Source organism: Erigeron canadensis, chromosome 3 (genome assembly GCF_010389155.1).
Source record: "Erigeron canadensis isolate Cc75 chromosome 3, C_canadensis_v1, whole genome shotgun sequence".
Taxonomy (NCBI): Eukaryota; Viridiplantae; Streptophyta; class Magnoliopsida; order Asterales; family Asteraceae; genus Erigeron; species Erigeron canadensis.
The window spans coordinates 24,925,751-25,065,804 of NC_057763.1; the positions used below are offsets into that span (position 1 = coordinate 24,925,751).

The 140,054-nt window shown below is 32.4% G+C and overlaps 12 protein-coding genes across 15 annotated transcripts in view; 8 read left to right on the forward strand and 4 right to left on the reverse strand.

Annotated features, from left to right (window-relative positions):
- Positions 1–348, forward strand: part of LOC122593432 (protein ALWAYS EARLY 3-like) — a 10,711-nt gene extending 10,363 nt beyond the window's left edge. For both annotated transcript variants that reach the window (XM_043765843.1, XM_043765844.1), the window contains exon 19: positions 1–348. This exon is cut by the window's left edge and continues 120 nt beyond it. In XM_043765843.1, the coding sequence (XP_043621778.1) occupies positions 1–45 (45 nt within the window). In that variant the 3' untranslated portion in view covers positions 46–348.
- Positions 349–2,521: 2,173 nt separating this feature from the next.
- LOC122590567 (probable methyltransferase At1g29790) lies at positions 2,522–3,916 on the reverse strand. Its single transcript, XM_043762762.1, has one exon. The coding sequence runs from the start codon at positions 3,914–3,916 to the stop codon at positions 2,522–2,524; it is 1,395 nt and encodes a 464-aa protein (XP_043618697.1).
- A 5,292-nt stretch (positions 3,917–9,208) lies between these two features.
- Positions 9,209–12,995, forward strand: LOC122591744 (G-type lectin S-receptor-like serine/threonine-protein kinase At4g27290). The gene is made up of 7 exons (XM_043763990.1): positions 9,209–10,514; positions 10,604–10,723; positions 11,017–11,246; positions 11,379–11,589; positions 11,940–12,177; positions 12,256–12,406; positions 12,596–12,995. The coding sequence occupies exons 1-7, from the start codon at positions 9,209–9,211 to the stop codon at positions 12,899–12,901; spliced, it is 2,562 nt and encodes an 853-aa protein (XP_043619925.1). The 3' UTR covers positions 12,902–12,995.
- Positions 12,996–22,354: 9,359 nt separating this feature from the next.
- On the forward strand, positions 22,355–23,664 carry LOC122593962. Its single transcript, XM_043766438.1, has 2 exons — positions 22,355–22,552; positions 23,059–23,664. Exons 1-2 carry the CDS (start codon positions 22,400–22,402, stop codon positions 23,551–23,553), a joined length of 648 nt encoding a protein of 215 aa, XP_043622373.1. The 5' UTR covers positions 22,355–22,399; the 3' UTR covers positions 23,554–23,664.
- Positions 23,665–36,928: 13,264 nt separating this feature from the next.
- Positions 36,929–38,356, forward strand: LOC122593133. The gene is made up of 2 exons (XM_043765492.1): positions 36,929–37,127; positions 37,722–38,356. Exons 1-2 carry the CDS (start codon positions 36,975–36,977, stop codon positions 38,250–38,252), a joined length of 684 nt encoding a protein of 227 aa, XP_043621427.1. The 5' UTR covers positions 36,929–36,974; the 3' UTR covers positions 38,253–38,356.
- A 23,214-nt stretch (positions 38,357–61,570) lies between these two features.
- On the reverse strand, positions 61,571–63,120 carry LOC122594240 (pentatricopeptide repeat-containing protein At1g80150, mitochondrial). Its single transcript, XM_043766712.1, has one exon. The coding sequence runs from the start codon at positions 63,057–63,059 to the stop codon at positions 61,719–61,721; it is 1,341 nt and encodes a 446-aa protein (XP_043622647.1). The 5' UTR covers positions 63,060–63,120; the 3' UTR covers positions 61,571–61,718.
- A 2,245-nt stretch (positions 63,121–65,365) lies between these two features.
- On the forward strand, positions 65,366–66,920 carry LOC122593447 (psbP domain-containing protein 7, chloroplastic). Its single transcript, XM_043765859.1, has 3 exons — positions 65,366–65,714; positions 66,038–66,242; positions 66,430–66,920. Exons 1-3 carry the CDS (start codon positions 65,414–65,416, stop codon positions 66,740–66,742), a joined length of 819 nt encoding a protein of 272 aa, XP_043621794.1. The 5' UTR covers positions 65,366–65,413; the 3' UTR covers positions 66,743–66,920.
- Positions 66,921–68,465: 1,545 nt separating this feature from the next.
- LOC122592806 (acyl-CoA-binding domain-containing protein 4) lies at positions 68,466–79,634 on the forward strand. The gene is made up of 18 exons (XM_043765120.1): positions 68,466–68,771; positions 71,738–71,808; positions 72,691–72,754; positions 72,841–72,912; positions 73,015–73,200; positions 73,280–73,357; positions 73,686–73,781; positions 73,988–74,057; positions 74,905–74,966; positions 75,289–75,428; positions 75,941–76,067; positions 76,150–76,264; positions 76,951–77,039; positions 77,114–77,197; positions 77,290–77,472; positions 77,846–78,001; positions 78,635–78,694; positions 79,197–79,634. The coding sequence occupies exons 1-18, from the start codon at positions 68,613–68,615 to the stop codon at positions 79,371–79,373; spliced, it is 1,989 nt and encodes a 662-aa protein (XP_043621055.1). The 5' UTR covers positions 68,466–68,612; the 3' UTR covers positions 79,374–79,634.
- Positions 79,635–81,899: 2,265 nt separating this feature from the next.
- LOC122593720 (pentatricopeptide repeat-containing protein At3g24000, mitochondrial-like) lies at positions 81,900–86,889 on the forward strand. Its single transcript, XM_043766167.1, has 3 exons — positions 81,900–84,789; positions 85,027–85,103; positions 86,625–86,889. Exon 1 carries the CDS (start codon positions 81,924–81,926, stop codon positions 84,753–84,755), a length of 2,832 nt encoding a protein of 943 aa, XP_043622102.1. The 5' UTR covers positions 81,900–81,923; the 3' UTR covers positions 84,756–84,789; positions 85,027–85,103; positions 86,625–86,889.
- A 1,062-nt stretch (positions 86,890–87,951) lies between these two features.
- Positions 87,952–91,369, reverse strand: LOC122593095. Of its 2 annotated transcripts, XM_043765446.1 has the most exons (5): positions 90,977–91,363; positions 90,795–90,891; positions 88,871–88,909; positions 88,512–88,586; positions 87,952–88,361 (listed from the first exon to the last, which is right to left on the reverse strand). In XM_043765446.1, exons 1-5 carry the CDS (start codon positions 91,170–91,172, stop codon positions 88,358–88,360), a joined length of 411 nt encoding a protein of 136 aa, XP_043621381.1. In that variant the 5' UTR covers positions 91,173–91,363; the 3' UTR covers positions 87,952–88,357. The 2 variants fall into 2 exon arrangements, with proteins under 2 accessions (XP_043621381.1, XP_043621382.1); XM_043765447.1 differs by lacking the exon at positions 88,871–88,909 and having other exon boundaries at positions 90,977–91,369.
- Positions 91,370–97,558: 6,189 nt separating this feature from the next.
- On the reverse strand, positions 97,559–104,059 carry LOC122594085. 2 transcript variants are annotated; one of them, XM_043766561.1, is made up of 6 exons: positions 103,842–104,059; positions 98,540–98,662; positions 98,291–98,401; positions 98,136–98,189; positions 97,936–98,043; positions 97,559–97,807 (listed from the first exon to the last, which is right to left on the reverse strand). In XM_043766561.1, exons 2-6 carry the CDS (start codon positions 98,660–98,662, stop codon positions 97,721–97,723), a joined length of 483 nt encoding a protein of 160 aa, XP_043622496.1. In that variant the 5' UTR covers positions 103,842–104,059; the 3' UTR covers positions 97,559–97,720. The 2 variants fall into 2 exon arrangements, with proteins under 2 accessions (XP_043622496.1, XP_043622497.1); XM_043766562.1 differs by having other exon boundaries at positions 98,540–98,665.
- An 8,474-nt stretch (positions 104,060–112,533) lies between these two features.
- On the forward strand, positions 112,534–120,995 carry LOC122592606 (pleiotropic drug resistance protein 3-like). The gene is made up of 24 exons (XM_043764881.1): positions 112,534–112,901; positions 113,050–113,173; positions 113,328–113,413; positions 113,500–113,584; positions 113,795–113,954; positions 114,051–114,127; positions 114,594–114,647; positions 114,732–114,822; positions 114,925–115,226; positions 115,332–115,613; positions 115,689–116,002; positions 116,136–116,296; positions 116,386–116,489; positions 116,576–116,729; positions 116,821–116,952; positions 117,137–117,210; positions 117,298–117,630; positions 117,729–118,019; positions 118,097–118,180; positions 118,314–118,447; positions 118,878–119,105; positions 119,480–119,651; positions 120,093–120,347; positions 120,655–120,995. The coding sequence occupies exons 1-24, from the start codon at positions 112,534–112,536 to the stop codon at positions 120,919–120,921; spliced, it is 4,332 nt and encodes a 1,443-aa protein (XP_043620816.1). The 3' UTR covers positions 120,922–120,995.
- The last annotated feature ends 19,059 nt before the right edge of the window (positions 120,996–140,054 follow it).

Sequence of the window (140,054 nt, forward strand, 5' to 3'; positions counted from 1 at the left end):
ATGGGAAGAGTTAAAACTCAGATACTTGCTCTTGTCCCATCATAGGCAAGTTTCCAGCTTCCTACCATGTACCTCCTCTGTTATTATTATTACTTCTATATTTTGGGGTATGCTCGATTTCTCTAATAATTGTTATATAGAAGCCAAGTTGTGGATATGATTTAACTTGAGCTTTAGGAAATTGCCCACAAGTGCTATTTTGTAATCAACAATTTAGCAGTTTGAGGTGTACCGATTATATACTTTCTTCTATACAATCATGCATTTGCAACATGTGTATGGGCATCTACTAGTTCAGTAGTTTGTTAAACTGCATATAACGATTAATGAATTATAGTTTCTCTTTTAGATCAGTTCAGTAGTTTGTTAAACTGCGTATAATGAAGTATAGTTTTTCTTTTAGATCAAAGGTATACCTTTAATCAGAGATGTGTAATATGTGGCGTTCATTTAAGTCGTATTTTGATCTGTTATTTTCCTCCTGATATTCTGTTATCTTCTTTTAGATCAGTTTAATTGTCTTGTGTTTGTCCCGACCTTTTTTGGTTTCATCCATCTTATTTGTGGTGCCATCTTTCAACTATGCCTGCAATTGTTTTTCCATTCTCGTTTATATCTTAAGTTTGAATATCTGAGACGATAATGTAACATTTTATCAACAAATTTATTCCTGGATTGTCTCAGTAACAATCAGATTAGAAGAGGCTAAATTGCATCTCTAAGTAAGTAGATCCATTACTTGGGACAATGAATAATGAATCTATTATTATTACCAGACATTTAAGATCACTTTTGTTAATGAGGGTGTGTTTGGTTGATTAAAAGATTAGTAAGATTCGGTTTTGAAATAGTTTTTTTAAAAAATTGTAATCGAGTATTTTTTCTTTTGTATTCGTTTAATTATCTATGAGATCACCATGTAACAGATAGATGCTCATGACTGTATAAGCATCTCAATATCAATTCAAATATGGGTTTGGAACTTTGGATATACACTCCATCCATGTTCCAATAAATTATTTACCATCCGAATAAAGAAAAAAACAGACTTATCCAATCACAAACATTTGGTTGTTGAAAGATCCTTTAAGATTTTCTGTAACTACCAAAAACCTATATATATGTGATTAAATAAACGGAATAACTCATGTGTGTAGCCGTGTAGGGTAATATATAACTTGAGGCAAGTTTATAAAACAAATCATTCATTTCTATTCTTAAATAAAATGAAGAGGTTGTGGAATCCAATTGATAGGAAAAATATATACAACAGATGAGTTTTCAAAGTCAACATAATTCGTGTAAGGGGCAAGATGTGGGATCTAAAGTCTAAACAACATCTAAGTTAGGCTCCCTGCCTCTCACTTGATCATAATAATGATGGGGTCACAACGCAGTCAACACTTTTAACTTTTAACAGGCGTCAAATAAGGTAGGAACGATTTGATCAATTAGCACTTGCACTTCATTTTATATATCCAATTATTATTATATTATTATTTTATTACTCGTATATAAAATAAAAATTTTTACTACACTGTATAAAGGAAATTAAAACAGAGTTCATTATATTAGTTACTACAAATGTTGTAGTCATCCATCGGGTGAAGTAACATTACTACATACTTTCTTTAAAAGGACGAATATTCCGTGTGAAGTCTACAATTATTTACATATATCTGAACTCTTATAAAAGAAATGACATTTTTTTTTATTTTAGGTAACGTATCTTTGAATTATCAAAATTACCCTTGACTTTTTTATATTTTGTCCTTAATGAATTATAATTTACACTCTAAACCTTTATTTTAATAATTAACTCTTTAAGTCTTTATCTTCTAAAATTTTCCACTATCACAATTACATCACCGGCACCACTACCAATAGTACCATCATCGACACCACTAGACCGCCTTCCCCACCGCCGCCGCCGCATTGCGCGGGACCATGTTTGTCGTCTATCATGAGAGACTAGAATTTACAACATTCTGATTGACAGATTAACTTCGATAGAGTTAGGCGAAAACCCTTTGGTTAATATTTTTACAAACCATGTTAATCTTTTGATCAACTACAATCTCAACTTAAAAGTTGTGAAATTAATTTGTCCTTTTCTATCAAAGATGTAGAGAATTAGAATCTGAAGTGACTATTGTAAACGACGTTTATATTAAGAAGATATGGTGCAATTCTTATCTTATAATAAATATCTAATTTCATTTTGCTTGCTTAATTATGGGCGTATGAAAGGCTAAACAACGAGCAACAATGTTAACCACATTAAGAAGATCAACAAGTTTACTAATTAATTTCGACTTAAAAAGCTACAATTAGTAAAGTCATATCCAAAACAGATACTTTTTCAACTTCATTGAGATTATATTTATGTATAATTAAGCTACAAACAGAATCAGTATTAGTATATAAAATAACAACACTAACAATTTGATATCAAGCGATTAACAAAATAATAAACCAGAACACTGCTGTTCAAAAAAAAAAAAAAACAGAACACCGTTTATCATAAGGATCTAGGAGGTTTCTCAAGCAAAGCAGAAAGAAAAACTTCATCTTTAGACTTTGGAGATATAGCCCATTTGTGCTTCTTGTACCTAAATTGTAGAAACATATACATATAATCATCCAAATCCTTCCTATTGCAAAAGAATTTATCAATCCACAACAACCCGCCCGGCCTCAAGATCCTATCCCAGTCAAACAAAATAAAATCCATTAGTTGTAAATCAATCCACCCGTCCATGAACCCCGTTGTGTGAATCAAATCCATGGTGTTATCAAAAAATGGCAACCGTTGATTCAATGTTACATATAACGGAAGCAAACCTCTGAGGGCGATCATTTCATTGAACGGAGCTCCAAGATTTAGAGCGGTCGTGACTATAGTCACATTATGCTCTCTCATTCTGGCTGCAAATGTGCCTGTACCTATACCAAAATCAAGCCCTATGCGTATCTCCCCTGGCTTAACACCTAAAGCGTCTTTAATCAAGAAATCGGTTGATAAAGATGTGTTTGTTACCCATTTAAGCTTTTCTTTCTCCATTTCAAAACAACTTATGCATTTAGAGTAACCCCTTTTCGGATTCTTGCTCATCAAGCACTCAAAGTTTCTACACAAATAGTTACTCCACCTCACGTTTCTTCCATCCGGTATCCTCCATAAAGATTCATTAATCGGGTAAGGCTTTTGGTAAAGCTTTGAAGCTCTAGTGAGACACCTTCTTCTTGGCAAAGGATCACACCCCTTAATCATAAGATTCTGAGCCACATTCCAATCATCTTTACAAAACGAACCAATGTCATAATCCATATATTCTTGAAGCTCTTTCTTCATCGATACACACCCATGCCCAATCGTATTATAAATCTTCTCGCTCCCATATATATTCTTTTTCCCAATCCTATTCTCTTTCGGGGTTATATACTTCCTTATTTCCTCCGTAACAAAAGTATTAATAAACGGATCTTCGTTCATTGTCCCATTTTCAACTCTAGGCAACCGAATTTGCCTTAGAGAGATATGAGCACTATAAAGAGGTTGAATCACCTCTTCTTCAATAAACTTCTTAAACTCCAACGTCGAAACATTACTTGTACTCAAATCTTTCGACTTCTCCAACTTTTGCACCCTCGATTCAAGCTGTTCTTGTAAACTAAGCATTTTATCTAGCACTTCATTGACTCGATACGAAAGTGACACAACATCAAAACCTTCATAATCATCTTTAACTCCATAAAAATGCTTGCATATATCCTCATTATGCATGAAAAAACCAGCTGAGTAGAACCTAAACAAACTCGAAAGACTTACTACTATAACCAAAACTCCAAGTACAATCTGAACTATGCCTAAAATTCTTCCTAATCTATACTTTGGAAAACATGATCTTTTCATCATCTTATACTATATTACTATTACTAATACACCTTAATGATAAAGATATAAATATAAATACTATATATGCACATAAATTAAATGTTTTTGTCACCTTAAATAATAAATATCATGTACATTGAACTAATGAAACTTTGGGAGTAAAGATGTGATGAAGTTATGAAATGATGTGATTAATGAAGATATGGATATGAAAGTGGAACTTAAATTAAGCAATAAAAAAGGGTAAAAAAGAAAGGAAAAGATGACTGTTTTGCTTAGATTTGTAAAGGCATGCAAATTAAGAGCTGTAAAAACGTGAATATGAAGCAAAATAAACGTGACAAGTTATGGCAAAAAATAATTAAATGGAGATAATTTAATTTCGTGATGGGTATGCAAGAATTTAGGGGCTAAAATAAATGTGATCCGAAGTTGTAAGTTAAAATAAATATAGAATGAAATCGATGGTATGTGAAGAAGCATTTGATGACTAGATATGGAAAGTGATCGATATAGTGGATCAAGGGTTAGGCTTTAAGATGACTAAAAATTTGGATCGTTTTCCGCTTAGAGTTTTTAAAAAGATTTTTGATGGTTAAAAATGCACTACATAATATATAGAAACCGGAGCCAGCAAAATTTTTCAACGTGAGGACAAATCTATCTATCTATCTATAATATAATAATAATAATATAATTAAAAGAAGGAGTTCGGGATATACTTAACACTCCTAATCTCCCTCCTTTAGCTTAAAACTCTCTTTTCATTAATCCTCTATTTTTTAAATATCTTTTTTAGTAAATCTAAAGGCCCGGCCACCTTTATAAGGCATATATATTTTGATAAAATTCCAAATAATACTCTTTATGATAGATATTGATGTATACGTTATGTACGCAAATTTGTATTCTTGTTTGATGATTATGATTATGGAGAAAAAAAACTTATATTATTATAATATATATTGTGTTTAATTAATTGTTTATGCTTTATTACAACTGTACGAATAAGTATAAAACCAAATTATATTATATATATATATATATATATAACCTAAGAAAGAATCCTCACATATTACAAAAAAAAAAGTCGACTACCAAAAGGTTCGACCTCCTTCTATACCAGGTAACATGTTATTAATTTTTAAAGATCATCATTTTTATGAAATTCAATATCTTATGAACTTAAATTATTATTATTATAATTATTGTTATTATTATTATTATTATTATTATTATTATTATTATTATTATTATTATTATTATATCTCTTTTAATTTAGTTTGTTATTCATAATAGGTTCATTATTGTTTCTTATTTAACAAAAAAAAAAAAATAAGACCACATTAGTTCGTCTTGAAGATGTTAAGCCAACACATGTTAATCATCATGTACGACTTCATGTTGTGCATGTATGGACTATTTCAGAGTGAAACAACATGAAGAAAATCATAACGTTTGAGATGGTCTTTGTTGATGAATTGATATGTATTTTTCAAATCATATATTATACACTTTTTGTTTCTCTTTTTGTTGAGCTTAACTCTAAATTGTTTAGTCTAATTGTTGTTTGTGTTTATAGTAAGTTTAGATATAACAAACTGCAAATTTTTTATTTAACTAAAGTTGAAAAAAAAAGGTAAACTGGAATCAATATATATATGGAATTAATTTTCATATGTTTCTTTCTTTAGTTTCGTATTGATTAAAATTGTGATATTGGTCATAGAGATTTAATATACTTGAATTCTAACTTTTTAGCTTTGATTAATATATTTTGAGACTGGGGGTACACTTAGCACTCTTAATCCTTCTCCTAAAGCCTAATCCTCTCTCCTTTTTAATTCTTTAGTTTTTAATATTTATTTAATATTTATATTTATTAAGGATGACCTTTATATTATTAAAAAAAAGACTCTAAAAAATTATTATTATTTTATTATCTCTCTCTCTCTCTCTCTCTCTATATATATATATATATACAACATAGGAAAAAAAAGTCGACTACCAAAAGATTCGACCTCTTCCTATATCAAGTAACATGTTTTTAATTTTTAAAGATCACCACTTTTATGAAATTCAATATATTATGAACTTAAATTATTATTATTATTATTATATCTCTTTTAATTTAATTTGTTGTTTGTTCATTATGACTTCTTCTACTTCAACAACAAAAAATAATACCACATCAGTTCAGTTTGAAAATCTTAAGCAAGCACATGTTAACCATCATCTACGACTCTGTGTTGTGTATGTATGGACTGTTTCAGAGTGGAACAACCCGAAGAAAATCAAAACACTAGAAATGATCTTTGTTGATGAATTGGTATGTATTTTTCAAATTATTATTATTTTTGTGAACTTGTGAATTTTATTACTATCCAAAAAATATGTACACATTTACATATATATGTATCTTGGACAGCAGCAAGTACATACTTCCAGAATGCATCAGACTCAATACTAAACTACAACAAAAAAAAAGAAAACAAACAGAACAAACTAAACAAGCCAAATACTACCACATTCTTCAACCATTCTAAGAGCACTGTATTTCACTCAATTCCTTCCTAATTCAGTATCCTCAAACATGACTGCATCAGTATAAGACCAAGTAGTCTCATCTTGCATAACTTACTATTTTTATACGCAAGTGCAATCAACATGATGTCTGCAAAATCTATACCCAAAACACAACAACAAGCATCAAATAGCTCTCAAAGAATTACTCATCCATTGCAGTTCCCACATTTATGCAATTCTCACCACATTGCTAGTTTTCTTCACTTTAATTGACATTAATTGGATTCTAACAGTGTCCCATATAAGATGGTATAAATTCTCCTTATTTCTCTTTTGATCCTTGAAAATCCTAACATTTCTTTCTTGCCAAATATAGTACACAACAGTAGCCACCATAATTCTATTAACCACCACTCCTATATTTTTTTTATTTTTTTTTCAAATTATATATAGTACAATTTTTGTTTCTCTTTTTGTTGAGCTTAACTCTAAATCGTTTAATCTAAAATTGTTGTTTGTGTTTGTGGCAAGTCTAGATATAACAAACTGCAAATTTTTTATTTAACTAAAATTGAAAAAAAGGTAAACTGGAATCAATATTTATATGGAGTTAACTTTCATATGTCTCATTCTTTAGTTTTCGTATTGATTAAATTGTGATATTGGTCATAGGGATTTAATGTACTTGATTTCTAATTTTTTTTAACTTTTAATTAATATAGTTTGAGACTACCCGTCCATTGGACGAGCCTGAGCACTAGTATAAAGTATGTATTAATTTGGTGGATTTGGGACTAACAATGGGTGGATGTGGGACTAAAAATAATAATATACGGTGTGGTTTCCCTTATATTGCATAACGATTGAATGTCATTCATTATCTTAATATGTACTATAACATGACTAATTAACTAATCACATCGTTCGATTTCATCAAATTGACTTTTGATAATGTCATCATTTAGATAAACTACAAATTAAAAATCCTAATAGTTATTATCCAAATATATTATTATATTAATTAATATTAATATTAATTTGTAGAAAAAGTCTCATTAATTTACACTTTTTTTTTTGTTTTCCATCAATAGTTTACACTTTTTAGCCCTGAATACTTAATTTATAATTATTTTTAGTTTTTTAGCCATCAACTTGAAAGAATTTTTTAAAATTTACAATCATTTAATTAAATAAAAAAAATTAACATATGAAATATTTTCTGCAAAAAATTATTTGAAAACCTAATGACTTATTAATAAATATTAGAAGAGTCCTAATTGTTATCAAAGAATATAAAAACAATCCTAATTGTTATCGCATTATCATAAAACAAGTAATTGAAAATAAACATATGCGTGTTATGAAAGCGTATCATGATTAAATACATATACTTGAATGTCAAGTTCGGGATCACAAATATGTTTATATTTTAATTCTTAATTATTTTTCCTAATAATATCATATTATGAGTACATCTGTTTCAAAATATATTATAATGGAGAAATTATTATATATAGCATGTGCCTTATGAAATGACTACGGCAAACAAATTCCATCAATATGTCTAGGCTAATAATGACAGTGAGGAACCTATGATTATTGTACTACAACTTGCAAAATATAACACTTAAAACCGTGTTTTTTTAAAAATGTAAGCTTTTATGACTTAAATGTATGAAGATCTAATATTGTTAAATCGTAAATCTCGTGTCCAGTGTTGGACACGGGTTTAAAATCTAGTATCAATTTAAGTCAACATACTTTGATATACGATTTTTTTTTTGTAAGTTGGTAAAATTAAAATTATAATTTCATTCCATATTTGATTGAGAAAATAGAATTCAGATTTCATTATATGGCCAATTTCGTTCGCAATGGAAAAGTTTTGAAATCCTTTAAATTCAATTATATGAAAGAATTTAGGACTCTTGGCAAATTGGACGAAAACTTTAGACTTATAACAAAATTGAAAACTTGGTAAACTTTTAGTTTTTTTCTATACATTTGGTTGGTATACGACTCAAGAAAACCTCACAATCAAGTAAACCTCACAGTATAACAGTGCTCCGAATAGTCTAAAAGGCAATGGAGACCCTCACTGTCTGTTTTTGTCAAAGTTTTAACCCAAAAAAAAGTGTTTTTTGTTCCGACCCATAAAGCTATTTGAGAATTTGCCCATTAAAAAAAACAGACGCTGAGGGAGTCGAGCAGAAGCATCACCGAATGTGCAAATTCTCTAAAAGCAAGATATTGTCCACAAGTAATGAAAAAAGAAACTCTAAAAGCAGAAAGCACAATATCTTGCTACGTAAATTTGAATGAACAGAAACATCATGAGGGAGTCGAGCACGTTAAAGAAAATAAAAGATTAAAAAAAAAAAAAAACACATCTGACTTAATTGGTTTTGTCAAAAATCAACAGCAGCCGCCGGAAAAGGGCTTTGGTTAATTATTTTTGTTCCATTTTGACAATCCAAAAAGCAGCCACTGGTCCTTTTCTTTTATGAGTATTCATTTTCCTATTATGTTTTCATTAATACTCCTATGACTTTTAAGTTTGTTAGTCAAATTATGGACCAAGTCTTTTGGGGCCAAGTGTTTTTGTCCCAAATTGTTATATCTTGTTGTCGATAATAGTATGGTTGTGTTATTATTTCCATGATTATATGAATTTAATTGTTGTAAACATTCTGCTTGTTCATGATATATATACACACATACATATATGTTATCAATTTTGTAAATGTATATTGCAACGTTAACAAGAGTAGTAGTATTTTGAACATGGTTTGTACAAGAATCACCAAGGTGTTATTTGCCTTACATGTTGTTGTTCTTTGTTCATTGGTAATAACTTGTACAAATTCTGTCAATACCTTGTTTACAAATCAATCCATTAAACACGGTGAAACCATCGTTTCACCAAAAGAAACATTTGAACTTGGTTTCTTTACTACTACTCGTAACTCCACAAATTATTATGTCGGAATTTGGTACAAGAAAATATCCAACAAGACCAGGACTGTTGTTTGGGTAGCCAACAGAAACACACCACTCACCGATAACTCCTCCAAGCTAACTCTCACTGTCCATGGAGCTTTAACAATCCAGGACGCAATGAACAATGAGGTATGGTCATCCGAAAACTCATCAACGAGGTCAGTGAGGAATCGGCCGTTTGGTCAGCTTCTAGAAACCGGCAACTTTATAATTAACGAAGAAGCTGATATCAAACAAGAAAATCCTATATGGCAAAGTTTTGACTATATTACTGACACTTTACTTCCAGGAATGAAACATGGCTGGAATTTGGTTACCGGGTTTGAAAGACACTACACGGCTTGGAAATCCAGCGAGGATCCTGCTGCTGGTGAGTTTTCCTGCTGGCTTGATAAGAAAGGTTACCCTCAGACGATTGTAACAAATGGCGCGGGAGTAAAGTTCAGAGCCGGTCCTTGGAATGGAGTCAGGTTTAGCGGAGTTCAAGTACTTAAAACCAACAAAATTTTCAGCTTTGAGTTTGTTATAAACCAAAAAGAAGTTTACTACCAATATAATCTCTTAACCGATTCAGCTTACACAAGATTGGTGCTTCAGCCTAGTGGTAATTTGGAGCGTTTGATATGGATTGATAGCAAGCAAGAATGGAATATTTTTTGGGCACTAGAGAAGGATCATTGTGACCATTACAATGTGTGTGGCCCGTTTGGGAGCTGCGACATTAACAACAATCCTGTTTGTGATTGTTTGAAGGGGTTTGAACCCACTTCACCAGAACAGTGGAGGGTTAATGATTGGTCACTAGGGTGTCGACGTATGACCCCTTTGAATTGTGGACTTGGGGAAGGGTTCAAGAAGTACTCAAATTTGAAGTTACCAGACACTCACGGGTCTTGGTATAACCAGTCCATGACTACTGATGAATGTGAAAGGATGTGTAAAAGCAATTGTTCCTGCACTGCTTATACAAATTCAAATATTTCTGGGCCTGGGAGTGGTTGTCTTCTATGGTTTGGTGACCTAATTGATATCAGAAGTTTTGACGAAAATGGGGACAGTCTTTACATACGATTTCCATCTTCAGAGCTAGGTAAAAAAAATCATTAGTTTATTTTTCTTACCCATATTATTTGACTATATATGCATGTCTAATGAGATGTTTTGACATACACTCAACAGAAAGCTCAGGTGCTGGGAGACGAGTACGAGTTATTGTCCCTATAGCCTCTGCAGTTCTGTTTTTACTAGTCACTTTATATTTGCTTTATTGGTCTAAAAGGACCAGGCAAAAGCAAGAAGGTAGGAGCTGAGGTTAAATACCAAGTGTCATCTGCTAAATGTCAAACCCTCTACTCATTCATGGGTTGGGTCGGCTACTTCGATATGTTTTATCTCTATCTTAAGGATGAAAGCATATAACTTAAGGAAACGGGTCAAACTGTTCCCAAAAGTGTATTTGGACTGCATAAGATCAATTATCAAAAAGAGAAACACTTCTTTTAACCATATTAGGGGTCATTTGATTCAAAGATTTCAAAGGAATTTGACGGAAAGGAATTTAGAAAAGTTATTGTTTTGATCCGTAACCTTAGCTACCCACCCATTTTTCCACTTCAATGTATTAGTTATCCTATTTAATGAAGATAAGATATTATCCATTTCTGCAGGGACAAATGGAAACGAGTCTGGACATGATCGTGAAAATAATAACGTTAAGGATCTAGAGCTACTGCTATTCGGCTTGCCTACACTAATCAAAGCTACCAACAATTTTTCAGTGACAAATAAGCTTGGAGAGGGCGGTTTTGGACCTGTTTACAAGGTGTGAATTGAACCCAGGAAGTTCTGTGTAGTACATCTGATTATTGCAATTAACAATCTAATTTGTCCAAAATGAAATAACTAATAAAACATGTCATCTTTGGAGTTTCATAAAAGGATTTTTATATTTCAGGGTGTACTTGAAGATGGACAGGAAATAGCAGTGAAGCGGCTAGCGAAAGCATCCAATCAAGGACTTCCCGAATTCAAGAATGAAGTCATGTTAATATCTAAATTGCAACACCGAAATCTCGTCAAGCTCCTGGGATGGTGCATCAAGGGAGATGAAAAGATGTTGATATATGAATACATGCCAAATAAAGGACTTGACACCTTCATATTTGGTAAATGCAATCAAAAATTCGTAATAAGGGATCGATAATAATATGAAATAATAGTGAATGGGTTGGTGGCACATTGGTAAGGTTTTAGACCTTGGGAAAATCAACCAGGGTTCGAATCTCACTTTCTACATTTGTAGGAGTGGATTATTAGGGGCTGCCCGGGGGGGGGGGGGGGGGGTCCTTTTTCTGCGTTTGAGTTACACACTATTATTAAGAGAGACACAACTGAAAAGTTTGCAAGTTAACTGAAAGAAAAATGAAACGGTTACAAATAGACAAGTAAAAAAGGTGTCATTTCAATAATAAATCAAATTAATAAACATATAAACTGAAATTAAAATGATCTACAGATAATAATCAAAGCAAACTACTTGATTGGTCTGCGCGTTACCGCATTATCAATGGAATTGCTCGTGGGCTTCTTTATCTTCACCAGGACTCTCGACTCAGAATCATCCATAGAGATCTGAAAGTCAGTAATATTTTGCTTGACGCGGATATGAACCCAAAGATATCAGATTTTGGTATGGCTAGAAGCTTTGGAGGAAATCAAAATGAGGCAAACACAACGAGAGTGGTTGGAACATAGTGAGATTCATTGACCATAACCTCATATTCCACATTATTTTTTGTACTAATCAAACACATTAACTTAAATTTCTGCAGTGGCTACATGTCTCCAGAATATGCAGGGAACGGTATCTTTTCAATTAAATCAGATGTATATAGCTTCGGTGTTTTAATGCTGGAACTTGTATGTGGGGAGAAAAACAGAGGATTCGTCCACAAAGAACATAGCAATAGCCTTATTGGACATGTAAGTATCTGTACCGGAGATTTAAAATACTTTCGTTTGTTTTGGATGACTATCTTCATCTTCACGGGTAAACTGCAAATAAAGTTGGTTACCTGAGCAAACATGAGAACCTCCTGTTTTTTTTTTCTTTGGAATTTGTCAATAACAGCAAGATAATGATTAGTTATTTTTGTTTTGTGCTCTTGATAGGTATGGGTACTCCATAAAGAAGGCAGATCCCTTGAACTAGTTGCCATGTGTTCATATGAATCAATCAATGCATCTCAAGTTCTGCGATCAATCCACGTGGGTTTGTTGTGTGTTCAACGTCGACCAGAAGACAGACCGCCTATGACTTCTGTGATTATGATGTTGGGGAGTGAGAATCCATTGCCTTCGCCCCAAAAACCAGGTTTTTTCATAGAAACAGATATAGAGGATACCACACATTCTTCAAGCTCATGTGGAACAAGCTCTACCAATGAACTTAGCATTACAATGTTGGATGGTAGATGATTTCTCTATTATCTCGAATAGATGTTCAATTGATTTCATCATCAGAAAGTGTATGAATTTTATGCATTTTCATATCTGCTTCGAGTTATCAAAATAGGGTGTGCAAAGTAGTTTAGTTTAATTTGTGTTAAGGGTGGTAAATGGCATATTGGAGAGTAAAGGGACCCATGTTATTGTTAAGTATTTTAGAGATAGGATACAGCAACAACAACAAACCAATCAGGTTGAATCAAGTGGTTAAGTTACACGGCGGGACAAGTAATATGTGATGTATTACCCAGCTTTTAACCCCCAAAAGCGACCTAGATGATGGTCTGCATGCATTAACCTCATATAAAGATACACATTTTATGTAACCATGAAATAAGTGATAATGATATAACATGAGCCGGTAGGTAATTATGATGTTAGAGTGGCAACAAAACGATAATAGTGACAGGTTAATGAGGCTGAGAATGAAATGTTATATGGAGATGTGAATCTCAGTGACATCCTGTTGAATTTACATCATAACTACGCTCACCACTTTAAATTAGTTTTGTTTGTTAATGTTATCTGTAGCATAAACTCAAAATGAACTGTTTATGTACGTGCAAAGAGACAGTAAAACATAACTCAAGAGGTGGGGTCCTATCAATATTGACCTAATATTACTATAAAAGCTTTATTATGTCCATTTTATAAGGCTTTGATCCAACCGAGGTGGAATCATTACGTTTTGTTTCACAATGACTAGTCGGGTCATGACCGCTGTTGCTTAATCAAAAATTTTGAATTGTTCAAACTATTTTTTGGACTCAGAGGGTTACACCATTAGAATGTAGACTCATTTACGCATCTGTGGATATCTTGAACGTCAAAAACGAAGTTACGGTTTAAAAGTTACGATCGTTTCAAAATTTGGGTTGTCGGCTGAACTGGGAAATATGCGGCGCATGCAAGAAATATGCAGCGCATATTTCACCAGTTTCGAGGTCAGAAATTTGTCAACTCCAAATATGCGGAGCACGGAACTTCTGTGCGTTGCATAACGTCCGATTTTGGGCAAAAGCCTCTTTTTCTGCACAAATTGACCAACCAAACGTCCAAATCAAGTTACCAAACTTTAACACAACATATTTCTAGTAAAATCGAGCATATATATCATCTCTAAACCAAAACCTACTTCCAAAATCATTAGCTCCATTCAAAACCCGTTTTTAAGCAAAAACAACCATTTTACACTCGAATCGACCACAAATCGCTTAGATCTATAACAAGGAAGTATTCTACTAGTTAAGGGGAACATTTTGAGCCATAGAACACTTACCGATTCGACCCGAAACCTCAAGTCCAATTTTTGGAGCTTCAAAGAGAATGAACACTTGATTATACCCACAAATCTTGAAGTTTTGAAAGGAAAGATTATTGTTGAACTAAATTCTTACACTTTTGAAGTTACCCTTAGCCTTAGATCTAAAATTTTGAAGGAAAATATGATTAGTGTGTTTTTGTGTGTGTTCTTACACTTTGAGAGAAAAGAGGGAGAAAAGATAGGGTAGAGAGAAAGTGCGAATGGAGAAATGGGAGGAGAAAAGGGAGGGAGGGATCGAGGTTTTGTTTCCCCTCTTGAGCTCTCGTGACTAGTTCCAGTTTCTCCCAAGAAATGATTCGTTTCGTTAAGACTTTTAACACAAGACTCGTTCAAAATGTTCGTTGGCATATTATTATCTATTTCAAAATTACGTTTCTAATGGCTATTCATATGCTACTTTTTGATTACAAAAGTTTATTTACTTTAATTTAACTAATTTCTGTTTTGCGAGTTCGTTCGCTGGCGTTGACCGGTCAAAGTGGTAGGTGTTACATAAATCCTTCCAAATACCCATGAAAAGTTTTCAATTCCAATGAAATTGAACATTTTGACAAAAAACCCCCAAAAATATACAAACCTAATCCTCCTTTATATGTCTGCTGCAACCATCTTGAACATTGTTGTACTTCCACACCGTTGCCAACCACCGCCACAACTTCCCTGCAGTGCCTAGGCAACCACCGCTATTGATTGGAACGTCGTTGCAACCACCACTTTTGTGCGACCATTGCCACCGACCTTGATATGTCGCCATCCAGCCACTAACCTCCGTACCGCCATAGTAGCCACGTCTACGGTCTACCGCCATGGTAGCCACCACTGGTGCTTAAATTTTTAGAGCAATCACCGTCCACCAACTTTATTTGTGCACTCTTTTCCATTTATCTAGATTAATAGGTTTTAGTTGAATATGAAAAGGAAAATTAATATTAAAAAAGAAGAATTAGAAAGTAAAAATCGAATTTGGGTAGATGAAGATAATGGTGATGTTAATGTGTGAAAGGAAGAAAGATAACAAATTGAATGTAAATAATTTTGGGATAAGAAAAGGACAACTGACCATGTGTCATTATTGTGTCCCTGTATATATCTCTTAATGTCCATACGATGTATGGTATAGCTATATAAGTTGTATCATAAAAAAATTCGAATATGTCTCATAGATAATTCGTGAGTATGAAATAAATTGTGGTGAATATAAATTGATGAATGAAACTAAATTAGAATAAACAATAATGATAAATATAATATATGTTTAGTTAGAATTTTGGATTTACCATAAATTTTTAAAACTACATCAAAATTTGAACTTGTAGAAATAGTGGATAATGACAATAACCTTGTAATTTCGGATCATAAACACACAATTTTGAAGTCTTCATGTTAATAACTTATTATAACTAATATAAGTAATAGGAGTTGAAGTATTGAGAAAGAAAGAGAGACAATTTATTAATGAAAAAACGATCAATTAAATAAGGTTATAATATCTTTTATATTAATAAGCCAAGAGTTAGAGTTTAGTTTTAAGTTTTATAAGAAAATTGAATTTATATACAACTAAAAAAACTAATTTAACAAAATAATTAAATTAAAGGGATACGTGTCAATTAAGGATTATGTCACGTGTCATTTTAAAAACATGTCAATCTTGTTTTAGTTAATTGGTAGATTGCATTATTGTTGTTGTTGTTGTTATTATTATTATAACTTTTAATATTATTATTATTATTATTATTATTATTATTATTATTATTATTATTATTGGCGCCTCGTATCCCGACCAGACTTTTGGTAATTCAACCACACTATTTGCAGCGATTATCGCTGCAAAGAGTGGTGTTTTGTCCATATCCAAGTATTTGCAGCGATTACTGACAAGGGACCCACTATTACTTTGCCAGATTTGCCATTACACACAGGGGGGCCCACACTATTTGCAACGACTATCGTTGCAAATAATAGTTGTGGTTGAGATACCGAAAAACAATGGTGGGGATACGGGCTGCATTATTATAACTTCATTCAATATATTAAAAATTAAAGCAACTTTTACATAAAATTGGATGGGAGTCTAGATACAAGTTGTGCTCCCACTAGGGGTGTTAATGGATGGATATGGATTGGATTATGATCTGATCCATTAATAATCCAAGTTAAATGGATCATGATCCGATCCGTGATCCAACATAACGGATCGTGATCCGATCCATATCCAAATAACTTTAAATAGATGGATCATCATCCGGATCGATCCATTGAATTTTTTCAATATTTTTATTTTTTAGATGAATGAAATTTACTTTCTAGAAATTAAGGAAATGTTTAGTAGGGGAAACCTTTCATTCCCCCAGTTACCTCGACTTAGTCACCGCTCGCCCCAGTCACCTCAGCCCGTGTCACGGGTGCCCATGGTGACCTGTGTCCTGGTCAATGGTGTTTTTGGTGGCGCGTTCCCCCGGTCACCGAGGGCACCATCGACCAAGGTCACCCAGGCCACGGGCCACCAGGGGCATCTTTGAATGAGGTACCCGTGACCGAACATGGGTCGCCGCTGGAACCCGTGACCGAGACATAGAGGGCACCTTTGACCGGGGGCACACGTGACTGAGACATAGGTCACATGGGGGCACCATTGACCGGGGACACCCATGACCGGGACACGGGGCAACCGGGGAAACCCGTGATCGAAACACGGGTTACCGAGGGCACGAGTCACCGGAGCACTAATCAATTTTGGTGATATATCGATGCGGATCGATCCGGATGGATCATGGATCTATCCAAATATTTAAATGGATAAATGGAGCAATCGATTAGATTGTTAAATGGATTAATGGATATTTTTTTTGATCCAATAAGTGATATAAATGGATTGGATCGGATCGGATTTGGATAAATATCCAATCCATTGCCAGGCCTAGCTCCCACCCATTTCTGAATGCAAAAACATAATATATGAAAGATAAATCTAACGATCCAAACATTATTGGGATAATGGCACGGGAATGTAACCACCTATGACCAAAAGGTTATGTAATGTAACCAACTACTCGACTAGCTATGTAGTGTAACCAACTTTGTTTTTTGGGTTATGCAATGTAAGCAACCGGATACAAAACAAGTTGCCGGTTACCACTTTTATTTTTATGGGATAATGGCACCGGAGTGTAACCAACTATGACCAAAAGGTTATGTAATGTAACCAGCTACTCAACTAGCTATGTAATGTCACCACCTTTGTTTGTTGGGTTATGTAATGTAAGCAACCGGATGAAAACAAGTTGTCGGTTATTATTTTCATTTTTGAAGAACATCAGCAGATTTCGGCGACAGTAAAGAACAACAGCGGATTCTGGCGACATGATCAGACTTTCTCTTTATAGCTTTTGCATCCTTTGTTGAGCCATTGCCATTCAGATCTTTAACAATAGTTGTGGAATCCAATAAAGCAAACCCATTGAGGTATCTGATCATGGTATAGTGCGGTGATTAATATTATAGAATGAATCGGCGTGGTGAAACTATTTGTCTACGATGACGAAGGAGAGATTTATATAGATATAGATATAGATATATAGTGATAGATAGAAGAAGATATATTGATTGATGATATAATAAATCGGGTAGGTTAATATATTTGGTTTTACATTCTCATTTTGGGTTGTGTTTCATAGTCCGTATGATGAAATGAAAAACATTAAAGAAGCAAAAGAAATGAATAATTCTATAACTTTATTTTTGTTGGTGGAATTACAAAGGTGGTTACACTACATAGCTAGTCGAGTAATTCACTACATTACATAACCTTTTAGTCATAGTTGGTTACACAACATAACCTTTTTTTCATAGTTGGTTACACTCTGGTGCCATTATCCCTAACTTTATTTTTGGCTTAACCGGATGGAAACTTGAAGTAGTCGGTAACTTACATGACATAACTCAAAAAACAAAGGTGGTTACACTAGATAGTTAATCGAGTAGTTGGTTACATTACATAATCTTTTGGTCATAGTTGGTTACACTCCGGTGCTATTATCCCAACATTATTTGAATGACTACTAGAAATAGGCTTAATACGTGAGAGTGTGTCCAAAGCATCCTTGTCGAATTTTCTGAACGTAGCTAGAGAAAGCGAATGGTACGAACTTATTATTATTATTATTATTATTATTATTATTATTATTATTATTATTATTATTATTATTATTATTATTATTATTATTATTATTATTATTATTATAAGGTATACATATATAAGTATGTGTTATTTTTAGAATATAATAAAAGGTTAATTTTGTCATATGGTTTAGAATTCTTGTAACCGAATTCCATTGAATTCTGTCAACTAAACATATAACATATTTTAAAACCTTCATATTCCAATTTTTACATATTCCAATTCCTTTGACAAATTTCAATTTTTTAAAAAATATTCTGTGAACCAAACTGTCCCTAAGAGTACTCACAGTGCCCTTCACTTATCCTTCAAGCACCAGTCCTTGTCAGTACTACATCACCTCAACATCAGCCCAAGGACTAACCAAAGGCTAATCCCCCAAAACACCCACAATGTCATGATTAGTTTAGAACCAACCATCTATTTAGTATTAAACATTTTAAAATACAATATATATACATACATACATACATATATATATATATAATTCTAATAGTATTAACAATAACAATAATAAAAAAACATTTCATTAATGAAAATAAAACATAATACATTACTAAAATAAAAAAATAAAAAATGAGTATATAGAAAATATACTTATTCTAATGTGGCTTATAAATTAGGGATTATAGCACCTGAATGTAATCACCTATGACCAAATGGTTATGTAATGTAACCACCTACTAGTGTGGCTATGTATTGTAAGATCCTTCAATATTCGGGTTATGTTATGTAACGCGTTACCAGTAGTAAAGGTAACCGGTCACCCCCACCGTTGACCCGCGTTGACTTCGACACGTGTCGCGGCTGACTCTTGATATTATATTTAAAAACCTAAAAAGAGTATATATTCATCATTTATATATACTAAACCTAAAAAATTTCCAGCCACCACCAAAAATTGGGTTTTTACCCATGATTTCGCCCAAAGTACTATCCATTTCATCAATCTGTGATTTTTTCAGCAAACCTAGACCAATCCCACCCAAAATCGCCCCTTCCCCATCATATTTTTGACTGGAATTTGGCCCAGAAGTGGCCGGAATTGGACTTGGGGCGGTTGAGACAGAATTAGGGTTTATGCCCAAATTTTCGAACAAAACACCCCCAAAATCATTGGCCCTCGTTTTTTTCACATGAATCAGCATTTACCCCACCCTTAATCGCCCCCTCCCCTACCTTCAATTGATCCGAATTCGAATGAACAGTTTCCGGAATAGGTGGTGGCTGAACGGTGGTGTTGATGTTTTGTGGCGGCTGTAAAGAAGAAAAACCCTCCAAAATTGAATCCGAATTTGATGATGATGATCTCAGAGTATTTAGATTAAAGATAAGATCGATTATATCTTTCACCCTCCAAACCATCAACCTCTATCTCTATATTTTTCGATTTTTAATTTCCAGATTTTTTGCGAGGTTTAGGCATGATATATTACATGGATTTGAAAATAAATTAACAAGGAATAAAATGGGAATCGAAATGGATCAAAATCCGGCAAAAACTGGCCTAAAAGTGGCCTGCAGGTTATGTGTGTGTAAATCTCCCTTTTTTTGGTTTGTCGGTAATTTAGCAAATGACTTAACCTATATATATTTAAGATACACATGGCATGCATGTGACCTAACCAGTCATTTCAACTGGTGTTATCCGGTACGTTACATAACATAACCTTAATATTGAAGGATCTTACATTACATAGCCACACTAATAGGTGGTTACATCACATAACCATTTGGTCATATGTGATTACACTCAGATGTCATAATCCCTTTAAATTGTATATAATTATAGGGTGGAAATTAAAAATTAAAAATAATAACAAATATAAATATAAATATATTTATATTGCTGGAAAACATGTGCCTTTTTTGTTCATAGCCATCTTTTTCGTTTTTCTTGTTCACGAGCGCCACCACATACATCTCGCCAGAAAACATGGCTATTCCTTTCTCTTTCACAACCACCACCACACACAGATATATATATATATATACATAACACATATATACATACAATATACATATATATAAAATACCTAAAAAAGTTAACAAGAAGAAATACGAGAACGAGCTCCAACCTTGTGGGGACAAACGAGCGGAGAAACGTGGACGGACGAGTCACAACTAGCGGTGTGCACTCGTCCTTGATCGGAGGACGGGTGAGGGATGGACCGAAAATGAAGGTATTGTGAGTGTTCTAAATGATACTGTATCTTTGACTTATCAAAGCCCTCGCAATTGTAGCACTTTATCTTTGACTTATCAAAGCCAAGCTTGGAACCCACGACCTTTCGCCATGTTCTTGATAAGAACCGTTTAGCTCGAAGAGTCCGCATAGCCATTTTCTTTTAAGTCTAAAGGATCAATCTGCTCATAGTCTTCATCTATAAGACTAGGGTTTTGAACCTTTCCTTGGATAAACTGTTCATATGATGTCACAAATGACGCAAGAACGGATAAGTGACTTTCCGCACATTCGACACTTATAGGCACGGTGGAACTAGCACTGGTGGTAGGATATTCACGATTGCCTGAATTGTTGCTCTGACTCGAAACAAGACATATGTTCCCTTCAGAGTCAAACGAGATCCTTTGTAAGTCAACATCTTCACTTAGGAATGCCTTAGTGCTTCCTTCTGGGGAACCTGGACTTACATTGATCGTAGGCCTACCTTAATAAAGCTCGGGAATCTGAGCATTATTATATCCTGTTTCCCCCCGTTTTAGTTTCATTTCTTATCCCCTAAACTTAGCAACTATCTGAGTTAAAGACATGCCGCCGAAATCTGCTTTCTCTTGCAAAGTGGTAATATAATGATTCCACTTTTCTGGCAAAGAGCTCAAAAATTTCTCGACCTTCTCTTCCTCAGAGTACGTAACCACTACCACACACATATATATATATATATATATATGCATACATAACACATATATACATACAATATACACATATATAAAAACCTAAAAAAGTTAACAAGTAGAAATACGAGAACGAGCTTCGTCCCTGTGGGGAAAAACGAACGGAGAAACGTGGACGGACGAGTCACAACTAGCGGTGTGCACCCGTCTTTGATCGGAGGACGGGTGAGGGATAAACTGAAAATGAAGGTATTGTGAGTGCTCCAAATGATACTGTATTATAATAGAATAGCTTATGAATAGTGTCACTTCCATTATAAAGTGGTCGGCTGGCCGCATGCCACCTGAATTTTATTTTATTTTTTGATGAAGTCCGCTTAACCTTTCTAGTTAGATTTATTTAAAATCTTGATGGTGTATTTTAATGAAATAACTATATATATCTTTGATACATCAAAAGTTTGTTAATTATTGGAAAATGAAAGGAGAAAGAAAATGATATGAAAATGTTAATTATTATTCCCTTTGTCTCATATTTAAATGTTCAATGTGACTTGTCAAGTATTCTGCTTTCGACTTTGACCGTAAAAAATTTTGTTGGGTTATATAACACTTCATATAAAATATATAGACGGTTTAAATTTAAATTATATGTTTTTTTTATAAATTTCATCAACTATTATAAAACAAAACAAATGTATTTATGGTTGAAAGTTAAAAAAAAGCCATGATAAGTCAAAAAGAAAGGAGTATATTTTTGATATTTTCTAAACAAGATAAGATAAGGATATTTTGTTAAGTAAAAAAAGTTGTATCATCCACAAAATATAATGGTATGGTATTTGGTACGATCATCACGGATAAGATCGTTATAAAACAAATAATATTTTGATTTCAAAACACACGTAACCAGATTCACAATACTCCCAACAAAAACATTCCTTTTAAAGATAAGCTAGGGACCATTAATTAATGGATTAGGAAAGTCCTATATGTAAATTTCTCGTAGAAGGCTAGGGTGTTGCACCCTGGCTTTCTATATATATAGCATGATAGCTAAGTATACTATTACTGCTACTACAACACGTACAAAAGATTACTGAACATGAAGAGTCTCTGTAATATAATGGTGCTCTTTCTAGTTGTTATCACGAACACGGGCTTGCTTTCGTGTACTCACTCCAACAATGATCAAGAGATCTTGATGGTCGTTGACGACGATAATCCATCGACTCAACAGATGGAGCAGACGATTCAGGTTACTTAGATATTTTATTTATTACTTATTACTTACACATTTGTGTTTTGATTTAGGGTGTGTGTGATTAGCTAGTACTCCCTCGATCTCGCATCATATCTCTCTCTCTCTATATATATATATATAAAGTTACCACTAAATAGTATTAGAAATTGTCCACACTTTTAGCCAGCATGAACAGATTATAAAAGTTTGTTACGTTTTAAATTATGTAAAATTATACGAGTATTGTATTAGAATTTTTAGTGGTAGACTTTCATATATAATTTGTCACACCATTTTTATTCACATGAACTATTATTCGTAATGTGACAAATTAGATATGAAAGTTAACACCTGAAATTGTGGATTAATTAGTAAAACTTAGTATAGATAAATTTTTAAACAAATAAAAGCGTGATAAACTTTTATTATAATTTCTTCACGCTAACTAAACTGTGAATAGTTATAATATTATTTGTAATGAAAAAGAAATCTTTCTCATAAATATTATATATCTTGTGCAGGCCGAAAATCGTCTAGTTCAAACTGCAGGGCGATTCAAGTTGGAAGATGGGAAGTACTCATTGAAACGTTTGCGGATGAAAGGGAGAGAGAATACTTGCGTTGACATTGACCAGCCATGTGGGTTGTTTGACTATTGCTGCGATGGCTTACATTGTGACGGGACAATTGACGGAAGATGCCGGCAAGGCCGAGACGAGGATTGTGTTGGCCTTGACCAGCCATGTGGGGCGCTTGACCATTGCTGCAATGACTTACATTGTGACGGTTTTATTAAGGGTAGATGCAAAGCCGCGGATTACTGCATACCTATAGGGGATTCTTGCACCCCATCCCGCGTCCCATGTTGCGATGCTGGCATCTGTGACGGGCCTATCTTCGGAAAATGCAGAGCCATGGACTACTGCTTACCTACTGGGAGTTCATGCATGGGTTCACCTTTTCAATGTTGTTCTCGTGCTTGTGTTTTCTGGTTATCAAGCTATCATTGCTTGTGAAAGATATATATAATGTCCTTAAATAATTGTACGTACGTATAATAATAATGCATGCCTCCATGCAAGGACGTACAATGTGTCCTTTAAATAAAATAAAAGGTTTTAATTAAATGTCTATTTATTTAGATTATGAGGATTAAGGAGTCTTGCAAGTTGTCACTTGCCACCCCAAAGTGAGGGATTGGAGCCTGCCCAGTACGACTCAACCCCGTTTGTTAACTAATATATCGCTTTCTTTAAATTTCTAGGACCTATTGGTACCATATCTTTTAATTAACTTACCCAAGTCATGCATTAAATATTGCTTGTATAATATGCTGTATAATCCGTATAATCCGTACAATATGATAAGTTAATTAAAAAAAAAATTATACTAATATCATCTCCCTTTTATATATAATAGACTTAAGATATTTCAATAACATCTTTATTGATGTTTGCATCAATCGATCAATCTATATACAATTTTTATACTAATAGTTTAACAACATATAAAGAGGTATTTTTTTTCCCTTTCATGGATTCATTATTTAAGGGTTAAATAATTTGAGATTTATGTAACTTGTACACTTATTCTATTGTATATGTGAAAAAATAACTTTTATCCGGTCCATTGTATTTAATTAATTAACTTGCAAAATTGAACAAATAGTGTAAGCACCCGAGCTAAATGCTTATGTGGGGGTCAATCATTGTGTCATGTCCCAGATGTTATCAAAAAATGGCAACCGTTGATTCATGTTGAGTCAAGGATTCGCTGACCAAACTTGGTCGCTGACGTAGGGCGTCAGCGAGTCCAGAATATCTTCAGCGGGTGGTTCGCTTTCCAATTTTTTGGTCAAGGTGGGAAGATTTCAAACTAGAAGAAGATAAGAAGTCACATGGTGGTTCTTCCAACTGTATTTTACCTTGTATGGCAAAGGTACAGTTGGGACCAAAACAAGGGTTTTCTCTTTCATATCCGTTTTGATAAATAAGACAAAGGCTCATGCATGGAAGTACTTAGAGCTAATGAGACGTCGACAACCACCATTCTATCACAATTATTGTAAGGCTGTGTTGCCAGGGATGGCTACAGCTTGGGGGCAGCGGGGTCAACCGCCCCCATTTCATTTTTAGTATAATGTAATTTTTCAAAATTTAAATGGTATATTTGTAACTTTTTTGTTGTAAAAGTGAGAAAAAATAAGTAGGAAATAAATATAAATGTTATCTTCGTTGTCAACTTGTCATAAATTTATTATTTGGATGTCATTGAACATCAAACATTAATTTTAAGATAAATTTTTTTTTTAAGAAATTAAAAAAACTCGAGTTGTTTTCATTTTTAATAGAAAGAATGAAGTATAGTTTAAGAAAAATCTTTCATTGTTTGGGTATGTAAATGTGTAATACGTTACAGTGGAACTGTTTATAGAAAATGTATTTTCTTTCAACATATTATATATATATATATATATATATATATATATCGCAAACAATTAATTATAATTATCATAATGTAGAGAAAATATATATATATACATGCTAATTATATCCAAAGAAGTATATTTTTTTGAGTTTCTTGCATTATATGATTGAATATGTTTTCATATAATAAGACCTTGTTCGATACGTGTGGTCATTATTTATTAAAAATAAACTAGTATTTTTAAATATGAGTGTTAGACCTGGTGTAGATAACAAATTCTTTTGAGGGTCCATTTTCTATTTTCGAGCTAGGGCCTATTTTTTTTGTTTTTTCTTCATTTTCGGATACGATTGTTATAAGTATGACAAACAACTTTTAAATTTGCCCCCTCACACAAAATTTCCTGGCTCCGTCTCTCAGTATTACCCTAATTTCTTCTCTATATAAAGCAACACAGCCACACCGTTTACAGTGTGTTTGTCACCACAAAATGTGTGTCACTTTATTTCTTGTAATTGTTCAAGTTTTTTAGTGTGTCTAGACTTAGCAATTACTTAGTTCATTTGTATTCTTGTAAGTCAAGTGTAATATCAATCATGTACTCATCGTTTAATCAATGATACATATGGTTAGACTTGCTTAGATCCTTTGCATTTGAACTTGTTATTATTCTTGTTATTTACTTTCAGTTCTTTACTTTCTTGCCTAGTTAATTAAAATACAAGTTGTGCATTCGTGGACTGTCAATTCAATATTACATATAACGGAAGCAAACTTCTGAGGGCGATCATTTCATTGAACGGAGCTCCAAGATTTAGAGCGGTTGTGACAATAGTCACATTATACTCTCTCATTCTAGCTGCAAATGTGCCTGTACCTATACCAAAATCAAGCCCTATTCGTATCTCCCCTGGCTTAACACCTAAAGCGTCTTTAATCAAGAAATTGGTTGATAAAGATGTGTTTGTTACCCATTTAAGCTTTTCTTTCTCCATTTAAAAACAACTTATGCATTTAGAGTAACCCTTTTTTGGATTCTTGCTCATCAAGCACTCAAAGTTTCTACACAAATAGTTACTCCACCTCACGTTTCTCCCATCTGGTATCCTCCATAAAGATTCATTAATCTACTCCACCTCACGTTTCTCCCATCTGGTATCCTCCATAAAGATTCATTAATCTTGGGTAAGGCTTTTGGTAAAGTTTTGAAGCTCTAGTGAGACACCTTCTTCTTGGCAAAGGATCACACCCCTTAATCATAATCAACTTAATCAAATGGTACCAAACAAGCCAACTATGAACTCTGCAACCACTCTTGACACACCTTTTGTGGAGAACTTAACACCAAATATCACTCAGGAATCTGCCATGCATAGCAGAATGGATCAATTGCATAATCAACTTAATCAATTGATGCTCATGATGCAGAACACTACTCAAGGTGCTTCCATTTCCCATTTTGACATGATTTACTATTTTATTTCTACATGCATTTATCATTGTGTCATTGCTTCCAGTGTTTATGAACTTAAAGATGCTTGGATACATGATACTGTTGCCACAGACCATACTTGTTGTAATTCTGTGAACAAATTCAAACATCTTATCACCTGTCCTGCGCCCATCTTTGTTGGCTTACCAAATGGTCAAACTGTCTTAGTAACTCAAATTAGAACAGCTGAACTTCAACCTAACCTTATTCTTTATAATGTGTTCTATGTCTCTCAATTTGCTTACAATCTCATTTCTATTAGACAACTCACCAAATCTACCAAAGCAAATATTCTTTTTACTCCTGATAATTGTTACCTGCAGGCCTATGATGAGATGATTCTTATTTGATCCATACTACATGTGCTCTACATCTACACTCCTCCATCTTGCAATTCTGCAATGTCCATCAACATTTCTGTCTCCTATTTCTGGCATTCAAGACTTGGCCATCCCTCTTTTCAAGTCTTCTGGAAGATTCCTAGCATTTCTCCTTTTATACAATGAATTGATGTCAATAAATTTACAATCTGTCCTTTGTCTAAACAACAACATTTATCTTTTGATATTAGTCATTCTCATGCTTTTGTTTTGTTTGAACTCATACATGTTGATGTTTGGGGTCCTTACAAACATCTCACTGTGAATAAATGCAAATATATTCTTAATTATCATTGTAGATTATTCCAGAGCAACTTGGGTATATCTTTCACCAAATAAATCACATGTTTCATCTACTCTAAAATCATTTCATCTACTCTCAACTTGGGTATATCTTTTACCAAATAAATCACACGTTACTTAGCGAGACCTTTAATAGATGATGTACATATTCATTTTACAACAGTCTGGTCACTCTTAACTGGAACCTCAACAACCACCACTCTAACTTCATGTTTCAAAAGAATAATTATATGAAAATCACCAAAATATATATTATGCATAACTTTAGAATAGATTAACACAACATGCAATGTATAGATTGATAATTAATTTATTTAGTAAATTTAGTGGATAACTAAATTATTTGAGCAAAACGGCAAAATACAAACAGAATGACAATGCAGACATATTCGGATGTATGAAAGACATTCAAACAAACTGAATCCTTACTTAGCGAGACATGTACTAAATGATGTATCCATTTTACAACAGTCCAGTCCGATCACTGTTTACTGGAATCTCAACAACCACCCGTCTAACTTCATGTTTCTTAGTGGTTCGGGATTAGAAATTTGTCAACTTACGATATTATAAAATTTTAATATGTCATTAATTATATATGATTTTCATGTATTACGCAGGGTAATAATCTAGCGTATAAAATAAAATATAAATTTTTAATTTTATGAACTTTCATATTTCCCCATGTTTCTAATTAACAGCTTTGATACATTTATGCTTTACTTTTAAGTATATGATATTTGATTATTTTTCTCCGTTTCGTGAGATATAATATTTTTTAGTGTATAACAAATTGCATTATAGTTACGTTTTTACATTTATGTAATATTAAACAAGACAGTATATTACATTATATATCGTCATCAGTGTATCATAGTTATTGTTTTGTTCTTATACATCTTATTATTTTTATTGAATATATGTATATTATTTAATTATTACTACAATTTATGTTGTATTTTTTAGAAAACTTAGTTTCGAATAAATGATAAAAATGAATTTGTATTAAAGTACTGCTATATATTGTTTATATTCATTAACATTATCTTGTAAAAATGTGTGCACGTGTAAAATAACTAGTACTTAACTTGTATTATACTATTATGCTGTATATAGAAAGTTTTGGTGTTTGGGGAGGCCGGGGTGCAACATCTAGCCTGCCTTCTAATTTATAGGACATTCCTGATCCAATAAATAATGGTCCATAGCTTATCTTTAAAATTATATATGTGTTTCAATTCCCTTCAACTTTTTGGCATCAAAAAATTATTATTATTACTTTACAAAAACAAAAAAAAAAGATTATTATTATTATTTTCTTTTTTTCATCATCTTATCCGTGTTGATCGTACCTATACCATACCATCATATTTTGTGGATGATAAAACTCATTTTACTTAACAAAATATCCTTCTTATCTTATCATGTAAGAAGAATTTCAAAATATAATAATTAACATTTTCACAGCATTTTTCTTATTTATATATAATCTATCTATATTAATATAATATTATAGGAAGCATTTACCCTTTTTTTTATCCTCTTTCTTTTACCTTCATTTTCTTTTTCAATAGCAAACCCTAAATGTATCAAAGACAACCCTCTTTAAAAAGGCTGAGCCAGAAATCTAACTAGGACATGGGTGGCTAAAATTAATAACGGTACACCACCATTGGGCAAAATTTACATGCATATATATATTTAAGCAAACATATCAATTATTTGTTGTGTTAGAGTCATTTTTTATGCTACAAAAGAGTAATTTATACAATAATTCGTTATAAATTGTCTAGCTAAGTAAAGAGCTAGGTTTTCTTTAGCTAAAATTGAATCTTTCAAATGATTGATTAAAAGATTTTCCATATATTGTTTAAATACGATACTTTATTTTAAAAAAATATACGTAAAACCCAAATTGTTAGTACTAGATCGTAAAATGTATAAAACCCAAAATAATGCCACTTCTGAAATCCATGAATTGTAATAGTGTGTAAGTATTGTATGACTAAACAACTTTCTTTGATATGATAAACTTGTGACCAAGATATAATAATTTATATTTTTTTATCAAGGGGCTAAGTTAACAAACAGAAGGTTAAACTGTGTATACAATAACACTAACAAGGACCTATGTTGTAAAAAGCAAGTCTATTTCATCATCTTCACAATGGAGCCTACATCCTAACCTGCAATATTTTTTATAAAAACACCAACAAATTTTGACATACTATAATCTATAGGGGTGTGGGGTGGGCAATGGGCATTTTTACTCCCACACACCTCCGCCCCTCGATCTTTATTTCATTATAATACACTATCAAAATTTAAATTGGTAAATTACATTTTTCGTCCCTAAAGTTAACACGTTTTTCATTTTTCGTCCCTCAAGTGAAAAAATATCAATTTTAACCTTAAAATTGACAAAATTTTACAATCATGGTCCTTCCCCTAGACGGCGTTCGTTTTTGACCATTAACATACGCACGTCCTAAACACGTGAGGGTAGCAATGTCATTTTCCCTTTACACTCGAGGGATTGAAAGTGCAAAACATGACATGCTTAAGGACGAAAACTGCAATTTACTCTAACTTATATGTGTAATTTACAAAAAAAAAAATTATTATTAAATATAAATACAGTAAATGCCGCACAAAACATATATCTGCTTTGACCAAACACCACCAACCATCATTTTCTTTTCCCCAAAATAAAAGTCTCACATTTTTCCCCGAATTATCAAAACCACCAACCCCTCTCTACCCCATAAGGATTCAAAAATGGTGTTTTTGAATCAACGTATATGTAAACGAGTATAGTGATCGCGCGTTGCAGCGGCTAAAAGGTGATGACAATATAAAAGGAAGACGGTGGTGGAGATCGAGGGAGGCGGTGGAGAAGGAGGGCAGCAGCAGAAGGTGATAAAAGGTCGATAAGAGCGTGTAATGATTAGAGACAATGTGGGAAAGGATGATATATAAGGGTTTATGTATAAGTAGGGGTATTTTGAGAAGAAAAAATGCCTAATTTTAAGAAATCCAATACTCTTTATAAGGGAGTATAGATTACATATCCTTTGAAAAAAGATCCATTCACTCAAAAGAAAACAAATGATTAATTCATATATGTATATCTTTCTCTCTCTCTACCTCACCAAAAACAATCACTTAAACCAAACATATATAGTTAATTCCATTAAACATATCAGTTCTAATTCGAAAAGATCGTTCAAAGATCGAGACAAGTATGAAAAGAAAATCAAGAAACCCAAACCTTGATATTTTCGCTCCACAAGTATACAAGACGACATGGGTGACTGCTATTATGGTACGGGTGGTGGCTGGCAGATGACTGGGAACCTGGGAGGAATAAGGGTGGTGGTCGGCTGATTTAAGGCGGCGGCGGCGGTGGGTTTCTCATCTGACGGTAGTGGTGGGTTTGACTCAATCTTGACCGACGGTTGTGAGGGAGGCAGTGGTGGTTCGAACTTGACCGTTGTAGGTGGGTAAACCTTTGATGTCTTCATCTATCTATGTCTTTCATTTGTATGTGCTTCATTTTTGTATGTATTTCTTCATATGTGATGGTACAAGGACATTTTACTTCAAATATATATATGTATATATGTGTGTGTGTGTGGAAAAGAGAATATAAGGTTGTCTGACATCTAAGTTTAGGTGTGGAACCCCCTCACATACTAATATTTTATTATTTATTTTTCAATGAATAAATGCATGGCCCCCTGATTTTTATATATTAAAAAAAAAATATGTGAGTGTTCCACACCTAAGCTTAGATACCCGACAACCTTATAATCACATCCCTATATATATATATATATAGATTTGTTTAGAACTTATTTGATGAGTTAGGTTTTTTGTTGGTAAATTATTTTTGTTGACTTACAAGAACAGCCAAAATAATTTGATGGGTTAGGTTTTGTTTGTCAAATTCTACTACTTTATGTTCTTCAATTGCCTTTTGATTTGTATTTCTTCCTCTTTTCTACCGTTGTGTGATTGTGTGTATGTGGACCACCACTAGCAGCAACATATATATGTATATATCATTAATTTTATTTATTTTTTTTATCTTTTTTTGTAAAGGAAATGGGAAAAGACAGTTTTACCCTCACATGTTTAGAAAGTGCATAAGTTAACGGCCAAATAACAACGACGTCTATGTAAAGGACCATGATTGCAAATTTTTGCCAACTTTAAGGTTAAAAAGATATTTTTTCACTTTAGGGACGAAAGGTGAAAAACATGTCAACTTCAAGGACAAAAAATTGTAATTTACTCAAATTTAAAATACATATAATATCATATACTGTATTAGTTATATTGTCTTTATACATTTAGTTAAAATACTTCTCTTATATACAAGTAATTGCCTACTTTAAAACGAATATGATTTAGGGGATATCCAACATGTGACATGGCTCAAATCCTTTCGTGATGAGTAGCATCCATTCCTCTGAGCTGAAAGAGAAGAAAAAAAAAAGAATGAAACACGCTAATAGAATTATATATATGGAAGTTGAATCAAGGGATACACATTTTTCTTGATTGAACAATGTGATTTGTGTTTAAAACTTGGGTTTTGCTAACTATAGCCCCATGGCTATATTTAAGCTTTCCAATTTTATAATATTCTCCATTTAATACCCTTGTATTAACTTTCTAAAGAATATCTTCTTATTTCAGTTTTGGTAGTCTATTAATAAGTCAATTTTCTTTTACGTATTTCCTATTTTAACTCAATTACTAAGTAAAATATAACTTTGACATACCATCAATCCATCATGATCTAAATTCAAACACTTGCAGATGAATTCATAGAAAACCAATACATACGCTTGCGTTCGACATGGATATATATAGTATGATGCGTAAATCATGCTAAAACTTAAGCACAACGGAATTAAACAACAACTTGAAAACTATTTTTGGTATTTTCCTGCTTTTTTATGAAAACAACAACAAAACAATAAAATAAAGAACAGATAAAAGAATCCACCACCAAGACTCGTAAAGGCTAAGCCACTGGAATCAAGGATAAAGGAAACACTTCAACCCACCACTATGTTTGATAAAGGTCTAGCCACCACAAACACAGATAAAAGAATCGAAGATTTAAAGACCTCACCACTATAATTGATAAAGGACGAACCACCACAATTATGGATAAAGGGGTCACTTCAAACCACCAAGATCAAAGATCTATAAAGGTAAATGAAGATTTTTAAGAAATAGAGGCTGCTCTATTAATTTCACTCAATTCAACATAATCTGTTTTTACAATGAGAAATGAGCCTCTATTTATAGCCACTAATGCTATTTTCTAGAATTAAAGAAATACAATAATAAATAAAATAAAAGGTTGTCATAGACATCAAGGACCACCACTACTTTTAGACAACCAATAGAAAAAAGGGCATGTGCAGCTTCTAGAATTATTCCCTTGGAAATAGTCCCCACAATTGTCACATACAAACCGTGAGAAAAGGTGTCACATCCACATGTCCATTCTTATCCATAAGCTTCTAGAACATTCTGATGTGTCTGCTTCTTATTGGATGAAAGTAACTAGGTGACAAAATTCTGAAGTGGATCTGGTGGCCTAATCTAAAGGACCTTTACTGGAGCATGAATATGAAGGACCCCATCTGGAGCATGAATCTAAAGCAACTCACTGGAGTTATCATCTGAAGCTAGATAATTTCACTGAAGTAAATCTGAAATCCATTTCTGAAGCCTCGTGACTAAAGCAAGTTACTGGAGGTTTATCTAACGAGTCTTCACTGGAGTTGTTAGCTAGAAGGTCGCTGAAACAAGAATGATATGCTTCATGACTGATGGATACATGCTGAGACAAGTTATTTCTGAAACTCAAACTGAAATCGGCCACTGAAGTGAATGAATGAGAACTGGTAACTGACAACTGGTCACTGGTTAGTAGCACTTCTGAAATGAAGTTACTAAAGACTTGTTTCTGAAGTGTTTTGCTTTCTGATCTGAGCAGTGGCTGATTACATCTGGTGATGACTAGTTTAATGAACGTGGTCAATTGAAGTTGTTTCAATGAGGTTTGTTCAGATGGAGTTATCAGTTCAGAACCTTCTTCTAGTTCAGATGACTTTAGCTCAAAAAATCCTTTCAGTTCAGAAACTCCTCTCAGTTCAGAAAATCCTTTCAGCTCATAAACTTCATTCAGCCCAGAAATTCCTTTTAGTTCAGAAATTTCTTTTAGCTCAGAAATTTCTTTCAGCTCAGAAATTCTTTTCGGTTCAGATGACTTGGGCATTCTTGTATCAAGTATATTGCTAATAAAGGATAACCAATGGTAATTGGTTGCTTGCTGAACTTCATTTTGCAAATATACAAACCAACCTTTTATGTGGAAATGGACCGGGGTCATTTCCGCATCACAGTATAACCATAAACATCAGCTTATCAAATAGTATCACTTACAAGAATGTGTGTCAAATAAAACGAATCGAAATCAATTACTCGTAACCTAACATGGCAACACATACATATAGAACACAAGCATGTAATAGGTAGCAATTGAAATAAATCCCTATTAGACCAAACAACTATGTAGCATTCTAGCATATATGGGTTTCAACTTTCAAATTAAACGATCAAACTACCTTCATTAAGGAAAAAAAACCAAATTTAATAACATGACAAAGAGACTTTAATTACCTATGAAAAAAGATGAGCATCTTATGGATGAACAATTGATACTTTTTTTCTCAATGGTTGGGTTAATCACTAAAAGAGAGAAAACTATATCTGGGTTTTATGTATATGGTAGTATGGGTGTATTTTAACAATAGAAAAAATGTGTAATTAAATTGACGATAAATATTGAGTTAATTGAAGATTCTTTTATAAAATTAATACTAAAGCATTAAAGAGAGAATACTTTATATATAGAATGTTTAACTATAACCTTTATAGTTAGCATAATCCTTAAAACTTTTGTATTATAAAATTATTACTAGCTATTAAATTAATAACAAATGGTTATAAAAAGTCGAACTAAACATTTGTTGTTGGTATTTAGTTTTAAATTTATTAATCCATTAATATATCATCATAATATGAGGTTATAACTTGTTATCATATTTAATCGGTGAACATGTAAATTATAGGGAAAATCTCATATATCCCTTTTCTAAACATTAAAATAACATACTTACTCATTCAAACAACTTAATATCTTATTTACCCAATTTAAAGCTTAAAACTTTTAAATTTATCCATTTCATTAATAAAATCATTAAAATTACTAATAACCATAGATTAATTTAATTATCAACAATTATTATACTATTTAAAGGATCAACTCTTTTTTTCTTCTTCTCGTGACTCTATAAATTAACCACACTTATTTCATTGTTTTAAAGAAATTATACAAAGCTGTTTATTAAAAATCGGGACCAATGTTCTACTTCATGTAGAATAGACATTTTACATAGTTGGTATAGAATTTTGGCTAATATATCCATCATGTTTTTTTTATATACTCAGATAATAATAATGAAAAATATAGTTTAGTAGAAGACAACATAAAAGCGTTACATGTACTAGATTTATAATGATTTTAAAGTCTTACAAATCAATAACCCAATTTGAGTTTGAGACCAACGTATTCGGTGATATGCAAAGTTATGTATAACATAATGCAATTTCTTTCATAATCTTTTAGTTTAATGCTGAAACAAATAAATAATTATTAGGGGTAAAATGAGAATTTAGTTTTTTTAATTTACGAAATGGGTAAATTTGTGAATTTTAAGGATTGGTTTGGGTAAATATGATATTAAGTTGCTTAAGTGGGTAAATATGTTATTTTGAAGCTAATTTTCGTTGCGATCGTATCAAAGTAACCAAAGTTTTTCGGATTATTACAAATTAGCCAACAAAATCGCAACAAAAAATGAAAATTGCAAAAAAAAAAAAGGTGAAATCGCAACAAAAAATGCCAAAATCGCAACAAAAAATTGCCAAAATCGCTACAAAAATTGCTAAATCGCAACTCGCAGTTCGCAACAGTTTGACTTTGACTTTTTTTTTTTTAAAGGATACTAGTTTTTTATATTAGACATGAATACAGAACTTCAAATAAACCTTAAACTTTCATTAATTTTAAAAACACAATACAACTAAATAAAACATAACATTTATTTAAAACATAAAACATTAAGAAATTAAAACACACAAAACATTAACCTACAAAACAAATACATAAGAAACATTACAAACTTAATAAAGAGAAACATACATAATAATAGTTTGTAGAACACATTATTAAAAGACAAACTTATTTCTTCATCTCATAAACTGCTTTGACAGTTATGATGAAATGCTCCGAGGTGGTAACCGCACAGTCAAGTTGTTCCAGAGCAACTTGGGTCTTGTCGATCTTCCCCTGCAAATAAGTAAAATATTAACACTGAAGCTCAGTATAATACTCGGTTTGTATGTATCTGATTTGTTCAAAACACCATTGTTTTTCATACTAAAATATTATTAGTATGTTTTTTATGTATTTGTGTTGTAGGTTAATATTTTGTGTGTTTTAATTTCTTAATGTTTTATGTTTTAAATAAATGTTATGTTTTATTTAGTTGTATTGTATTTTTAAAATTAATGAAAGTTTAGGGCTTATTTGAAATTTTGTATTCATGTCTAATATGATAAACTAATATCCTTAAAAAAAAAAAAGTCAAAGTCAAACTGTTGCGAATTGCGAGTTGCGATTTCGCGTTTTTTTGTTGCGATTGGCATTTTTTGTTGCGATTTTGACATTTTTTTGTTGCGATTTTGTTAGCTATTTTGTGATAATCCGAAAAACCTTGGCTATTTTTGTATGATCGCAATGAAAATTGGCTATTATCGCGATTTTCTCAAATGATAAACTCTTTTAAATGATGCTATTCACAATTCTATATATACTTTTTATAACAAAGTTTACACGCATATATAATATAATTAACTATAGGGTAACATTTCGGTGACAACACTTTTAAAATAAGAACGGTGAGAACACTTAAAAACATCATTTTGATGCATTAAAAGTCCAACTAACATAATGCTTAACTAATTATCATTATTTAAGTGTTTAACAACACATTGATCCGTCAAAATCGAAAAAATCACATTTTTTGTTTTGTGCATCCATCTTGGATGCATATTCATCAAAATGATGCATCCAATAAAAAACGTGATTTTTCCGATTTTGACGAATCAATGTGTTGTTAAACACTTAAATAATGATAATTAGTTATGTACTATGTCAGTTTTATAGACCTTTAATGCATTAAAATGTAGTTTTTAAGTGTTTTATTTGTTGTTTAATTTTATTCTCATTTGTTAGTACCCATATATAAAGTATTTCACATGCATGTGAATAATCACATTCACAAATGAATACATATTTGGTTTTTAACAGCGATTCCTATTTCTATCCTACCTAATTTATATTCTTCAATTCAAATAACACTCCAAAGAGGATCGAATCTCCATCTACACCAAATTAAGAAGCACATGCATGCTCCTTATTACCATCCCACCAAAGTGGTAGGTACGTACTTATATAAAAATTAATATTGACCTATATATTTGATTTGTACAGAGATCAATTCACACTACACACAACGAAAACATGCATGATAATTCTAAAGATAAGCCACGGACACATGTCAATAAATAAGAAGGCTAGAGGTGTTGCACCCTATCCCTCCACAAATACCAAAACTTTCTATATATAGCAATAGTATAGTATAATATTAATTACTACTACAACAGATAATAAACATTAAACATGAACAACTACCTGGTGTTGTTTTTAGTAGTTGTTCTCACGAGCACGGATTTGCTTTCGTGTACTCACTCTAATAAGAATGTCGACCAGGAGATCGTCATGGTCATTGACGACGATAATCCATCCACACAACAGATGGAGCAGATAATTAAGGTTGGCCGGCCGGTTGCTCATATAGTATTACATTAATTATAATTAAATTATTACATACACAATACTATATTTTACGTTTTATGATGTTATCACATACTCCCTCTCGCATCAGTTGCATACTTGCATGTATCATATTTCTTCTTCTTTTTTATTTTAATTTTTTTCTTCAGGAAAAAATATATCTTTTTCATAAATTACATTTTTTCGATGCAAAAAACTCAGTATATAAGGGGGTTTCGAATACAATATGAGATAAGGGTTCCTATCGATCTACTCTTTTTCTTTAAAAAAAAATACAATTTTCATCATATTATATATATATATATATATGTTTAAATTTATGTATCCCTTATATATATGGGTTGGTTATTTTAAAATAAGTATTAATTAAAGTAAAACAAATAAAAAAAATCTTGACCATTAGATCATGATAAAAATGATGCACGAAGATTCACGAGGCACAAATATATATATTGATGCACGGTGATTTTCAGTGAATAAAAACATATTGTTTTATTTGTTTTATGTTAATACTAGTTTTATTTTACTTACAATATATATACATATATATATATATATATATATATTGTGTAGGCCGTCGACAATCGTACTAATCAAGTTCTTCAAGCTGGGCGATTCAAGTTGGAAGATGGGAAGTTGTTGAAACTTTTGCGGACCACAGATGGTAGAGAGAATTGTTACGACGAGGACCAGCCATGTGGGGCTTTTCACTGGTGCTGTGGTGGCTTGACATGTGACGGGATTGTTGACGGAAGATGCCGGCGAGACCCGGATGATCATTGTATTGAAATTGACCAGCCATGTGGGGTGCGTGACCCCTGCTGTGGTCACCTACGTTGTGACGGGTTTATTAATGGAATATGCCGAGGCCCGGATTACTGCATACCTGTAGACAGTTCTTGCAACTCATTCCACGGTATCAAATGTTGTGATGATGCGCTTTGTGACGCTACTAATATCTTACCCGGAAATTGCAGATCCAAGTTTTACTGCCTACCTCCATTGAGTGCATGCCCTCATCCGATTTTCCCGTCAGCATGGTCATGTTGTTTTGGTAGTACATGTCTATACAATCAACTCACTAAAGACTTGCGGTGTATGTAAAATCAACGTGTCCTTGTACGTGTGTACGTAATTAATAATATATGCATGCATTTACGATGTATGCATTTCCTTAATTGAAATAAAATTAAACAAGGTTTTAAATATATTGTCTATATATATGCTTCGATTCTTAACAATTAATTATGGCCGATGGATGAATCTAAAGTCTAAAATATATATATATTATATATATATATAAGGCTATCAGAATGCCATGTCAGCTTTTTCTGATTTGGCATCACCATAGCGATTAGAATGGCGTCGTCAGCAGCCACGTAGGCAATTTATCTGCTGATGTGGAGTGTACACTAAGCAATATATAACTATAAAATCGCTTTTAACTAAAAAAATAAGGGAAGCTGGGTTCGTACCCATAGCCTCCAACTTCTTTGGCATGCATTTCATTCACCTGAGCTCCAACTAATTTTGTTTGTTAATTGAAAAACCACATTTATTAATCGCTCTTTCATGTCTGATGATAAATGAAACAGATCTTTAAAATTTAGGAAACAATTAAACCCCTTTTTCAATGTTAAAAAAAAAACTCCTTTTTTCACATCAGAGATTTAGATTAGAAACTGTGAAAGTCCTAACGTTTGCAAGATTATAGTAATTTAACAACTAATGTAAACTACTTAAGACAAGAACAAGAAAGAAAGAAAGTTTAGTTATATGTATTATAAACTAAACAGTGAATACATGGTCGGTTGGTTTTACAACAAATACAATGAAGAAGAGAAAAGATTGTTAAGTTTTTCGACACGCCAAAAACTTAACAATGGTATACAAAGAAAACTCTAAGTCTAAAATAATGCAAAGACTAACGAAATGGTGGCTAGGTCAATTGATTCCTTATATAGGCAGAAAAGGAATCACATGACAACCCTAGTAGATGTTGACACCTCGAATGTTGTCAATCATCTATTGGCGGAAAACTCAGATCTACAGAGTTCGCTGTTTCCCTTTTGTTTGTTTGCATATCTGGTATGAAAGAGAAATACCAAGGTACCATTGTTGGTACAAGGTCACATATCTTCATCCTTCTTGATCAACACGTGTCCTTGGGACCAGCCTTCTTATCTTCATAGTCCCACTCATTTTTGACTTACAAAACTGGACGGTGAGTCATTGAACTTATCCTTTAGACTTAAAGATAATTAGTGCTTCCTGAAAGCTTGCTGGTGTAGATGCTCACTGAGAGCTCGCTGAAAAAGTCACTCGCTGAGAGCTCGCTAAGTCTCTCAGCGAATCCATGACTCAACAATCTCCCCCTATTCGCTGAGAGGACTTAGCTGAGTGGATGATACTTGAACTTACAAGTAATAATAATAAAGATTTGAGAGAATTGCTGATATTATATATGACAAACATTTACATTACAGCAATTGAGAAATTTACAAGTTGTTACTACTCCCATAGACATTCTTCTTTTGCTTCAATGAAAGCTCTGTCTCGTTGTCTTTCTGGCTTCATCAGCTCTTGATCAATCAACTTGATGAACTCGTTATCATTGGAGGTCTTGATGCAGTATTTCCTCAATTTTACAAGGAAGCCAGAGGGAGCGATGGTCATTTCACTTAGTCTGAAGAAGAGCTGATGACCATGAACATTTAAAAAGCAGAATCCTCCCAGCCTTTGATCATACATTCCTTCCACAAAAAGCACTCTGGAAGGCATTCTGAGATTGAGTGAGGATACCTCTTCAATGTCAGATTTTGGCACCTTTCTGAGCATTGAAGGGAGCTGAGAAATGGCTTGACCAGAAGCTGTCCTTTTCACTTCTAGTTTGCTGAGGTGGAAAAAGAGGATATGGATGTCTGGCAGAGCTAAGCAGAGAATCCTCAACCTTGTATTTCTTCTCCATCATCCTTGTATGCTTAATTTGATCACCAGCCATTTTCAGCAATGGATCGAAAGCTGGAGTTTTATTATCCTTGACAAGCTTATAGATTTCGATCCATTCAGTGGGCCCAAGAGTGTCTGATTTAACATTTTTTAGTGTAAACATCCTGGGCACACCTTTCCTTTGTATTTGAAGATTCATACCTTGCTGAGTAAGAGAAGGCTTGACCCACAAGATCTCTTCTTTTCTTTGCCTTCTTTCTCTTGAGTCAAGATAAGTCTGGCGTGCATTAATTGTTCTTCTCAGCAAAGAATTCTTCTTCTTTCTTCCTCAATGCCTCCAAGCCACTAGACTGTTGTGCAAGTCTTTTAGTTTAATCATTAGCATCCATAAGCTCTTCATTTACAACTTGCTCATTTATAAATTTCTGAGATAGTTCTTGGATTTTCTTCATCTTTAGCTCTTCTTGAAGAACAATCTCTGTAGGGGTGAGTTCAGCAGTCGTTTTTAATAAAGACTTAGGAAAAGCTCCAGACATGAGCTTATCTTGTTGTACCCTTGCTGAGATGGGAACTTTAGGTGGCCTACTTTGAGAGATTACTGCTGCTTTGCATTTGTCTTTTTTAGCATACCTTTTGACAAGTGCAGCGTGGAACTCATCAGTTGGCTTGAAGACACATTTATTGGCCTCGCTGGCACATCCTCAGCGGCCTTCTTTTCATCTTCAGCTGCCGGTTTAACAACCTTCTCAGCTTGCTCCCCCTCAACAGTTGTTGTTGGTTCATTAACCCTATCAGCTTGATCATTAATTGTTTGTGTGTGTTTTGAAGAAAAATATGATTAGTGTGTGTTTGTGTGTGTTCTTACACTTTTGAGAGAAAAAAGGGAGAAGAGATAGGGTAGAGAGAAAGTGTGAGTGGAGAAAAGGGAGGGAGGGATCGAGGTTTTGTTTCCCCTCTTGAGCTCTCGTGACTAGTTCTAGTTTCTCCCAAGAAATGATTCGTTTCGTTAAGACTTTTAACACGAGATTCGTTCAAAATGTTCGTTGGCATATTATTATCTATTTCAAAATTACGTTTCTAATGGCTATTCATATGCTACTTTTTTATTACAAAAGCTTATTTAATTTAATTTAATACTTAAAGTTTTTGTGAGCCCATATTTTCTAATGTATAGTTATAATGACAAAATTCAAAATTGAAAGGGAAAAAAAAATCCATCAGAATATATTAAAAGGTTTAACTGATTGATAAGTCATTAAAACAACTATCTTTTATTATATAAAAAGATGGCATGAGTTTTTTTTTTATTAGTCAAATATAAAATAGATACATATATGCAACTTATCAAGCCTTCATTTTAGATATTAATTTATAAAATTTTGTATCTTTAACAAAAGTTAACTGTAAGATATTTTAAAAAAATTAATTAAATTATTCAAAAGTCATTAATTCTATTCTCATCAAGAGAGGTTTATCTTACATGTATGGTTTTGTCATAACGTGTTCTTCTATTAGAATATAAACGGTCTTGATGTCACATTGATATACTTTATATCATTTTTATGTGTTCTTTCGCGTATTACGGGATTAATAATCTAGTTTAGTATATATCTAACCAACTTTTCAACCATAAACTACAGAGTGTCACCACATTAACACAACGTACCAAATGAGTTTCGAGTTTAATCACAATGCGTGGCCAATTAAACACCAATCTAACTACTCACAAATCATCAGTATATTGGAAACACAAATAATCATAATATAAAGGGATTACTAACTATGATTGTAACTAATTATGACTAAATGTTTATGTTATGTAAAGATCTTGTGAAATGTCTATGTTGTGTAATCAAGTTAATTTCATATCTCGATTATTGAATATTGAATATTGTAAAATGTCTATGTTATGGAATATTGATGGATGAATATAAAAATCACTTCTTTAATCTTTAACCAGCCTAGACCCCTAATCTTCAATCTTCATGATAAAAAAATTTTAAAATCAAGATGAAATAAGTACGTGGTAGGTTTTGTTTTTATGATAAAAGATGGTGAATTTTTATGGTGGATGATAAAATGCATGTGCATGTGAAAAGGTAAAATGAGAGATGAGTAGAAGTCGTTGCCTTTTCTGCTTTCTACCCGCTGATTTTTATTATGCTAATAATGAAAAATATCCCCCCTCATCTCCTTCTAAAAATGGGCTGCTCGATCGCCCTTAATTTTATACCCACAAAGGCGTCCACAAATTTTTTTTAAAAAAATTTTGTATAATGAAGTGAGGGGTGTCCTGGGCTTGTAGCTTGTCCCAAGATCCCAAAAAGCCCAAATTAAGTAGATCCACCAAAAGAAAAATACTACTCCGTACCATTGTTGAGTGTGTTTCGTGATGTAGGCTCGTTCAAAAATTAAGTAAATAAACACAACGTACAAAGAAACATTTTGTCAGACTTGGAAATGAGAAGTGGCACTCGTCAAATGGCATTTCAATTCAAGGATCAATGAAACCAAAATCTTTAAATTTGTGGAAAATGTTGTTAATTGGGCTTAATTGTATTTATCATGATCATAAGTCTCTTCTTACTTGACAAACTCTTTTTTGTTTTTTTTTTTGACAAATGGAATAAGGAGGGCTGAACTTGTACAAATCTGGAAGATGGTAGTAAGAGGGACTGGACTGATCAAGACCAAAGAAGAGGGGCTAGATTGCAGTTTTGCTAGTCAACCTAGCACTGAGACTTGTTACCCAATCTGAAGAGTGTTTAAAGTCTTCTCGAGCCTCAATTCTTATTAATGGTTCCCCAACAGCGGAGTTCCAGTGCTCACGTGGACCTAGGCAAGGGGACCCCCTATCCCTTTTCTTTTCACTATTCACGATTGCTATGGAACCTTTGTCATGTTTCTTGAACCAAGCTATGACTGAGGGTCTCATCCAAGGGATCCAACTGCCTAATAGTGGCCCAAATATTAATCATCTTTTATATGCTGACGACGTCTTAATGCTGGGTAAATAATGGTCGACTCACGACCTCATGAATATTGTTAGAATTATGAGATTTTATGGTCCTATTTCTGGACTCAAGATAAACGTCCAAAAATCTTTGTTGTTTGGGATTGGTATTACTCACTCAGAGGTGGATCTCGTTGCCAACCGTATGGGCATAAATCAGGGTACGTTTCCACTCACTTATTTGGCAGATATTGGCAACCGGTTATTGATAAATTTCAGAAGCTTATCCATTGGTGGCAGGCTCACTTTAGTTCAATCAGTTTTATCCAGTCTTCCATTATACTTCTTTTCCTTGTTCAAAGCACCTGAGAAAATTATTGAGCAATTGGAGCAGTTGAAAAGACGCTTTTTTTGGGCTGGTAAAAGTGATGGAAACTGCATCAGTTGGGTTGTCTGGGCTGATATTTTGACTCCTAAATCTTTGGGTGGCCTCGGTTTGGGATCTCTAAAAGGTGCTAATGTTGCATTACTCTTGAAGTGGTGGTGGCGTTTAAAGCACGAAACAGATAGACTATGGAGAAATGTGATAATTGCAATTCATGGAAATCCGACTGTGGACAATGAACTCCCAGTTAATGGTAAACCAGGAGGTTTATGGAAATCAATCGCAAAAGTCAAAGATGTGCTTTCCAAAAGAGGCATGGAGTTACAATCAATCCTAAGAGCAAACGAATTTGTAGTGGCGAACGTGAGGCTAAAGTTTGACACAAGTACGGTTCTTAATCCAAATCATAATTTCCTTTGGAATAATTCGGTTCCTAAAAAGGTGATTGTTAGAAACTGGAGAGCAAGCCGTGATAGGCTGCCTACTCTCACTCAACTCTATTAGAGGAGTATTACACCTTGTTCGTTGTTATGTTCCTAGTGTAATTCAAACGAAGAAACTATTGACCATATTCTCACAGCTTGTCCACTTGCTTTGGAGGTCTGGGAACAAATTAGCTCTTGGTGTAAAGTTCAGATATTTGCTTTTCATGTGAGTGACCTTCAGAATATACACTTCTCATTTGCTGGTGATAAAAATTGGAGGAAAATGATTAATGCTATCATTCTTGCAACTATTTGGAGCCTTTGGAAAGCAAGAAATGATGCATTTCATAGGAAGCTTTATGCGTCGCCCAAAATGATCTTTGAAGAGGTCCGGTCCTTGGCACTCTTATGGATCGTGAATAGAGCTAATAAGTTGAAGATTGATTGGGATAGTTGGCGTAATAAGCCGAGTGTTACTTAATTTTGTTTCTTATTCTCTTTCGAAGCATTCTGTTATGTATTTGCTAGCTTCTTGCTAGTCTGGTGTTATTAATAATAATAATAATACTTCATCTTTGCTGTTAAAAAAAAAAAAAAAATTAACCCATGTCTCCTCAGGTCTATTATATAACAGGCCATCGTATATAAATTTTTTCTTGTTGGATCTCTCTATTTAACCGTATTTTAACAATCATTATTGAAAAAAACCAACACGTACGATCCTTTAATTAACTAGTCATATGCACGCGCGATGCGACGGTGCCGGTAGTGGTAGCGGCATTGGCGGCGGCGGGTGGTGGTTAATATTAATATATAAGTAATTATATGAAAGGTTAATGTAAGGGGTGAGGGATATATGTTGTTAATGATTTCATTAAGGGTATTATAGGTATATTAGGTTGAGATATTCAGTTTAATGTATAAAAGAAATGGGTAGTTTGGGTAGATAAAGTTTTTTTTTTTAGAAAATAGGAGAGCCAAAATGTTTTATAAGGTAGTTAAGATAATTAGATATATAAGTATATGATATTCTTCAATTTCATTGCGCGCACCACAATATAGATCTTATAAAAAAAATATCATACAACGTACTAATTGAAAATGAAAACAGTTTTTACTCCCTCCTGTGGCTAGCTAATTTGTAGATGGCGAAACACGCAAAGGAGGAGGAAAAAGATGCAACCAAGCATGAGATTATAATGTGTTTGTCGAGCTTCAAATTAAAGTCGGCTTTAATTTGCTACGGATTTCTAATATACGTAAGGCTAAAAAAGCGGTCCCTCTCTTGAAAAAACATATTTGTAATGTTTCAATTTTTTTTTTTGGAACAGCCAACTTTTATTAGAGAAAAAAAAAATACTTCAACAAGACGTCAAAGATTACAAAGGTCATTACATACAAAGGGCATTATAATGGAAAAGACGGGCTCATCGCCCATAAATACCAGGGAGTAGACATCACCCTAGACCGGGCAGATATCCATATGAGAAAGAAACCGAAACTATGGTTTGGAACAACTCTTTACTAGACTCGGAGCTGCCTTTGAAGACAATTTGATTCCTTTGTTTCCGTACCACCCACCATGAAATGAAGTTGATGGCTTCAAGAATTCCTTTGTACCTCTTTGGAAGATGACATTGATGAATCCACTCAAGGGTTTCCAATGGTGTGATGCAAGGGATGTCCAAACGAAGCCAAGCTCTAATGTGTGAATTAAGCTGAGTAAAAACACTACATGCCGAGAAGATGTGATCAGATGATTCTTCATGAGCCTTACAGAGGGGACACAAGATGGACGGGATCTCCAACCCCCGTTTACTTAAGTTAAAGAGAGTCGGTAACCTGTCTTTCATAAGACGCAATACAAAGATATTAACTATTTTAGGGACCAAAAAGTTCCAGGTTGTCTTCTTATCACATGCTGGCAGAATTGCTTTATCAATAAAACAACGGATGCTTCTAACAGAGAATGTCGACTTACCTTGAAAGCACCAAGTCCATTTATCTTCCACATCTGTTAGCCGTACACCTTGAAGAAGAGAAGACAACTCAAAAAATTGTTGCTCTTCACGACCAGCTCTAATTTCGCGTCTCCAAGTCCAGTTCCAGCCTTCATGAACGTATTTCTCTCCAACAGAACAGTTCTTATTCACTTCTAATGCTTATAACCGAGGGAATCTAACAGCCAATTTGGACCCATCAATCCAAATATTGTTCCAAAAATGGATCTTATTACCATTTCCAAGACGTAATGAAGCTATGCAATCTGGAATAGGACACGCTACATGAGTTGCAAAGAAGGAATGACATATTTTGGACCATAAACCATTGCCTTTTCCTTTAAAAGAAACCAGGCAATCGAGACCGTGAATCTCTAGTATGACTCGTGCCCATAACGAGTCCTGATCAGTAAAGGCTCTCCATCTCCATTTGTGTAATAAGGCAAGATTTAAAGCATCTAAACTTCCAATATCAAGCCCGCCGACATCTTTAGCAGCCATTGTCGTTTTCCAGTTCACCCACACTAACCTTTTTGCATCGTTTGGTTTGCCCCAAAAGAAAGAAGAGCGAATCGCTTCCAACTGATTGTTTATGGCTCTTGGCATTTTAAACAATGAAAAAAAGTAGTTTCCAAGAGAACCTAAGACTGATGTTATCAAGGTAGCTCTGCCTCCAATTGACATTAGACTTGCATTCCATCTAGATAAGCGTTTCTTGAGTTTTTGAACAATGGGATCCCAATCTTTAATCCGGGACATGCTAGATCCGATGGGGATACCCAGGTATTTAAAGGGAAGGGTAGTTGGGCTGCAACCAGATCTTAAAGCAAAGGTGTTTAACTCGGCTCTTGAAACACCAATCCCATAAAGAGAGGATTTTTGAATAGTTATACTCGGTCCAGAAATCATATAGAAGACTTTTAAGGCCACTTTAATTGTTTCCAGATTAGACATTAGCCACTCCCTCAACAAAATAACGTCATATGCATAGAATAAATGAGAGATGTTTAAGTGGTTCACTCGAGCACCACGAAACATACCTGATTGAGTTAGGCGATCAAGAGCAACATGTAGGCCCTCCATGGCGATAATGAACAAAAATGGAGCCATCGGATCACCATGACGAAGACCCCGTTGAAGAGGGAATTCTTTGGTAGGACTACCATTAATAAGGATAGATGATCGAGAAGAAGAAAGACAACTCTTGATCCACCCCAACCATTTATCTCCGAATCCCATGGATTTCATAATCGAAAGAAGGAAGTCCCAAGATAAGGAATCATACGCCTTTGCAAAATCAATCTTAAAAAGTAGAAGTTTACTTTTCTTTTTCGAATACCAATCGATTACCTCGCTTAATATCAAAGGACCATCTAGGATTTGACGCCCTTTAATGAACGCCGATTGAACGTCGCTCACCACCTTATTCACAACTCTGGCCAGTCTGTTAGCTATAATCATTGCTAATATTTTGTATTGAACACCAATAAGACTAATAGGGCGAAAATCAGTTACCAATAATGGGTTATCCACCTTAGGTATAAGAGTTATAAAAGATGAATTGCACCCAGGTGGAATATGCCCTTTACGTAAAAAAATCATTAACAAAATCAAAAATGTGATTGCTCAATAAATCCCAGTACCGTTTGATAAAACCAAATGTAAAACCATTCGGACCAGGAGACTTATCACTGCCACAATCCCAAACCGCATGTTTTATTTCTTCAAGAGTTGCCAGATGTTAGATATTATTGGCTTCCATGATATCTAAACGTTTAAACGCACCGTCCATGAAAGAGTACTTTATGCCCTCAAACTTCATGAACTTTTTCTTGTAATAGTCATAAAAGCTGTTCTTTATGTCAACAGGGGACTCCAGCCAACATCCTTCGTATTTCACTCCTTTAATGGAGCTATATCGTCGCTCTGATTAACAACTTAACAAAATGGAAAAATTTAGAGTTTTCATCGCCCTCAACACTCCATTTAACTTTTGCTTTCTGAAGAAGATCCCTGTTGGTGCGACTATCAAGCTCGTGACATTTGTGTTGGAGCACCATTCAAGAAAACAATATTTTTATTGAAGATACATTCGAATTACAACAATAAAATTACAAGTAAATTAAGTACTACTAAACAATAAAAGAAAGCAAAATAAAGAAACAAAACATGAACAGAAAGAAAGGCAAAAACGGGCTGAGGATATGGTTAAACCAAAGTCCCTAAAACTGATTTCAGGCCACCCAAGTGAACCCATCAGTTTCCCAGGGTACAACAGCCAAAGCAGTATGTACTGTCGGAGTTAACCACAACCCAGAATTTACCTTCAAGAACTTCTTGAAGTGAAGTGAAAGAGAAAGAGTTTGATTGATTATCCAGGATGGAAAAAGTGTTAGTGTTCTTGTTATTATCATTCTGATCAGTTACAAAACATATATATCTCAGATTTTGTTAAGTGAGAAACACCTGTAACCTTAGAAGGTTAACAACACCTTAAGAACAGGTGTCACTTGCTAAACTAATGCAAGTGTTGTTCCAGGTGTTAAACCAGGAACAAAGGATCCCACTTAAGCCACAACAACTAATACTTGAGCCATACTGAGCCACCACACTTAGCCATGTAAGCCATAATCGAGCTAGCCAAAAATAAAGACGGCTCTAAAGCGGCAATACGAGCGTGCTAAGTGCGCCACTAAAACGTCACATTACGCCTCATCGCCCACGGCCCCGGGCACGTCAGGTGTTGCGCACCCTCCTAGCCCACTTGGGATGTAGCCCCTTATAAGGAATTATAATTCCTCCAACACTACTACTTATAAACACACTTAATGTTTATTCTTCTACCAATGTGGGACAAACTCACATTAGTTAATTACTCTTTCAACTTCTTTTAACATATCTATTAACTTGAATATTTTATGTTATTACATAAATTTTCCAACAATTTGTTCCTCATATTATTGCATTTGAGTATTTCGTTGTCCGAGACTAAGCCAATGGAGATGAGGCGTTCAAGAACAGCCATTTCAGAAACAATAGCATCTCGATTCGGTTCATTCTCTGCAAGTAGTCGCTTCTACTGAATCAAACCTGCTTTTTTATGGCTTTCAAGGCATTTTTAAACTTGTAGAATGGTAGATCACAAGATGTTTTTATAAATTCTGCCCACTTATCTTTCACTACGTCATCAAAACCCGGCATCTCTAACCAAGAATTGAACAGCTTAAAAGATGTTTTTGTAATGTTTCAATTAATTAAGATGAGGTGTTTGTTAATCAAACTTCGCTTTGCCTTTGCCAAACAAAAACTACTAGCTAAGCTCGCTAGATTACTTATGTAGCCGAGAGTCTGTTATTTGCCCCCAACGTGCGGATAATCATTACTAGTATATATATATATATATATATAATATATCTATATCTACTTTATCCTTTCCTAGCTACAATGTCAAATTTCTTAAATATAACTAATGCTCACATTAAATTAAATTTAACACTAGTAATTAAGTTGTGCAAAGATTATAGGTACGTGGTTGGTTGTCATCGACTTGTCTCATTAAGTCAGACTGAAGAAGATGAGTTGACTCAATTTGGATGCGAGTTTTGGTATGGGATATGCTATTGACACCTTTTGTTGTCTAAAGACACCCTTTAAAAGGGGCAAATCATTAAGAGCAGAAGGGGCAAATTTCGCCCAACATGAGGTAGGCCCACATATATACACATATTGTCAAATTAGATGTAATTACTTTTCTCTTTTTGCTATTTTGATCCTTCTTTATTTTTTCTGTTAAACTTTTACCTCTTATCATTATTGATTTACAAATGAATATATGTCAATCTCCCAAAGCAAATATAGAGTATAACACATTGTTTAGAAATATTGGATTATTTTAAGAAATATATTACTATGTAGCGTAACTTTTTCATTAGGCAACTTTTGTCTATTTAAAGTTATATTTAAATACTATATTAAATCCGTTCTATGGACGGTTTTGACAAAATTAATTATAGTAATGATATCTTTAGAATGTGAGAATTATATTTTTTTAATAGAAATGATTTTTATAAGATATTGTAGTAAGTATATGACTTTTAGTTTCTAACCAATAATTTTAGCATATAACATGTTCAAAAACAGTAAAGAAAATAAAAATATCTGTGAAAAAAATTAAAGATAAAAAGAAATAAATTATAACAATACATACTTGTTTTTTGTAACATAATTACACATCAAAAAAGATTCACACATACGGCTATTTGTAATCAAAACCAAAATTCCAAATTTACCAGATATTTTGAAAAAAACACACTATGCATTTCAACAAACGCCTATAATAAAACAAATGATTACGACTCAGAATGCTGTTTAACTATGAACCAATAATATACCATTTACTCAAGCATAACATTCATATAGTGGGCGAAATAAAATTAAACAAAGTTAGTATGAAAAGAAATTGAAGAATCAAACATAGGAAAAGATAAAAATAAAATTAAAAAAAATTCGTTAGTAGATGAGGATGTCAAAATGAACATGAATTAATAAATATACAATACACAAATAATAATATAATTAGAAGACATAAGAAAAAAATTGTAAAAACATAACAAGATGAAAAGATATGATTAAATTGTATATAATCAAGATTAGCTCAAACCGCTAGTAGAGTAGGATATCATAGCAAACCCAAATTAATGAATAGACAATAGACAAATAATAATAGGATTAAAACTCACAAAAAAGAATTGCTAAAAGCATAACAAAGTGAAAAAGTATTATTAAAAAATATGTTGATTTGCTTTTGCATATTCTTTGTATGAAGAATAATATTAAAAAAGAAGATCAAAGTGTTAGTAAAAGAAGATGTCATAATAAACCTAAATTAATAAATAAACAATACATAAATAATTAATATAGGTTTATAAGACATATAGAAAAAAGTTAAACAAAAACAATTTCATGAAGAGTGAAAAAAAAGAGTTACTAATTAATTAGTTTATGATAATAGTATTTTAAGGTAATTACTAGTTTTAATATTGAAAGAGGTTTAAATAAATAAAAATGATATGATTAAATCTTTCTTAATGTAAACTAGCACGGTACTCACGCAATTCAGCGGTGGTTGTGGCGGCAACGATGTGGTATAAAATCAGTTTGTAAGACTCCTAATTGTAATGCTTCATGTTTGTATAAAATCAGTTTTCTTGTAAAAAGTTGTTATCAAGTTGAAAAGAACCCAAAAGATTCAAAGGGTCACAAGCCGTTAGTAATATTTTGATTTGATTCTTTGTAAGCTGATAGTTAGAAAAGTGTAGTTGGTTTTGTCATCATCAAATAGGGGGAGATTGTTGAGTCTCAATGCTATTTGTAAATTTGGTGATGACAAATCTGATATATAAACACCTAGTAATCTTTTGGTTCTTGTAATCTGATCTGGGTCATACTAAGCTGACACAGCTTGCGATCTGTAACTGACCCAGATCATGCTTCATACATTGTAATTGTTTATTTTATGGAAGCTAGTGTTGTTCAAGCTGCATCAAATTGTTATAGCATTCAATCCAAGTCGAAGAGGAGGATTGAAGATAGAAGACCAAGCTGATAGTGGAAGTCAGCTTGGGATTAGCAGTCTGCTTGAAAACACTTAGACAGATTTGCTCTTGACAAACGAGCAATCTGTGTCTGACAATCAAGTGAAGAATGACAACCTAGATTTTGTTGATAAGGATAAATGACGTGACTAAGAAGGTTCCTAGAATCTAGGTTGGTGACAGATTTATATATGCGTGTCCGTACTCTTACTGGAAGATCAAAATATCGTGCTACAGGTTTTGGAGACCACAAGTACGATGAAGGCACGATCAAATATTCCTTTGATCGTCCAACAGAAGAAGAATACATGGCTTAATTGGATACCAAGAGAAGAATGGTTTTCGCCTATAAAAGCTACATTCTTTGTATGCATATGTGTGGCATTTCCTTAGACTCATTCTTTGTATAAGTTCTCTCTGCTCTTACACACAGCTTAGCCTGTGAGAAGTCAGCTTGGGCTGCTTCTCTTGAGCAAGAACTTCTTGATTGTTGTTTGTCATTTCAAGGGTTGTTTAGATATTTGTAGGTTATCTTGTTTCCGCAACAGCCCTGTAATTCTTTGTACAAATTATTTCTTAATAAAGAATTACATTTGAAAACCACAATCTGTGTTCAAGAATGATTGCTTATTGCTTTACTGTTTTATTGATTCTTATTACTTAAAGTTTATATTAGCAATCTTTAAAACTATTTTTAAAAGTTAGTTAATAATCAAGGAAAAGTTGTATTCACCCCCTCTACAACTATTTGTGTTCATTATACTTTGGTATATTGTTACACGTCTGAGACATAATATTACTTCTCTGTGAGAGTTCCTCTACTATGTTTAATGTTTAGGATCATTATTAGTATTAACTAAACTAGACCCTACCTTAAAAACTGTGATGGTTTCTAGCTAGCCCATTGCGTTAAAATTCTTTTCATGTCTTTACGGTTTGTGTTAAGAAAAACTTCTCAACAAGCCATGGGTATTAAAATCGTTGATGCTTTGATTGGTTGCATCATCTCTCAACAAAGCAGGATCATAGCTCAAATTCCGAGAATAGATTGTGTCACCGGAAAATTGATGTAAACAAACAGAATCTGATGGTGTGGGTTTGTTGGAAAACATGAATAGATGGTGCCGCCATGTAACACCCCAAATATTTTAAGGTAAAAGAAATTAACCCTTTTTGATAGTTTTGACATTAAATTAATTTCCTAGTATTTTGTTTTTGGATATGGGGTTAATTTAGTTGGAACTTTAACGGATAGCAGGTAAAATACCCACAAAAGGTGGAATGGGTCGTGGCATCTCCAAATAGTGTTAGCCATCCTTTTGGCTTGTGAGTCACTTCCCACTCTCTTTTTCTCTATCTTTTCATGCATTCCTTCCCATTTCTTTCAAAATCAAAGCTCAATTTCCTTCAATTCAAGATAGAAACTATCATAATAACCATCACCAATAATCCTTATCAAGAAATTTGAAGAGTTAGGGTTTGTGGGTGTTGTGGTGTGGCTGAAAACCCTAAGGAATTTGGGGGAGAAGAAATTGTAACTTAAAGTCTTGAAGTAGTTCTTGGAAGATTGAGGTATTGAATTTCCTGAACCTAGTTTTATCTCCTTTTTCTCTTGAAATTAGTGTTCTTGGAGATTTCCAATTTGGGGGTTTTTGCTAGAAATTTATTATGGATGGATTTTTCCCAATTCCTTAGCTAACCTAGTGTCATTGAGTTATTTGATGTGTTTGATTATGAAAATTGATAAGTTCTTGTGATAATTTAAGTTTATGAGAAAAGATGAACTTTTCTAGTTATTGAAATAGTGAAGAAAATGGTAGGTTGAACTACCTTTTTGTAATTGTGGGTAATGAAAGTAACTCAATGACAAATGGGTTGGGTTGGGTTTGGAAAGGCTAGTGATTTAGTATGACTAGGTTGAGCTAGTCAAGTTGTGAATGAAAGCTTATGCATTTTATGATATGATCATAGGTTGAGCTTGTTGAGCATTATTGTTTAGCTTTGTTGTCTTTGTTGCGGAGGAGGTGAGTATATTTGCATACCTTTGTGTATACGTTGGGTCAACTACCATGAGATGTGAATGTTCCAAGCATGGTAATTGATTTGGCATTTAGCCCATGTGGGGCATAGTTTATGAGGCTTAAGAACCTCCGGGGCCTAAGAACCCCGATAGTTGATCGATTGAGGCCTAAGAACCCCAATAGATGATCATGATTATGTTGTCTAGCTTATATGGATCCATATATGCATTGTTAGTGTACAAGGTGCATATGTAAATGTGACATGACGATGTCATAGGTTACAGGTAAAAGTCCTTGTACTTTGCCCTCCTTCGTATTCGTAAATGTATGCAAGTATATTCACTAAGCCTTTGCTTATATTTTAGTTGTTTACACTCTTATAGGTAGTTCCGGAAGAAGGAACTAGTGTTGTTGATTCGAAGAAAGTTGAATTAGAGCTTGAAATAACTTTTGGAAGTTCTTGAAGGTATTTAGGTCATCCTTGGATGGATGACAATCTTTTGGTGTAGATACCTAGTTGTCCCTCTCCTTTGGCTCATGGTACATTTTGATTTGGGGTCATGTTTCAATAATATTTCTGTAAATGTCCAAGTTGTAAAGTCTCTGAAAAATGGTATTGTTGTTTATGGGCGAAGATGTTGCCAAAATGGGTAAATGACCCGTTAGGGTTGTTCTTGGATTTGTGAAACTAGTTATATTGTAATTGGGTTTGAAATGCGTCTACTTTGTTGTTGGAAACCTTTGCAAAGTATTTTGAGAAGTTCGTTTTGAAATTTGAAGGTTACAAGTTGGATCAAGTGTTAAGTTGATGCTAGGGTTGCTGGTCAGGTCTCTCACTGCGGCGCAGTGGGGGTGGTTTTGCCCACTACGGCGCAGTGGGAATCCTCGGATCATATTTGGTTTTCTCCCACTGCGGTGCAGTGGGGGTGTGTCAAGCCCACTACGGCGCAGTGGGGCTTTGTCCCTTTCTTTGCCGAGGCTTTCCACTGCGGCGCAGTGGGGAGTGTTCGACTCACTGCGGCGCAGTGGGGTATATATAAAAAAAAAAAATTGCGCTTTCGGTTTATCGAGTCTAGTCTTTTCACGCCATAAAATATTGACATTGCAAGTAGGGGTGTTCATCAGTTCGGTTTTCGGTTATTCGGTCTATTTGGTCTGGGGTTTTCAGTTTTTTCTTTTTATTTTTCAAAACCAAAACCTAATTCAAAATTAAAAAACTAAACTGAAAACCAAATTAGAATTCGGTTCGGTTTCAATTTAAAACCGAAAAAAAAAAATATGAAAAACACAATTTCACCAATTTTTTGTCTAAGTTGTGTTCAATCAAAATAGGTTCATAATTTAAATTTTCACCAAAGTAGTAATTTAGACTTCAAACACAAAATGGATAAGTAAACATAACTGAAACTGCTAAAAATTTGTTTGTCATCATTATTAAAAAAAATTCCATCGAGTTCTTCATTGTTTGTCAATTGAATTTTTCTAATTTCAAGAAAAAGTTAACATAATAGACAAATAGACATCTTAAGTAAAAAATACATTAATAATTATCCAAACAAAAAAATATATGCATTAAATATTTTTAATAATACATAATAGTATATAAGTTATTCGGTTTTTTCGGTTTAACCAAATTTATTATCATATAATCTTAACCAAACCAAAAACCACATATTTAATTTGGTTTTGGTTACAAACCAAATTCAAAAATGGTTTGGTTTTTTTCGATTTTTTAAACGGTTCGGTTTACAAGTTTAACCGGGTAAAAACCAAACCGCGAACACCCCTAATTGCAAGCCCGAAATAGGAATGGAAGTTCAGATTCCATGACTGGGTTAATTGCCATGTGCCATAAAATAGATAGGCAATTAACGAAAAATAAATTTGTCATATCTTTAATCTTTAATCTTTATCTTTAAAGAGAATGGATTAAGACTTTATACATATTTTTTGTTCATAAAATGCCCCTTTCAGCATATTTATGGTTCCCAAAATGCCTTCCACACACTACAACACTATTTAGTGTTTTAGTGTATGTATAAATATTATATTGGTTTGCTTTTTTGCTTTATTATATTAGTTCACAATTTTTGTTATCAATTTGTAGTTGATTTTAATCTAATTAACATTGATCTTTCTATATGATTTTAAAACGATCGACCGAATCTCATAATCTATATTTTTAACACTCTATAACCAATATATTCATTCAAAAAAATAGTTATAAAATTCTGTCATAAGGTGCGGTAATGAAAATAAATAGAAAGAAAATATGAAATGGATGATTAAGTATTGAATATGGCGAGTTGGCGATACAGGTGGAAGTGTACATGGACACTTTAATGACATGGCATCAACATGGTAGTTAAATTAAGAGCATCCACAATGAAGATGTTTATAAAAGCTATTTAATATTACAAAAAAGTTTTTGACAAAGCTTTTAAGCTTTTAATCTATTTTAGCGTAGGAATTTTATAAAATGACTTATACATCTATAAGTCTTTCAAGTACAAAAACTCCTCTTGGTTATATTAATAAACAAATGTTTCAAAAACTTTTTATAAGGTTTTACCATTGGGAGTAAAGTTTTATCAAAAGCTTATTTATAATAACTCTTTGGAAAAAAGCTTTTGAAAAACCTCCATTGGAGATGCTCTAATGATATTAATTTTATTGAATACTTTTTGAATGTGAAATTCTTTTAATAATCAAAACTTAAATAGGTTCCGGGATTTTGAATTAAAAAATCACCTTCTTATGGACTTAACTCTAACGTTGTGCTAAAATTGCTAGAATAGAATGAACATATATCAAAAAAAAAAAAGAAAAACCGCAGAAAGACATACCTCCATATTGAACAAATTTTACATGCAGCGATTGTACCATAGATTGAGCCTACCATGATTTAGCTGGATTAATCGATGCCTCAACATAAGTGGGAGCTCATCAAGTACTTAACTCTGGTAAGTAATTACACAGACCTAAAAGGGAAATACAGCTAAATTTAAGCTAATATATCAAACTGAGCTTGGACTTTGAAAAGCACTAGCAGCAGGTTATACTTTAAACCTTGGGCACAACAACTGGTCAGTCACTGTTTTTTTGCTCCATTTGTACAGAGAAGAAATCTGGATTTGCTTGTTCAAGAGTGAAACATAAAACTGTTCTCCAAATTGAGTTCATCAAACATTTAGGGAAAGCTTTCAACGAGTTACCTCGAGCCACGTAACATAAATACATGAAATCACACTACATGAGTTCCAAAAGATACACTGAGTGACAAGAAAATAATAGCTTTGCCTTAGGAGCTGATTATCTGATTCTTGGGGCATGCGAAATAATTAGCATTCTTATGCTTGGATTAAGACATTCTAGTTCTGATGTGATATATGAACAAATGCAATTAACTATTTAACCCTCTTTTTAACCTAAATTGAGACATCTGCTCAAATTCAGAAAAAGGTCTCTCTTTTCCCCCGAAAAAAGTTTAGTTCCCTTTTAGTTTACTAATTCTGTAAATATTGAGAATTCACCAAACACTAAAACATCTGAATAAGTGATTACCTGAGTATTATACTTCAAGCAACAAAAAAACGTCTAAACACTATATTCTTCGCTCCATTTAAACATAACTGATGTTGATTATTAAATATCACATTCGTCACATTTCAAAAGCACATCCAAACACCTCCAACATTCCTCGATTACCAAGATAAGAGTATGACAACAGTGACATTGCCAATAGTAACTGTTTTAAATATGATAATGAAAAGCCATGAAAAAAAAAACTGAAAGTAAAGCATTCTTGATCCAAACCTGACATACTAGTAGAAACATCCTGCTGTAATGCCTCTCTTCATTGTCCTTTCCCAGCAGCGTCCTTCTCTCTTCCTTCCATAACTTACTATCGGTGTAGACAAGCAGAGGTGAAAATAAAACCCATATAATTATAAACGATCAAGTTGGTCGAACAGATCATACGAGTAAAGGATACAAAGTACAACTAAACAGAAATTGGTCGAACATATCTAAAGATACACAAAGGGTAATTTAACGCAGAATACGTCAGGAAACGTTAAGTAGACTATTATTGTAGTAGTTTAATTTATCAAATCATATTTAACACATTCAACGTTTATTAAGAAGTAAAAAATCCAATATTTTGGACAAGATCACAAAAAAGGTTTTCAGGTCAACCAACAGCATAGACACAAATATAGCTTCTTGTCCTCAGCCCTGATTGACTTGTTACCCAACCCATATGACACGCCCATTTTGTCTCTTCTATTGTCAAGTATAGCAGGTTCATAATAGTTTGTTCTTGTCAGATCTCTCATTTTCTATATTTAAACATATTTTATCGTTGAAATAACCAACAGTGTTAGGTTTTGTGAAGGCCTTGGGCTTAATTAGCTTAGGACCTGTTTTAGCTGCTGTTTAGGAAGCCCATTTGGTTTCCTTGTTCACCAAGACTGCTCTCTATATATATCCTAGACTATGCATTGTAATTTTTTGTACTGAGCAAATTAATAAAATCCCTAGTTGCAGGATTAGTTCACACACATTGTGTGAGATACCACGCTTATTCTCATGTTCGTTCTTAATTATCTTGTTTATTGCTTCCGTTGTGCAACCTTTTTCCAACACACAGGTCCTATATAAGCATCTGAAATTCTTCAATTATACCACCTCAACAGAACTTACAAATATATAATCCATAATCAACATACAACTAGAATTTATTAGTAGCTGAGTCAAGGCCTATGGGTGGTCTACCTCGTGAAAACCATACCATATTTATACGTTTCTTTTTCTCATCATTTTGAGATGAGGTGTTAATGAAATTTCTCTTTGCCTTGCCAAAAAAAAGTACTAGACTTATGGAGCCGATTTATGACTGCCACTTCTAATCAAGAAAAGAACACTACTTCCAGTTTACTGCAAATGAAGCCATTTTATGATACTAACTGGGAAATAACCTAACAAAATTGCACCAACTATATACATAATACATATCATAAGGCCATGAGAAAAGTTAGAATGAACAAAATAATCAATATCTCTTTTCCCTGGATAATTATTCACGATAAATGGATCTCCTAAAAAACTGTACAAAGAAAGTTGTTTCCTCTTAAAACAGGGTCACCTCGTTTTCAAAAGTGACTGGAACTTTTCTAACTGATTTGAAGAAACTGTGGAAGTAGTGCTTGTATCATATGATGCTATCAAGATTAAGTTTTTCTTCATCTGTAGTACCGTCAACATAAGTGGGAGGTTCAACTTCAAATTATAACACGATGAGTTCTCGGTCAGATGGGGATGGTACAGAATTTGATGTAGTTTTTATTTGCTAAAATTAGGTCAGGTCTTGTATGCCATGCATATAGGGTTGTCCCTAATTATTTTTAGCCCTGGGCGAAACAAATAAAAAAATGCTCCTCCTAAAATTTGTAAAACAAGCACCACACTACTTAAACTTTGGAATTAGACCTAGTATAGCTAAGCAGCTCATCCACATGCTGAATTTATTAGATAAATTAAATTAGATGTCAAAACTTGATGAACCCTGAATTTAAAGTTCAGAATGAGAATACAGCACCCAAAATGATGTCTTCATATGTTTTTGGAAATAATAAAAAAAAAAAACAAATACTCTATTATAGTCAACATATGCTAGAATTTTTCTTTTAAATCATTCGATAAAGTCCGCAATAGAAACCCTCGTTCGTGTCTCTTCAATTCCTAACTATTACATATCAGATGTAATGTTTTTTAATAAGATGAATTTGCAAACTTTATAAATAAGATCTCAAGTTAAAAAATATCAATTTGTATATAGTTAAAAACTATGCTTCTCTTTTGATGTGTAACAGAGTAAGTTTTCCCGCACATGGTGGCAAGAGCAAAACAGATTTCATCAAATACACCCTAAATCAAAACATTGTATTTGACATCATTAACTAAGTAAACAAAAACCAGTTACAAATAAAGTAACCAATTAGATTAAGGGAACAAAAATGTATGCAGAAGTTCCTGACATCTGTGCAAGGATGCGTACAAACTGCTTATATAATATGGGAAAATTTACAAAGAATATGCTATAAAAGATGCATAATGAATCACCCCCGCCTCTCCAAAAAGAAAAGTTCACAGATAAAACTTCCACTTTTATTTTTTATAATCTAACTGGGCTTCTATTCACATTTGAACTTTTTATTTTAACTCATTCATCAAATTAAATACTTAAGTATAGTAAGTTACACATGGACACCTAAAAAGAGAAATGCAACTCAAACTTAAGAGAATGATGTCAAACTCTTGAGTTTGGAAAGCCACAGATAAAACTTTTAACTTTAAACAACCAAATGGAATCATAATGTCTAAACAAATTGGAGCAAAAATATTAAAGTGATGGACTACTGTTGCGCCTTGAAACTAAACAGAAACCGCCTCATTGAATTGAAATTATCAAACATTAACAGAATAGTTTGAACAGAGATACTTTGAGAAATCAATGTCTAGGAAACAAACATAAATACCTAAAATTACACCATAGTCATAATCAGATGACTTCCAAACGATACATTACAGCTATAAGAGATTAAAAAGGCGTATTTTGATTTGTGTTACAATCTGAGTATCTGATTATTGAGAATTGAAAACTCACTAATAAGCTATATATGTTTGGATAGAATCCAGTTCTGATTTTTGAACAGTAGATACATTAATCTATCTATGCTTTCATTTAACCTATGTTCATTTTGGGACTTTTACTCGAAATCAGAAAACGTCTCCCTTCTTCCCAAAGATATAGAGGTGTCTTGTCCATAAGAATTTGTCAAACACTGAAAGCATCTGAGAACGTTGGTAATCCGAGTATTATAGCTTAGTACATCAAAAGCAGATACAAATGATATATACTTCACTAGATTTTAATACAATTAACTATCTGATTTGGTTATTAAACATCACATGTATCACGTTCTAACGCACATTCAGATACCCCCAAGGCCCCAACATCCTAAATGACCAAAATAATAGTAATGAGGAAAAGGGCATTGGCAATCATAGTATGACAATAACAAAATAACCGTAACAACAAGCAAAATGAAAGAACACTGAAAGTGAAAATTATTGTTTCAGACCTGTGAAAGGCAGTCACTTCTTTATCCTTCCCGGGGATCATCGTTTCTCTTCCACGCAGAAGGCATAACTTACTATTTAAGTGGACGTCACTGAAATCAAACTATGCTGCTCACTAAATAGAAGTTCAAGTTATAATAGAAATTATAAATTCGACCCATTTAGTTATAAATAGATCAAGTTGGGGTATCTTCAACCTCTAAGGTGTCATACGTGGGTAATAAATGAAGTACAGCTAGGAAGAAATGGGTCGAACAGGTTAAAAATACACTTTCATAACACCTCAAGAATCGTGAACTAGACAATTATTGTGGTAATTTAGCTTTTAAACCATATTTAACACATTACCTATTTATAAATTAGATAAATTGTCTTTTGCTCAACCCTTGGCATGACCAAAAGATTAGCAGTTTTTACCCTAGGCCCCAGCCCATATTGACTAGTTACCCAACTCATCTGAAATGCCAACTTTGCGTCCCGTATTGACAAGCATAGCAGGTTCATCACAAGCCTGTTATTCTCAGTTCTCTACTTTTACTGGAATCAAACATAATTTATACTACCAATAAAATTACTAACACGGTCCTATATAAGCATACAATCTTCAATTATAATATCGTAAGTATATGCCTGTCTAGAACTTAGAGATATCATCAATAAATATATAAAAAATTTGCATATAATGTGAGACGCGTTTGTCATATTGCCAGAACAGGTGTAACCGACCATTTCGTTCATGGCAACTACTTCTAAGCAAACCATAATGCAAACCACTTCCAATTTTCCGGATCATTATTATTGAAGGAAAGTTACGATGGTAGCTAGGTAATTGCCTATTCAAATCGCAAAAGCTATATACATATATATATATATGTAAATCATATAGCCATGAGAACAATAAGTGTGAAATGAACAAAATGCTCAAGAACTCAATATGATTACCGTCAAGATCTCCAAGTAAATCTCCATCGAAAATCTTATTAAGATGGTACAATGAATTTACAACATATTCAGCTATCTCTTTTCCCCGGCTAAATATCCGCGATAAATGAATCTCCTAAATAACTGTACAAAGAACGCTGTTTCCTCTTAAAACAGGGTCACCTCGTTTTCAAAAATGATTCCATGTGGTCTAACTGATTTGAAGAAAAAGGAGGTACTTTTTTGTGCACCAAATATAAAATAAACCTAGCTTTGTCAATCTTCCCAGTGGCACGTAGCCCATGAAGTAGTTGAAAAATACTGTCGACGCTTGGAAACCAATTCTTTTCCATACTACTTCTGCATATGGTAAATGCAAAGTCGATTTCACCTTCTTTACATAAATAATGCATCATTGTCTGATAAATCCTAGCATTCGGCTTGTAACCCTCATCATGGAAAGCAGAGTAAACCCTTTTAGCCATATCAATATACCCCGCTCTGCAAAACCCTTTTATCACCAAATTAAACGTAACCTCATCGGGTCTAACTCCAATATAACGCATCATACCCATTAAACTATTCGCCTGCCAAGCACGTCCTTTATTCACCAAAAACTGAACCCGAGCATTAAAAGTTGCTAAATTTGGTAAACACCCTTTCATCACCATAAGATTCCATAACCCATTTCCAATTTCCGCTTGATTCAACTTATAAAAAGCCGATATAAGAGTCGTAAACGTAACCACATCCGGCTTAATCCCCGATTTTTCCATAACCATATACCCTTTTTGAGGAACACCCATCCGACAAAACGTATCTATCACAATATTCAACGAAACAACATCAAGTTCAAAACCACATTCGCAACAAACATCACCAAGAAACAACTCAAACGCTTTCAAATCACCCGTTTTCCCCAAAACCTTAAGAACCGCATTAACCGACTTAACACTCTTCTTACACCCGTAAATCTCCATATCCTTAAACGTCTTAAACGCATGTTTAGCCATTCCGGCCCTCCCGTACAACATAATAATCCTAATCACAAACCCTTCACGCCGACCCTGCGGCAACCTCTTTTGTTCCTCCAACAATTCCTCAATATAATCAAACCGTCCCGCCCCAGCTAACCTACCAACCGTATCCTCAAACGCAACCATGTTTTCAACAACAAGATGGTTACGTGCATTTTCCTTAAACAAGTTAAACAATTTCTTAGGGTTTCGTTCCGCCTTTAGCTTCAGTAACGCGGGTTCCTCTACATTTATCGGTGGTTTCGTAAGTCGGTTATTTAACTTTTTGTTATCCAAATGAAACAATGCATCAGGTTTTCGTTCCGGTTTTAGGTTATCGGGTTCGGGTGCTAAATTTAAGGACGGAGATTTGTTAACATTGTTGGGAGTAATATTAATATTATTATTGTTATTATTATCATTCCAATGAGATACAAAACTTGTGAATTTGTTATTAGTAGTGAATTTGCGATATAATCGCAGTGAGAGCATATTTTTTCTCATTTATCCAATATTTTTAGATCAGGATCATATCATACTAATAATCCTTATGAAAATAATAATGATAATAATGTGTATATAAAAAATTTAAAGTACCTGAAATTGTTAAATTGGGGAAGGAATGATAGATATAAGGATAAGAAAATGATGAAATGATTTCATTTTTGGATTGTGACGGTGGTGGTGGTGGTGGTGGTTAAGGGTTTTACGTGGGTGGAAGTTCGTGGCGGTGAAGGGTTTTACGTTTGTAGCCGGTGAGAAGCCGGAAACTATGATTCGGTCATGAGAACATTTTTTTAGGTTATTGGGTTTGAATAAGTTGGCCCATTTAGTTTTTGGGTTGTGAATTGTGATCAAACTTCAAAGTCCATAATCGTAATAGTAAAAAAAAAAAAAAAAACTTATCCTCAAAATAATCTTTGAAAGCAACAATCTTATGACGTATATAATACTGCAAAAACTATCTTTCAACATCTTATTTTGGTTGGAGAGTATTTTCTACCATTAGAAGTAAAAAATGAAAATTGACTCTCTACTTAGGTACCTATATTTTAATCTCTTTTATACACCAAGATATTAGAACTCAAAACCTGGAAAAAAAAACAGAACTGGGCAGTTTTTTTTATTTCTTTATCTTATTTTTAATATTGTCATGTGTGGTGATATATTTTATAGTTAAGAACGTAATATTAATTTCGGATATCGTCGAGTCAACTAAAACCCAAGCTCGATTTAACTATTAGTATATTTTATGTGTATTTTAATATAATAAAACTTACTTTTCCGACACATGTTAAATCTTAAAAGACATATAAGTTATATAATATAAAAAAGAAAAAGTGAGTATGAGGTTGTTAAGCACTAAACTTGGGTGAAAAATCTCTCACATACCAATATTTTAATATTTTGAATAAATGTTTGACCCCTATGATTTTTATGGTTTAAAAAATGGTATGTGAGGAGTTTTTTACCCAACTTAGGTGTCTAACAGCCTCATATTCCGTTCCCCTAAATAAAAAATGAGCCAGTTACATAAACGAAAAGGTTTTTGACTAACTATTTAAAAAGATTAAAAAAATTCATAGAATATATTAAGTATTCATTTATATATATATATATATATATATATATATATATATATATATAAGTTTATTTAACATCTCATGTAGAAATTTATTGTATACATGTATAAATAACAGCTTTATGAATAAATGAAAGTACCGCGCGTTGCGACGGTGAGATGGTGGGAGTAGGTCATAAAGTATGATAGGTCATAAAGTGTGATAACCAAATGCCTTAACCGTACGGGTTCCGCTCTCGGATTTAAAAATTCGTCAAAAGTATATCGAATGACATCTTCTAATGAAAGAACATGAAATTTTAAGAGCACCCATATAATTTTTATAATTTGTCGATGTATGATTTTTGAGATAAAATATTTTAAATGAAATAGAGGAATAAATGATTTATGGGGGAGAGAGAAAAAAATATGATAGATTGAGATTTAAGGAGAAAAAGGGTATCATAGTATTTTTAGGTAAATATAGAATAGATAGGAGGACATTTTAAGAAGATAAATATTGAAACTTAAAATTTAGACATGATAAATTTACTTTATAATATAGTATAGATAAAATGAAGTGTTTCAGCCATATAGTATCATTATTAAGGTTGTAAAACTCCCCCGAGTCAGCCGAGTTTCCAAAATAAACTCCTGACTCTCCACGTCGCCGAGTCGAGTCCGAGTCACGAGTTCTCCAACTTTGATGCAGACAAGATGATGATGAAACGTCATCTTATCAACTAATCTAACGATTAATTTTCAAGTTAGAATTATTATGTTAATGTTTTTAAACAATTATGTCATAATTTGAAGTTTGGAATATATTTTTAAAGTTTTATTACATATAATTTCAAAAAAACTTATGTTTCCATATAAAATTCCAATCCGAATTCTCCCCGAGTCGAGTCTGATTCTCCAAAAACTCCCGACTTCCTCCCTCGTCAAGTCGAGTTCGAGTCACGAGTTCCCCAACCTTGATCATTATCATGGAAACGCGAGACAGTGTCTTATTGATAAGTATGTGGTTCAAAACTAACACCAACAAACACATATATTAAAGCTTAAACAACAATATTGAGCTCCTTTAATTCAAAGCAATAGAAAAAAACTCAACAAAATACATTAATGATTAATCAAAAGATATTAAACTCTTGCCTTCTCATTAAAAATACTCGATGATTTATGTATGACGTGCCATTGTTTGATTGGCTAATACGCTTGGCATAGGAGTATGTGAATAATGGTTGAGTTGTAGCCAAACAGAAGATAAGCTTTTAGCTCAAAAGTTGAAACAATGGCAATTCAACATAATTTCTTAAACCGGATTTATATGACCCAACAAAATCCTAGTGACAGAAATGACAACTTGCAAGACACTACTACATATATCCCTTCCAACAATTTAGCAACGACATTTCGACGAAGGCTTCTGACTGGAATCGGGTCAGCTTCTTTAGTCGCCATTGGTGCCAACTTCATCGGTACAACTAGTTTTCTTCTTGGTTTGTCACCCGAAACTGCCCGTAATCTCAAACTTGATGTGCTTTATCCCATCAAAGGTTATAGCCGGTGCATCAATTCTGAACAAGGCTTTGGTTAGTTAACAACTTGAAACTTATATCAATATTTTTTTTCTTTCTTTTTTTGTAACGTAATATGGGTTTTACTAACATGTGTCTCGAGTTCATGATAATGTGCTAATGAGAAATTTGCTCTAAAATATGATTAAACGCGTTTGTTTCTTTTAAAAGAAAGTTAATATGTCATTGAATTAGTTTTATTTTTGACAAAATGCAAAAGTGTAAGTGTACATTTCATTTAAGATTTAACCCATATAATCAAAACCCTTAAGAAAAGCTAGCTAGTTCATTGACTATAGAATTGGATTTTGTTATTTATGCGTTGCAATAATGCCCAGAATTTATATACCCACAAAATTGGGTTGGAGATCAGACCTTATTGTATAGGGCAGCTGGGAAGGCAGAGAGGGAAAGATCACTTGATTTGCCACCAGTGAAACGTCGTAGGAATGTAAATGAACCGGTTGTTGCCTTTGGTCCACCCGGGTCGAGTGGTGAGCTCAACGTTAGCGTCATTGTCTCGCCAGTTGCTCTTGATTTCTCGTAAGTTTATGCTACATTAATTTTATATCTTTGTTCTTTCATCGTTTCATGTCACCAATTGATAAGTAAATCATGCCTTGTTATTTTTTACTTAAAGATAAACCTTCTTACCTTATGCTGTCTTCGCAAGAACCAAATTAGATATTATCTCAAGTTATTAATTGTAGCGTTGTATTTCTTTGGATAGAATTGAGGCATTTGGAGGTCCAAAAGAGGTAGGAGAAGCAATCGTTAAGACAATTACAGGGTCTGGTCGACGACCAGATATCAAAGGGACACTCATAAAGTCAAACTTAAGAGAAGACATATCCAAAAAAATCAAGTACTATGTGCTAGAATTCACGGTAGAAAGCCCTTCATTTAGGCGCCACAACGTGGCAGTATGTTGTACTCGTGGTGGACGCTTGTTCACTCTCAATGCACAAACGCCAGAAACAACATGGCCAATGCTCAGAACTGACTTTTACAAGATTGCGGATTCTTTTATCTTGACTGCTTAATTAGTCCACAAGACTAGGAAAGTTTTTGACTTCATAATGCCAGAAAATAGCAGCACTTATGCATAAGAAATCATGAAACTTTTGATACTAGCAGATTTCATTATCCAAAAGAAAAACTTTTGATACTATTTGTTTTACGCATTAACTGTGAAATAACAAGATACATTCACTTTGTTTCTTTTGAGGAAACTTCATTACACATGCTATATATAAGGCCTTGTATATGAAAACTACTAGCTTTTATGACCTGCTTGCGACTTATGTAAATCTTTGTTGGGCATGAGGATCAAACCCTTGACCTCTGTATCCAAAGTAAAGATCTCCAACTACTGATCCAACCCAGTTGGTTTTCTAACAAATAAGCTACTTCATTTTAGCTTTATCAAAACACAGTACAAGAGATAGTTTGGGTTGCTTATTGCTTTTTTACAAGTTTAAAGTTACAAAGCTAATAAGCAAAACGGAAGTGGTATCGATCTGGTCGAAATGTTACAACGGTGAAGTCTATGATGGAAGCATGTGAACAAGTAATCGCCACTCAACTATGCATAATTTTCAAATGAGAGTAGCACAATATCTAACCATAACTTCAAAAAAAGTTATATTTACCTGCATTCTAACCATAAATTAAAAGAAGTTTATGTAAAACACATAGACAACTATATACAAATACTTATATATGTAGTTATATGAAATATGAAATATATCAACAATATTAATATAACTAATCAATACATATATGTCATTTCCCATCCTAATTAAACATATTTTATTTATGTTACTTATCATTCCAATTGAACCGGATAGGGATAATCTGGATCTCAAACTCTCAATCTCAATCCTAATTAAGTCGGTTGCTATATTTCTTTTCTCTCTTCTCTCTCTCTAACCTCTCCCTCTCCCTAACGGTAACAAATTTCTAGATATAAGATCTGAATTTGTGATCCGAAGAGTGGGATTGAGATTGAGAGTTTGAGATCGAGATTATCCCTATCCGGTTAAGGCTTTTATTCTGGTGGATCTAACCCTATTTTTCACTTTTGGGCCGGAGGTCCCTTCCACTCCAGTGGATCTGGAAGCAGCCTCTCTACCTTTGAGTAGGGGTAAGGTCTGTCTACATCATACCTCCCCCATAGCCCGACTTATGTCGGGATTGGGTACCTTGTTGTTGTTTGTTGTATCATTCCAATTGAACACTTATATTTATGATGCTTGAAGTGAGAAAAAAAAACAAAAAAAATACGGAAACTCATGCCAAACACCATGAGATGATTATCACGCCAATGTCAAATGTACCTCATTTATATTGTACTTTTACCATGGACTATCGTTGATGTCTTTATTGAGTTTTGCAAAAATTGGAAAGCAATTTCACTACATGATATCGATGTCAAGGTAAGAGATGAGCAAAATACCAATCCCGTCTTAGTATCGTTTTGATTACCATTGAAAATTCAAAAGTGGTAATGAGTTTCATTTGAAATTAAGACCAGTATTCATTTTTGGTAGGCTCCAAGATCAGTACTAAAAAAAATATCAATAATACCGAAGTAATACTAAAAATTTCGACACAATAACCATATATTAATTGGTGTTATTGCAAAAATAAAATAAGATAAAAATGGAATAATAGCAAGAATAGTGTAATAATAATATGGTATTAGTATAAGTTTATAAATTCTAATTTCTAAGTTAAATAATAAGCTAAACCAGCAGCACGTACTTGCCAATCTTCGCCCCAAATTTTCAATTCAATTCAAATCCGAACCTCTTCTGTTTCTCTTCATCATAACATATATATCACCAAATTGCCATCACCGGATCTGATCTCTTCAGATCCAATTCAGTCTCATCTGATCCATCAAAATTAATGGCAGCGATGGGTCGGGCTAGCTCTGGCCTCGCTTATCCGGATCGTTTCTACGCTGCCGCTACTTATGCTGGATTCAGTGGCTCCCCCAATTCTTCTTCTGTCACTTCTAAATTCTCAAACGACGGCGCTTTGTTGCTTTACGCCTTGTATCAGCAGGTTTCTCTCTCTCTCTCTCTCTCTATATATATATATATTTCTCAATTACTTACTTACATTTTATCTAATTCTGCTGCTTTTTTATAATTATTATTTTTTATTGAATTAGTTCAATTTTGACTTCAATTAGTAAGATTTTTTTTTTATTATTATATCAATTATTTTCATTTTTTTGAGATGTGATGTGAAATGATATAGATCCATGTCATTAGTATTAATATAGTATAGTTGGACTTTGCATTATATACAGCTTATATAATGTAATAATATGTATATAAAATATATCTTTGTTGTTTTAACGGAAAATTTGGATCACTGACGGGGCACTGGACACCGGATCATCTCCACTTCCCATAGGAGAAAACCCCCTGGATCAATCTATGGGTTATAAACCCTTCATTTTAGGAGAGTTTATATTTTTTTGGGGGGCTAAATTGTACACTCGCATTATTGAATTTCTAGAATTTTGCTATGAAAAATCGATTTAGATGATGTTATTTGAGAATTCTGAATTGTTGATGGTGAAAAGTAATCTCATTTAGAGATGGAAAGATTGTAGCTGTAGGGGATTAATAGTTTGGCTATGTGTAGTAAAAGAGTGCAAGTTTGGAATTTTTGATTTTGGATCTCGTGTGAGTTGGTCAAAGGATTAGTGAAGGACTTGGTATATAGGGATATTATCAGGGCGTGTTTGGTAGGGAGAAATTGATACGAACCCATCCCATAATTAGCTCGTATCATGCCATAAACTAGGTGTAGAACTCACTCCCAAAAGCTAGCTCAAAGGAAGCGGGGACATCTAGACTTATAAACCACCAACCAATCCCATACTTGGCCGATGTGGGATCATATCAGTTCCCCACCCTTTCAAGTTGAAATCTAGTGAAATGAAATGTAGCAGACATGAAATGTAGAGAAATGAATATAGATGAGAAATCTAATGAAGTCCTTTGTTTGCTATTGATAGAGAAATTGTTAGATATTATGTTTACTAGTGTCAAATTGTAACTCTTTGTATTTTGAGAGGTTAATTAGAAACTTTGTAATATGTATATTAGCCCTCTCAAAAGGAAGACTTGTAACTTTTTTTCAGATTATTAAATACAACTTCCTACACTTCATCTTCTTCCTCTCTCAAAACACACTACACCTTTTCACACACTAACACAAATTCATGATTTCTAGTTATTTCAGTAGAAATAACTAGAGAAATTTGAAAGAAATCAACTCCAGTGTTTGGTAGCACAAAAACAGAGAAATGAAAGCCTGAACAATGAGACTATAGGCAGTAGAATCAGCAACTTAGATTATTTACATCCCATTGTCACAAACGACTCGAGCTTGACCCCAACCATCACAATGACTTGAGCTTGACTCAACCATCATTTCGTCATGGTAACTACCATTTTCCTCTTGCTCTGGACTTTGTAGCAACGTAACCATCAATCATACCAGCCCAAACCTACATAATGAACTTGAAAAAATATATGTTACCAATCATTTGGCTAAAAACTTTAGGCACTAGAATATGAATCCACCCCAAACAGATCGAATCAAAATTGTGAAGTAAAAATTCTTGCAACCATTCATAACCATTAACCATTATCATTCTTGATCCTTCTAATTAACATTTCAATAACAATACAAGAAATATCTAAATACTTAAAAGCTAATAATAGTAATCATATTGAATTACTTAATAATAATAACAACTAGTTAGTTTAATAACTCTATATCATCATGATGGATCCCAGCTCCAACGAAATCTTACCTTCGCCATTGACGTTGAACTTTTTAAGAAGTTGTTTCAGTTATTTTTTGATCTGTGCATGTGAGGAGGATGTTTATTATGGCGCCGGTGATGGACAGGTGGTGGTGGCCGGAATTGTGTCTGATATCCCTTTTGGTGAAATAAGCGTTTTAGGCCCATGGATTTTTTGTAGGATTTAGGCGGGTAGTGCCAATCGAAACAATTAAAAGCAAAAAAAGTAACTGAAAACATAGGTTCGGTGACCAAATTCAAAAAAGAAGGAAGTAAAGATATCAGATTGATATTCCTGTGATTGTCACATAGAAAGAGTAGGTATAAGGTTTGAAGACTTTAGCCAAAAGGGTTTTTTGGAATGTGCCACTCACGTGTTTTAACCACAGGAGAAAACCATTGAAAACTCCCTGGCCCAATCTATCGGTTATAAACCCTTCATTTAGGAGAGTTTTTATTCTTTGGGGCCAAATTGGACACCTGCATTATTGAATTTCTAGAGTTTTGCTATGAAAACTTGATTTAGATGATCTAATTTGATAATTCTGAAATCTTGCTGACAAAAGGTGGTGAAAAGTAGTCTCATTTAGAAATGGAAAGACTGTAGCCGTAGGGGAATCATAGTTGGCTATATGTATCAACAGAATGAAATTTAGAAATTTTGGATTTTGGATCTCGTGTGAGCTACGAAGGACTAGGTATATAGGGATATTATAAAAGTCTATAAGTGATTCGTCATTCCATTAGCTACATTCTTTAATATATTTTATGCTAGTTATGTTAAACTTCATCAAACTTAGCCTAGAGGGATTCAGGTGGGCCGTCAATCAAGAGGTTCTCAGTTAACTTAATGTGTCGTTATATGTCTAGTATTTGGTTCTTAAATTAATGGAAAGCTATTGTTTACTTCTTCTTTTTTTTCTCGTTTTGGAATGAAGAGAGTGTAACCGAATAATGGCTCAGAACTATTTTATGCAGTTACTATCATTATATTTTTGTGTTTTACTGATCGATCATCTTAATTTAATCAATAGATACAAGTATTATATCACGCACATTAACAGGAAACAAATGGTCTTACTGAAATTGTTTTCGCACCCTTTTTCCAGACTTAGAATATAAAATTATTCACTATGCATCCCTTTGTTAATTAGATGTTATCTGTGGAATCGTACTTTGATAAGATGATATTGTTTTATATCAGGCAACTGTTGGACCATGTACCATACCAAAGCCGAGAGCTTGGAGTCCAGTGGAACAAAGCAAATGGACAAGGTTTGTTTATATAAGCTAATGAATGCATGTGAAAAAAAGTTTCTTTTTGTATTGATCTAATGTATGAATTAAGGCTTTTATCATTTGCTGCTTGTTCTTCTGTTATATACTTATATACCCTATCAAATATTGAGTAGATCAAAAATTATATAATTGTTTAATACATTTTAGCAATATTTATCAAAAATACATACAGAGTTTGCTCAATAGTTTTTCTGATATTCAGAATATAATAGATAGTGTGTTTAAGGGACACTTTTATGTTTAGCAAGGAATTACCATAACTTTTTATTTAGGTGATTAAGTCGTTTAAGGGACATTTTTCTGATAGTCAAACTTTCCATTTATGTAATTAACTCATTTAGTATATTATAACTTCTATTTTTTTATTTTTATTTTTGAAAACCCCAAACATGTCCTACAAAAAACAAATAAACTTTTTCATTGAAATCTTTTTTCTTTTAATAAAGAGTAATGTAGCAAATTATTTACTCTCTGCGAGAACCACCATAAAAAGTCATTAGATGGCACCAGTAGAAATATTTACTCCCGCCGCATTGCTTGGGCACTATGCTAGTCTTATTTCAAACTTATGTGTAGATAAGATTAATTTTATAATATAAAAAGGAAGAACATAGACTCAACAAGAAATAACTAGTAATAAGATGAACGTTGAAACCAATGTAAGTGCACAGTACCATTCCCATGTTAATTCTTATCTGATAGTGGTAAATGTAGTGGCCAGTGCATCAGACAACGCATATAAAATGTGAAAATAGTTCTAGCGCACTTGATTTGTCGTTTGATAACGTATCAATGGAGATAGGATAGTTGTTTTGTAAGTCCACTATCGTTCCCCTTTTAATTCTTTTTTTGTTGCAGTTGGAATGGTCTTGGATCCATGGCTTCTATAGAAGCAATGCGGCTTTTTGTAAAAATATTAGAGGTAAGTATAACTTGGTAGTAATCTTTAATTGAAATGTTATACTCTAAAACCTTGATTAATTTGTCTTCTGTTTATTTCTTGAATAGGAAGAAGATCCAGGATGGTATTCAAGGGTATCCAACTTTACTCCAGACCCCATTGTAGATGTAGAGATGAATGTAATGCTTCCTTAAAGTCCCTTTGATGGTAGTATGACGTTTTCTTTCTTTATATATGCGGCGAATTATAATCTAAACTGGAACATCATTCGTCTGGTGTAGCATAATCAAAAGACAGAATTGCCCACTAAAAATGAAGTCACTTTGCCAGAAACAAAAATCATCCCCACTGAGAATGGGAATTCTGTGGATAAAGATGTAGTGGTGGAAGGACTTGGTTCTGTTGGTGTGTATGACCAATGGGTTGCACCTACAGTTTCAGGTCCACGTCCAAAGCCCCGATATGAGGTATTACTTTCTTCTAGCTACCATTAAAGTTTATTTGCTGTTTTTTTTCCTTCTCTAAAAACTGTGTTCAAATTGGCAGCATGCAGCAGCTGTTGTTGACGATAAAATGTATATATTTGGTGGAAACCACAATGGTCGTTACCTAAATGATCTTCAGGTATGGTACTATATGGCCAAAAGTTAATGCCACTACTTTTTATTTTCTGGCATTAGTTTGAGGCACAATATTTTTTGTCTTGAGGCCTTGAGGGGTGGTTAGATATCTAAAAAGGTCAAACTTTTCATTAAGCTACATGATAAGTTGTCTAGCGGTGTAACTATATGTTAATATATCTGTAGCTACTTTTCAGAAAATATGGTTATCCCTTATTCTGCCTGGTCTTAATGTATTTGTACTGTCTTCAAGTTTGATTCGTTTTAGCTATGTTAGAACCATTACATTGTCTTCGAGTTGCATTCTCAGCTACAATGATAATTCTTTGCAGACTCTTGATCTACGAACTTGGACATGGTCAAAGGCTGAAGTCAAAGCAAATTCCGATGTTCCAGCGACAGTTACTCCTTGCGCCGGCCATTCTTTGGTTAGTATAGTGATCTGTTTTTCCAATAGGATATGTACCATTGAATTATTATCATAGATCAATTTGGTCATATGACCAACGGGCCTTTGGCCTAGCGGTATTTGAGGTCATCCCTCAATCAGTAGGTCTTTCAATTTTTTTGGTCGCATCTTATACATGATGATTTTGTTGTCTAATATTACTAAGTATAACATTTTGATCTGTAGATACCATGGGAAGGAAATAAGCTTATATCAATTGCAGGACATACAAAGGATCCTTCTGAAGTTGTCAATGGTTTGTTTGACTTGATTTCTTAATGTTTTGATAAATGTGTTCTGCTAGTGTTTAATTGGTCGAGTTATCAGTTTCATATCAGTTTTTATTCTACTCATCTACCTATTCTTTGAACCTGATCTAAAAGATTCGTATTCCCATTGATAGATTGTTTTTTTTTTTCACAAAAGATTTGGTATTAGTTCAATTTTGTACAACTTTTTTTTAAGACATCACAATCTACATTCTACACTAGACCTAAACATAATATCATAACTGATTATAACAATTTCAAGCAGCAGGCATCTGAACACTCTCTGTTACAACTTATTTTTATACCTCTTATTATATGATTCTGATTATTCAATATCGCATAATCACTTACAATATATGCACATCCAGAAACCTATGTTATCAATTTCGGTGAAATCTCGGTTTTCGGTGGTGGCACATAATTTTGGTATTGAATTTCGGTTTAGATATTGTTTCCGAAATTTTCGGTGGTTTTGACCGAAATGCCACCGAAATTTCCGAAATTTGACCGAAATTTCGGTGAATTCTGTTTCAGCACTTCCAGCTTTTATCTTTTACTCTTATTTATGTATATATTTAATACATATATATATAATATTAGAATTACCGAAATAAACGATATTTCGTATACCAGTCCGTGACCGAAACACTGAAATTTATGTCCTTGACTACTTAGCCAGAAACCTCCATATAGTTGATTGTAAGACAAGTTAGACTTATGGTGTAGACTTCGTGGCCATTTGCTTCGCTTTAGAACTCCATCTATCTTTCACTTTTTAAAAACCTACACATTCTATAGTTGCTCTTATGGATAATGTATCATTTATTTGTTCAGTGAAGGCATTTGATTTGCAAACGCATACTTGGTCAACCATGAAGACCTATGGAAAACCACCGGTATACATGTTTAATCTCTTGATACTCCTCAACACATACTGCACAATACATCATATTACAATGCAACAAAAGTTTGCAATCAGTTTTGATCTATTTATGTAGAAATTTAAATTAAGTTAAATACGATAAATACGAAGTAGAATGTATAATTTACATGCAAATTCAAACTTGAAAGTTTTTGCAATTTAAACTACCTATTTAATTCTAATATGCAACTTTTACATTGAAATAAGACTGTAGTACAAATTTTTTATTGAAGAAATTGTCATCATTTTTATTTGCTAGATTTCAAATACTTTTTTATTTTATCCTGCTATTGTAGGTTTCACGAGGAGGTCAATCAGCTACACTTGTGGGCTCTAGCTTAGTCATATTTGGTGGACAAGATGGAAAGAGAACTCTCTTGAATGATCTGCACATTTTGGACTTTGAAACCATGACTTGGGATGAAATTGACACAATGTAAGATGCTCATAGTATTATCTTTATTTGCGTTTGCATATTCTTTAGGAATTAAACTACTAAACTATCTGGATGATAAAATGTTCACAGTGGCATCTGGATCCAACTCTGGACCCTAAAACTAATTTTTAACGAGTGTCTGGATTTAGAAATTGCCACAAACACCATGTTATATTTGAAAATGCAAAAAAGAGATTATAATTTGTAAGAATGAGCAATTTGGGGCAAGTTCTGAAAGTTACAGGTTCAATAAAGACCATTCGGCTTCTTTTTTTTTTTTTTTGTCCAAGATCTATGTTAAGTGTTGTATTATTCTGCATTTTCATAAAATTCGTGTACAGTTTTTTGTAAAGCCAATAACTCGTTTATTAGTTAAAGTACTTTGAGTTCCAAGTTCCAACATATCTTGTATCCTTTGTGTGTATATTTTCTGTCTTGTACATTAGATTTATCTAGATATCTTGTATGCTGAACTTGTGGTTTGGGGCATACTTGTTTTCCTATATATGCAGAGGCGACTCTCCATCTCCACGGTCTGACCATGCTGCTGCTGTACATGCAGAACGCTATCTTCTTATATTTGGTGGTGGCACTCATGCTACTTGTTTCAATGATCTTCATGTCCTTGATTTAAAAACTGTGAGAAAAATTAATTATATTGGATTTTATTGCCACTTATTAAATTTCGAGCTTTGGTTTTATAAGATGTATCCTCTTTTAGATGGAATGGTCAACACCAAGTCAACAAGGAGAGATACCAAGTCCACGTGCTGGCCATGCCGGTGTAACTGTTGGAGAGAGTTGGTTTATTGTCGGTGGTGGAGATAACAAGAGTGGTATGTATTTGAGAATGAGATTATTTCAGTCCATACTTCATAGCCATTACATTCTTAACCAAGCGAAAGTTGTCCACAGTGCTGTTTGAGTATTTTCAACCTCCTAATCCAATTATGCTAATGAATTGTACAAATTATCTATCTATCTATGATATAGTTCTTTTTTTGTTTATAATATTGAATACATTAAACTGACATTTTTTGACCCGCTTAAAACTTCACACATGTTGATCTGTTACCCAACCAGCCTATTTTGGTTATGTGAGTTATGTATACTAGGTAGCTGCTAGCGTGGGTGACACTAAGCATCTCTCTCTTCTTTCATGGCATAATTTAGAGCTAGTAGTTTTGACTTGTAACCTTATATATTGGTCAATTTTGGATGTGTTTCCTCAAGTTTTTCACAAAAGTTTGGTTAATTGAAACGTGTCAAGTTGGCTGATAGTCGCCAAAACTGTAACTTGGTATCGGACCTCCTAAATCAGTATGTTAAATGTAGATTATTTAGTAATATATCTTTTGTGATTATATATGATGCTAATCATTGATATATTACTTTTTGACAAAAATGTTTTGAATCCCAACGCGATCTATCCCGAGAATATTCACGTTAACCTTTTACTCACTTGCATGACCCACATTTTTTGCCACCTCTATGATAATTTTTCTCTATTGTTCTTCCGCAGGAGTTTCAGAAACTGTTGTTCTCAACATGTCTACTTTATCTTGGTCAGTTGTCACAACTGTTGAAGGGCGTGTTCCTCTTGCCAGTGAGGTATTTACTTTGCAAAGAAAGGTACTTTATAGTTTTCTTAAAAGTCTTAATCTGACCCCGGTTCTTGTCTGCAGGGGTTGAGTTTGGTCTTAAGCTCATACAATGGTGAGGATGTTCTAGTTTCTTTTGGAGGATACAATGGGAGATACAACAACGAGGTAGGGAGTATATCTTCTCTCTCTCTCTCACACACACACACACATACACACTGATTTCTAGGGTATTCTAAATTGCTTTTGGATTTCACTAGGTCAACTTACTTAAACCCAGCCACAAATCTACATTACAAGCAACCAGATCGGGAACACCTGCCCTTGATAGTGGTTCTGGTGCTCAGAATGCAACAAATGGCACTCGAGATGTCGAGTTAGACTTTGAAGCTGGTCAAGAAGCAAAAATTAGGGAAATTGGCATGGACAATAATGAACCACAGGTATGGGTATAGTAACTCAACTTCTTTACAAATTACAATTTGGTCCAATGTGCATTGCTTGATTTCTGCTATATCTGTTAGTGGGTAATCCTAGAAGAAAGAAGAAATATTAGTCAGAGTAATCACATACTCAGTTTTAAAACCTGATTAAAACACATGCTACCAAGTATACTTCCATGTTTTCTGATTTTATATCAATAGGAGAGTTGGTTCAAGACTTGTTTCTGCTTATATATGTATGAGCGTGAAAAGATCTTTGAGACAAGTTGCACATGATATTCATAGATTATTCATCTTCTAAATTATTCTTGATTGCAATAAATTATGTATCTTTGTTATATTGTGTTGTGTAATTGTGTCTAATAATGTGCAGTCAACTGAAGTGAATGAAGTCAGTGAGCATTTCGTTACTGCACTTAAGGCAGAAAAGGAAGAATTAGAATCAGCACTCAGCAATGAGAAGTCACAATCACTTCAGCTAAAGCAAGAGCTGATAGAAGCTGAATCCAAGAACACAGACTTGTACAAGGTACCGTATATCCAATGCTTTTGACGATAAGTTTGTTCAGGTCCTTTGAGGAGTTTGAGCATTAGGTCCAAAAGAAAGCTCATGCTCTTTCCTATATGTAAAATGCTGGTCCCATGTTTATTAGAGGTGACAAGTTCAAACCATATGCAAATGAGTGGGTTGATTTTGATTGTGTTTTCTCTCCAATGGGTCATGTAAAGTATTATAACTAAAATTGGAAGCGGTTGAATGGGTTAAATGTGTTAAAAGTTTCTCAAAATGCATACAATCTCATAGTTGATAGAATTTAAAGCTTTATGTTATTCTTGTAAACATCTCTTCACATTCTATATATTTTATAGAAAAAGTCTAGGAAATTGACAAAAACAAAGGTGGTTGTGAGTCAACCCAATCCATGTATTTTGCCATTTGTTTTTGTATACGAACCCGATCCATCTGTAGCTTATTGAGATTGATTGTTTATCTGACTTAGAGTATAGTTCTAAGAAAATTGTTTCTTTGGATTGTAGTATGCACTGTTAGGTCTGTCCTAAATTTTTCAGTAACTTCTCTTACTGTGTACTTTTAGTGGGTGCAAACTAAAATAAGTATGTTTACCATCATTTTTCGTTCAAATATATTACCCTGGTGCAGGAACTCCAGTCTGTACGTGGTCAGCTTGCTGCAGAGCAGTCCAGATGTTTTAAACTAGAGGTAATTTTTGTTGTGTTGTGCTTCATCCCTACAAAATTGATTCTCTCAAAAGGTTACTTATTATTTATAAATGTTTCTTAGGCCTGCTTGGATTTGTTTTGTTTTTCCAAAGCGTTTACAATATTACATGATTTTGAATAACCTGAATCATTTAGTTGTAATAAATAACGGTACGAATAGTATTCACAATTTCATTTGTGCATTTTCTTATCAGGGCCGGACTGATCAGATGATCAGGTCTGTGTAGCACATTTTAACTCTATCAAGAACTTAGTACATAATAAAATGACCACTACCTAAGTATTACAATTGAATAAATATATACAAAAAAGTCTTTATAGACTCCTTGTATGTCTGAAGTGGCATACATGTTATTTATACTCTAAATCATAAAAATGCTGGTTAATTTCTAATGTCTTTCAAAATTTGATTTCTTATTTTGAATTGGACACTTTTTTATCTTTCACTTTGCAATTAATTCTGACTGCTGAAAAATCAACAGGTGGATGTTGCCGAACTAAGACAAAAGCTACAAACAGTGGACACCTTACAGAAAGAACTTGAAATCCTTCAAAGACAAAAGGCTGCTTCTGAAGAAGCTTTTGCAAAACAAAGACAGACTTCAGGAGGGGTGTGGGGATGGCTAGCCGGGACACCACCTCCTACTGAAAAATCGTAATTTAAAACAACCCAATACATAGTGATTTTCATACTCAAAATCCCTTCAAAATTCATTTTCCTATAAAATCTTAGCTCCTTTTCTCTTTTGACTATTGTTTGAGTTGGCATAAGGCATTAAGGTTATATGTATGTTGCAGAGAAAACATAGCTAAATGGTGCTTCTATTTTTTTATTTTTTGTTTGGGATTTTGAATCCAAAGATTGTATCGCCTCTGTTTTGTTTTATAGACTAATGATGATGGCATATAGTTATGATCAAGTTGTGTGGCATTATTATTTTGTGCATGTAATCTTGTAATGTGTTCATTACTTGAACACAAGTGAATAGTCCAATTGGTCTAGTTGGAATGGACATTGTAGTCAGAATAGTTTGGTTCTAGATCGGATTAGTCGATTAGACAAAAAGCGAACAAATACATTGGTTTTAGGATTGGTTTTGGTATCTAAGGTGTTTGATTTCAATTATGGAATCACTATGGGTGTGAGGATTTATCTCTAAAAGAAACATCGAGGTGCTGGAGCACACTAGACATCTGAGCGTGATCCTCCTATTCAACTACTTACACCATTTCCAAACGTCTCATAGTATTTTCGGTAAATGATGAATTCTCAAAAAAAAAAAAATGTTCTTTGAACCAAACGTGAAAGTCATTTTCTATCATAGATGGGTCTGCTTGGCACCTCATTGGGCACCTAAATTGTACCAAAGCTTGTCAGGCTCTCTTCTTCCCTCGAAGTTATGGTCTAAATAACTTATAAATCCTGAATCTCTATTAAATTTGTTATAGAGATAATAATTTTTGAAACGAGACTTCTTAAAACTTAGTTTACAATGAGTTAAAAAAGCTACTTGTATAATCTAAATATAATAAGGGGATGGGAATATAAGGCTGTTAGGTACCTAAGTTTAGATGTCGGACATTCACATATTAATTTTTTAAACCATAAAAATCATGGGGGTCCAGAGATTTATTTAGGTGTCGGACAACCTTATATATCTATTTAAATAAATTTGTATTATATTATAGGTTGAAAATAAAATCAATTTGTATTATCCTTTCAATTTTCATTTGATTATCTTATATAACACATTTTTTTTTCTCAAATTTCTAATTCAAACACTAAAAAAAATAAGTAAAGAAATAACTTTTTGCCCACAATTTTTCTAGTAAATACACTGGGCACTCATACAGTTCAGATTAACATGACTAGAAGCGGAGGTCCAACCTTATTTAACATGACTAGCTGAGGTTCACGTTGGGGAGAGCGTTCATTGAAGACATCATTAAGGAGTTTGATTACCAATTGCTAATCCCAATATTATCAACCAAACACTTTTGATAGGAATGAAAGTCCGTCTTTCATTCCCATACTTGTAAACAATACATACCTCAAGACTAGAACCAATTAGGCAATTAGTACACAAGAAACTGAGTAGTTGTTTATCATTTCCTTATATTACCAAAATTGTATAACTAATGACCTTTGTTATTGATCGATGAACATTTACACATATGTTTATGTATTTTTCATCAGATAATCTACAACATCAATTAGTTACATTGGTTATGCTTCTTGCAACCATTAATGCTTGATGTCTAAACCATATTCAAGTTTTGTTTATAATTTCATAACCGCTCCTTGAAAGATTGTCTTTGATAGTTGATATCATGTTATAGTGTAGTGCTATATTGGGTATTTCGATATCCTGTTAATTTAAAGGACAATTTTTATAGAATTAGTTTAGATATAGACAAAATATATTAAAGTTTAAAGCTATAAACGGAAAGAAAATTCATGTGGTTTTACCCAAAATATCAAGTAAAGATTGATTTCTGATTTTCAAAGCATAGAAATTTGAGTAAATTTGAACTACGAAGAGAACTTGTAACTGTTGCGAAGTATAAAAATATTTTGCATATATCTTTTCAAACTAACCAGTGAAACCATAGTAGTAACGACATCATGTGATTATACATGCTCACAAATGAAAGCTGGAGATCACAGTTACAAAACTTGTGAAAGACAAGTGGAAAAACTAAATCTTGAAAATAATGATGACTTACAAGACATGAGCTTATGCGGTGTGCGTTCTGGATATTAATACGGTACATGGTACCAAAAGACTCTCAACCATTTACCCATATATTTTTCCAAATTAACTTGAAAGGAAACTAAAATAATCTTTCAGTATCCTAAAATTATTTCTAAGTTATTACTGTACGAATTTCCAAGTAAAAATAGCAATTGGATTGGCTATATATTTCGGTTTTACACGTACATAGAAAGATTATCGTTCTGATTCTTCGAGTGAAAAGTTAAATTTGACAGCTTTAACAATCAAATAAAGGTGAGGGACTAGATATTAAAATAAAACAAAAGTTAAATTTGCGAGGGATTACATAACATATCATCATATCCTGCCCTGTTTTTGTTGCAAATTTCTCAGACAATATAACACATAATAATATAAATAGTGAGTGTATTTCCCTCTTTTTTGAGTTCGAATTGAATGGAAATTCAAACAAAATTATTTACACATACAAATATGCATCAAATACCACTTAAAAATTTAATCTTTAACACTTTTTCAAAAACCCATTTCATTTTCAACAATTTTTATAATCAATCCTATAAAAAGCAGTCATTTTTAATTTCTTCTTATTTCACAACTTCTAGCCTATTTGCAGCTGAAACAAATCCACCTGTTAAAAGAAAGAATTTTAAAAAATGGGATAAAGAGAAGCTAAGATTGTATTCAGGGAAGCTCCGAGATTGTGCCGAAAATCGGGCTGTAAATGAGGGAAAAAAGATTCATAAACAGATTGTGGAAAGTGGTATTGAGTTGGATTCTCATTTGTGGGTGTCATTGATTAGTTTTTATGCGAAATGTGGGTGTTTGAGTATTGCACGCAAGGTGTTAGATGAAATGCCTGAGAGAGATGTTGTGTCTTGGACGGCGCTTATTAGTGGGTTTGTTAGTGAAGGGTGTGGTGGTGAAGCAATTCGGGTTTTTTGTGAAATGTGTGAAGAAGGGATAAGGGGGAACGAGTTTACGTTAGCTAGTGTTTTGAAAGGGTGTAGTTTGTGTTTGAATATTGAGTTTGGTAAGCAGTTACATTGTGAGATTGTGAAACACGGGTTTTTTGATGATGGGCATGTTGGTTCGGGTCTCGTTGATCTTTATGCTAAATGTGGTGAGTTGGATTATGCGGAGAAGGTGTGTGTTTCGTTGCCTGAACAAAACGTGGTTTCGTGGAATTCATTGATTAATGGGTTTTCTCTTGCAGGTGATGATGAAAGGGTTTTGAGATTATTTTGTAGGATGAAAGAAGCTGAAGTGAAGTTTAATAGATATACGTTGTGTACTATTCTTAAAGGGTGTGCCGCTTCTAAGAACATAAAAGCAGGCCGGATTGTGCATGGTATGGCAATTGTAAGTGGGTGCGAAGATGAGGAATTTGTGAGTTGCAGTCTTGTTGACATGTATTCCAAATGTGGGCTGGCAGGTGATGCATTAAACGTGTTTTGGAGGATAAAATCGCCTGACGTTGTGATATGGAGTGCCATGATCTGTTGCCTTGAGCAGCAAGGAAGGGAAAAAAAAGCCGCTGAGCTATTTTGCATGATGGTATCTTTGGGATTGAGACCCAACCAGTTTACTCTTACAAGCATTCTCAGCGCTGCTAAAAGTCTAGGTGACCTACGTTATTCTCAGTGTCTACATGCCTGTGTTTACAAATATGGTTATGCAAATGAAACAGCAGTCAATAATGCATTACTTACAATGTACATGAAGAATGATTCATTTGACGATGGTTGCAAAGTTTTTAATGCAATGAGTCACCGGGATTTAGTTTCATGGAATGGTCTTTTATCAGGATTCCATGACAGTGAAAGCTGTGACGGACCGAGAATCTTTCAGCAGATTTTAGTAAATGGTTTCAAACCCAACATGTATACATTTGTTAGTACCATACGGTCTTGTACTAGCTCCTTAAATTGTGAGTTTGGGAAGCAAGTGCATGCCCGAGTTATTAAAGAGAATTTTGGTGGTGATTGTTATGTGGGAACAGCTCTGATTGACATGTATGTCAAGTCCAAATGCATGGAAGATGCCGAGAAGATTTTTAGTAAGTTGAATGAGATCGATCTTTTCACTTGGACAGCAATTATTTCTGGTTGTGCACAGACTGATCAAGGGGAGAAATCCATTTTCTACTTCAATCAAATGCATAAAGATGGTGTTAAACCCAATGAGTTCACTCTTGCTGGCTGTTTAAGAGGTTGCTCTGGGATTACAAGCCTAGAAAATGGGAGACAATTGCATTCTTTTGTGATTAAAGATGGCCATGTTGATGATTCGTATGTTGCAAGCGCACTTGTAGATATGTATGGGAAGTGTGGGTGCATTGATGATGCTGAGATGATCTTTGCAACAATGGAATCACATGATACCGTATTGTGGAACACAATCATTAATCAGTACGCACAACATGGCCAAGGAGAGAATGCTCTTAAGACTTTTGAGAACATGTTAGCTAAAGGTGTCTCACCTGATGGAGTTACTTTTATCGGCATACTTTCAGCATGTAGCCATTTGGGTTTGATAGAAATAGGAAAACAACATTTTTACTCCATGACTGAAATTTATAGAATTCCCCTGAGCATTGAGCATTATGCTTGTATGGTTGATATTCTTGGTAGGGCGGGCAAGTTTAATGAAGTTGAAACTTTAATAGATCAAATGAAGCTAACTCCCAATAGTTTAATTTGGGAGACACTCCTTGGAGCTTGTAAAGTTCACGGGAATGTAGAGCTTGGCCAAAAGGCCGCAGAGAAACTTTTTCAGATTGAGCCTGAAGTAGATTCAAACTATATTATGTTATCCAACATTTTTGCAGCCAAAGGGATGTGGGATGATGTGGCTCAAGTTAGGGCATCTATGTCGAGGCAAGGGATTAAAAAGGAACCAGGGTGCAGTTGGGTTGACGTTGATGGTCAAACCCATGTGTTCTTGTCTCAAGATACATCTCACATAAGGATACATGAAATACATCAAAAGTTGGAAGAATTGGAGAAAAAGTTACATTCTGTAGGTTATGTTCCAAATACAGATTATGTGCTTCACAATGTTTCTGACAAAGAAAAACGTGAAATACTTTCCCATCATAGTGAAAGATTGGCTCTTGCTTTTTCCCTTATCGACAACAAACCAAATAAACGGGTTAGAATATTTAAAAATCTTAGAATATGTGGAGACTGCCATGAGTATATGAAGCTTGTTTCTAATATCACTAATAAGGATATTGTTATACGTGATGCTAAGCGATTCCACCATTTTCAAGATGGTGCATGCTCGTGTAAAGATTATTGGTGAACCTGGGGATTTAATAAGTTGGATTGTAGATAAGGTGTGTAAAAACCTCCATCATCTTTGCTTCATTATACTGTTTAGTTACTATAACTAAATTTGCATACTTTAGAGTGATAATAGATATGGACATACTGAAAAACTTTTTTTGCTGATATAGGTTTTGTATCCCTTTACTCAATTAAAATGATTGATTAATTATGCACTTCTTTCTTTTGTTAATCAGATTTTGTTTGTAGAACTATAGTTTGATAAAGGGAATTTGTTTCAAAATCAGGGAACTGTGGGACCTTGTATATTACCGGAACCAAGAGCTTAAATCCTGAGGAACACAACAAATGTCAAATGACCAAGGTTTGTTTTACTGAATGCATATGAAATCCTTTATTTATTTATTTATGTTGTGTATGATCTTATTATGATTTAAGTATTTTGCTGCGTGTAATGAAGAGGCACAGTATCTAAGATTGGTTAGACACTTCGACCACACACTTTTTACTTTTTTAGTGTTTAGGCAAAATTATTGTGATATGGAAGATGTTTGTGGGAAGGATGTTGTTGGTAATGAGGTGGACAATATCTATCCTTAGGTGTTTGTGGGGAGGATGATGCTGGATGGTGTTGGTGTGTCATGTATAATAAATTGTATGTGTTTATTAGTTGGATGAAGGACATTTGGAACAGGAAGTCTAAGAGCCTGTTTGTTTATGACCTAATGAGCTTAATAAAAAAGTACTTAATTCATTTAGTCAATTAGGAATGTTTGTTTTGACTTAATAAATCAAAATCCAACTTAATTGACTTAATCAAGAAAAAAAAAGTTATTTATATATTCAGTCATTTTATCTTGACACTTAATGGTTAAAAGAACAAACCAACCTTAAGTGTGGAAGAGGGATGAATAATATGGAAGAGAGAGAAAGTCACAGATGAGAGATGGAGAGGGTTGGATTGGGTTGTGGACGAACCAATGTTTGAACCACATTTTGGGTTGGCTTAGTTTGAACCGTGTTTATTCATGTTACCTTTTCTTGGATCCATAGTTGGTGAATATGATATAATTGTATAGGTGAGTGAAATGTGTTTTGAAAGTTGATTGAATGTGAATTTTATGAAGAAGTACATGTAAAGTTAGTTGACTAAATTTAATATGTTCGTTGAGACATAAAATGATATTCAATATGTTAGCTGAGACTTAAATTGACATTGAATATGTTAATTGAGACATAAATCAACATTCAATAATCGATATGTTAGTTTTTTTTTTAAAAAATTAATATGTTAGTTGATAATGTGATATGATAGCTGATTGAAGTTAAATGGAATGGAAATATATAAATGAAAAAAGATAATAATGTTGAAAGGTTTAAAATTTGAAAGAAAAAAAAAAAAGAAAAGAAAAAGAGAGATGGAGCGTGACCATTTGCGAGACCGGGGTCTCGTTTTTCCTCCCTCTCGACCTCGTGTCTCTCACACACACAGTGGGGGCGGTGTGTAGTACTCTCTCTTTGCACTCTTTCACTCCATCTCGCGCCATCCCCCCTCCCTAAGTGTGATAAATTGAGTGGCTTTCAATAGTTCAAACCCATTGACATGTGTGGGGTTTCTACATTATTATGAAGATAGGATAGTAATTTTATTTTTCTACTTGTATCCACATATTACCATGTGGGTATTTCACAAGGTCGATATGCCTATGCGTGGTAATACCAGATGACGAAAGTGCGTACAAGTATGTGGTGAATACATAAAATTTTATAACTGCAAATATTTTGTTAAATATCTGAATGTTTTAAGCAATACTGTGTCTATGTCTAGTCATTAAATTTCTAGTAATGCACTTCATAATGTAATTTAACTGTACCTTTGTTGAAGGTTTTTGCCTTAATTAGCTGATGTGGATTCGTACGAGGATGGATTGTGTTGGACAAAAGCAAATTGGCAACATTTGGTCTTATGAACCGTACGTTGCTGTTAAAAGGTCCCAACACAAGGAGGCATCCCCACCTCAATCATGTGCAAAGTGCAACAACAGTTTGATTCATTGTGACTGATTTGAGGCAATGGAAATTTAAAGATGACCCTGTTCTCTTCTCTTGTATCTATATCTATATCTATATCTATACTATATTATAAAGCAGATCCCCTGTTTACATTTTAAGTTTCAACATTTACTTTCTCAAAATGTCCATATATCAATTCTATATTTACCTAACACCCTTTCTCTCTTCTCAAATCTTAACCAGTCATTTTTTTTCTCTCTCCTCCATAAATCATTTCTTCCTCCAATTCATTCAAAATCTTTTATTTCAAAAACCGTACATCGATAAATTATAAAAATTATATGGGTGTTCTTAAAATTTAATGCTCTTTCATTAGAGATGTCATTCGATATACTTTCGACGAATTTTTAAATCCGAGGGCGGAGCCCATACGGTTAAGGCATTTGACTATCACACTCTATGACCTATCACCCCCATCATCTCACAGCCGCAACACGTGGGTACTTGCTCTCGTATTTAAAAGTTATAATCACGTTTGCCTATTCAAGATTCTTACGGTATATATGGAACAAACTGAAATAGAAAATTTTCTTAAACTAGTATGTGTATTGTGTAACGAGATATATTTGTATGTTCATAGATCACGTATATGGTGTATCATTTTAGATGTCAGGTTCTCCAGGGAAATCTTTTTTCTTTATATTGGTTTTTTTCTTGACAACCATAATGCTACAGCTGGGTTCATGTGCGTTGGGCTTAAATCATAGTGAACTTGCTTCGACTCTTTCTTATTACAGTGGTCTAAACCAAATTGCTACTCAATTTTGCAGACCGTTATTTGTTTGGAAGTGTTTTATTGACATTGTGTTTTGGAATGTCTTTGTATACGGGGAGTAATTAAATAACGGGTCTTGAGGGGTAAAGCTGAGAGGATCTCAACCATTGATTAAAAATCAATGGTTAAAAAAACAAATTTTATTCTTTAGATGCTTTACATTACATGATTACATAGACTGAGATACTGAATTAATATAATAATTATTTGAGCCGAATATATCTATAAATAAATAAATATACTCCAATGTATCTGAGAATCTACACACTCTTATCTAATATGCCCAATTGAATTATTCAACCACCATTTATATGAAAACATATACCCAATATAAAATAGGATATGAAATAACAGCATAAGTCCATATCAGAAAAAATCTCCAATAATCACAATTGATCTCACAACATAGATAGACCAAAGTAAGAATGCTGTATTGAAGTCACTACTACGTTAGCATACCATGACACTGAAACACACAAAAGAGGACATCATATCAATCCTACGGATAGTTAACTAAAGTTAAAAATAAAAAACATAATAAATGCATAATATATTAAGATCAAGGCTATATTAAGATTGGCTGCCATTAACAATCACCCACATAAGTCAGCTTCACTCATGTCCTCATAGATAGACACATCATCACTGCCATCGGTCTCTTCATCACCCGGAACATCTACAACCATTCGTCTAAAATCACTCATGTCCTCAAAGATAGACGCATCATCACTGCCATGGTTGTCTTCAACACCCGGAACAGCTACAACCATTCATCTACAATTATCAATCAATTTCTTAAATAAGTGAAAGATTAACGGCGAAAAGAACAAAGGTTCACACTTAAACTTCTCCTAAACTTTCTTAATAAGATAAATGTACATAAAAAGTAGAATTCTAATTAGAAAGATAATAAAGTATACTCACGCTTCTTCCTCCGTAAAATATTCAAACTCGCGCCTGGTCTTCAATTCACTTCTCATTCTTTCAAACCTAAAATGTCTACAATAAATTCATTGAAAACAAATTAGGGTTAATTCTTGAAATTTCCACACAAAAATTATGAGAAAACACTTAACATGGATAAAATCACCTAGTTAGATTTATAACTTAACAAATTTAACACAATTCAAACATTCAACACAATTGAAGTATTTAGTAACAAATTGATGCATTCAAATCACAATATCATATGTAGATATCTTAAGCTGTGGCTTGGGTACTATTATTATTTACCAAACGCAATTGTAGATATAAGAAACAAAAGGGATGGAAAAAGTACTCACTTATTTCTTATAATGGCGACTGCAATTATCCAATCTTTTCTGCAATGAATCAAATTTAAAAACAATTAGGTGGTCGTGGTTGGTTTTATATCTCCTTAAACTACTAAATGGCAATACTTGCTCATGTCAAAAAAGAGACAGCCTTTAAGGCTGTCAACATCATAAAGAACACACACTCATGTCATGTGTGTGTTTTTAGATCTGATAAAAGATGAGCGGGATTTTGACTTTAGTTCTGATAGAGAAATGAGCGGGATTTTTGAATTTAGAGCTACAACATTAACTTCTAACGAAAGCTTTTGATTCATCTTCTTTTCTAGGCCGAAGGTTTTTCAAATATGGCTTGTACACATTTGCCCAATCTGATTTATTCGGTTTATGTTTTAATCAGGTTTTTTTCAAATTTAATAAAGTAATCTTGTGTGTATGTGTGTGAATTTATCTGGTTTCAATATTACTTTTCTAAAATATGGTTCAAATATTAATTTCTTCAATCCATGGTTTTGTTTCACATCATTCATAGACGTTTTTCAAAATCGTTGCAACCGTCGATGATAGATAAAGTATCATCCTTACTTTTATCTTCTTTTTTTTTTTCTGGTATCATGTATCATTTACACCATCTTCTCTGTATTTTGATTTCCATATGAAGGTAAGAATTATTGTGTTATTGTTGGATTCACATGTGGGTTTTTTTTTGAAAAAGTAGATGGAACAAGCAAGGACATGAATAAGAAGATTGGAGGTAATATGAAGATGGTGTTATATGTGAGTTTATATTATTTCTTTCCATTGCATACCAAATGTCTATTCATTTTAGGTCAAGTTGCAGCTTATTAATAACCATGTCTCGACACATCAAACCAGGTTTGACTCTCATGAGTCAATGGCAGGGATTTTGTTGCTTAAATTTTCTCACAACTTATACGTGTTGTGTGCTTCAGAAGCCCATTTTCTACTTAGTTTGTTTCCTAAGACTCATTTTTGTTTTGAGTACTTCATCTGACTTTTAGAACCTATATGTCATTTGTGATGGGAATCATTTGATGGTCCTAAACTGAGACATTGATCATACCTATATTTGGAGTGATTAATTACAGTTACAAAATGGGACAAACTGGGGCTTTAACTGGTGCATTGACTAGAGCTTTGACTGGTGGGTGAATTGGTACCTTGAATAGAAATTTAACTGGTAAATGAACTGGAGCTTTGACTGGTGAGAGAACTGGTACCTTGACTAGAGATTTAACTGGTGAATGAACTGGAGCTTTAACTGGTGGGTGAACTGGTAATGTGAAGGGAATAAAGGTGTAACAATTTCAACGTAACATCAGATCAACTCATACTGGACAGCAGGCTCCTTTTTTTATTTTAATCTCAAGTGGCTATACTTAAACAATTGCTTTCATAACTGTAGTAGCTATCTTGCTTACATCTAGCAACATGAGCTTCTTTTGGTTAGCCTTATTTTCTTTAGGTCTATTCATTTGTGTGGCTTTTTAGAATCATGAGCTCAGTTTATCATTCTAAGTCATGATTAATCCATATAACGATATAAGCCAAACAAAAGAAGCCAATAACTTTTTTTTGAAGGACTGCGGGAAACATTGATTTGGTGTATGTGTGGAGTAGGTAGCAATGTAGCATTGACTTAATGGGTATGGTTTCACAGGTTGTTGATGAAAGTTGTATCATTAATTTATATTGAACTAGAAGGTTTATTTTGGGCTGAAGATTATCGTTATGTTTGAATTTTCACTTTTCGATACACAAAATTCATACATGTGTATCCCATATATATTTTCCCATATAAAACCATTTGATTAGAGTGATTAAATATTTAACCTCTTACTATCTAAATTTTATATGGTTTGACATCTAGTTTGATTATATAACAACAAAGTAATACGATACGATGACTCACTTTTCTTCAAAAGTTTCACACTTTTGATAATCAGCTAATTCTTCTCCCTCTTTTGGCAACGGAGGATACCTGCCTGATGCAATTTCATCCAACGATGCTGCCACAATCAATCCGTTAAACCTCTATCAATTATAAATCAAATCAATACAATTCATATTCATACAAAAAAAAAAAAAACATACCCATAACATCTTCAATTTCAGATCCAAGATATGAGTCATCATCAAGCAACGATTTTTCTGACATCGAAATCAAATCATCATTAACCGGCAGCTGTGAATCCATATTACCTTCAAGCAGCAGCTGCGAATCCAGATCATGTTTACCTCTAACTCTTCTGCCGCTTGATGCTCCAAGGAGAAATCTATTGTCAGACATCTTCGGAAATCGAATGGTTAATAAAAATAAATAGAGAACAGATCTGGTGCATTAGAAAGTTAAATCAACGGTTGACAGTTTTTATGAAATTTTACATTTAATAAAAAACAAAAGGCGTAAAAGAGGAAATGCAAAATCCTTGGTAAATTAAACAATTCCCTTTTCAACAGATTTTGAGATTCAAGGATGAAAAATCACAATAGAATACAAGGGCAAAATTAAGATTTTTGAAATTTCCATATATTCGAATGGGGTTTGCTAAATAAAGCCTTTAAGGCTGTGTTTAAGGTGCATAACATGTTCGTATATTTACCATGAAAATTAGGGGGCGGGCTTTTAATATGGAATGTATAAGTTTTCTTATGCACGTTAAATACAGCCCTTAAGGCTGTATTTAGCATTTCCCTATTCGAATATCCAAAAGTTGGATATTCCAATGAATATCCAAAAGTTGGATTCCGACTCAAGTAAAGATTTTTGAAATTTTCATATATTCGAATATTCAAAAGTGGGATATTCGAATTTCGGATATCCTAAATTTCAAAATAAGATATGCCTAAATTTCGGATATCCAAAACTTTTGGATATGTGTTCAGATATTCAAATCCCATATCCGAAACTTTGAATATTCGAAATTCGGATAGCCAAATTTTAGACAAAAATAAGTATCTTAGAAAAGAATATCCCAAGTATCCAAACTTTAGAAAAAAAAATAAATATCATAGATATTTTTGTATTATCAAAGACTAACGTTTTAGATATTTTAGGAAGTTTTTATCATGTTTTCGGATATTGAAACTAGGATTTTTCGATATTTTCGGATATTTTCTGATATTTTGGAATTTAAAAAAATTGATATTGAAATTTAACCAAAAAAATCACTATCTGAATTTCAATCTGAAGTTTACGGTATCCAATTTTTCGGAGAAAATCGGATCGGATTTTTGGATCATGCTTCGGATATGGATACTTTTGAACACCCTTCTGTTTGCGTAGGTAGAAGGACATTAATAATACTCATTGAAAAACTTAACGACACTAATTAACAATTTTGTTAGTGAGGGACCACCATTGCAACTAAAACATATTTTCAGGGATCATGGTTGCTAAAAAATCAAGATGGGGACTGCAAATGCAGAAAGTGACAAACCACGAGGACCATTCTTGCATTTAACTCAATAGATAATAATGAGATTTGCTATGAAATCGGATATTATGTGATGAGGAAGAAAGAGAATTTTGAGAGAAAAGAGTTTTGATCTTTTATTTGAAATGGATGGGTAAAACATGTTATAGGGATAAAGTTATGTGGGAATGAACTGAAATATCCTCACATGCTATGCACATGAGGAGGTTAATGTCGTTAATGGAGGGAAGCAAACGGCTATTAGAGTTAGGGGGTCTAAAAAAGCAAAAAATCACCCCAAGGTGATGTAGTAATAATAATAATAATAATAATAATAATAATAATAATAAAAGATAGAGGGGCAAAATATGATAATATGACATTCTCAAGGAGATGTAATAAATTTAACTCTCGAAAAAACTAAGGTGTTAATTTAACCTTCATTTTTATGTTGCCTTTTAGAAAAGCATGACTCACGAGATGTTTTGTTTTTTTTATTTTGTATTTTTTTAAAATGTTATATCTCTCTTTTTTTTCTCATTTCTTCTTTAACCTTATATGTAATTTTTTTTATCCACGGAAGACTATGACATATATATATATATATACTAGTGTTCAGATTCGTCCAATAGACGGGTAGTCTTAAAATATATTAATCAAAGTTAAAAAATTAGAATTCAAATATATTAAATAGATATACCAAAATCAACTTGGAAATTTGCTAACTGAATAGCCACCCATTGGTGAAAATACTCCAAAATTTATCCGCCAAAGGAAGAAACATACGAAAATTAACTCCATATAAATATTGATTCCAGTTTACCCTTTTTTTTTCCAACTTTAGTTAAATAAAAAATTTACAGTTTCTTATATTCTAAAAGTGTAAACTATATAAAAACATAATTAATTATTTTTAAATTGGGTTAAAGTGTAAATTGGTGATGAAAAATCAAAAAGTGTAAGTTAATTATTTTAAATTGGGTTAAAGTGTAACTTGGTGATGGAAAACCAAAAAGTGTAAATTAATCGTTGTAGATTGGGGTTAAAGTGTAATTTGGTGATGGAAAACCAAAAAATGTAAATTAATTTAAATTAATAATAAAAATTTAGAGGATTAATAAAGAGAAGGGATTAGACTCAAGGAGGTGGATTAGGGGTGCAAAGTGTACCCCTAACCCCCTCTTTTAGTTATATTATTATAGATTTTTTTAACTTTTATAGAATTCATTTAATTTTAATAAATTTAAATTGTTATTATTTCTTTAATTAAATTTGTAGACATTAATAATTAATGTTTTTAATAATATAATTATGAAAACTAATATTTTTATATTTTACATCATTTTTCATCTTTTTTTTTTATCAATTTTTGATTTTTTTACGATAAAAATTCCCTTTTCAATGTAATACGTTTTTATTAAATTATGTTTTTGTATAGGATTTTTATCATATAACGTAATTTAATTTTGTTATAAGTATTTAATTTTATATCATTAATATTTTATTAATTTTAAATAAGTATTATGAATTGTCAAAGGCTTTTTTTTTAAATAAAAAACTAAAAAACAAATGTGGAGTCTATAATTTTTGTTGGGCTGTAATTTCTTTTTGGGCCCACGTTTTAGCTGGGCTAAATATCTATCTCTATTTGGGCTACAATATGGCATTTTTGGATTCAAGTTTCTTTAGTTGGGCTATCATTAGAGTTTGATTCAAAATGAGGACCAATACAACACAAGACATTAAGGAATTATAAATATTTTTGATTGTTATTACTAACTTACATTAACTCAAGTATCGGTTTATACTTTTAAATACACAAGAGTAAGTATCTGCACGTTGCGGGGGTGAGATAGTGGGGGTGATAGGTCATAGTGTGATAGGCAAATGCCTTAACCATACGGATTCCGTCATCGGATTTAAAAATTCGTCAAAAATATATCGAATGACATCTTTAATGAAAAAGCATGAAATTATAAGAACACCCATATAATTTTTATAATTTATCAATGTATGGTTTTTGAGATAAGAGATTTTGAATGAATTGGAGGAATAAATGATTTACAGAATTATAGATGAGAGAGAAAAAAAATGATTGGTTGAGATTCAAGGAGAGTGAAGGGTTTAGGTAAATGTAGAATTAGATAAAAAGGCATTTTGGAAATATAAATGTTGAAACATAAAATTTAAACAGAGGGAATTTGCTTTATAATATAGTATAGATATAGGAAATAATTAGATAAAAATATTCATATTATAGAAATATATACGGGTTGGATATATAAGTTTTCATTTAAATTAAACCATCCTTGGACCCGCAAAAAAGTTCAATATTATCCTCATATCTGGCCCAAAACTCGCATACCTCGACCCAAACCCGGCCCAAAAGTGTCGAGTTTCCTTTTAATCATTCACATATGGGTTCTTTTGTCATCCCTACCAAAGCGGGTGGTGTTTATCATATTAGTTGTGTTCTTTTATGTGATGACTGATGACAATAGTAGTAGCAATCATATATATATATATATATATATTTTAAGCCAAAAACTTTATCAATAAAAATTCAAAATCTAAACCCTTAATATAGTAGTAACAATCATATAAATATATATATATATAGAGAGAGAAAGAGAGAGAAAGAGATCCAAATACACAATATGTATGTATATATACTTGAAAGATAGTGAGAGCTACGAACTTCAGAGTGAGCTGATGCCATAGCTTCCTTAACTTGGTACAAATCAGCAAGGGTCGTATACCGGGAACTCATCAATAATAAACTAAGGGTTATTTATTGAAATGGTACCTGCACTATCCACCATATTACTGATTTCATACCTATAACTTTAAAATTACTCTCATCATACCCCAACTTATCAATTCTCCACTCGGACGATACCTGACCTGACGGGCGTCAGTTTGGCCGTTAAGTTGGGGTATAACTACCGTAATTTTAAAGTTTTAGGTATGAAACCAGTAATATAGTGGATAGTCCAGGTATCATTTATGTAATTAACCATTATTATTATTATTATTATTATTATTATTATTATTATCATTTTATTAGAAATTCATAGAAATTACAAGAAATTAGTGGGAAGCCGAGATACTATATGGGCCCCCACTCCTCTAACTATAGTAAAACCAACCCTACTAAATATATGAGCAGCTGCACGTGCTCCAATGTCTTAAGTCACGGAGAACTTTCGGATCCGCTTTAGTATGGTCACGACATCCTTTTCAAGTTCCCCAAAAAAAGAAAATGAGAAGGGGAGAAATCCATATCCAATATCCGCACACTTAGTCTTATATTTGACGCGTTTACGTTGTGCAGCATCAATCACCGCGCTATAATTTGATATATTAATAATTTTTAATAAAAAATTAAATATTTACAATAATTTTTTTATAAAAATAAAGTATTCTTTTATAAAATAAAAGTAAATATTTACAAAAAATTATCAATGTACTTTTTAAAATTATTTATTCATAAATAATACTTTGTGTAATAAAAAAAACAGCAACAACAACAACAACAACCATAATAATAATAATAATAATAATAATTACAATAAAAATAATAATAATAATAATAATAATAATAATAATAATAATAATAATAATTATTATTATTATTATTATTATTATTATTATAGTAAAAACATCAGTTTCATTAGAAATTAATAAGATTTACAATAATAATAATAATAATAATAATAATAATAATAATAATAATAATAGTAATAATAATAATAATAGTAATAATAATAATAATAATAGTAATAATAATAATAATGGTTAATTACCATTTCGGTAAATAACTTATCAACTAATAAATACATAAACTTACGGGGGATATGATTTATACTGCTGTTCTTATTTCGAAACTACATCCTTCACATTTAGAGGGATGTTTGTTTAAATGATCACACGGAAAAAAATGGAGAAGATATGTGAAAACAGCAACTGCTGTTCCGATTATTTCCCCTAAACTTAATACTCGTGGATAATCATTAGTGTCATAATAACCGAGAAGTGAAAAGGCCTGATGATTAGAACAAAGGTTGGAGTCCAGAACCATATATAATGATCATTAGGAATAAATTGTATTTAGCTTTGGTATTTTTCAATTTTTTTGGTTAATAATAGCAAATTAATAGTTATTAATTCCATTGACATCTAATTTGGCAGTGTGTTATATTCGTACCATGTATGTCAACTCTTACAAACGTAGGAAGTAATATTTGATCACAAGTGTTTCTTAAAATCTAAAACCTTAATAATAGACCACCAACATATTGACATTTAACTTATATATGTATATATAAGGCAACATTGACCATACAATGCGGTTTGCGATAATAACGTTGGTTTAGTGGTGGCAATGACGGATGGCGGGGCGGCCATGTGATGAATGTCGAAGTAATTGATGTAAAAAAATGTTGTTCAAAAGGGGGAAATGATATTTAAGATGGTTACATAAGCAATAGTTAAGGGGCTACTTTAGTAATAATAGAAGACGAGGGACGATTAGTGTAAAATAGAGAAGAGAGTGGGAGAGTTGTTGGAAGACGGTTACAACAATATTGTGTATATATTACATATTATGGTCTAATAATATGAGTAGTTTTTGTGGGTGATTTCTTTTCCTTCTATTTCTTTTTAACAGCGACTATATGGTATCATGCACGTATACTATACAGTCGGCAAAATTAAATAACTTGGGTAGGTAACTTTCAGCATAAAGAATGAATGTTTAGTAATGCGGAATCTCATATTAGAGATAATGTTGTTGTAGACATAATTTTAAAGACATTCAAGTTAAATTAAGGAATTATAAATATTTTTGATTGCTATTACTAACTTACATTAACTCAATTATCGATTTATACTTTTAAATACATATAGGAAATAATTAGATAAAATTATTCATATTATGCAAATATATACGGGTTGAGTATATAAGTTTTCATTTAAATTAAACTATCCCTGGACCCACAAAAAAGTTTAATATCATCTTCATATTTGACCCAAAACTCTCATACTTAGACCGAAATCCGACACTTCCCAGTCTAAAAGTGCCGGGTTTTTTTTAATTAATCATTCCCATATGAATTCTTTTGTCATCCCTATCAAAGTAGGTGGTGTTTATCATATTAGTTGTGTGTTTATCATATTAGTTGTGTGTAATGACCGATGACAATAGTGGTGAAAGGTTTCGCATGTCAATAATAGTTAATAACAACTAGATTAATTAACATGCGATAAGACAAATATAATATAAGTAACCACAAATTAAAGTAGCCATAATAATATAAGTACAATATTAGTCATAAACGACAAAGTAGCCATACTAGTCGATCATACGAGTAATAGTAACCGCCATAGTTTCCCATAGAAAATACTACCAACCACGCAGGCATCAAAGAATCCTGAACACCAGATCCCTTCCCATCGTTGATATTGTACGGACATTCACTACTTGTCCCGCTGCCAATCGGTTCGCCATCTGCACATCCAAACAAATCGACAATTGCAAGAGATCAACAGTAGAAACTATCTTATACATGCCACATACTATATAAGTTAAAGCAAGTCCAAGTGATCAAATCATGTACAAACACAAAATTGGATTACCTCCAGTGCAAGAGGACCATCATGAGCTGGTAACTCATGGACAAAGTCAACATAGTTATTGTTACCCAAGGCATGGTTAGCTACTCCATCAAGACTACGCAAATGCACCTGAGATAAAATCATATATGTACTAATCAAAATCAAATCAAAGAATAGATAAATAGTTATATTATGCGTGCAATAACTAGAAAAAACCGTACAGTGTGACCCTTGATGCCTATTAGCCGATAGTCGGTGCAATCCACATGTGCAACCTACAAAACAGAATATTAATGTTTACAAATTAAAATAGAAAACGATAACGAGAAAAAAAAACCCATGCTTGCAGTAAGGGGTTAACAATTCGGTTACATACTTCACGAAGATAAGAAGCTTCAACCGTTATAACGCCGCTAGGCGTCCCATCAAAGATGTTGACACCCTGAAAGTCCCAATGATTTGGTTGACTGCGTTCCTTACTCGTAACCTGTTACATTTAATCATGACGTGCATCTAATTAATGAAATCGAAATAAATAAACCTTAATTAATTAAACGTACAGCAGTATAGTAGCGAATAAATAATAGTATATGTATAATAGTTATTATGAGATAAAATAGTAAACCTCATAAACTTGTCCCCCATCGAGCAGGTGATCCCCTACGCGAATGGTTTCCGCTCTTTGAGGATTCAACATAAGAGGACCCTGATAGGCTTCAGTTTCAAGATTTTCTGCGTTATTAGCCATCTGCTAGATACAAACACATTTTGAAATAATCAGAAATAACAAACTCAAGTGGCAGCCAAACAGTGAGTGAAAAAGAAAGATGGCGAAATCAAAGAATCACACGCGGCGCATAACCAGACACACAAGGCTCTTAGGAATGGGTCAGGAAGCCCAGGAAACACATGCAGACACACTTCCACCAAAGGCTATACCCCAAGTTCTTGAGGAACCAGAGGTATGCAAGGAATAGCTAGATGTTATAAAAGGATTCCTCTTATGGCTTGTGATCACTACTTTACTTCCGTTTATGTTATCAATTATTATTAGTACTACTATATGTTGTTCTCTGGCCACACTTAATTGAATCATCAAGTTTAGATTTTGTATATGTTATTGTTATGCTTTCAATGAAGATTGGTTTTGAGACAAAAAAAAAAAAAAGAAAAAAAAATTAAAGAAATTGGGCAATGAGATCCTTTATTTTTTCTTTTCCAACCATTCTGAATGTTCATTCTTGTCTGCATATTATTATTATTATTATTATTATTATTATTATTATTATTATTATTATTACATAAAAAGTTTTACACTAAGCAACTGCTCTTGTCTTTGTTTTGTATGGCTAGATCGCTATAAAACTTAAATCATTTCCGCTTCAAAAAGAACCAATTAACGGACCATGATCAAGGCCAATCCTGAATGTTCAGATGCCTTGGGGGCGAGGCAGCGCCGTCCCTGAAGATTCATAGATGTAGGTCGAAAGCAAAAAAAAGGGCCTATAAGCTAAACGCAACAAGTTATATTATATAAATTAATCTCTAAAAATGACAATAAATGTTATATCGATAAATAAAATATAAAGCCCAAAAAACAAATAAAAATTCAATAGGTTTAAAACAACATAGAAAGACCTAAATATATGATAAACAACAAACAAATATGTCATTGCTTTTTAAATCCCAATAATGATTTGTTTATATTTAATAATAATATATTATTTATATGCATACATATCACAATAAATAATATACAAAAAGTAAATACTTGTTATGTCAAATAAATGAAAAGTGGAACAATGAAAGATTAAAAAGGCGCTGTTTGATCCGTTCCGAGTTTCCGATAAGTAATGATAACTGTTTTTTTAATACAATAAAAGGTATATATGTGGTCTTTTTATGGGTTAGATTATACGTTTTAGTTTTAGATTATTGTTAGAGTTTACAATAGACTTAAATAATTACACACGTATAAACCTAACAATAAAACTTTAAAAAATCAGGCATCAGCCCGTCAGCCACTTTGACCACCCTCTAAACCGTCCCTGGGGCGAGGCGTAGTTACCAAATTTTGTAAATGAATAACTCACTACATATATAATAGATATTTACAATTAACGAACTATGACCAGGATTGGGTTGACTTCTTGGTATGTCATGTCAACCCGAAAAGTCTTTTTTTTCAATATTTTGAATACAAAAAGTTATAATGAATACCAAGTCATGTGACCTACTTGACCACAAACCAACTTATTTGATCCGCCAAGTTCTCAACCGAATTGACCCAAAAATAACCCATCTAACATACTTGACCATAAACTAACATACTTAAACTCATTAACATTAAACCCGTACATGACCCAAAACGTGACTATTTGACCTACCAACTCAACTTAAATGTGTGTACAAATTCAATTATGTACTACACACATAGTCTCAACTTAAATATATGTACCAACTCAACTTAAATGTGTGTACAGATTTTTCTATGCATACATCTATATTTCCAACCATAGATTAATCATGCGTACCGTACAAGCTTAACCTAAATATGGACACCAACCCAAATTTTGTAAATGAACAACTCACTACTGAATATATACTTATAATTAACGAACTACGACCAGGTTTCAGGTTGGCTTCTTGGGTTGTTATGTCAAACCCGAAATGTTTTTTTAAGTATAATTAGTTATAATAAATACCGATCCTTGTGACCTACTTACCACAAAAAAACTTATTTGATCTACCAAACTGCCACCCAAATTGACCCAAAAATTACCATTTAACCCACTTGTTTATACACTAACCTACTTAAATTCATCAACATTAGACACGTACTTGTCCCAAAACGTGACTATCTGACCTACCGTTGGTTTTAAAAATCGCAAGCCGCATAAAAGTGACTTGGTCTATTTCCGAAGCGCGAGGCACAAAACAAATAAGCCATGGGATTTCCATAACCATTTCATAATGTAATTTAACTATATTTTTTATTGAAGGAGTTTACCTTATCCTGTTGTGGGTTTGTACAAGGATAGAGTGTGTGTTGGACTTCATTATTTAAGTATCGTTGTCAAAATTTAGGGTCTTAATTGTAGTTAGTTTAAAGATGTATTTTAGCGCAACAACGGCCAAATTGCTACTCGACTTGGAAGACCGTTTACGTAATGTTTAAAAGTATGTTATCAACATTATCTTGTTTTGACCCAAAATAACCCATCTAACCTACTTGACCATAAACTAACCTACTTAAACTGATTAACATTAAACCCGTACATGACCCAAAACGTGACTATTTGACCTACTAACTCAACTTAAATGTGTGTACAAATCCAATTATTTACTACACCCATAGTCTTAACTTAAATATATGCACCAACTCAACTTATATGTGTGTACATAATTTTCTATGCATGCATCTATATTTCCAACCATAAATTAATAATGTGTTCCGTACAAGCCTAACCTGAATATGGATACCAACCCAAATTTTGTAATTATATAACTCACTACGACACTACGGAATAAATACTTATAATTCATGAACTATGACCAGGATCGGGTTCGCTTGGGTTGTCATGTCAACCCAAAAAGTCTTTTTGAGTATAAATAATTATAATAAATACCGATCCATGTGACCTACTTGACCACAAACAAACTTATTTGATCTACCAAACTGTTACTCAAATTGACCCAAATTTAACTCATTTAACCCACTTGTTCTTAAACTATATAACCTACTTAAATTCATCAACAGACTAACCGTACTTCACTCAAACCGTGACCGTTTGACTTACCATTTGGTTTTAAGAATCACAAGCCGCACAAAAGTGACATGGTTTATTTTCGAAGCGCAAGGCACAAAGCAAATAAGTTATGCGATTTCCATAACCATTTCATAATGTACTTTAACTATAATGTTATTGAAGGATTTTACCTTACCCTACTGTGGATTCGTACAAGGATGGAGTGTGTGTTGGACTTAATTATTTAAGTCTTGTTGTAAAAAATTAGGGTCTTAATTATAGTTAGTTTACAGATGTATTTTAGCGTAAGAACAACCAAATTGCTACTCCATTTGGAAGACCGTTTGCGTAATGTTTAAAAGTATTTTATCAACATTCTTTTGTTTTGGCATGTCTTTATATACGGAGAGTAAATGAGTATTAAGAAATAGTGGGTAAGTTCTGAGTAAGAACAATAAAAATCAGTGTTGATATATAGGTACTTCAATGGTCAAAACCCGCCGTGGAACGTCTTAGACAAATTTTTTTACACAAAGTTCATTAACACATTAAAACATAAAAGTTTTGCTTAATCTAGAATTTTAACGATATATGTAACACCTAAGGTCTGAATTTGTTAAACATTCGTGTAGTCGTAGACAATTTAAGTTAGTCATTCTATGGAAGTCGATCTATGCTAACTATTTGATGGTAGTCAACCTATGTTAGTCATTCTATGAAAGCCAATAATGTTATTCGTGTAAGGCAATCGACAGTAATGTAACATTAAGTAATCGAGAAACGCTTATAAAATGTCAATTGTATATGTTATAAAGTTTTAAAAGTAGTTTTTTTGAAATCATGCGTGTTTACTTGAATCCTCATTTTAATCACAAATAGTTTACTTAAATACTCCTTCGAATCACAATAGTTTCTTTCAATAACTACTTGAAAACATTAATCGTTTGAATGAGGAAGTTTTATGTCGTCAAATATGAATACACGAATAACATGATATGATGTGGCTATAGACCTACTTACGAAACATATAACATGGATACATATAAGGGTGCCCTTAAAGTCGACCTGGCTAGTGTCGTGTATAGAGCAACCAACGAATACTGTGCCCTTACAATCATAAAAATGACATGGCTAGAAAGAATATCAATGTGTGTCCTTACAGTCATAGAAATGACCAGCTAGAATGAATAATAATGTGTGCCCTTATAGTCATTGAAATGACCTGACTAGTATGAATAACAATGCGTGCCCTTAGAATCCTCAAAGAATGTATACAATATCATACAATATTCTAATAGCCATTGAATAATAATGAAAGCAGTTGGGCATATATGAAAACACATTTTGTATTCCTTTCACCCCAAAACATAAGTAAAAAGGGCTATGAAAACTCACCTAATAGCCTGCTAAAATGAATACACAAGTATGCGCAAAATATGTAGGATGTATGCTTGACAGCCAACCCAACCACATAAATGAATCCACATATTTATGTCATTGAATAATACGAATATATATTTAACCATCTATGTCTTACGGATACCATTTAATTTAACTTTAGAAAACGTCTCATTGTTAACTTATGTGGTTAAAAGTTTGCAAGCTTGACTTAATGTTTACGAGTTTTTGATTTTCTTTCTTTTCGAGCTTAGACTAATATTAACTAACTTTGAAAATCATGACCATTTGAGTGTCCCGGGCCATTTGAGTGTTTCTGACCATCTGAGTTTTTGAGTGTTCTTAAAGGTTAAGTGTTTCTAACCATTTGAGTGGACCTGATCATTTGAGTGTTTTTAACCATTTGAGTGTTTTCCGTACCAGAGTGTTTTTGACCAGATTTGTTTGTTTTCTCCTAAAAACTCTCAGAACATATACGTTTGTACTTTTACGTTCCTTGTTAGTATGAAAAAACAATATTAAGCTTACGAACCCTAAAAATGGTGTAGAAATACGAGACCCATTTGATAAGAAATTAAGTTTAAAAAAAGATACAAAATCCTTAACAGACATAGACTTTGTTTACGAAAACGTATAGAACTTTGGATTTAACTATAACTAGTGTTTTTACAACTACTGAACATAAAAAGTTTGAAGCTTGATGATTAAAGTTTGTTTTTTTAAACAAAGTTTTGTAAGACATAAAAATAAGGCAAAAAGTTTGGGTTTTTGATATATTACCTCAAAGATAGATATGTTTTCGCTGTTAGAAGTGAAAGACTAGTAAAATTTCATGATTTAGTGAGTGATTTTAGTGAAATGATGTTTGTGTATTGTTGGTAAAACTAGTGAGAAAATAAGATTTGAATGTTTGTTTTTGATGTTTTGTTTTGTGTGTTTCTTGGGTTAGGGCTATGGGGATATTTCTTTATAAAACTTTATCTTTGTTGTTTGTTGGGTGACAAGAAGCAACAACATCAACAAAAAAAAGGCGTCCTTTTGAGTCCATTCAATATTATATTTAATAAAACTACCTACTAAAATTTAAAGGACAAAATGGAAATTCATTTTGTTCTATTAAATGTTTATTTAATAAGACCAACTGTATGTACTATGTAGTGACTGGTAAACTTGTACTATATAAAAAAATTTCAAAATTGTTGTTTGATCATATATATATATACATATATATATATATATGTAATTAATTATAAAATGTATGAGGAGAAAAAGAGTCTATCCTATTGACTATAAAGTGGTTACTACTATACATACTCAAATATAATTACATGAGAAGATCAAAATACTTAATTAAAATATATACTCCATGAGTCCTATTTTAAGTGTCTAAATTTGACTTTCAAAGTCTTTTTCTTCAATCTTTGACCGTATTTTGTTGTGTTATATAATACTTAATATAAAATACACGAATAGATTTAGTTTTCAATCTACTTTTAAATGATATAAGTTTCATCAATTATTATGAAATACATACAAAAATATTAATTTACGGTCAAAGTTGAAAGAAAAAGACTTTAAAAGTCAAACTAGGACATTTAAAATGGGACACAGGGAGTAATATTTTGCTCTTGTCTTTAAACAACATTACACTAAAAACAAAAATTGTAAGTCTCTTATCACTTGAACATTTTGAGTTGTCTAATTTTAAAGATTTGATTATGACAAAATTGTAAATATTTAGTTTTGGTATATAATCAACCTCAAACATTGGGTATTTATATTTTCCCCAAGTTGAACCTAACTTCAATTTGGACATTTAGTATAGTCCATATGCTTCATATCATATGTAATATATTGTATATATAAGTTGTTTTTGAATGTTGTATCTCTCAAGCTACGTTAAAATGTAATAGCATCCAATTAACTTTGTCGACATTTAGACCTTTTAACGAGTAAGCTAAACGAGCTAATTGATAATGAGCTATTACCATTGTTTTTATTTTTCAACTTGTACTCACATATCACCAAGAGGGTATTTTAAGAAGTGGATCTCCTTTATGCCTATAAATACGAGATGCCAAAAGTGCATACATACTTGTATGATCTGTGGCGGAGACAAAGGGGCTGGGGGGTGCCAAGCCTCCCCCAATAGCACTAAGTGGATCTCCTTTATGATTGTTCTGTTGTCTGGTCGTTGATTTATTGATTTTTATATAGTTTAGCCCCTCCAATGTGTAAAAAAATGTTGAAAATCAGAGCTATTGAAAACAAAAGTAGTTGAAATCAGAATAAGTTACCCGAAGAAGAATAAGTTACCCGAGGAAGATGACTGATAAAGATGAAAGAGGTAATTGGGTTGGTTGGTATGTGTGGGTCTATGAATTATGTAGCAATATTAGTACATGTTGTATTTATTCTTATTTTGATTTTCATTTACAACCTTATACTTTACAAACTCTTTTAATATAGCCCTTTCAATTTTAAGTTTTCAATATATGGCTAAGATGATATTATAAGTGTTTGTTATGAATATGTTTACTCATTAACAATGTTACTACAAAATTTTCGTCAACCGGAAATTCTGGCTTCGTCTCTGTGTACGACGAATACATAAAATTATATCAATGCATATATTATGTGAAATATCTAAATGGTTTAAGCATTACTGTTTGTACATACGGTCATTAAATCATTAACCATTATGACTTTAACTATTCTTTTGTTGAAGTATTTTACCTTACCAGGTTTGTACGAAGATGATATGTGTGTTGGACTAATTATTTAAGTTTGATGTCAAAATTTGGGGTTTTAATTGTAGTTAGTTTGATGATGTATTTTAGTTTACAATTTGTTTTCCTTAAAAGACTTTTGGGACCAAATTTATAATGCGGTCTAGAAACTTCTCACACAGACATTAGATGGACACACTGTTTCAGAAATGAGACAATGGATTAAAACACCACAACCCAAGAATCACGTCGGCTCAAAGGGTTATGACGGATTTGTTGGTAACCAAAGATGGATAAGTTATTGGGGGCCTAAAAAATCATCATGATGATATAAAGTCGTAACTAACTAAGAGCATAGAAAAGGAATTTCACAAGCCAAAAAAGATAAGATTCTACATAAACCAAAAATACTACACAAAGATATAACTTTATTAAATAATTTAAATTTTGTCATAAAAATATAACTATTTAATTTTTCCCAAGTAACCTATCTATAAGAATATTTAATTTAATTTATATATATTGCTCCTATCTATAATCATGTATATTTTTAGAAAAGCAATCACATAAGAATTTTCTGACAATTACAAAGTGTAAGTATAAATATCTACAATTGATCTCATTACGAGTGTTTTAATGATTTATAACTAAATACAAAAAATAAAAGACATAAACCTAACTTTACCGTTACTATCCCTCTAACAGATACGATTTGAAAGTATTTCTCAGGCATTTTTGTTTTAAAAATCTTTCTTAATATCTATGATGCTTTTAAATTAATATATTTCAAATTTCTCCTATCATCATATCATTTGATTTCGTTTCTTAGCAATTTGTATTTTACCTGTATATTGCTCGAGTTTAATCTAGTTACTAAGAGCATACGGTATGGAGCATAAACTTTTTCAACATTATTGATATTCTTGACGGATTATGAGGCACCCGACACCGTTCCCTTTCCCACCCCCACCCATTTTTGCGCTGAAACTTTCTCAACATTATTGATATTCTTGTCGTTGCTCAACATGTGTACTTTTTGTTTGTTAATAATTATTTTAATCTAGTAAAAGCTAAAATGATACCAGTTGTTTTGATTGTTTTTTTTTAACATATTTTCTTTTATATGAACATCAAAATGATTATTAATCTATTTTTTTTCTTAAACCCAAAGTTTAAGATATCGTATCTATTGATTTCAACAACCCTAAGACATCCAAAATTGAAATTTGAATCTTGCGTATAAAAGTGTAACAATTATTGAAGTGTAGCAATTGTTTTGATGATCAGACTGTACATCTTATATACATTAAATAAGCTTACATATTTACTATTCATTCAAAATAGAAACTGTGTCTTGTGTATGCATTTAAATGTTCTATTTATTATTGAACTCATTGTGGTAAGCTTTTTGAAAATATAAGCTAAATTATAATTTTGTAATAAGTTATATCTATCAAATATGTATCGAAAGGATATCCTTAATTTCTTGACATGTATACATGCATGAAACAATGTATCTTTAAGATCATTAATTTACTCTTCGTATATAAAGACACGCCAGAAACAAAAATTATGAATGTTGGTTAAATACTTTTACACATTACATAAACTGTCCAAATGAAGTAGCTCATTGGCCCGTTGCGCTTTGCAGCTTGTGATTAAGGTGTGGCTGCCTCTTTTCTTGTGTTGGGACCTTCTAAAGGCAACAATTCATACAAGATTTTAGCTAATTACCTAGGGGTTATGGTAGCTTTTATAAGACCAAATTAATGTTGCCAATTTGCTTTCGTCTATGTTAAGAATGGAGATTCCATTAACCACAAGATCAAACTAACACAAGATTGAACAAGAAATTTGAATATATTCTACACCAACAAATCTTTGTTACATGGTAAAGACACGCTTAGAAAACGGAATACAAACGTTTATTTATAATTTCTCAATGAACATTACCATTATTTAGGGGCGGATCTACATAAATATCAACGGTGGCAAATGCCACTATACTTTTCATTGGACTACAAATAATTAGTATAATTTTTTATTAGAAAACAAGCCATTATAAGAGAGTGCCCCCAGTTTGAAAATTGAGTGGCATCTGCCAACCTTAAAGCATTAATAAGCGTATCTTTGGCTGAAATTGGCTTTTAACTTTTTATAGTTGTGTACAATTATTTCTTTATTAGAGTATCGGGTATGGATCCAAGATGCATGACTATCTAAAATGACACTTCAATACCACATCAGTTTTTATCATTTCATTAACTTTAAGCGGTTTTGGACGCGGAACCATCCATAACCACATTTTTCATTTTTTATTTAAGATATCCCATATATTAACTTTTTAACTTTAAAAAAAGTATTATTAATAGAAATAACAAGTCATTAATAATAAAAAGTAGAATACATTACAAACTAAAAATACGTTAACATTGTTGATAGGTACTTCAATGGTTAAAAGTTAAAACCCGTCGCAGAATGTTTTGGAAAAAATTCTTACACAAAGTTTATCGACACATTAAAACATAAAGTATTGCTAAATCTAGATTTTAACGATATATTTAATTGAAGTATAGACAAAGCATATAAATTGGTAATTTGGAGTGACACACAATCACTAAATAATTCATTCAGTACATATCTAGATATGAATGACATTTTTGTAATTTTTGTAACTAATACTAACAATATGTGTCAAATATAATTACATGACGAGACCGGAGTACTTAATCAGGATATACAATATTTAGCTCTACTAACCTTCAAACATCATTACACTAAAACAAAAATCATGTTAATTAGCATATACTCTCTATCACTTTGAACACTTTTGAGTCTCTATCACTTTGAACACTTTTGAGTTATTTAATGATATTGATTTGATAATGACAAAATTCTAAATATGTAGTTTTGGCATGTAATCCACCTCAAACTACGGGTATTTATATTTTTTCCAAGTTTAACCAAATTCAACTTGGATATTTAACTTTGAAATTTAGTCGGTCCATATGCTTCATATCATATATGTAATATGTTGTACATACAAGTTTTTTTAATGTTGTTCTCTCAAGCTACATTCAAATGTAATAACATTCGATTAACATTGTTTGATGTAATAACATTCGATTAACATTGTTTGAACGATCATTAATTTAGGCCTTTTAACGAGTGAGCTGAACAAGCCACTCGAGCACTTCCATTGCATGGTTAAATATACTCTCAAACATCATGCTAGTAAACATATTGGAGTTGAAGACCTCTAAATAGTATGAAATACACTGTTAAAGTGAGTTTTATGAGTTATGTAAACATAAGATTTGTTTATACATGAGCAAACTTGAGATTATTCAAGTTCGAGTTCAAGTTATTTGACAAGTTTATTGAATTCAAGATCTTGAAATATAATTAAATAAATTTTGAAAAAGAAATAAGAATATTGAGCTCAAAAAATACGAGCCAAGTAGAGCTCCAGTTTGAGCTCAAACGCATATTTGAATATTTGTACAAGTTAAACGAAAAAGCCTAAAATTAGTGAAACTCGATTCGATTCAGTTAGCAAAGTGGGTAGCTATAATACAAATTCATAAAAGATTAATCCAAATTAACTGATATAACTAGCTAGCCCAATTATGTACTACACATAGTCCCAACTTAAATGTGTGTACCAACTCAACTTAAATGTGTGTACAAATCCGATTATGCATTCATCTATATTTCTAACCATAAATTAACTATGCATACAAACCTAACTTGAATATGAATACTAACCCAACCAATTGCATACGTCTATATCTCCAGCAACAACTTAAATATGTGTACAAACTCAACTTAAATGTGAAACCAACCCAACTCCAACAACTTAAATATGTGTGCAAAACTAACTTAAATATATGGACCAATCCAATTGAAGATACATCTATATTTCTAGGAACAACATAAATGTGTGTATCAACCCAAATTTAATGCAACACTTAAGTAACTTGTTAGAATATTTTCATTTTGGATTATTTTACTATACATAATATAAAATAGATATGTTCAATGTCAAAAGGAACTAACGTAAAAGTGCTATGTAACATAAAAGTTTTTTCAACTACAATTCTACACATATTGAAATCGTCTTTGTAAAACATTACTCGATGTTTAGTATATGTGGAAACAATGTAACTTGTTATATATAAAAAGGGCAAACAATATGGTTAGTATACTTATGAGTGTTAAATGAGGAAAAAAAAAGTCAATAAGTACCATATAAATCTTTAAACTTAGTAATAACAATCTGCATATACATTGGAAATTTTTTTTTTTTAATAAATATCACATGTATCATTATATGTATATAACAAACTCTAATAAATTTTGGGTTTTTTTTTTAATTTTGGCCACATAATTTTTAGTCATTTATTTTGGCCACATAACTTTTAGTCATTTGATTATGGCCACTAACTTTATCTCTTTCTAATAATACAAGTATATTTGTTTTTCTTTTCCTGCATGTACATTGTCTTATCTTTGCTATTTTAGCCCTTTTGACATTCTTCATGCTTTGTAACCATATCTATCATCAAACAAAGTATAACTTGGTAATGTGATAGACCATGATGTATTTTGTAACTATCATCAAACAAAACTTATAATTTGGCATCTAAAATGTCGTTTACATACACTAAGTTTATTATTTGTTAACATGACAAAATCCATAGCAAAACGCGGGTAAAAATACTAGTTGCAATATAAATAAAGAAATTACATAATTTAATAGGTGATAAAAACAATACTAAATAGGCTAAAGATTTCTAGTAAGCCATAGTTTTTAATTTCCAATAATATATGGGGTTCTAAAATGGATACTCAAGATAGGTCAAAATGTCAAATGGGAATGAAACTTACCTATAAGTAATTACTAGGCAGACAATAAACATGACACATGTAGATTCATGTGAAAGTAAGGTGGTGTTTGTTTAAAACATAATAAATTAAGTCATGACAAAATTAAAAATGCTGTACCTATAAGTAATCACTAGGCAGACAATAAACAAGACGATTGTAAATTCATGTGAAAGTAAGGTAGTGTTTGTTTAGCACTTTATAAATTAAGTCATCTTAATTAAACATACTAATCCATTAAGTCATCAAAAGTAGTTGTTTACTTGACTTTAAAAAACAAAAAACAATTGTACTAACTTAATCCATACATATATTACCTATCAATTCAGTCAATTAATTAATTCAGTAACCAACACGCCCTAACTTATTGGTCTTAATAAGGAAAAAAGCAAAAATCATATACATAATATCACGGTCACTAATCACTTTGCTTACATCACACCGAAAATCATCACGCCTCTCTAATGGCTTAATGCCGAAAAAAAGAGCAAGCGCCGGAGTTGGTTGGTTGCCCATAATGGAAAAACTTTATAAATCTTTCAATAAATTTATATCATGTAGTAATGAAAGTTTGGATTATAATCAATCTCTTCAGAGCATGAACCAATCCACATTGTAACAATTTATAGAAACAAAAGAAAAAAGAAGTGATATCTATTTTTTTTTTTCTTGGGATGAAGGAAATGGTTCGTTATTCTGTAACAAACTTTTGAATAATAAAAAAAAAATCTACATAATTGTGTGGCTTATTGTAATATATGTTGCCTTTGCATTCTATAGATATTATTTAGTATTGGCCATTGGCATTTGACTAATTTATGTTTTGGAAGTCGTCTTAGTAGTTGGAGAAACAACGAAATGCGAAAAGAATATTGTGAACTGGCATAATTTATAGTATTTAAGCCAAGTAGATTTCATCGTTATTTCGTTTTGTTGTTCTGGAAACGCAGTTTGATTGTTCGTAAGTTACCTGTTCAGCAATATATATATAGTTTCTATTTGTCAGAGAGCAGACACTAAACTTACTTCAGAGTACAGAACTGTGGGAATTGTTATGGACATTCGGGACCTTTTTATTTGATTGAGACGTAATGACGTATGGATGGTGTAACACGGGCAACTCCAATTTTGTGTCTCAATCATATATCTGTTGACAACACTAATTATTTGTAATACACAGTCAACTTTACTTTACTTTAATGAGATCATGCTTAATTATATTCTGTCATGGAGTCTATGATGTAGACATAGGAATCTTGTACACGCATTTGTGTATTCGTGCACTCCATATTGTTATACTAAGTTCTGTTTTCTCTGAGATTGAATGAAGCGTAACATTTATGCTGCTATCGTGGTTCTAATATCTTTTATTGTTTTTTCTGTCGGAGTTTAGAGCTAAATGTGTATCTAGACCTCGATTTTTGACTCTGCAGGCATAGATGTTGAGATGTTTTTGTATACCAACAATTCTGTGGAGTATTGACACTTGTTAATTAGTTATAATAAAAGAAAGTCAACTAGATTAGTTTTCTAACTTTGGATTATTTATAACACTTGTAATTGTTCTTTCTTAGTCTGGCAGGATTATTGAGAATATAGTTGGTTGAACTCTCTCCATCATATGAAATCTCATTATTCTATCTTAACAGACAGTTGTTTTAAACCAATAAGTTATGTTATCTCCTTTTAAGAAGTATTATCAACTTACGGATTTGATAATGTATGTGCATTACAGTCACGTCATATGAAGAAAGAAAGTCCCTTTATATGTGTTGTGTATATATGCATGAAAATTATGTGTGTGTAAACTGCTCTGTAGATATATTGGTGTCGTTGAAAGTAAAAAGCCATTTAATATGGCTCAACTAGTTGGTTCTGACGAAATTCTGTTAATGAGAAATGAGTTGAGAAGAAGTTTAAGATCTTTGCTTCGCCACACAACTAGTTTGCGTGCTAATGCAGATTTAGATTATGTGAACAATCATGATAAGACAGACGAGAAACTACTTCTAGAGTGGGCTGCAATCGATAGATTACCAACCTTTGAACGTTTGAGATCATCTTTGTTCGATGAAGAAGATGGAGATGATGTTAAAAGAAAAAAGGTGGTTGATGTCACAAAGCTCCTTCCTCCCGAGAGGCACATGTTTATTGAGAAGCTCATCAAACACATTGAAAATGACAACCTGCAGCTGTTACAGAAACTGAGAAAACGAACAGACAAGTAAGGTGTCCTTTGCTGTTTCAATATGTTCAACTAATTGTACACCATTATTTAAATTTATACAAGATATGTTTGAGCGTGTCCCCTGTTTTTTTTTGGTTCTGATGTAAATTGAGATTTTCCTTAAAATTCCATATGTTTTTATCAGAGTTGGTGTTCAGCTGCCATCTGTGGAAGTACGATATAAGAATCTTTATGTGGAAGCTGAGTGTGAAATTGTTCATGGCAAGCCCCTTCCAACTCTCTGGAACTCTTTGCAAAGTATGCTTTCGGTAAGTATTTAACCGGGACTGTTAATTTACATGATATGACATCGTAATGAGTAAAAGAATCTGGTGACACGGTTTTCAGTCTGGTGATGGTGATATCTTCCTCGCCGTATTAGTGTTCTTACAGAATTCTAACTTCTTTGTTTTTCTCTAACAGCACCTTGTCATGATACCTGGTTTCAAGTCCAAACGGGCTAAGATATGCATCTTGAACAATATCAGTGGTGTTATTAAGCCGGGAAGGTAGGATTACAATGCTGTCCATCTCTTCTGCATTTAGTAGGAGTCATGTTCCAGTCCTAATCAGATACTTTTATATTGTTTTACAGGATGACTCTACTTCTTGGTCCTCCAGGATGCGGGAAGACGTCTTTACTAAAAGCACTCTCAGGAAACCTAAACAAATCTCTTAAGGTTTCGGATTTCCCTTCTTCTGGATTGTCATAAGCATTATATATCCATACAAAAGAATTGTGTGACTAATATATTGACCCCTTCTCTGTGATCAATGATGTGTTTCATTTTTAAATGAAATTGATCGGAGATATGATCATTCTGGTTTGTAGTTCAGAGGTATTACCTTCAAACTAGTTTCACTCACTAATGGTTCATTATTTAAAACAGATTAGTGGTGAAATTTCTTACAACGGGTACAAACTAGAAGAATTTGTCCCTCAGAAAACTTCTGCATATATTAGCCAAGATGATTTGCATATTCCTGAAATGACTGTGAGAGAAACACTTGATTTTTCATCCTGCTGTCAGGGTACTGGAAGCCGTGCAGGTATGCCCGATTACTTACTCCATGCACACAACAAACACCTTATATTTTTGTGTTCCATTCCAAAGAATAATGTTTTAATGTGAAATCATTGTAAAGAGATGATGATTGAGGTTAATAAGAGGGAGAAAGAAGGGGGTATTATTCCAGATCCAGATGTCGACACTTTCATGAAGGTAAACCAATCTTTTCTCAACTTATGTCGTCTGATTTGCAAAGTTTAACTATGCGTCTCCATCTCTGCATATGGCGATTGGAAGTCATTTTTCACTATGCTTGTTTGCCATAATAACTTTGTGTATGGTTTCACTGTTATTGTAGGACATCATTTGATACTTCACTAATTATATAGTACTTACGGTATAGTTTGCCTACCCATAAAAGTGAATGGACCTTTGGTAAATGGTAACAGGGTCTTATCCCGAGTTAAGATATCAAAATGGCTTTTGAAGTTACGAATAGAACACTTAGATCAAGATAAGATGTTGAAATCAGATTTTTGTCGAGAATACGTTTATAGTTATCTATTAATAAAAGCTTGCAGTGTTTACATCAAAATGAAGCTTTTTCCATCATCGACAGTAATACATATTTTCAGTTGGTGATATTGATTGTCATAATGAACCATGTGATTTATCACAGGCAATTTCCATTGAAGGACAAAAGACAACTCTTCAGACAAACTACATTCTTAAGGTAGATCTCTCTGCCACTGTGATGTTATATGTTATTTCGTGTTTAAATGGATCATATGTTCTCACTATTTTCATGTAATTCCAGATTCTAGGCCTTGACATATGTGCTGACACAATGTTTGGGGATGCCATGAGGAGAGGAATCTCCGGTGGTCAAAAGAAAAGGTTGACTACAGGTAAGTTTTGCATATATTTATTGTCTACTATATCAATAAGCCAGTAAACTTCTAACTGTTAGCTTCATGTAAACAGAATCTAACTTCTATGTTACTTTGCAGGGGAGATGATTGTTGGTCCCACAAAAGCATTATTTATGGATGAAATATCAAATGGGCTAGACAGCTCGACTACGTATCAGATAATTGCTTGCCTGCAGCAGTTGTCACATATAACAGATGCTTCTGTACTCATTTCACTTCTTCAGCCATCACCGGAAGCCTTTGATCTCTTTGATGACATTATGCTGATGGCTGAAGGGATGATAGTTTATCATGGGCCACGCAGTAATGTTTTAGAGTATTTTGAAAATCTTGGTTTTAAGTGCCCCGAGAGGAAAGGTGTAGCTGACTTCCTACAAGAGGTAATGTCACCATCACATTAAAATGTGTTTCTTGCAAAAACAAAATGTTCTATTTTTATCAAAGATCAAGCAGTGAGTTTTCATGTAATAAAAACTGATTCGCAGGTTGTCTCAAAAAAAGATCAAGAAAAATATTGGTACCGAACTGAACAAGCATATAAATATGTCACAGTAAACACGTTATCCATGAAATTTAAGGAATCTTATCTGGGAAAAGAGTTAAATGAGGATATCTCGAAACAATTCACAAGATTGCCGAACCATGAAAATGCGATGTCCTTTGATGTGTATTCTCTTTCTAAGTGGGAACTTTTTAAGGCTTGCATGTCTCGGGAGATTCTTCTCATGAAGAGAAATTCCTTTATATACATCTTCAAGTTCGTCCAGGTACAATTAATGACTGTATTTTTGGCAATATGTTTTTGCTCAATACGTCTACTTATGTAAGTTTCTTCTATGCAGCTATTCATAATTGCAATAATCACAATGACTGTATTTTTCCGAACCAAATTGGAGGTTAATGCCATCGATGCAAATTATTATCTTGGTTCACTCTTTTATGCGCTCGTTATACTTCTAGTTGATGGGTTTCCAGAGTTGTCAATGACGGTTGCAAGACTTCCAGTTTTCTATAAACAGAGGGATATGTACTTCTACCCTGCTTGGGCATATGGAATTCCTGCATCACTTCTTAAGATTCCCGTTTCAGTGTTTGTGTCCATTATTTGGACATCTCTCACCTATTATGTTATTGGATATAGCCCTGAACCAGGGAGGTAAGCATCTTATAAACTAATTCGTTGGTCTCTTTGATAGGTGACTTTCTCTTAAAAACATACAGTATATATATTAATGAGCAAATGTGAAGGTTTCTTTCTGAATATATGTCATTTTGCATGTGTTTTGTAGGTTCTTCCGTCAGCTAGTGCTATTATTTGCGGTGCACTTTATGTCAGTATCCATGTTCGGATTCTTTGCCTCAGTTTTCAGAACAGTGGTTGCTTCTACAACTGCAGGCAGTATATCAATATTGTTTCTGTTATCGTTTGGTGGCTTCCTTTTACCATACAGTAAGTTCCTCGTATATTTGATTTATTTTTCATAGATAGACCTGCAAAGACATTCAGATTTAACTAGGGATCCGGAATTCGTTTTGCAGATACAATGCCAGCTTGGTTAAAGTGGGGATTTTGGGCTTTTCCATTGTCATATGGAGAAATAGGCCTTTCACTGAATGAGTTTCTTTCTCCCAGGTGGAACAAGGTAATTCGATAGAAGCCTTATTCGACTTTTGAACATCTTAAACGTGGGGCTTACCTTAGTATTATGCTCTTAAATTTTAAAATCAGGCGACATCTATGAACACAACCATAGGGATACAAATTCTTCAAAGCCGTGGATTAGATTTTGATGGATCTTATTTCTGGATATCACTTGGTGCCTTGTTCGGTTTTGCACTGCTATTCAACATAGGCTTCATCATGGCTTTAAGCTACTTGAAGGGTAACTTCATACTCTTAATAGTATAATGTCAACTTTGAACATAGAATGCCATATTGTCATTACTAATTAATCATGCTATTTAATGCTTCAGCTCCTGGTACCCGTACCATTATTTCAAAGGAAAAGCTAATTCCAGTAAACGGAAGTGAAGTATCCAAAAACCAGACTAACAATGACAAAACAACTAAAGATTCTGTTACTTTTGTCCCCGAGTCTTATGAAGGTTAGAATTTTCATTTTTCTATATTGAACTTCTGTTTAACTTTCTTATCGTATATGCGTGCATTATCGTGACTTCCTCTTCTGTATCAAAAACGGGCTTACTCTCACTGTTTGAAAATATGATTTCAAATTAAAGAGTTTTTGTCCTTCATCAATAAAGACTTATTCATGATCTTATGTTTCAGGAAAGATGGTGTTACCTTTTGAACCACTAACTGTTACTTTTCAAGACTTACATTACCATGTTGAGCCCCCAGCGGTAATTGGTCAATACTGTTATCTTATTCAACTATTAACTGCTAAATGTCTACTTTTCGGATTATGTTATCAATTATTGTTCGGTCAGGAAATGAGATTGCATGGCTTCACCGGGAAAAGACTTCAATTACTTCATGATATCACGGGGGCTTTTAGGCCTGGTGTTCTTACAGCATTGATGGGTGTAAGTGGTGCTGGGAAAACGACACTTCTTGATGTTCTTTCTGGAAGGAAAACCAGTGGCGTGGTTGAAGGAGAGATTAAGATTGGTGGATATCCTAAAGTGCAAGATACCTTTGCTAGGATTTCGGGTTACTGTGAGCAAACTGATATACACTCTCCCCAAATTACAGTTGAAGAATCAGTGTTATTTTCTGCTTGGCTCCGTCTTCATCCTGGAATCGATTCTAAAACCAAATATGTATGATATATATTTATAAATATTTTATAGACATTATTTGAGAAATAAATTTTTGGTTGCTGTAAAGTGTAAACCATCTTTTCCTTTGGCATGTACAGAGATTCATAGAAGAAATCCTGGAAACAGTTGAGCTTTATGACATAAAAGATGCCTTGGTTGGCATTCCTGGGGTTAATGGCCTGTCAACAGAACAACGTAAGCGGCTCACAATTGCTGTGGAAGTTGTTGCTAATCCCTCCATTATTTTCATGGATGAACCTACAACTGGTCTGGATGCCAGATCAGCTGCCATTGTCATGCGGGCTGTCAAAAATATTGTTGATACGGGCAGAACAATTGTCTGCACCATTCACCAACCAAGCATCGACATATTTGAGGCCTTTGATGAGGTAATTCCTGTATGCTAAACTTTTTCTTTAGTTTGACATAAAGGGTTCTCATATAATGCCCCATCCATCATCTGCAGTTAATCCTGTTGAAAAATGGTGGACGGCTAATTTACTGCGGGCCACTGGGTCACAGTTCAAGTAGGGTCATTGAATACTTTGAGGTTAGTTGACTTCTGAGCAGATCATCCCTCTTTCATTATTGAGCATGATTTCTTTTTACTCATGATAGAAAACTCGTCTATCTTAGTTAAAACAACTGTTATCTTATGTTGACATGAAATGACATTGAAGCAGAACATTTCTGGGGTTCCAAAGATTAGAGACAACTATAATCCAGCAACGTGGATGTTAGAGGTTACTTCATCTTCAATGGAAGCCGAACTAGGAATCGATTTTGGACAAATATATTCCACTTCCACTTTGTATAAGTAAGCTACCCCTCCAAAAGGACTGAAACCAATCTTATTTAATCAAATTGTTGGCCTGTAGTTCTGTAAAAACACAAATTCCATCAAATTCCATAGTGAATATGATCTTAAAGTCTTGTGGTGATCACATATCAAAAGTCAAAACAATGAATATATTCTTTAATTCAACCTCTTGGGTATCGGGGCGTTGGTGAAAGAGTATCATCGCATACTGGTCAACTCTGAGACACAAGGACATGTCTCTGCCCTGCTCCTGCAGAAGTATATCTAATTATAGGATTGATTAAACTGAAATGATTTTATGGGATTCTGTATTATTGTACCAGACCATTTCAAACAAGTTTAACTCTTGCTTTCCAATTATCTGCGTTAAAGAATTTGAGCATGAGATATGTTTTTGACTATTTTCATGTGTTGTCTATTATGTTAGGAGAAACAAAGACCTTGTTGAAACATTAAGTAAACCACCTGCTGATTCAAACGAGTTGTCTTTTCCATCACGATTCGCGCAAAATGGTTGGAGCCAGTTCAAGGCCTGCCTATGGAAACAACGCTTGTCATATTGGAGAAGTCCTTCATACAACTTGATGCGCTCCATGCATATGCTCGTCGCATCATTTATATTTGGATTACTCTTTTGGAACCAAGGAAGAAACCTGTAAGTTTAAAGTACACATACAAATTATGTGGTTCTTGCGTTTCTTTTAGCCTATAGACTCCAACAATGATGGTCTTGCAGGGTAGGGTAAAACCTTTAACCTCTTCTAAAGTACGCAGTATTTGCAGTTGGCTATATGGTGCCTTAGTTGCTTCATCGTAACGTGCACGGCCAACTTAAACTTTAATGATAAATTACCATTATGGATGACCTCAGACATGTTAGCTACAAATTGTAAACTGTAATGATAAATGACCATTATGGATGACTAATAAATCATTCATGTTTTTGGCAAGAGTTATTGAAATGTCAATACCCTCGTATTGCCTTCAAACTGTCAAATTGGCTAATATATGTATCCTTCCAAATTACAGAGATAGCCCACAGAGTTTATTCAATATCCTTGGATCGATCTACTCTGCTGTACTTTTCAGTGGCATAAACAACTGCTCTTCAGTTATACCACACGTCTCCATGGAGAGAACTGTTCTGTATCGAGAAAGGTTTTCTGGGATGTATGCATCATGGGCTTATGCTTTTGCACAGGTATAGTATAAAATCGTTCTTTCGATCAAGTATTATGTCAAATGAGTCAAATCAAATGTTTAGTTCAAAAGGGACAGTTCAAACGGTTTAGACATGTCAAGCGAGACCCATAATGTAGTGATAATATTAATCCACACCACCTCAAAAGTCAGCAATTCACATATATAGATCATTAGTGTAAGTCATATCTGATGCATTAACTATTCCTTGGGAAAAAATTGGAATAAAATAGAATAAAAAGTGTTTGTGGGAGACCCAGCCCCTTACCCAACCGGCGTATTTTGTGTTTTCATAAGGTTTTTACAATAAGTCCAAATCCAGAATTGTAGCCTAGGTTGTTAGAAATTACAAAGTAATCAACATATGTGTTTCTCTTTTTTATATTGACAAACAACATATGCAGATTGTATAAAGATAATATGTTCTGATTTAATCGTGTAGGTGACAATCGAGTTTCCTTATCTCTTTGCCCAAGCACTTGCATTTGTCTGCATTACGTATCCTATGATCGGATTTGATTGGTCAGCCTACAAGATTTTCTGGTACTTTTATGCATTCTTGTGCACATTGATGTACTTCACCTATTTGGGAATGCTGCTTGTTGCTATAACACCAAGCTTTCCAGTAGCTGCTATTCTACAATCTGCATTTTACACGCTATTTAACTTGTTTGCCGGATATCTAATTCCTAAACCGGTAAGTCCATGCTGACTCCTCCCTGATATTTTAGATATTGATCATGAATAAAAAGATAGTATTTAAAAAAGATAGTATGGATCAGGTTGGGCTGACTCACAGTCTTGTTGATTTCGGATCGTTGGTTATATATATGTGAAATGAAGTTGTATATGAATTCATTTTCATGTGGTTGGATGTAATATTAACTTGCTTTTGAAAAAAAAGAGTATATGTACGTGAAGAAACAAAATCCAAACGCAGATTTTTTTATAAGTTTGAAAAACGATTTCGTGAAACTTACGTTTTTTAATCTTATATCCTGCAGAAAATTCCTAAGTGGTGGTTATGGTTGTACTATCTAACTCCTACTTCGTGGTCGCTCAATGCAATGCTTACTTCTCAATTTGGTGATGTGAAGACGAAGATCATAGGTTTTGGGGAGCCTATATCCGTTGAAGACTTCTTAAGAGATTACTTTGGGTATCACCATGAACAGTTACCGCTCGTTTTTGTTCTTCTTGCATTATGGCCTATCGTTCTTGCTGCTCTATTTGCTTATTGTATAGCAAAACTGAACTTCCAAAGAAGGTAACGTTTGTAGTCAAAGTCAAACATGTGTAAATTCAGTAAGTAAAATCATCACAGTATAAACATGTGCAGATTGTTGTGATCATACTAAAGTGAATAAAGTTTACAATTCCATTGTCAAATATACTGTATAGTTCTATAGCTGCTATTTTCTGGTGAGTGATTAGTAGATATATAAAATACAATTTCAAGTTAGAGCATGATTAATTGGCATTCTCAATTTCTTACAATCATAATTGAAGAAATTACTCTAGCACGATGATTAGGCTAAACCCAAGGTCATTTCTAAATGACTAGTACTATATCGCATCGAGCTCACCAGAAATATCTTGCCACATTTGGTGCATCGATTAGCTTCGATGAAGGAACTGGTAGTAAGAGGCGGTACTAGGAAAACATTTAAGAAGAGGCAAAATTAAAAAACTTATGAAAAACAAATCTAAAATGGGACAAAATTAAAAAACTTAATAATTTTTTTTTTAAAATTCATGGTAAAATTTCAATTTATGTCTTATGCAACCAAAATCGGTACGATGTAACCAAATTATGCCGAAGATGCAATGTATGTGCATGGTTCACTCAGAACATATAAAATAACAATGGATGTGGATCACCAGCCTATAATTCCATTGTCATTGATATATCTTTCGTGTATAGGGGGTATACTGTACATTTGTACAACATGTAGAGATGCAACAAGGAATAACTATAGATTTCTTTTATAAAAATAATGGGTTAAAGTTGCAACATTTTGTTTTAAAATTTTTTGCCTATCATGCGGAAATGTCTTTAATGAAGCATGCAACCACACTATAACGATGTACGAATATTGGTAAATGTAAAATAGTGTGAAGATATGGTTATTCATTTTAAAGTTTTATTAATCACCTATGATGATGATACTTGATAGTGTAAGAGTTTTCGAAAACCAAAGTTACAAACCAAGACCCAAACTAAATAGGTTTGACATATTAGAAAATTACTCGTAAAAGCATACGTTCAACTTGCAAAAATTCGTGAGCTCGTGTGGTGAACTTTCAATGTAGGGGTGGATTATTAAGGGGGTTTCGAGAGTTCTAAGTTCTATGTCAAGCATGGATGGCTCGAGCTCCATATACTATCCAACTGAAAATGAATGTGGTGTTTCGAATGCTAACTATTAACTCGCTGTTAAAAAAAATACCAAAAAGTAAAAAGTTGTAGACTTGCTCAATGCCCAGGGAAAATACTTGGACCAAGATTTCATTGGATGAAAGATCAAAATTTGATTTTGTTTTACATGCGATGTGCGGCCGAGTTCACCAATTAAGGAAAACAAATTGTAGAAGTTAAATGTTTAGGTAGGTTTCTAAGTTTTATTAAAAAAGATTAAACCCGTATGACGAATATCAATGATGTAAATCACATTGGATGCTATTTATGTAACCTGTAAATATAAATGTGGCCATGTGGGTGTGTCTACGTTATGGAGGATTTTGTTGGTATAACTAAGTAGTTTTCATATCATTGATTTAGAATTATATTAAAAACAATTATATATCACATAACGAGAGAAAGATACCCGTGCGTTACGGCGGTGATGATGATGTAATGGCGGGGACGATGACAGGTGGTGGTGGTGAGCGGCGGCGGTGGCGACGGCGCCGGTAAATTGTAGAAGTTATAGGGGACGGATAAATGTCGGATGTTATTAGAATAAGTGGGGAAAAATTTTTTATTATAAGTTATTGTAGAAAAAGTCATTTCAAATGTTTGGATTAAGAAAACTTGAAGGTGTTAGAGAAAATTTATTTATGAATTTTATAAAATAATAAATTAAACTTGGGTATAACGAGTAGGTAAATCACATAGTTGCAATACTAAAAAAAAAAAAAAAAAAAAAAGTTAAGTTAATAAATAACTAGTAATTGAAATTAATATAAAAGAATGATACAAATACTTTAAGGGGGTGTTTGGTTCGCAAAATTTTTTCTTGAAGAAATTGAAATCTGTTAAAGGAATTAGAATTTGATTGAATTAGAATCTGAATGGATTGAAATATAATGAAATTGGAATTTGATTAAATTATAATATTTTTGTGTTTGGTTGACTGGAATTGAATGGAATTCATAATATTAATTATAATAGTAATAATAAAAGTTAAAAAATATATTTTTAATTAGTAATATTAATACTTTTTACAAAATAAAAAAGTTTAAATAAAATATTATAAATTTTTTATAAAATAATATTTTCTTATAATAATAATAAGTTTTTTAATAAGAAAGTTGTTTTATTAAATAGTAATAAATTTTATAATTTTTTATAAATATTTATAAAATTTTAAATATTAATTTTATTTTGTAATTAATATTTTTTAATATTTTTGAAAATTTATATGTATTATTAAAATTTTTATAAAATAATTTTAAAAATTTATATATAAAATTTTTAAAAATTTTATAAATAATATTTATAGAATATTTTAAAAAAGTTTTCTATATAATGTTTAAAATTTTTAAAAAATAATATTTTTAAAAATTATATATAAAACTTTTTAAATTTTTATATATAATATTTATATAATACTTATTAAAAATTTTCTATATAATATTAAAAATTTTATAAAATAATATTAATCTTGGGTACGGTGAGGTATGTAACTTTATTGCGAAAACAGACGAACCGAACTACAGATTTATGTTGAATGCAAATATGAATTTTCCTAACGTAATTGATAGATAGCTAAGTATAATTTGATTAAATTACAGATGACAAGGATATAAGTGATTAGATTGGAATCGTCAAAAAAACGTTATGAAAAGAAGTAAAAAAAATGATAGATCATAATGCGTATAGAAGTGATGGTAGAATAAATTCCAAGATTTGAGCAACTAAAGTTAATGAATGACATGGTTAAATGTGTTTTAGATTTGTTTATTTAATCATGTCATTTGTTTATTGAAAGGCACCCCCTTATCGATATGAGAAATGATATTCGTACCATGACTTTTGATGGATGTACCACAACGTACAAGTTTTACAACTGACTGTACAAACCAGTATTGCACAGTTATGGTAAATCTATCAAAATAAGTGGTACTAATATCACTTCCCTATCAATATACATCGTTTTAGAACGTGTTTTTCATGGGTCTTCATCTTCTTCTTCTAGAAATTCCTGTTTATGTAGGGGCCTACATTGTTGGACCGCGAGTTGGATTTTATGCAAAATTCCTGAAAATTCATTATCATCGGAATCAAAATAACAATCTATCAAGCCTTTCTAGATCTTCTGTACTGGAGTATCGAAACGTGTAGTCCATTGTGTTGTTAGTAACGAACTTTTGTTGTTGAATGGAGTTGTATAGTGTTTATAAATAAACAAGCATGGTACCCGCGCAATGCGGCGACAGTGGTGGGAAAGGCAATTTAGTGGTATCGGTGATGGTACTATTGGTGGTGGTAGCGGTGTCAAATGATGCAGGTTGATATAATTGCGATAGAGAAAATTTTTAGAAGATAAGGGCTTAAAGTGTTAATTATTAATATAAAGGTTTAGAGTGCAAATTAATTCATTAAGAACAAATTTGATATTTTATAAAAATTCTTTACATAATATGTGTTTATTAAGAGTAATTTATTAATTTCGTATGTAACTATTATATAACTATTTTTAAAAATGGGAGGTGTGGTAATTTTTATAAAAAAGTATGGATAGCTCTAGCATAATCGTGAATAGAATGATTAAATAGTAATTTATTTATATAGTTTTGTAGATGGGTAAAAACAAAACAAAGAAAAAGAATTGTTAAAATGGATCAACGAAATAAGTTGTAGTGGTTTTGAATGCTTGAAAATGGAAAATGATTAATCTTTCGAACAAAATAGCTTAAAAATTTTCTTAACTATTGGACGATTACGTGTGGAAAAATCAGGGGCAAGATTAGGAAAAAGAATTAGGTCGCGTTTGTTTCACATAATTTGATGGAATCTGATGGAATTGATTGAATTCCATTCCTTAGTGCATTTGGTTGTTCAAAGAAGAAGTAATCTCATTCCGTAGGAATGTAAACATTCCATCATTTGATGAAATCTCCATTCCATAGGGATGGAGGAAGGAATTTCATTCCTTCCATTACTTGAATTCTAAAAAATCAAAAACATTCCGTCAAATTTCATTCCTTCAGATTCCAATTCCTTCGAAAAATTCCATTCATTCCAAAAACATTTTGTGAACCAAACGCGCCCTTAGTGGATACCACATGTCACCTTCTTATAGTGTTAGGAGGATTTTTAGGCTATTTTATTAAGATAATTAGTCATTTTCCGTTTGAAAATTAAATGTTGGAAAATCCACTATCCAAGCATTCAGATTTGATTATCCGGTTTTAAACATCCATACGCATCACATGTTTTTTTTCTTTTTTTTTCCTAACATTTAGTCGGTATACGACATCGGGGAAACCTCACCGTATAATGGTGAAGCCTTATATGTACCTTAGACAACAAGATATTGACCATGGGCCATTACAAGTATTCAGAGGGAAAAACTCCAAGATTTTGTCATCCCTAAGGATCGAACTCAAGACCTTGGGTAAAACCGGAGTGTCTCTGACCAGTTGGACTGACCTTCATTATACGCATCACATGTACATGTTAGCTTCACAGATTTCCAGTGAAAGAGGTAATAGACGTAATAGATGCATCATTTATAGCCGGATACCATTAACAACTGTTTTTTGACAAGGTACATGTTTTATGTAAGGTATGTATCCATTATGGATGTACGTGGTCCGATTTCGCCGATTTTTGCTAAAGATCTCAACCAAACCAATGTAAACGGTTTAACATTTTTCAAACCAACCCGTCCAAATTGTTATACCAAACCAACCAAAACCAATTAACCGGTTTGGTTTGGTCCGGTTAAATGGTTATTATACTTTTGACATTTATATATAAAAGCTTTTAGTAATACCAAATTGCAAAAGTTTCACTCATACTTAAAATGAAACACAAAGTATTTTGAAAATATAAATATTAAATAGCTTGGTGACTTAGGTATCGTATCTTTAGAAATTTTAAATCTAGATATTAAATATGTCCAACTTTATACCAGCTAATAATTTGGTATTTATAATTTTTTTATTATAAACCGACCAATCCGTCAGTTTTCCTTTTTAATTTTTTGATTTTAAACGGTTATGCATCACCACCATGGCACCATCTTTAAAATATTAACTAATACAAAGATGCTTGTAATATCACTGATACTGAAGCGAAGGCTTAAGCTAGCAACGTTTGTCAAATTAATAAGGGCTTTTTACTTGGAAAGTACCTCAACTTGTCATCTTTTACTTTATAGAGCATCGAACAAAAAAGAGTCCTATGTTGGGACAAAAACCGGCTAAAACACCTTTGTTGGGTTTTTACCGGCTAAGTAACATTTTTACCCGGTTATAAATTTTAATATTCAAGTGGACCCCACTTTTTCAGAATATCATTTGCAGTATCTATTCGATCTGGTATATTTTCCAGAATATCATTTGCATATATATATACACCTGAAGGCAAATCAAAAGGCAAAATCATCATCATCATCATCATCATCATCATCATCTTCGTTATTCATCATCATCATTAGAAAAGGGAGAGAGACAGAGGGAGAAGAAATGGAAGCTGCAAGTGAAAAAGAAATAACATCTTTTTGCTTCAAACTTCTCTCTTCAGATTCCTCCTTGTTGTTGATCGAATCAATCAGAAAATTATCAAGTTTTACTCACGGTGAAAAGCTGATCAGTTTGATGTATTTAGTTTTCCGATTTATTGATTTTTGTTGACGGTTGAATTTCTGGCGAGGTGTCTTATTTTCCGGCGAACTTTATTTCAGATTTCTTTCACCTAGGGTTTGTGCGGAATCATGTTTTGAACAGTTTGGTGGTGGTTTCATGCATTAATTCGAAGATACATATGAGTTATCCGAATTTTAAGTTTTCCGACGAGGGTTTCACATTTTCCGGCGAGTGTTTTGCTACCATAGATCAGTTTAATTATTGGTCAAGGTTTGTTCGGAATTCTTTTATGAATGTTTTGGTAAGATTTTCGTGACTTAATTCGAAGAATTGAAGGTGTAATCTTTATTTTAAGTTTTATGGTGAAAAAGAGTGTAAAGAAGTGATCGAAATCGATGTCACGGCGAGCGCCATTGACGCCATTATCGTCGAAAAGGAAAGCAGTATATATGAGTTTGAGCTTCAATGGAGAAGAAGAAGAAGAAGATAAGAAAGAAAGAGGTTTCTTCTCTTGCCTTTATTCACCATAAATTTTAGGGAAAAATCTATAAAAATGTAATCTTTTTACACAAATTTCCTATTAAAGGTAACCTATTTTGTTTTCGTCTATTTAAAGGACTTGATTTCTAAAAATTTCCTAATAAAGGGTATCTTATTAGTTTTTAACAGACGACGCGTGTTAAGTGCCACTTCACCTATGCCACGTCATCAGTTTTGCTGATGTGGTAGTTGACTTTGACTAACACAATCCTAGAAACAGGGTTGTTAAAAGTGTAAACCGATCACATCTCATATTCAGATTGAGTCATAGGAAGAATCAAATTTGGTGGGTTATCGTGATTATCATTAAGAGTTTTGATGGTTGAAATCTTAATATATACTATAAGACAGTTGAACTAATAACTTATTAACCAATCAAATCGCTCAATTTTATCAAATTAATTCTCGCTTATGTCATCATTTAGATTAACTATAAATTAAAAATCCTAATAATCATTATCCAGATATATTATTATATTGGTATTTATATTATTTTGTAGAAAAAGTCTCATTAATTTACACTTTTTTGTTTTCCATCAATAATTTACACTTTTTAACCCTAAATATTTAATTTTTATTTATTTGTAGCCATCAATTTGAGAATTTTTTTCTTAAATTTTTTAAAAACGTTACAAAAAGTATTTATATTTAATTATTTAAAATTACAATTGTCACTCAAATCAAAAGTCCTAATTGTTATCAAACAATATGAAAACAATCCTAATTGTTATCTAATTATCATAGGAAAGTGATTGAAAATAAACATATTCATGTTATGGGTCGTATCATGATCAAACACATATACTTAAATGTCAATTACAGGATCACAAGTATGTTTATATTTTAATTCTTAATAATCTTTCATAATAATATCACATTATGAGTACAATTGGTTTCAAAAAAATTATATAATAGAGAAATTATTGTAGCATGTGCCTTGTGGATTGACAACGACAAACAATCCCATCAATATGTATTAGCTAATAATGACAGTGAGGAACATGTCGTTATTGTACTACAACTTGCAAAGTATAACAGTTAGAACCGTATATTTTCAAAATTATAAGTTTTTATGAATTAAATGTATGAATATCTAATATTGATAATATTGTAAACCCCGTGTCCAGTGTCGAACACGGGTCTAAAATCTAGTAGATACTATACACAACCATTAATCACATTTGTTCAAAATAACTAATGTTCCTACTCACAAAATAGCATGATCGAATGGAACAAACACATATGTTCGTTAGTGCCTGGTCAAACAGACATGGATGAACATGGATATTGAATTGGCAAAAAATGTAAGTCTATGATCCATATGGTTCATACCCCATACTCTGTTTCTATAATGTACGTGTATAGTCCATACTCTGTTTCTAGCAAAACCCATATAGTCCACACTCCATACTCTGTTTCTATGATGTAAGTGTATGGTCCATACTCTATTTTTAGCAAATAATATTTTACAAGAGCTCCAAAAACAAAGAAGTAAAATTCCATATGTTTCTTCTTTTGTATGGTCTAACATACTAGAGTTCCACCTTCCCGAATAAAACAATCTTAAAATTCCACCTTCCCACTTAAATTCGGTCATACTGAAAAAACCAATACCGCTACATTACTCCAGTTGAGTATTCAGTTCAAGGATTTGGCCATTTCTGATTCGGTACCGTACCGAGCCTCATCTTTAGTTTGAAAGGGTACGACCTTTCATGGCTGATCAAAATGGGTAATTTTGTCCTATAAATACCAGCTATGTTCCTATGGTTTTTGGCACTTTATAAAATACACGTGAACACTCTATCTGAAAGATATCAGATTGTTGCATTTTAGATTGCAATAGAAACATAAATCATAGTCTCTTGACTTGTAAACTTTCATCCGGTTATCATCACCCTTGTAGTGTTAATAAAGATAGTATTCGTTGCTACGTTTTACTTGGGAAGTGATTTTCCGGAAACCGATGACATGGCATCTGTGACATGGTACTTAACAGTCGTCGTCTATCAAAAACTAACGAGATACCCTTTATTAGGAAATTTTTGGAAACATGGTTTTTTTAAATAGACGAAAACAAAATAGGTTACCTTTAATAGGAAATTCGTGTAAAATGATTACCTTTTTATACATTTTTCCCTAAATTTTATCCCCAAAATTTGATTATTATACTGGAATACGACGTGGTAGTAAAAAGTCAATTGCCCAGATTATCCACTTCATTTTTTTTAATCTGAAAATAAAAATAAAAATAAAAAAATGACTGGCTACCTGATGATAGACCCAAAAAAGGTGTTTTAGCCGGTTTTTGTCCTCAACATAGGACTTTTTTTTGTTTGACCCTCAATCAAGTAAAAGGTGACAAATTGAGTTACTTTCCAAGTAAAAAACCCAATTAATAACTATCGGAGGAGGATTCTCTCAAGTTTCTTCAACTTGACTAGTCAAGTTGGGAGGATCTTGACCTTTGGATGAAAATCAAGGGCCAAGATTCAATGATACTTATTTAATCTTAGCCCTTAATTTTCAATCAATAGTCAAGATCCTCCCAACTTGACTAGGCAAGTTGGGAAAACTTGAGGGAATCCCATTTCATAACTATCATTCTATGGTTTGGAATAAATGATTGTAGGCCATATGCACCAAATGTAAATGTTATAATATCATTAATACTGTAGCGAAGGCTTAAGCAATGTTTGTCAAATTAGTATCATTTTATCGTTTGGAATAAATAATTGTAGGCCATATGCACCACATGTAAATGTTAGTTTCACAAATTCATAGTGAAAAAAGGAGTGGGGCTATCAATGAAGGGAGTACTTACGCCATGTGACGTTATGTAACTAAGTGGAATGTGTTAGAAAAATGAGGGAGTGGAGCTATCTATGAAGGGGAGGATTTGTACCATGTGTCATCCTCCATTTCTTTTTTTCTTTTTTTACTTTTACTTCTTTTTTTGTTAAACTTTTTACACTAAAACTTTAAATTATATATAAATTACATAAAGACACTGGTAAACATTATTTATCCGTTAATTTGGATGTTTGCTAATTAAAAGCTATTTTCAAAAATGAATTGCTAGGCACGTTATTTTCATTAACAAAAAAGCGCTTCGGAAGTTTAATAGTAAGGCCTGAGCCAACGGGGTCGTCGTTGGGTGTTCCTCGGATCTATCGACGAGGACATCAATGGCAGCAAGGCGTTCGTGGTGTTCGTCGATGGGAGGAGTTCGTTGGGTGGATGGGGGAGAACGAGGAAGTGGAGGAGCTTGTGGGTCCAAAACAACCTTTTGCCCCCTTTTTTTGTATATAGTTTAGGGTTGGCAGTGAGTAAGGAAGATGTGATTTATGAGAGAGAAAAGCTGATGTGACAGTGAGAAAGAGGGAGGATGGTGTCCTCCATTGGCTCAGGCCTAAAGGGGCTAATTAAGAAACATGTCATCATCTTACTTTTAGGCACATCAATTAAGTTAATTTATGATTATCATATATATATATATATATATATATTGGGGAAATATAATTTGAGACCAACTAAAAAGGGATTAGTTTCCACGAATGTAAGAAGCTTTGAACGAATGTCTATAATAGGAAATAACTAAAGTTGTGTGTATTGTATGTAAACAACTTTGAAATAATGTTTATTGTATGTAAGAATTTCGTTTCAACCAATTAAAATCTGACAAGTGACACCTGTATATAGTTGCCACGTATGTTTTTTTACATACAATAAACATTTTTTCAAGTTGCTTACATACAATACACATAACTTTAGTTTTTTCCTACTATAGACATTCGGTCAAAGATACTTACATTCCAAGAAACTAATCCCAACTAAAAAAAGTTCAAAAAAGGACCATTGATTTTCGTAAGTTACACACCACCATCATTATCTACTACGATATACAAGACTTTTTTGTAAAAACACTAAGACTTTCCGGCGACGGGCCCACCGGAAAATCATGTGTAAGTTAACTTACACATAATTTTCTGGTGGGCCCGTCGCCGGAAAGTCTTAGTGTTTTTACAAAAAAGTCTTGTATATCGTAACTTACACATGATTTTCTGGTGGGCCCGTCGCCGGAAAGTCTTAGTGTTTTTACAAAAAAGTCTTGTATATCGTAGTAGATGTAACACCCCAAATATTTTAAGGTAAAAGAAATTAACCCATTTTTATAGTTTTGAGATTAAATTAATTTCCTATTATTTTATTCTTGGATATGGGGTTAATTTAGTTGGAACTTTAGCGGATAGCAGGTAAAATACCCACAAAAAGAGAACAAGGGCGTGGCAAGCCCCTGATGTGCCAGCCATCTCACTTGTGATGAATCACTCTTCCACCCATTAGTTTCTTCTTCTTCTTCATTCTCTACATGCACTTCATTTCATTTTCTCAAATCAAGCTAAATTCCTTCAAATTCAGGATAAGAAACATCCATAGTAATCATCACCATCAAATAATCTTCATTCAAGAAACTGAAAAGCTAGGGTTTGTGGGTTTTGTGTGGTGGTGGCCGAAAATTTCAAAGAAGAAGGGGAAAGGGGATTTTCAATTTAAGTCTTGGATTAGCTCATTTAATCTTGAGGTATTGAATTCCCTTAACTTAGTTTTATCATTCTTTTGAAATTAGGGTTCATGGATGAACTAATATTGGAGGTTTTTGCTAGAAAATGAATTATGGTTAATGTTCTCCAATTCCTTAGTTAACCTAGTTGTCATTGAGTTATAAGATGTGCTTGATTATGAAATTGATAAATTCATGTGATGAATTGAGTTTGTAAGAAAAGATGAATATTACTAGTTATTGTTATGTGAATGAAAATGGTAGGTTGAATTACCTAATGTTATGGTTAAAGATGAAAGTAACTCAATGACAAATGGGTTGGGTTTTGGGTTTAGAAAAGGCTAGTGATTGAGAATGGCTAGGTTGAACTAGCCAAGTTGTGAATGTAAGCTTATGTATTTTACGATATGATTTTGGGTTAAAGCTTGTTTGTGCTTGTTGTTTAGCGTTATTCTCTTTGTTGCGGAGGAGGTAAGTATTTTTGCATACCCTTATGTTTACGTGGGGTCAATTACCATGAGATGTGAATGTTCCAAGCATGGTAATTGATTTGGCGTGAAGCCCATGTGGGGCATTGTTTATGAGGCCTAAGAACCTCCGGGGCCTAAGAATCACGATAGTTGATGTGATATGAGGCCTAAGAACCTCCGGGGCCTAAGAATCCCGATAGATATGATTGTTTAGATTTTATGGATCCATATATGTATTGTTTGTGTGCAAGGTGAATATGTAAATGTGACATGACGATGCCATAGGTTACATGTGAAAGTCCTTGTACTATGCCCTCCTTCGTATTCATAAATGTATGCAAGTATATTCACTAAGCCTTTGCTTATATTTTAGTTGTTTACACTCTTATAGGTAGTTCCGGAAGAAAGAACTAGTGTTGTTGATTTGAAGAAAGTTGAATTAGAGCTTGAAGTAACTTTTGGAAGTTCTTGAAGGTATTTAGGTCATCCTTGGATGGATGACAATCTTTTGGTGTAGGTACCTAGTTGTCCCTCTCCTTTGGCTCATGGTACATTTTGATTTGGGGTCATGTTTCGGTAATATTTCTGTAAATGTCCAAGTTGTAAAGTCTCTGAAAAATGGTATTGTTGTTTATGGGCGAAAATGTTGCCAAAACGGGTAAATGACCCGTTAGGTTGTTCTTGCATTTGTGAAACTAGTTATATTGTAATTGGGTTTGAAATGTGTCTACTTTGTTGTTGGAAACCTTTGCAAAGTGTTTTGAGAAGTTCGTTTTAAAATTTGAAGGTTGCAAGTTGGATCAAGTGTTAAGTTGATGTTAGGGTTGTTGGTCAGGTCTCCCACTGCGGCGCAGTGGGGGTGGTTTTGCCCACTGCGGCGTAGTGGGAATCCTCGGATCATATTTGGTTTCCTCCCACTGCGATGCAGTGGGGCTTTGTCCCTTTCTTTGCCGAGGCTTTCCACTGCGGCGCAGTGGGGTATATATAAAAAAAAAATTGCGTTTTCGGTTTATCGAGTCTAGCTCTTTCAGTAGATGATGATGGTGTACAAAAATCAATGATCCTAGTTGTTCCTAAAATAAGAGGTGGTATCAAAATATCTCACCTTTATATATATATATATATATATAGATGTTAGGTCATGTATATATAGTAAAGGGGCTAAAATAACTAAATGCATTATTTATGGCTGGGTACTATCACCAGCTTTTTTTTTATATGACAAGGTACATATGTTAGGTCATGTATTCATTACCAACATAAATACATAAATTTTCCTCGAACACGTTTAAAATCTGTGGCGCTGTTTTGTTTGCTGAACTTTTTTTTTAAAAGAATTGAAATTTGTCATGAAAATTGGATTATTTGATGAATCTCCCAATAACCATAAAATAACCTCTAAAATTCATATTTAAAAAAGTCTCAACCCTTAAATAAATTTTTTTTTTTTAATTTATGACCTTTAGATTAGATGGTGACATCTTCTTCCTAATTTAGATTTACCTTTACTAAAATTAATGAATTACTCATACTTCATTTATTTAAATTGCGTTTCCAAAATAACAACTTTCATTCCATTTTAGATTCATATTATAATTATATATTTTGGTCCCTAGCTTGCAATCATAAGCATATATTAATATTTTTAAATATATATATATATATATATATATTGGGTAACACTCCGGTAAGAACACTTTTAAAATAAGAACGGTGAGTTCACCTTAAAAACATCAATTTGATGCATTAAAAGTCCATAAAACTAACATAGCGCATAACTAATTATCTTTATTTAAGTGTTTAACAACACATTCATCCGTCAAAATCGAAATAATCATGTTTTTTGTTTTGTGCATCCATCTTGGATGCATATTCATCAAAATGATGCATCCAACAAAAAATGTGATTTTTTCGATTTTGATGAATCAATGTGTTATTAAACACTTAAATAATGATAATTAGTTATGCATTATGTCAGTTTTATGGACTTTTAATGCATCAAAATGATGATTTTAAAGTGTTCTCACCGTTCTTATTTTAAATCTGTTCTTATTTGATTGTCCCCTTATATAGGGTAACACTCCGGTGAGAACACTTTTAAAATTATATAGTTATATAGTGATTATATTTATAAAAGTTACATCTCTTGTGTAACAATAATAATAATAATTTTCCATTATATGATTTCAATATTTTCCATCTTTTTTGTTACTATTATTTTAACATTGATATTAAAAATATACTTCATTAATAGATAAAAATTTTATAACGATTCTAACTACATATTTATCAGGTTTGTAAAGGTTTAAGTCTTTACATACACGATGCACATGAACCTATGGGGTTGGTTTTTTATATTAACCATCAGAAAACCAACGAGTCACACACCGTGCATAACAATTTTATAAAATGGTTAATTTAACTTTAATTAAACCCTATATAAATATAATTCATAACTATTCATTTTTTAATACATTTTATATTTTGATAAATGATTTGATTTTTTACTTTTGTTTTTTTTTTTAATTTGTATGAATATAGTTTTATTTTTATTTAATAATTTAATATATTTAGATAATATAATTTTGTGGATTTATATATTCTCAAAAAAATATATATATAAAGATGTCAAATAGAATAAAAATTTATGTGACAATATTTAAAGATAAAATTTAATTGAAAAAGACTTTGAAATGTTAGAATAACTGCTTTTATATATTTATATATATACATAGATATAGATATAATATTATTAACAAGGTTGTAAAACTCCCCTGAGTCGACTGAGTACCCAAAATAAACTTTTGACTCCCAACTCGCTGAGTCGAGTCCGGGTCACGAGTTTTCTAAGATTGATACGGACAAAATGATGATGAAGCTTGAATCTATCAACTAATCTAACGTTTAATTTTCAAGTTTGAATTATTATGTTAATGTTTTTAAACTATTATGTTTAAATTCGAAGTTTAAAATATATTTCTAAAGTTCTAATACGTATAATTTTAAAAAAACTTATGTTTGTGTATAAAGTTACAATCCGGGTTCTCGCCGAGTCGAGTCTGATTCTCCAAAAACTCATGACACCCGACCTCGTCGAGTCGAGTCCGAGTTATGAGTTCCCCAACCTTGATTATTAGTATAGTACAATATACATACATTTTAAGGTATAAAGATATACTAAATTTATGCACGTATCAAATACATAAATTATTTATAACATTTTAAAGATAAAATAAATTATAAAATACATAAATTTAAAAGTAAAAATTGTAAGTATAAACAAATTTAAAAAATTACACTTTTAGAATATTGAAAAAATATATTGTATTTCATTTGTTGAAATACTTTTTTGTAGATAATATTTCATACGGTGAAAAACTTTTAATTAATTAAATGATAAAAAATTTAAAAACTCTTTTCAAGTTAATGTCTAAAAGTTGTAATACATATAAATTAATTATTCTTGGTTAAAAAGTGTAAATTTTTGATAGAAAACTAAAAAAAATATAAATTAATGAATTTTTTTTATAAATATTAATATAAATGTTAATATAATAATATATTTGGATTATGATGACATTAGCAAAAATCAGTTTGATAAAATCAAACGATGTGATTAGTTAATAAGTCATTAGTCTAATTGTCTCTTAATATATATTAAGATTAAGGTAAAATAAGATGTGTTATCATCCATCCAATCTTCAAAATAAATCAATGTTTTTAGATATTTTATTTCATAATTATTATTGTATCTTTTAATATGTTCTCCGCGTATTATGCAGGTTCATAATCTAGTATTTATATATAATAAAGAAGGATTATTTTTTTTAATTATTTTTAGAAACAATTATGATGTGGCATGTCTACAAAAATTTTTAAAATGTTTTTATTTTAGTTATGATGTCATATCTAATTAATAAAATTTTAAAGATAAATAGCCAATTAAATATTTTCAAAATATTTTATTTTATTTATGATGTCTACAAATTTATTCTTTTATTAGAAAACAAAATAAATACTTTTTATATAATATCATAAATGTTTTTTTATGTTTTATTAATGCAATAGGTAGTAATATATATAATTATTGTGTTAATCAATTTAATATCTTCAAGCCAAGTTATAATATATCAATAACAAAAACTATATATACTTTTTTAGATTTTTATTGCTTTTAAAATTTTTTAAAAAATGTCCGGATTGAAGCCGGACTGATTAACTAGTTGGAATAAATATGATAGAATTGAAATTTGATTGAATTAGAATTTTTGGTTGACTAAAATGGAATGGAATTCATAATAGTAATTGCAATAATAATAATAACAATCTTTATATATAATAAAGAAGGATTGTTTTTTAAATTAATTTTAGAAACAATTATGATGTGGCATGTCTACAAAATTTTTTAAAATGTTTTTATTTTATTTATGATGCCATATCTAATTAAAATTTTAAAGATAAATAGCCAATTAAATATTTTCAGAATGTTTTATTTTATTTATGATGTCTACAAATTTATTCTATTATTAGAAAACAAAATAAATACCTTTTTATATAATATCATAAATGTTTTTTTATGTTTTATTAATGCAATAGGTTGTAATATATATAATTATTGTGTTAATCAATTTAATATCTTCAAGCCGAGTTATAATATATCAATAACAAAAACTATATACATTTTTTTAGATTTTTATTGCTTTTAAAATTTTATTAAAAATGCTCGGGTTGAAGCCGGGCTGATTAGTTAGTTGGAATAAATATGATAGAATTGAAATTTGATTGAATTAAAATTTTTGGTTGACTAAAATGGAATGGAATTCATAATAGTAATTGCAATAATAATAATAATAATAATAATAATAATAATAATAATAATAATAATAACAATAATAATAATAATAATAATTAAAAAGTATATATTTCCTAATTAGTAATATCAATACTACTTTTTGCAGGAAATTTTTTTTTTATAAAGTATTATTAATTTTTTATAAAATAATTTATAAACTAAAGTTAGTTTTTATTTTTTATTAAATACTAATAAATTTATATAAAATAAGAACTACTTTTTATAAAATAATATTGTAAATTATAAATACTTATATAAAAATTATTTATATTTTTGTAGAATAATATTTTTAAAAATTAATATATATATATATATATATATTAATTTTTTGTAAAATAATATTTTAAAATTTAATAATCTACCAATATATATATATATATATATATATCTCCCAATAATAATAAAACAACCACCTAAATTTAATTTTAATAAAGTAATAACCCTTAGATGAGAAGCAAGTTTGAATTTTAGCCATTGGATTACTTTGCTTGCATCATCTACCTTTTTTTTAAATTTCTTCCCTAAATTACTATATGCTAAATTACTTAATATTAAATATTAAATACTTAAGCAATTCATGTTATATAAATAACACAACTAATAAATTGCTCGTATCAAATTATGAACTTTTTACAATTAGATGGTATCAAAGTTTTACGTCCACATGTACCTTTAATATTATCCAAGATATTATATGTTAATTTTTAGTAGATATAGTTGATAAGTTACCAGTTAATCTTTGTAATTAGATGCTCGCACAATATACCGGCGGTGGTGTAGTGATGGCGGAGATGGTGGCAGGGGTAACAATAGGTACGTTGATGAGGGAGACGATGACGGTGAATGTAAAAGTAATTGATGTTAAAAGTGGTATTGTACTTATTTTAAGTGTTGGGGGTCTATACCTTAAATTATTACATTAAGGGTACTGTAGGTATATTAGATGGAGATATTTAAATTAGTGAATAAATGAGAAGGATATTTTTTGTTTTTCAAATATAGAAAGTTTAAGGAAAAAAGGGGTGGTTTATATAAAATAATTGGAGATTGATCCCTGCTCATAGGTAGGTTGTGTTCCGGAGAAGGTTGTGTTACGAAGAGGTTATGATCAGATGGAAACTGCATAGCGTGATATGATAGAATGAGGGAGGGAAAATTAGTGTAGGGTTATCTAACCTAGGTTAGTTTTATTTAAGAAATATTAAATGACCTGGAAATCCCACATCAGTTTCCACATATGTTAGTTAAAAAAAGTTTGTAAAATATGAGTCATTCTAGCATTACTCTTAAGAGATACACAACCTTTTTTCAGTTTATTGATAAATAGATGTTTTAAAGTTTTACTAAACATTTTGAGTACCTTTATAATTTTTAATACTTCTAAATTTGTATGATTTTTATATGATTTTATCTTATGCCTTTTTATTTATTTATCCAATCTTAGGTGTGGTAAATTCTTTTATTAAATATATTTTTGGTAGACCATATACAACACACTGTGTATTATCTATAGATCTTTGATTTCATAACACATCATATTTTTATATTCTTATTCGTTATATATATTTGTTGCATAATTTTACCCTTTTTATTTTATAATATCTTATATTATGTTCATTAATATTAATCCTATAATAATAATTTACATAACTATATTTTTAGTTATAAGAAGAATCTCATCAAAATTTGTAAATATCTTCATGATTTTTATTCAAAATTTAAATTTAAAATATATATTAGATATAAGAAATTGACAAGAAAAAAAGTGTCTCATATTTAACACCTGTCTATGCTAATTTTTCAAAGTTGATAATAATTCTTCTAAAAGTATTATAAATGAACATGCACAATTTTAATAAAAAAAATAATAGATTATGAATTAATGTCAATTTGTATTTTAGATATTGCCTCTTGCATTACATTAGATTTTTGACAACCTTTTAAATTGAACTACCTCTTTTCTTTCTAAGAAAAATATTAAAACTTTTTGCATTTATCATTATGTTTTTAATGGTGTTTAATGAATGTATTTGTCATATAGGTTTTTATTTCACTTAGTTTATATATTCCACATTCTTTTTTAATATGGAAATTAGTAATAATTTGCATTTATATTTTACAATAGATATGGGTTTGAAATTAACTCAATGTCGTGTAATTTTCAAAATATTATCATCTTACTATTGAGTTGATTTTAATTTGTTTAGGTTAATTTATCATTGTCTTTTATTTATAGTTATGCATGTATAGTATTATAAAACATCAAAATGTCATTAATAATATATGTTCACCCGCGTATTACGCGAGTTAATAATCTAGTGTGTGTATATATATATATACTAGGATTTTTTTTACCCGCACGATGTGCGGCTGCTTTAAAAATGTGCTCAATAAAGTGAAATTTGAGTTAAACTTGCTTAAAAAAACATTTAATGAAACACTTAATATGTGAACAAATGAGTTAATGGAATAGATCAATAATGATCGTAAAAAAAACATATGGACGAACAATTTATTTGATTTCACTTAATTAAATTAGCAATAACGTATTCATTATCCAATCATTAAACTAATTGTTATATACACTTGTTTTGAACTAACTCTTCGTCTACCATCATAATTTTTCTTATCATCACAATGAAAAATTGTATTGTTAAAAAACAAAAGAAAAAGAGATATATTAAACCATTATATAAAAATTCAAAAAAGATTAAAGAATTAAACCAAAAACTGTACATAATTTCCATGGTGATATGAACGAAAGAATTAACATAACTCTTTAAAAAAGTTATGATATATACAAGCTCTTAACTCATATAAGATGAATAGACTTTAGTGGTGATACAAAAGTTATAACTTTAAATAATTGCCACTAATGATTAATGCGATGAGGTTCCAACACCAAGGGCCTGAGCCCAAACTTTTATATAATCACCATAA

Excerpts from the sequence above, each read along its gene's own strand:
- LOC122590567 (XM_043762762.1), bottom strand. The coding sequence starts at position 3,916 with ATGAAAAGATCATGTTTTCCAAAGTATAGATTAGGAAGAATTTTAGGC.
- LOC122591744 (XM_043763990.1), top strand. The coding sequence starts at position 9,209 with ATGGTTTGTACAAGAATCACCAAGGTGTTATTTGCCTTACATGTTGTT. Across the intron at positions 10,724-11,016 it reads GACCAGGCAAAAGCAAGAAG|CTACCCACCCATTTTTCCAC; the intron begins GTAGGAGCTGAG and ends CCGTAACCTTAG. Across the intron at positions 12,407-12,595 it reads GCAATAGCCTTATTGGACAT|GTATGGGTACTCCATAAAGA; the intron begins GTAAGTATCTGT and ends TGCTCTTGATAG.
- LOC122593962 (XM_043766438.1), top strand. The coding sequence starts at position 22,400 with ATGAAGAGTCTCTGTAATATAATGGTGCTCTTTCTAGTTGTTATCACG. Across the intron at positions 22,553-23,058 it reads AGATGGAGCAGACGATTCAG|GCCGAAAATCGTCTAGTTCA; the intron begins GTTACTTAGATA and ends TATCTTGTGCAG.
- LOC122593133 (XM_043765492.1), top strand. The coding sequence starts at position 36,975 with ATGAACAACTACCTGGTGTTGTTTTTAGTAGTTGTTCTCACGAGCACG. Across the intron at positions 37,128-37,721 it reads AGATGGAGCAGATAATTAAG|GCCGTCGACAATCGTACTAA; the intron begins GTTGGCCGGCCG and ends TATATTGTGTAG.
- LOC122594240 (XM_043766712.1), bottom strand. The coding sequence starts at position 63,059 with ATGAGAAAAAATATGCTCTCACTGCGATTATATCGCAAATTCACTACT.
- LOC122593447 (XM_043765859.1), top strand. The coding sequence starts at position 65,414 with ATGGCAATTCAACATAATTTCTTAAACCGGATTTATATGACCCAACAA. Across the intron at positions 65,715-66,037 it reads CAATTCTGAACAAGGCTTTG|AATTTATATACCCACAAAAT; the intron begins GTTAGTTAACAA and ends AATAATGCCCAG. Across the intron at positions 66,243-66,429 it reads CCAGTTGCTCTTGATTTCTC|AATTGAGGCATTTGGAGGTC; the intron begins GTAAGTTTATGC and ends TTCTTTGGATAG.
- LOC122592806 (XM_043765120.1), top strand. The coding sequence starts at position 68,613 with ATGGCAGCGATGGGTCGGGCTAGCTCTGGCCTCGCTTATCCGGATCGT. Across the intron at positions 74,058-74,904 it reads TCCTTCTGAAGTTGTCAATG|TGAAGGCATTTGATTTGCAA; the intron begins GTTTGTTTGACT and ends TTATTTGTTCAG. Across the intron at positions 78,695-79,196 it reads CCAGATGTTTTAAACTAGAG|GTGGATGTTGCCGAACTAAG; the intron begins GTAATTTTTGTT and ends AAAAATCAACAG.
- LOC122593720 (XM_043766167.1), top strand. The coding sequence starts at position 81,924 with ATGCATCAAATACCACTTAAAAATTTAATCTTTAACACTTTTTCAAAA.
- LOC122593095 (XM_043765446.1), bottom strand. The coding sequence starts at position 91,172 with ATGTCTGACAATAGATTTCTCCTTGGAGCATCAAGCGGCAGAAGAGTT. Across the intron at positions 90,892-90,976 it reads TGAAATTGAAGATGTTATGG|CATCGTTGGATGAAATTGCA; the intron begins GTATGTTTTTTT and ends TGATTGTGGCAG. Across the intron at positions 88,910-90,794 it reads TGTGAAACTTTTGAAGAAAA|AAAAGATTGGATAATTGCAG; the intron begins GTGAGTCATCGT and ends GATTCATTGCAG.
- LOC122594085 (XM_043766561.1), bottom strand. The coding sequence starts at position 98,662 with ATGGCTAATAACGCAGAAAATCTTGAAACTGAAGCCTATCAGGGTCCT. Across the intron at positions 98,402-98,539 it reads ATGGGGGACAAGTTTATGAG|GTTACGAGTAAGGAACGCAG; the intron begins GTTTACTATTTT and ends TAAATGTAACAG. Across the intron at positions 97,808-97,935 it reads ATGGTCCTCTTGCACTGGAG|ATGGCGAACCGATTGGCAGC; the intron begins GTAATCCAATTT and ends TTGGATGTGCAG.
- LOC122592606 (XM_043764881.1), top strand. The coding sequence starts at position 112,534 with ATGGCTCAACTAGTTGGTTCTGACGAAATTCTGTTAATGAGAAATGAG. Across the intron at positions 116,730-116,820 it reads GGCTTTAAGCTACTTGAAGG|CTCCTGGTACCCGTACCATT; the intron begins GTAACTTCATAC and ends TTAATGCTTCAG. Across the intron at positions 118,181-118,313 it reads GGGTCATTGAATACTTTGAG|AACATTTCTGGGGTTCCAAA; the intron begins GTTAGTTGACTT and ends ACATTGAAGCAG.